Genomic DNA, 144,179 nt, shown 5'->3' with positions numbered 1-144,179 from the left:
CATTGAGCATGTTTGGGACTGGATGAAACGTCGTCTCATGCGGTCTGCACGTCCAGCACGAACGCTGGTCCAACTGAGGCGCCAGGTGGAAATGGCATGGCAAGCCGTTCCACAGGACTACATCCAGCATCTCTACGATCGTCTCCATGGGAGAATAGCAACCTGCAATGCTTCGAAAGGTGGATATACGCTGTACTAGTGCCGACATTGTGCATGCTCTGTTGCCTGTGTCTATGTGCCTGTGGTTCTGTCAGTGTGATCATGTGATGTATCTGACCACAGGAATGTGTCAATAAAGTTTCCCCTTCCTGGGACAATGAATTCACGGTGTTCTTATTTCAATTTCCAGGAGTGTAGATGTTGTTGTTGTCGTCTTTAGTCCTGAGACTGGTTTGATGCAGCTCTCCATGCTACTCTATCCTGTGCAAGCTTCTTCATCACCCAGTACTTACTACAACCTACATCCTTCTGAATCAGCTTAGTGTATTCATATCTCGGTCTCCCTCTACGATTTTTAGGCTCCACGCTGCCCTCCAATGCTAAATTTGTGATCCCTTGATGCCTCAGAACATGTCCTACCAACCAGTCCCTTCTTCTAGTCAAGTTGTGCCACAAACCCCTCTTCTCCCCAATTCTGCTCAATACCTCCTCATTAGTTATGTGATCTACCCATCCAATCTTCAACATTCTTCTGTAGCACCACATTTCGAAAGCTTCTATTCTCTTCTTGTCTAAGCAATTTATCGTCCACGTTTCTCTTCCATACATGGCTACACTCCATACAAATACTCTCAGAAACGACTTCCTGACATTTAAATCTATACTTGATGTTAACAAATTTCTCTTCTTCAGAAACGCTTTCCTTGCCATTGTCAATCTACATTTTATATCCTCTCTACTTCATCCATCATCAGTTATTTTGCTACCCAAATAGCAAAACTCCTTTACTACCTTAAGTGTCTCATTTCCTAATCTAATTCCCTCAGCATCACCCAAATTAATTCGACTACATTCCGTTATCCTCGTTTTGCTTTTGTTGATGTTCATTTTATATCCTCCTTTCAAGACACTATCCATTCCGTTCAACTGCTCTTCCAAGTCCTTTGCTATCTCTGACAGAATTACAATGTCATCGGCGAACCTCAAAGTTTTTATTTCTTCTCCATGGATTTTAATTCCTGCTCCAAATTTTTCTTTTGTTTCCTTTACTGCTTGCTCAATATACAGATTGAAAAACATCAGGGAGAGGCTACAACCCTGTCTCACTCCCTTCCCAACCACCGCTTCCCTTTCATGGCCCTCGACCCTTATAACTGCCATCTGGTTTCTGTACAAATTGTAAATAGCCTTTCACTCCCTGTATTTTACCCCTGCCACCTTTAGAATTTGAGAGAGAGTATTCCAGTCAACATTGTCAAAAGCTTTCTCTAAGTCTACAAATGCTAGAAACGTAGGTTTGCCTTTCCTTAATTTTTCTTTTAAGATAAGTTGTAAAGTCAGATTGCCTCACGTGTTCCAACATTTCTGCGGAATCCAAATTCATCTTCCCCGAGGTCAGCTTCTACCAGTTTTTCCATTTGTCTGCAAAGAATTTGCATTAGTATTTTGCAGCTGTGACTTATTAAACTGATAGTTCAGTAATTTTCACATCTGTCAACACCTGCTTTCTTTGGGATTGGAATTATTATATTCTTCTTGAAGTCTGAGGGTATTTCGACTGTCTCATACATCTTGCTCACCAGATGGTAGAGTTTTGTCAGGACTGGCCCTCCCAAGCCAGTCAGTAGTTCTAATGGAATGTTATGTACTCCGGAGGCCTTGTTTCGACTGAGGCCTTTCAGTGCTCTGTCAAACTCTTCACGCAGTATCGTATCTCCAATTTTATCTTCCTCTACATCCTCTTCCATTTACATAATATTGTCCTCAAGTACATCGCCCTTGTATAGACCCTCTATATAATCCTTCCACCTTTCTGCTTTCCCTTCTTTGCTTAGAACTGTGTTTCCATCTGAGCTCATGATATTCATACAAGTCGCTCTATTTTCTCCAAAGGTCTCTTTAAGTTTCCTGTAGGCAGTAGCTATCTTAACCCTAGTGAGATAAGCCTCTACATCCTTACACTTGTCCTCTAGCCATCCCTGCTTAGCCATTTTGCACTTCCTGTCGATCTAATTTTTGAGACGTTTGTATTCCTTTTTGTCTGCTTCGTTTACTGCATTTTTATATTTTCTCCTTTCATCAATTACATTCAATATTTCTTCTGTTACCCAAGGATTTCTACTTGCCCTCGTCTTTTTACCTACTTGATCCTCTGCCGCCTTCACTATTTCATCCCTCAAAGTTATCCATTCTTCTTCTACTGTATTTCTTTCCCCCATTCCTGTCAATTGTTCCCTTATGCTCTCTCTGAAACTCTGTACAACCTCTGGTTCTGTCAGTTTATCCAGGTCCCATCTTCTTATATTCCAACCTTTTTGCAGTTTCTTCAGTTTTAACTACAGTTCATAACCAATAGATTATGGTCAGAGTCCACATCTGCCCCTGGAAATGTCGTACAATTCAAAACCTGGTTCCTAAATCTCTGTTGTACCATTATATAATCTATCTGATACCTTCCAGTATCTCCAGGATAGACAAAAAATAGGCCAGGTGATGCGAGGGAGGTATTGAACAGCATACTTAGTACACAAAACAATGTTTCAGGATTTGATGTGAGAGCTAGACAGGAAGTTACCTATCTATTGGAGAGTGTGATGAGAAAGCTGGGGAAGAAACTAAAAGATGTGGTGGATCCACTCCCCACACTTCTGTATGACTGCACCCTTGTTGGTCCAGTCCACTTACAAGGGATCGCAGGTGCTGGGTAGTGTACTCAAGCATCTGTAAACTACATCAGTTTTGTGAGTGAAATTTGTAAATTGTTACCCGAGAAATTATGCTATATGGAGAATTTGTAGAACTACTTGTTTAGAAAAGTAGTCAGTGTTATAGCCAGTGTTATTCCACACTGATGTATCTTTATTCATGTAGGGAATTAACTTCCCAATATATTATGCAACTATAAATAATGCTGTGGAAGGCTGATGTTCTATGATGGATGATTTACTATGTTCAACACAGAAATGTGGAAACTTAGAAAGTTCAAAAGTACATTCTATGAATCATGTTGTAAGTAATTATCAGAATCTGACAAAATTAGGCACTTTTAGGTTATTAGTCATACATTTCATGAATTTTCGTATCTCAACACTCAGTTTGTATTTTTTATCAATTGTAAATGAATCTTCTAGGGTTCTATGTAAGTAGGTTAATTCGTATGAACAATTAACAAACAATGTGGAAGACATTTACAATTGTGACCGTAAATGTAGTATAGACTGTATAACAGGATGTGTACATTTCTGATTTCACACATTGAGAGTGTGGAACTATTGATTGAGGCTAGATGCTTCTAGTAATCATTCTTTACATATTATTGAACTTATTGATATATGATTATGAACTTTATTCATTTTGTTGCGTAGAAACATTTCTGCTGGTGTGTACCTGATGTGATTTGGATTCATGGGTCGGTTCTCACACTGTAAGCATGGCCCCTATTATTTTTCATTATTTTCTCCTTTCATAAGTCAACATATCCTTACATACTCTGGTTTATGCGGCTGATTGATTTTGTACTATACTCCTACTTCTGATTGAGTACATTCTTCTGCTCTGTACCTGTCATTGTGAATTTTTCAAATCAGCTCACGTGTCGTATACTGAGGCCCTGGATTTCTTTCTTCTTTTTTTGATAATTTTGGAGGTGTGACTTTATTTATATAAACTTGCAAGTTGTAATTCTAGTAATTTTCACTGTCTCTGCACTTATTTCTATAGTTTGGTGTTGTAATGTTGTAGTTTTGACTTTGTATCATTTGTCTTGAGACAGAACATTCCACAGATCTGAAAATCTGAATGCCATGTCCTCATATATGTATAGATTATGACCTTTATAGCAGATATTTTTCTTACATTGTCTGTAATATGTTATGTATCAGATACTTCTATACATCTGTATTATGCCTTTTGGCATTATTTTGCACATTGTTTGGCAAACCTTATAGTAGGTCACAAAATACTGTAAACAGATTGTTTTCATATCCTGAGAGGGGGATATTGTAATGGGACATCTTCCTCTAGCATTACTTTTCCTCAACAGTAGTAGTCAATACCAATAATATTTTTCAAATTTTGGACAGGTCAATATTATCGCAGATGTTTTTCTGAAAAATTTCATATAATTTTATACACAGTATATTTCAGGCTACAATTCATGAACAGGGATTATTATTTTGGAAAATCCAGGATGGAATGTAACAATACCAGAGAAGGAAAGTTGCTACTCACCATATAGCAGAGATGCTGAGTTGCGATAGGCACAATAAAAAATCCTTGTACAAAAACAAGTCTCCCGTGCCTGATCTTTCCAGTCTCCCATCACCTCCCAAAGTCCCACAGTCTGGCCACAGAGGAGCATTCCCCTCGTGACTCAGTACCATCCAGGACTGGAGCAACTGAATTACATTCTCCGCCAGGGCTTCATTTACCTCTCGTCATACCCTGAAATGAGAAATGTCCTGCCCATTATCCTTCCCACCCCTCCTACTGTGGTATTCTGCCGTCCACCGAACCTACACAATATACTCGTCCATCCTTACACAACCCCTGCTCCCAATCCCTTACCTCATGGCTCATATCCTTGTAATAGACCTAGATGCAAGACCTGTCCCATACATCCTCCTACCACCACCTACTCCAGTCCGGTCACTAACATCACCTATCCCATCAAAGGCAGGGCTACCTGTGAAACCAGTCATGTGATTTACAAGCTAAGCTGCAATCACTGTGCTGTATTCTATGTGAGCACAGAAACCAACAAGCTGTCTGTCCGCATGAATGGCCACTGACAAACTGTGGCCAAAAAACAAGTGGACCACCCTGTTGCTGAACACACTGCTGAACATGATATCCCTCATCTCAATGACTGCTTCACAGCCTGTGCCATATGGATCCTTCCCACTAACACCAGCTTTTCTGAATTGCACAGGTGGGAACTTTCCCTGCAATACATCCTATGTTCCTGTAACCGTCCTGGCCTCAACCTTCGTTAGCCACTGTCCTCACCCATCCAGCCCCCTCCCTGTTCCCATTCCAGCACTGCATAGATGTCATTTCACTGCAACACCCAGTCTTTTAATTTCTCTCCTTTCCGCTACTTAGCCCCCCACCTTTCCACCCTCTCTCCTGTCCTTCATCTAAACAGCAGCACTTCAATGTCTGCCACTCCTACCATATTATCCCTGCCCTTCCCCACTCCAGCCTCCTCCTTACCCCCACCCATTTTCCACTCCCATCATGCACTGTTGCTGCTGCTCGTAGTGTGGTTTCAGTTGTCTGAGATTACAGATGTGTGTGCAAGTTGTGTTTGCATGAGTGTGTGTGTATGCCTGCCTGTATGTGTGTCTATAGCTTTAATGGCCAAAAGCTATAATTGTGTGAATCTTTTTGTTGTTCCTATCATGACACAGCATCTTCCTTATATGGTGAGTAGACCAAAACTGCTTGCACAATAAAAAAACTGAACAGCAGCTTAAAAGAATTACATGATTTCATTTCTACACTCCTGTTGTATGTAAAAAGTTGACTTGGGAGCTGGAAAACAGAGTTCGCTTCTTTAAATTTAAAACAAAATTCCCTTTTGCAATTGCTGTTGTTTAATTTAGAATGTGGAAGGATACAATTGTGTCATTTTACAGCTCATTAATTTATGGTAAAAATACTTTGTACCTCACAACAATTTGTATGTAACTAAGAATTGCATAAATATCGGAATTGTGCAGATAGTGCCTCAAGTGATGAAATACACCAGGCATTTCCTTCTACTTTACTGATGCCTCACTTGGTAAGTTTGAGCCTCGGGTGTATCCTGTCCAGTGAAATACTCTCCCTTTGTGTCATGTATGCCATCTTATTGACATCTATTTAGAATTCATCTCTAAAAAGTGTTTGTCTTTTGAACACCACATCATTTGTCTCACACTGGCTAGCAAATTTCTCAGTTCTGTTTGCAATAAGTGGTTGTCATTACCGGCAAGTTCCATTAATTTGGATCATTACTACAGAATGCTAGGATAGATCCAATGACAGTATACCAGAACAGTGGACAACTTTTGCTCCCCATGCTAGTGGACTACTGTAATTACTCCTTTTCTCAGAAATCTGAAGTTTTTCTATTGACAATGTCACTGTGTAGATGATGGCGTAGGGTACACCTTAGCAGCATTATAACTATCCTTGCTCTTCCCGTATTAAGTGAAGGCAAAATCTACATCTACATGCATACTCCACAAACCACTGTATAGTGTGTGATGGAAGATACCATGTACCACTACCAGTCATTTCCTGTCCTGTCCTACTTGCAAATAGAATGAGGATAAAACAACTGTCTAAAGCCTGAATACAAGCCCTATTTTCTGGCATCTTATCTTCATGATCCTTATACAAAATGTACATTGGTGGTAGTAGAATCATTCTGCAGTCATCCTCAAATGTCAGTGCTTTAATTTGTGCAATAGTGTTCCTCAAAAAGAACATCACACTCCCTCAAGGGATTCCTATTTGAGTTCATGCTGGTTGAACCTACTGGTAACAAATCTAGCAGCCAACCTCTGAATTGCTTCAATGTCTTTCTTTAATCTGACCTGGTGGGGATCCCAAACACTCAAACAGAACTCAAGAACGTGTCCCACTTGCATTCTATATGCCATCTTCTTTATGGATGAGCTACACTTCCTCAAAATTCTCCCAATGATTCAAAGTTGTGCATTTGCCTTCCCTACTACCAACCTGACATGCTCATTCCATTTCATATTACTTTGCATCATTACACCTTGATATTAAATCAAAGTGACTGTGTCAAGCTGCACCCAACTAATGCTGTATTCGAACATTACAGTACTGTTTTTCCTACTATGTGTGATAACTTACATGTTTCTACTTTAAGAGCAAGCTGCCAAATGACTGTGTATATGTCTCGGTGTGCACTCTAATCTCTCTTACCTTATTCTCTTGACCCCCTATATGAGGTATACGATGGTGTCAGCAATGTAATGGTCCCACAGTGTTATTTGAGTACAGTTTCTCTAAATTTACACAAAAGATGTTGCAAGAAGTATGTATTCTAGAGGACACCCATTTAAGTTCTCCAAAAATTTTTATTACATTTTTGTATGGGCTATATTGACTTGCTACAATATTAGAAGCACATATCTGAATTTGTTCCCCAATTGCTGTCATATCTACTTGATAACAACTCAAACACTAGAACTGTAGTCTAAAAATGGTCACAATGGTGGCTTGCACATGATTTTCTTTACCAATGAATTGTATTTTGCCAGAAACCATCCAACAAGCCCATTTCTTCCATTCACCTTCCATAATACTGATTTTGCATGACAAACCATTTGATGAAATAACATTGATTGATGCACTAAAAAAGGAGCTTACCAGAAAGATTGCAGTGGGATTTAGTACACGGACCTGATGACTGTCTTGGACAATTTTTAAAATATGTTGACAGGCTGGATAGACCATAGAAAGAAGTATGTACCATATCAATTTAAATGATAGAGATCACAGAGGTAATAACTACAGAAACAGAGATAGTGGTAACTTCTATCAGGGTCAAAATAGTAATAGAGACCAAAATTTTGAACATCAGCATTTAATAGGAGAAACCATCACAGAGGTAACTATTCAGGAAATGGCAGGTCCACAGTTTTGGGGCAAGGAAACACCACACGCACAGTACCCCTAATTTACACTTGAAATTAGACAATAATAACAGTGTTAATAATGTGGCACAGGGATCTGAAGTTGAACAGAAGGAACATCATTTTTCTCATTTATGTTTTGATCAAAAATTTTGGGATACTATGTTTAATTAGAGTTATGACCAGTCCCTGGCCAAATTATTAGACACACTGCACATTTTCAATGTTACTTGTAATAGTTATGTGTTGAGTACTATATGTAATGTGATTAATCAGAAAATTTATGACAGTTATTCAGGGCACTTACTACAGTGTTGAATTTTGTAGATATTGCTGCTATGTGACATTGGATTTTTGATTTATTGTAGATATCAATGTGCAGAGTACAGCATACAGGAAAGGACCTGTTCAGTGGCGCTCTCGCGTGCAACTGGTGTAATACTTTGTTCACTTTGATTATCAATTTCATAATATTGACATCACAATTGATTGTTTAACAGTCAGATATTACTAATGTGAACTTTAAAAATGGGTAAAAGGGGGGACGTTTGACCATGTAAAAAAGCTTAAGTCAAAGCCCTCATTAATATGAAAATGTATTCCAATTGGGAAATTTCCCAAAGGGTGGAAATGTCAGAAGCTAGTGTAAGGCACATAAAGAAGAAAATTGATTAAGGTGAAGAACTGAGACCAAGAAGGAAGAATAAATGTGGAAGAAGACCAATTTTCACCCCAAGATCAGAAAGATCTCTCAAAAGAATTTGCCCAAAAAGCAGAGTCACAACAATGAAACAGATAAAATCTCAACTGGAGAAGGCTAAATGTGAATGCATTTGAATGCACTGTTCACAGAAAGTTGAAAGATATTGATTTCAAGGCCTGTTGACTCGCTAGAAAACCAAAGTTAACAGCCACAAAGGAAGCAAAGCGTCTGAAGTGGGCAAATCAGTGGTGTGATAAGGATGTGGACTCCTGGAGGTCAGTAATTTAACTTTAAAATTATTACTTACAATATGATACAACCTATGTACATTTATTCAGAGTATATTAATTATATTTCTTGGTTTTTACAGGTATGCTTCAGCGATGAAAGCACGTTTGAAATTTTAACTAACAAATCTCAGTATGTGCGCCATCGAACAGGAGAAAAATGTCATCGCAACTGCATTATTCAGACCATAAAACATGCAACTAAGGTGATGATTTGGTCTGACATCTGTGCCAACGGTACATTGCGTCTTTATGTGGTTAAAGGCATAATGAGGTAAGACTAGTACAAGGAAATCCTGCAAAAATGGTTAATACCACAGCTCAAAGAATGGTTCCTGAATGGGGAACCATTTATTTTTATGCAGGGTAGAACTCCCTGTTGCACAGCCAGGTCAGTTAAATCCTTTCTGAAGGAACAAAATATCCCTATGTTAGACTGGCCAGGTAATAGTCCCGATATGAACCCCATGGAAAATGTATGGAAACTAATGAGAGACGGCAAAAGACGTGATCACAACAAAAACATAGCTCTTAGAGAAGATTACCCATGTGATCCACAAATGCTCGACACAGTACAGTCCTGCAACAACAGCATGCCATGTCATATTAAGGCTCTCACAGCTACAAAACGTGGCTCAACAAGATATTAAAACTAATATTTTCACTTTCACAATTTTTTAATTTTTGTTGTAATTATTGAAATAAAATATGTTCAATAAATACTAAATTTTGTTTATTTGTTATATCACTTTTGTTTTGAAGAAGTCTACACATAACCATTTTGTCACAATTTATATATTAAAAAAAAATTCATTACAAATAAATCAAAATTTGCTTAAAAACTGTAGTGCATCTAATAAACTGGCCAGGGGCTGTAGGTGCTAATCACAAACCAGAATATGAGTGCAATGAGAATTTTGATGTAGTGTGAACTAATGGTTTCTTCTCTTGGTCAGGAGACAACGTTATTGATGTATGTAAAACAGGTGATGGCTGTGTTGGATCTGAATTAGGTGGTATTTTTTATATAGATGAGAATGGGACCTGTGAAATGACTGAGGTTAGTTAATCTGAGACTGGTAGCTTAACGCATATGGATGTAGGTGAGGTGTGTGACTTTGATGGAGATGAGACTTGTGTTGTTAATGATGCCATTGATGAAGTAATTTTGGAAGAATTTGATTATGATGATAATGATGTTGAGTATCAGGCATTTGTGGAGTTTAAGAATAATGAAGTATCAGAGTTATTTGCAAATACAGATAAGTTAAATGATGTGTGTGATGATGTAAGTGACGGCCATGGAATTCAGTCCAGTGAACACAGTTTTTCATTAATGTCATGCAGAGTAATGATCCAAACAGTACAGGTGAGTTATCTGTAAGTCTAGAGAATAAAGATGAAAATTTTTTGAAGTTTGTTTGGGATCAGATTGACGATAATGTAGATAAATGTGCATTCTGGAATCAGTTAGCTGTGGTTAGTACAAATTGGTGGAATGAAATGAAAGAAGGTCTAAGCAGGAAGTGTAATTTTGGCAGTAATATATTTTGTGTTCCTTCTGTAATAAGTGAGGTTAGTTGTGCTATGGAATCCATTCATTGTGTTCAGTCTTTACCTGACACCATGAGAAACCAAAGTAGTGCTATGATACTGGTAAAGTTTAGAAAAACCTGCAACAGTGTGGATGAGCATTTGATGAAACTGAAAGTGATCTTTTACATGGAGTGTCTAATAACAGAGATGATAATTCAGATTTTCAATGTCCTTACATTAAGATTGAGATTGGTCAGTGAGAAGGGAACTGTTTGATTGATACAGATAGCCCAATTTGGGGCATATCTGAACAATTTGGAGACATAATCCAGTACAGTGAGAATTTTGCAGAAATGTGTAAACATAAGAGGAGCTACTGGTAAGTAAAGCAAATATGTAAAATGCCAAGTACTGTTAACTTTTAGTACAGATGACAAAACCTTTGAACATGGAAGCATAATGATCCTTAGTCTAGAGCCGGCCGCGGTGGTCTCGCGGTTCTAGGCGCGCAATCTGGAACCGTGGGACTGCTACGGTCGCAGGTTTGAATCCTGCCTCAGGCATGGATGTGTGTGATGTCCTTAGGTTAGTTAGGTTTAAGTAGTTCTAAGTTCTAGGGGACTAATGACCACAGCAGTTGAGTCCCATAGTGCTCAGAGCCATTTGAACCTTAGTCTAGAATAAAATACACAGTATGTCTGTAGATTTATAAGACTATGTAATTGTGTTTTGTTAGTCATCAATTTAATATGTAAGATCATGTAATTTTTAAAATTCTATCTTATCCATTGACTGGTTTTAAATCTATTTGCAGATTCACAAAACTATATAATTGTATTTTGTTTGTCTGGAATTTAGTATGTAAGATGATGTGATTTGTAAAGGTTTGTCTTATCTACTGACTGAGTTAAAATCTATGCTACACTATATGGGATGTTACAAAAGGGTACAGCCAAACTTTCAGGAAAAATTCCTCACACACAAAGAAAGAAAATATGTTATGTGGACATGTGTCTGGAAACACTTACTTTCCATGTTAGAGCTCATTTTATTACTTCTCTTCAAATAACATTAATCATGGAATGGAAACACACAGCATCAGAATGTACCAGCGTGACTTCAAACACTTTGTTACAGGAAATGTTCAAAATGTCCTCCGTTGGTGAGGATACATGCATCCACTCTCCGCCGCATGGAATGTATTGTATCACAGCCGTCCACAATACGAGCACGAAGAGTCTCTACATTTGGTACTGAGGTTGCAGAGACAAGAGCTTTCAAATGCCCCCATAAATGAAAGTCAAGAGGGTTGAGGTCAGGAGAGCATGGAGGCCATGGAATTGGTCCGCCTCTACCAATCCATCAGTCACCGAATCTGTTGTTGAAAAGCATACGTACACTTCGACTGAAATGTGCAGGAGCTCCATCATGAAACCACTTGTAAAGGCACATGTTCTAGCAGCACAGGTAGAGCATCCCGTATGAAATCATGGCAGTGAATCGAGGAAGTACAGTACATACTCACGAAACTAAAATGAGCTCTAACATGGAAGTTAAGCGTTTCCGGACACATGTCCACATAACATCTTTTCTTTATTTGTGTGTGAGGAATCTTTCCTGAAAGTTTGGCCGTACCTTTTTGTAACACCCTGTATAATTACGTTTTGTAATAGATTTGTTCTTTAGAATGATGCATATATGCCATGAGACTAAATGAGTAGATCCCTTTGCAATTTTGAAATGGGACAATGTTCATAATTTATGCTGTAAAAATTAGGAATAGTATCTTAGTATATCTGTGTGTATCACCTTGTTATTTCATTTTTTTATTGCATTTAACTTTGTTTATTAATGTTTCATATGTGAACACTTTTTAATTTCACCTGCCATAAATCCCATACAACTGATTTTGAAAAATGAATAGGGAGAGCATATCTTGTGTGATGTGAAGAAGGTATTGAACAGCATTTTTAGAACACACAACAATGTTTCAGGATTTAACGTGAATGTAGGCAGGAAGTTACCTGTCTGTTGAAGTGCGTGATGAGAACTTTAGGGAGAAAACTGAAAGATTTGGGTGGATCCACTCCCCACACTGATGAATGGCTGTACCCTACTGGACCAGTCAACCCACAAGAGATGCTGGGTAATATACTCAAGCATCTATCAACTGAAACAGTATTGTGACTGATATACATGAATTTGTATCCAAGACTACTAAAGACAGTGTTATTTCACATAAATGTATGCTTTTTCAAGTAGGGGGATTGACTTTCCAGTACATTATGCAACTTTAAATCAGTAGGTATTTTATTTTTTTATGAATTATGAATGAATCTTCTAGGTATCTATGTATGTAGGTTAGTTTGTATGGCCAGTTAGCAAATGGTGTGGAAAACATTTACTAGTGTAGACAATATAACAAGATGTATACATGTCTGCTTTCATACAAGCTACTGGATTGTGCCACCATCACAGCTAATTATGAATCTGTTTACCTGTATTTATCATGAGTAACACAATTTATTTATTTATTTACTTGTTTGGCATATACAAAGGCAATCATTCTTACATTAATTAACATAAACTTATACAACTATGGCAATACTACTATACAACATTACAAATACTCTCAAGCCACTTTAAGGCTGAGTCACTGAGTCTGTGTACATCTTTCAAATCACCATCAAATCTGTACACTTCACACATGAGTAAATGGTCCATTGTTTGGATTTCGTGACACTCACATTCGGAGCTGTCTGACACGTCCTATTTCTTCATTAGTTGCTTACATCTGCCGACACCTGTTCTTAGGTGGTTCAAAGTTGTCCACAGTTTCCTTGGGAGGTTGAGTCCTTTAATCTTCTTGTTGGGATCATCCACCAAATTGCAGTTCTTGTGTGGACTTGCAGCCCATAGTTCCTTCCATGTTGTTTCCGAGTTGAAGCCTCGTAGCTCTTCGCTGATTTTCCAGAAAGCTGTTCTTGATTTAAGCCTGTTTATAGCTGTTAGATCTTTGTAGATAGAGAGGTCCAGGTTGCCTACGACTTTTTGGTATGTTCCTAGGGCTAATTGTGATTGCCTGTTTTCAGGAGGTTCTGTGTTGGCGGACAGGGAGCCAGGCATAGAGGGTGGCCCTGAATATTCCCGAAATTATTCATGTTGTCTCTCTCAGATGAACCTCCACTTTAGTTAGACACGTGTGCACTTCTCATTTAGACTGGTGAGCAGTATTCAGCTATGCTGTAGACAAGAGCTAGTGCTTATGTCCTCAAAGTGCTCGACCAACATCTCCATGCCATTCCAACCAGTTTAGAAAGGATAGCATTGTGGGATTTTAGTTTCTGTTTTGTGTCTTGTATGTGTGTGTCATACATTAGAGAGCGATCTAGTTTCACACCCAAGTATTTAGTCTTATTCTTGTGTCTGATCTGCTGTACATTCATAGAAAGCTGTAATTTTCTATGTGGTTCTCTGCTTTTAAGGTGCATTATTGTGCTGGTTGTTTTGTTAGGGTTTGGGTTTAGGTGCCACTTGGAGTAATATGTGTTCAGGACATCCAGGTCTGCATTCACTGTTTCATCAAGATTGTTGAAATTTTTACATTGATACGCGATGGCCAGGTTGTCAGCATATGCAAATTTACTTGATTTGTTATCTGACATCTTAGCTATATACAGGTTGAAGGGAACAGGTGCTAGTGCCGAGCCCTGCAGCAGACCATTATTCAGAACCATGCTCTTGCTGTTCGTACCATGAAGTGAGACTTTGATTTTCCTGCCTGTTAACAGGTTCTTCAGTTGTGTGTAGGTCTGTTTGCATTTTATGATTCAAGTTCGCTTGACAATAGCCCTTTGATCCACACTGTTTCGTAAGCTGATGTAAGATCTATGAGAATCAATCCAGATCTCATCTTGTTTTGGAAGCCTTTCTCTATGTAAGTTGTGAGGGACAGCACTTGATAGCAACAATTTCTGCTTGCTCGAAAACCGGCTTGATATGTTGGAAGGTTGGCGTCAATGTACGGAGTTAATCTAGTCAGTAACATTCTCTCGAATAAATTATAGGAGGTACATAGCAGGGATATTCGTCTGTAGTTCTTTGGGTTATCTCCAGTCTTTCTGGGTTTCAACACAGCAATGGCTTTTGCTTCCTTCCAGATCTTGGGGAGAGCAACTGTACTGATATATTCCTTGCAGAGCTTGGCGAGCCACCTTCTTCCTAGAGTTCCCAGTTCCTTCAAGATTTCTGGTAGGATCTCATCAGGTCTGGCTGCTTTTCCTTTCCTCATTAGCTGCAGAGACTGGGTAATCTCTTCTGTCTCCACTTCTTTCACAATGTCCGTGTTGGTTGGATTATTGACTAATAAATTGTTCAGGTTTCTGGAAACCTCTTTCTTTTCACATGCATTTAGTTGGATTTTGGAGGTGTGTTTCAGGACAACTGAAATCTCGGAAGCACTTGTGCCAAGTGACAGCCTCTTAAGTACCGTAGCACTGCCTAATTTCCTCAACAGACTCCAGCTCTTTCTGCTAGAATGGGTGGAATCTAGATTGATTGAGACTGGATGCTTATTACAAGTACTCTCTGCATATTAATTAATTAATTGATATGATTATAAGATTTATTCAGTTTTTGCTGGTTTGTACCCGACATGGATCAATCCCCACATTGTAAACTTAGGCCTAATATTTTTTCATTATTTTATATTTCTTCTTTCATGAGTCAACATATGCTTAAATACTATGGTTTGTGTGGCAGATTTATTCTGTACTATATTCCTACTCATGACTGAGTATATTTTTCTGATCTGTACCCGTCGTGAGCTTTTCGAGTTGGCTCACTCATCATATACTTAAGCTCTGAAATTTTTCTCTTGTGTTTTACAGATTTTGAAGGTCTGAATGTATGGATGTAATAATTTGTAATTCTAGTAACTTACAGTGTCCCTGTATTTATTTCTATAGTTTTTTGTTGCAAAGTTGTAGTTTTGATCTTGTCTTGTGACAGTATGTTCCACAGATCTGAAAATATGAATACCATGCCCTGATATATGTACAGATTATGAATTGTTTAGTAGATATTTTTCTTATGTTTTCCATGATATGTTATATATCAGATGCTTCTATACATCTGTATTCTATCATTTGGCATCATTTTGTACACCATTTGGAAAACCTTGTACTCTGTCACAAAATGTTGCAAACACAGTTTCCAAATTTTGTGAGGGTGATATTATAATGGGACACCCTCATCTAAAATTACCTTTTTTTAATATATAGAAACAGTCAATACCAGGAATATTTTCAAATCTTGTATAGGTGAGCATTATTTCAGCTGTTTAACTAAATGAATGTCATTTGATTTTGTACATGATGTATTGTATTTCAGGGTTGGGTTCTTTGGAGGAGGAGACCAAACAGCGAGGTCATCGGTCTCATCAGATTATGGAAGGACGGGGAAGGAATTCGGCCGTGCCCTTTCAAAGGAACCATCCCGGCATTTGCCTGGAGCAATTTAGGGAAATCACGGAAAACCTAAATCAGGACGGCCGGACGCAGGATTGAACCATCATCCTCCCGAATGTATTTCAGGCTAAAGTGTATAAAAAGAAATTAATTTATTATAATTGATATGTACTAACTGTATGCACAGTTAAAATCACCCTACTTTTAGAAATATTTGAAATTATGAAACATCTGACATACTAAAAATTCCTATTATTAATTTGCAGAGTCTGATGATAATAGTTACATTTATTTCTGGACTCATTTGTAAAATAATGAGAGAAATTGGTGAAGATTCTTCTTCTGTCAATAAAGTTTGTAAACTCTCTTGTTTTGTAAACTCTTTGGAAAATTGTTAGTACTGAGGAATGAAGAGTAGTAGTGGGCATGCCTCTGATGGAATCGGACATATTTTTAATTTTGGCAATAACAATGTAGTTGTTGGTTTTATGGAAGTGAAGATTGTAAAGTCAGTGTGATACAGAAGATAATAATAATAATAATAATAATAATAATAATAATAATAAACAGGTGCAATCAGAAATCATGCAACAGGCATTCTTAATATTTATCTAGTCATCTGGAACCCACAAAGTTAAAAAATTTCATCCTCAACAATCTACCCCTAGACATACTGCAGCCAACAACAAGAAAATGAAGATAAGTAAAAAAAAAGTATTTTGTACATCTTACTCCTCTCAAAGCATTTGAAACAAAGTTATTAATCTTTTTGAAGAGATTGAAAAAAATTACTTGTGATATGTGGAAGGTCAAGATCATAAACTCCATTTCTATTCTGAAATATTACTTTGCTTGGCCCCTTCGTACAGAAACTAATATTATATCCATATTTAAATCTCTCACATAGCCAGATGCCATAAGTCTAAAAACTAATTTCTCGTAAGAATAAAATTTTTTTACCCATTGCGATAATCATTCAGTTCAACTTCAGAAACCACGATAATATGTGTCTGAACAGCATACATCATACAACACACTACATTCATGGTTAATCTTTGTGATTCAGTTCACAGTTTTATGCTTATAGTGTAGTCAGAGTAGCGTGGTAGGTATTCACAATATAAATCACTTTCAGCAAGTCATTTCAAAATAAATATGGATATGCATCACCTGCCAGTTCTGTGACATATGCATACAGAGATCAACCACCAGTTATTTATTACCACCACAATAAGACTTTTATTGCTACACTCTGCTTCCTGCTCTGGCAGAGGAATCATCTCCTCCAGGATTTTATATGTAACAACCTGTTCTCAGCATACACAAAAGCCTTGCTACCAGTAACTAATAACGGCATACAACTATACACAGCTTACAAATGCCTGGTGCAAAGAATGGATTGGAGGGTGGCCATAATCATAAAGAAATGTAATGCATGTAAATAGATGGAAAGATCCGATATTATCTGACTGCACAATTGGTGATAGTTCACAATTTTCAAGTATGATACCTAGGAGTTTCTGTCTTGAGAGATTTGAGATGGAACAATCACTCAAAAGTAATCATGGGTGAAGGCCGATATCAGATGTGGCTTTATTCAAGCATCTAAGAGGCCACCAATGAAACCCTTGTTCAAGCAGTTATTGAGTGATGTTTTCCAGTCTCAGAGCCTCACAAAGTTGGGTTTATGAAAGGTATAGAATAGTTATATTACTTGTTCCATGTATCATGAACACGATTCTTTCGTAATGATGTGGAACGTGTCAAAGTACACAAGATTCATTTATCCCAAATAATCATTGTTAGTCTTATATACGGTACAATTATTAATGCTTACTGTATTTCTTTGGCCTATGTATAAAAATTCATCTATGGAGTAGAAGGAGTTGTCATTCAGGAATTCCCTTAACTTACTTTTGAATGCCGATTGGTTGTCTGTCAGACTTTTGATATTGTTTGGCAATTGACCAAAAATCTTTGTGGCAGTATAATTCACCACCTTTTGTGCCAATGTCAAATTCAATGAATGGTAGTGAAGGTCACCCTGTCTCCTAGTATTGTAGCTGTGGACTGTGCTATTAATTCTGAAGTGATCTGGGTTACTAACAACAAATTTCATTAGGCTGTATATATATTGTGAAGCTACTGGCAATATCCCTAATTCTTTAAATAATTGTCTACAAGATGATCTTGGATGGGCCCCAGACATTATTCTGATAACACGTTTTTGTGCAATAAATACCTTCTTTCTTAGTGTTGAATTGCCCCAAAAGATGATTTCGTAAGAAAGCAACGAATGAAAATATGCATGGTAAGCTAACTTACTGATGTGCTTGTCTCCAAAATTTGCAATGACACTAATAGCATAGGTAGCTGAGCTCAATCCTTTCAGTAGATTGTCAATGTGTGTCTTCCAGTTTAAATTCTGATCAATACAGACACCCAGAAACTTTGAACAATCTGCTTTAGCTAAAGTTTTTCCCCCACACTCTATATTTATTTCCGGTGTTGTGCCTTTCCCTGTGCTGAACTGTATGTACAGTGTTTTTTCAAAGTTCAATGAAAGTCTATTTGCAGAAAACCACCTAATAACTCTTTGAAAAACATTATTTGCATTTTCCTCAGCTGATTCTTGCTTTTTAGGCTTTATTACAATACTTCTGTCATCTGCATAGAGAACCAAGTTCACATCTTCATGAATATAATTAGGCAAGTCATTAACATATATTAAAAACAATAAAGGCCCCAAGACAGAACCCTGTGGTACCCCATTCTTGATACATCCCCAGTCTGAATAATCTGCTGCCCTTTGTGTACTATGTGGGTTTACTGTTTCAACCTTCTGCATTCTACCAGTTAAATATGAAGTGAACCATCTGTGTACTGAGCCATTCATTCCATAGTACTTCAGCTTATCTAGGAGGATTTCATGATCCACACAATCAAAAGCCTTAGAGAGATCACAGAAAATCCCAATTGGTGATGTTCTACTATCCAGAGCATTTAAAATTTGATCAGTGAAAGCGTGTATAGCACTATCTGTTGAAACACCTTTCTGAAAACCGAACTGACATTTTGTTAGAACGTTATTCCCACTAATGTGTAAAGTTACTCTTGAGTACATTACTTTTTCAAACACTTTTGAGAAGGATGTAAGAAGTGAAATAGGACGATAATTGTTGACGTCTGTCTTGCCACCTTTTTTATGCAAGGGTTTAACTATGGCATATTTCAATCTGTCAGGAAATATTCCCTGATTCAATGAGCTATTACATATGTTGCTAAGAACTAGACTTATCAGGTGTGGACAAGATTTTAGTATTCTATTGGAGATACCATCAGTTCCATGTGAGTTTTTATTCTTAAGTGAATTTATTATTTTCTTAATTTCAGACGGTGAGGTGGGTAGGATTTCAATTTCATTTGTTTGCACCGGGAATGCCTCTTTCATACAGAGTTCCGCCCTATCTGGTGAGCAGCTGGTGCCTATATTTTCCACTAAAATGATTATTAAAAATATTTTCAACCTGTGATTTTTCATTTATAAGCTTTTCATTGTGCTTAACAGTAATACTGTTGTCCTGTGACCTTGCTTGCCCTGTTTCCCTTTTAACTATATTCCATATTGTTTTAACTTTCTCATCAGAGGTGCTAATCTCAGACTTGATACACATACTTCTGGATTTTTTTATAACTTTCCTTAATATATTACAATATTTCTTATAATGGTTGAGCTTTTCTTCATCTCGACTTATTCTAGTGTCTTGGTATAGTTCCCATTTCCGGCTACAAGAAATTTTAATCCCTTTAGTCAGCCATGGTTTTTTATCAAGTTTATTTGAATTATGATTCACTAATTTCTTAGGAAAACTGTTTTCAAATATACCCACAAGTTTATCATGGAATAAGTTAAATTTAACACTTGCATCAGGTTCCCGATAAACATCCTCCCAGTCTACCCTTTTCAAGCTTTCCTTAAATTGTTGAATTGTTATATGGTTAATTGGGCGTATTATTTATTTTTATTTTTTTTCACATTACTGTATGGAGCAAAGTCATGAATTGAAAGTAGCTGTGCATCGTGATCAGAAAGCCCGTTCTTAATAGGATAGGTGCTTACTTCTTTTACTTTATCTTGGTCTATGAAAATGTTATCTATCAGGGTGCTACTGTCTTGTACAATACAAGTAGGAAAATCAATGACTGATGTCAGATTGTAAGAGCAAAGTAATAGTTCAAGGTCGTTCTTCTTGCTTGAGTGTTTAAGAAAATCTACGTTAAAATCTCCACAAATGATAATGTGTTTTTCCTTTTCTGACAGATAACGCAGCAAGAGATCTAGGTTTTTAAGAAACATTTGAAAATTTCCAAGTGGGGACCTATACACAGTCACAATTGCGAATTTACCACTGTCCAATTTAAGCTCACAAGCGCATACTTCAATGTGCTGTTCTACACAGAATTTTGCGGTTTCTATGTTTCCCCCTTAACATAAATGGCAGCTCCTCCTTTCTCCATATTGTCTCTACAAGAATAAGTTGCTAGTTTATACCCATTAATATTTACATTTTCCATTTGTGTAGTTATATGATGTTCAGACAGGCACAGTACATCAACTTCGGTTGTATTTTTAATATTCTCAAAACAAATTATTAGTTCATCTATTTTGTTCCTTAATCCCCTGATATTTTGGTGAAATATATTAACACAACTGTTTCCTCTACCTTTATTCGAACCATTTATTTTTTTTACCTTTAAGAGCTGCCTGTCTGAACATCTTGTTCAACCTAAAAAAGGTGCCCCTATGCCCTTTCCGGTCACAGGGGTTTGCCTTGAGTGCTAGTGGCCCCCTTTAGATGACCTACAATTAAATCAGCTATTCTATCCTTCCCTAGACTATTTAGGTGCAGGCCATGTCGAGTGTATCCCCATCTCCCAATGCTATCAACAGGCACTGTATAAATGTGTGTTTTTGCACCGTCCAGCAGCTGCTCGCTCAACTCTCTGTTAACTCGCCACACAGAAGGGTTAACCGAGGGCTGATCGTAACGCTGCAATACCTCAACAAAACCCACATTCGTACATCCTGTTGCAGCTCCTATTTTATCCAGGTCACTCTTAATATCATAATTCCTATCCTTAGCCAGGCTGTTTCCTGCCCCACCTATTACTATCACCTCATCATTCTTGTCAAAGTCTCTACAGAGTGGTCCTATGTCTTCTATCACCTGGCTAAGCCTAGCACTTGGCTTAAACAAACTCGTGACCTGGTAATCTGCTCCTAATTTCTCCTGCACTAGTTGGCCTACACCCCTCCCATGACTGCTACCTAGCAGCAAGACTTTTCTTTTCCTATTACTAGATTTTCCTGACCTAATGCTGTTACCCATTTTAGTAGTCTGCTGCACCCTACTTTCAACTACTCCTGTTTTTGGCTCCTCCCTTCCTACTTCAGGTAACAAGGAGAATTTATTCATAACTGGAACTTCGACAACATCTACATGGCTGGTCCCTTTTCGCAATTTCCTTGTTACCAATTGCCATTTCCCGCAGTCTTTTTCCCCCTTTAACTTAGCTAATTCAGTTTTTACCGAGTCTAGTTCAGCCTGAAGGGCACACATCTTTTCCTCCTGTTGTACGAATCTTTTTTCTATACTACAGAACCTACAGTTCCATGGGAGAGCCAAAAGAATAATCTTGTCAAATTTCCCGCTACATGAACCCCAATGAAAAACACCCCCACATACCACACCCGATTCTATCTTCCTACGGCAGCTTCCACACTTAGTACTCATGGCAATGTACAGTAATAAAATTTAAACAATGATCTCTTAATACAACAATATATTGAAAGAAGAGCTGCATGTTACATCACAGTTTTGTTATAGTCAGCATGAGAGTGTCACAGGGATGAACAACAGAATGGAGTAAGAAACACTACAAATCACAAATATTCCTAAAGTACAAGAAATGTACCACGTTCTCCAACACACATCCCACCATTCCAGCTCTAACAAAAAGTTACTAACAATCTTGCTTCTGATGCACCATCCCCCATCAGAAAAGGAAAACAGAAAAATGAAACAGGTACACTGTATAGCCTCATGGCATTTTACAGAGTGTAGGTGTAGACACAGATTAACTAAATTTTAACAAAGATGGATAGTCACCCTGGAGAATATCCCCCAACATTGGGCATGGAGTGTCAGCAGTATATTGATGTATTACAGTGGTGATTCATGCAGTATCCACATGCTCTTTCCCCTGATCCTTGGTGATAGTGAAATACAGATTCATGTCTAGGCCACTGCAATAGCCAAGGGCTGTTTGCTAATTGAAGGACCTTTGCAACATAAATTCACATCAATGTTGCTACCCAGAGAATCCGTGTGAATGGAGAAGAAGAGTAATACAAGGAACTGTGCTGTGAATCAGTAAGAAAACTGTACAGTAATACAGCAATTTGGGTATAAACTTCATCACAATTAAATCTGTGTGTGACTTGAACCTGGAACTTGCATTTTGCTGTAAATACTTTTACTGAGATGGGCAGGCACACAACATGCCCCTACCTCATAGCTTCATCTCTTCTCCCACTTACCCAACTTAACAGAAGCTCCTCTGCATACCTTTCTGGACTAGCAGTCCTGGAAGATAGGATATTTCAAAGAAATGGCTCCGCTGCAGTCTAAAGGATTGTTTCCAGAATGAATCATTCACTATGCATCAGAGTCATTCCTATTTTTGGGACTTCCTGGTAGATTCCAATTGTTGCCAGACCAGGACCCAAACCTTGTCTTTCACAGGCAATTCTCTTACCAGATGAGCTATTCAAGCACAGCACACACTTAGTTGCAGCGTGAAAGATTTATTCTGGAAGCAATTTGAGTTGCCTAGGTCTGGTTACCCCCCACCCCCAACAGGAGGTACAAAAACAATTTAGTAACTTCAGCCTGTCCTCTACAGCCCAATATATGGGAACATCAGGATAATTAGAGAAGGAAAAATAATGGATTAAATATGTATACAACCCCTGAACCTTTTAAACTGCAAGTGCCCTTAGCGTGCAATAACCTGTGGGACAGCAAAGTCAGCTATTGCCAAGCTCCAGCCAATAATATTTAGTGATAAAATTATTACCATTCCAAAGAAGTGAGCACAAAGTTTCTGAAAAACCTATTTTTCTAGCTGTGACATGGTATATTATCGTTTCTTGTGAACAAGATTCAGGTACACTGATTTGAAAAAAGTCATGGAACAGTGATATGCACATATACAGAGGGTGGTAGTACCATGTACATAAGGTATGAAAGGAAGTGCATGGGTGGAGCTGTCATTTGTAATCAAGTGATTCATGTGAAAATATTTCAGATGTGATTATGGCTGCATGGTGGGAATCAACAGACTCTGAACACAGAATGGTAGTTGCAGCTGAACACATGGGACATTCAGTTTTGGAAATTGTTAGGGAATTCAATACAACAAAATACACAGTCTTAAGAGAGTGCTAAGAACACTAGATGTAGGCATTACCTCTCACAACGGGCAACGCAGTGGCTGATGGCCTCCACTTGACAACCGAGAGCAGGGGCATTTGTATAGAGTTGTCAGTGCTAACGCACAAGTAACACTGCATGAAATAATTACAGATCTCAATGTGGGACATATGATAAATGTATTTGTTAGGATAGTGCGGCGAAAAGTGATGTTAATGGGCTATGGCAGCCGACGACCGAAAGAGTGCAATTGCTAACAGCACATTATCGCCTGTGCATTTGCCAACAGCACATTATCGTCTGCAGGGCCTCTCCTGGGCTTCTGACCATATTGGTTGGGTCCTAAATGACTGGGAAACCATAGCCTGGTCAGATGAGTCCCTATTTCAGTTGGTAAGAGCTGATAGCAGCATTCAAGTGGGGTGGACACTTCATGCAGCCATGAACTCAAGTTGTCAGCAAGGCACTGTGCAAGCTGGTGGTGGTTCCATAATGGTGTGGGCTGTGTTTAAATCGAATGGACTGGGTCCTCTGGGCCAACTGAACCAATAATTGACCAGAGATGGTTCTGTTCAGCTGCTTGGAGACCATCTCCAGTCCTTCATGGACTTCTTGTTCCCAAACAATGATGGAATTTTTGTGGGTGAAAATGTACCATGTCACCGGGCCACAATTGCTTGCGATTAGTTTGAAAAACATTCTGGACTATTTGAGGGAGTGATTTTGCCTTCCAGGTTGACCTTCATGAATCCCACCAAACATTTACTGGACATAATCGAAATATCAGTTTATGCACAAAATCCTGCACTGGCTGCACTTTCGCAATTATGGACAGCTATAGAGGCAGAATGGCTCAGTATTTCTGCATGGGACTCCCAACAACTTGTTGAGTCCACTCCACATTGAATTACTGCACTATGCTGGGCAAAAGGAGATCAAACACAATATTAGGAGGTATCCCATGATTTTTGACACCTGAGAGTGTAATGAAAACAAGTTTTCTTCACTTTGCTAACTTTAGAGCAACATCCTCCTATGGTGTGTGGTATTTAGTGATTTTATTCACACATACTGCGCACTGAAATAATTTAGACCACTGAGGACTCATTATGGTCAATATGTTACCTTATGAAATAATAGAAGAATCTTAGAATGAGTGCTTCGAGGGGCTTTGTAAAATTACCTGGAACCAGTTACAAGACAGAGTACATTTTAAATGGCTCATAAATTGAAGTAGTGTAATTTCTTGTCAAGCAATTATTGTACAGCAGAGATGCTGAGTCGCAGATAGGCACAATGAAAAGACTGTCACAAATAAAGCTTTTGGCCAGTAATGCCTTTGTCAACAATAGATAAAATGTGGTGACAGTTGACTGAGGCTCCAGTCATGTGTGTGAGTTGCATTTGCTTGTGTGTGTGTGTGTGTGTCTATTGTCGATGAAGGACTTACTGGCTGCTGAAAGCATTATTTGTGACAGTCTTTTTGTTGTGCCTATCTGTGACTCAGCGTCTCTACTATATAGTGAGTAGCAACTTCCCCTTTTCATAATATTGTTACATTCCATCCTGGATTTTCCATTGTTAGATATATTATTCCTGCCTTTAGGCATGCAACAGAAACAATGTTGTGTATTCACAGTCATAGAATCTCATTTCAGTTTTCTGTCTGGAATGAGAAAGTATAAATAATTAAATCACTAGAACACAACTCTAGTGTTATTCTTTTCAACCACATTCTGTTTCATAGAGCAATGATTTATGCTAACAGAAACCGATTTCATAACATCCTGAAATATGATACATCTAAAGGGCACTGCTGCCATAGTGATGTAAATTATCAGTTAGGGTAAGAAACAACAGTTTATTTAGGAGTTAAGTAATAACATAAGAAATGAATATACGAAGACATCTCTTAACCAACACTTTCACCATACCAGAACTCAGTTCACAATAAAACCCAATTAACATTAAATTGATCATACAATGCAGGCTTCCGTGGCCAGCTTTGGACCCTTTGTGGCATCAGTTTTGTGGGAATACCTCCATTGCCCTTGAGGATGCCTCCTGAAGGAGGAGACAAACATCAGGTATGGAAATATGCCCCAGACCACAATCAATAACCACAATCAATCAATAACTGCAGCATCCCAGTCTGTCTGATCAAGATTCCTCGGCCAGGTGTTGAATGGTCTTTTTCAATGTGCCCTGCCTGCCACAGCATGCCTACACATACCTCTGATCACCTCGCCTGTTATTTTTGCAGTAGCCATCAGAAAGATCGCAGGAGGCGCACATCGGCATGGTGCATCGTGGACGGTAGTTGCCGCAAGTAGAGTCCCGTCCACCAGAGGGCATGCGAGAATTCAGATGCAACCTCTGCTGGCGGAACAACAACAACAACTCAGGCAGCATGGGCCATGCCCAGTCAGTTAAAATCGGGCATGCCTAGGACAGTCCTGGTCTACGCTAAGTGAAGTGCGATGTAAAACGTGAACAGTGTCACTACACAATTGACAAGGAGTAGGGGCGTTCTTTCGCGTGTTGCGTCGTTGTTCCGGTTTCGCAGCTTATCCACGGCAAGGAGGATTTAGTACGGGTTTTGGCTGAGCAGCAGACGGAGCTCATGGCCACCATGAAGCAAGTGCTTCCGGCATTGCTCTCCACGCTGTCTGCTCCAGTGCCTTTCCCTCCTCCCTCTCCTCCGTATGACGAGACAGCGGAGGATTGGGATGCATATGAACATCGCCTTCGGCAGCATTTGCAGGCATTTCATGTTGCCGATGCGGAGGTATGTTGTGCTCTCTTCTTGTCTTGGATCTCTCCCTCACTATATCAAGTTTTGCGGCAGCTAGCGCCTTTGCAGGAACCCTCATCCTTGTCTTTTGACACATTGTGTTCCTTGCTGTCTTCATATTACCACCGCCGCACGCATGTTGTGGCAGCTAGGGCTGAGTTCTATCAATGCCAGAAACAACCCCATCAGCCTTACTGGGCGTGGGCCGCTACCCTACACGGTCTTAGTCGCAAGTGTCATTTTGTCACTGAGCAGTTGCGAGAGTCGTATGCCCACGTTATGGTACGCAACGTCATTGTTCGTTCGGCCCCTGATAGGGAGGTCCAGCAACAGGCCCTGCAATTAGAAGACCCTTCCCTTGAGGAAGTCCTGTCCAGTGCTCAATCATATGAAGTCTCTCACGCTGCAGGTCAACGGTTGGAAGCATGGTGCGACGTTGCGGCGGTTCAGGGCAGTGCGTCCGCGTCCACTGTGTCCGGGGTGGATGACGTGCAAGCGGTACAATCCGGTCGTTACGGCCACTCCCGCATGGCGCGTAAACAGAGTTCCGGCCACCGGCCCCTGTTACCGTCCAGTGCGTCGTGCTATATACATCACGATCGGTCAGAGTGCCCCCAGCGTTGGGCCGTTGGTCGCAAATGTAATAAAAAAGGTCATATTGCTAAAGTTTGCCACTCAGCCTCAAAAGAATCGAAGGAAGCAGGTACAGAGGACATGGGCATTGACATTCAGGAAGTTTCATTGGGCCAGGCTCCCGACGCATCGGCACGCAAACTCTTTATTGAGGTGTCGGTTCGGTTGCACCGGTTACAACTGCAAGTAGATACAGGCGCGGCAGTTTCTTTGTTGAATGCACAAACTTAGTCCGACTTGGGGTTGCCCCTATTGGCACCAGTTTACTGGCGTCTACTCAGTTATGGTAAACAGTTCATTCCCCTACTGGTTCAATTCACTACCGACGTGACTTACAAATCAGTCACTCGGCCTATTACTTTTATTGTTGTCAGTGATGTGAGCTCCGCTAACCTTTTTGGCCTGGATGCCTTTCAAGCTTTCGGTTTTTCTATCACTGACACCATACAGTTGGTCTCCGAAGACGTTCCCTACCAATCATTAGAATCTTTGATCTCAGACTTTCCAGATATCTTTGAGGAGGGCCTGGGGCATGTTTCAGACTTTGAAGCTCGCTTAACGTTGAAGGCGTTGGCTCGCCTGCGTTTTCTACAGGCGAGGCAGATCCCCTTGGCCCTCCGATGTCCACTATTCACCTTCTTTACCACAATCCTCAGATGCTCCTTCCATTTCATATCGCTTCGCAATATTAACCCAGACATTTAAATGATGCGAGTGCTTCAAGCAGGACACTACTAATGCTGCATCCAAACATTACAAATTTCTTTTTCCTAATTACACTTTTCTACATTAACAGCCAGCTGTCATTCATCACATCAACTAGAAATTTTTTTCTGAGTTACCTTGTATCCTCCTACAGTCAGTCAACTTCGAGACCTCACTGTACACCATCGCATCATTAGCAAACAACCACAGATTGCTGTTCACCCTTTCCACCAAATCATTTATGTAGCAGCAGTCTATTAAAATTCCCTGGAGCACTCCTGGCTATACCCTTGTCTCTGATGAACATTTGCCATTGAGGACAGTATACTTGGTTCTATAACATAAGAGGTCTTCAAGCCACTCACATATCTGTGAACCTATTCCATGGGCTTGTACTTCTGTTACCAGCCTGCAATGGGGCACTGTGTCAAATGCTTTCTGGAAATCTAGAAATATGGAATTAGTTTGTTGCACTTTATGCATAGTTCAGAGTATATCGTGAGAAAAGAGTAAGCTAAATTTCGCACAAGCAATGCTTTCTAAAACTATGATGATATGTGGACGTAAGCTTCTCAGTCTCAAGAAAGTTTATTATATTTGAACCATGAACCTGTTCATGGATTCTGGAGAACATCAAAGTTACAGATGTTAGTCTGTAATTTTCCGGGACCATTCTCTTATATACAGGAGTCACCTGCACATTTTTCTATTAACTTGAGACTGCGCTGGGCAAGAGATCTGTAATAAATGCAAGCTAGGTAAGCCAATGCTATAGAGTACTCTTTGTAAAACCGAATTGGGAGTCCATTCAGATCTGATGAGTTATTTGCTTTCAAATATTTCAGTTCTGTTTGCCAGTGACGCTTATTACATTATCCATACAGGATGCTGTGTGAAGATCAACCAACAGTACATTTGTATGATTCTCCTGTGTGAACAGTTTCTTAAATGTGGAATTTAAAACTTCAGCCTTCCTTTTACCAAGCGAGGTGGCACTGTGGTTAGCACACTGGACTAGCATTTGGGAGGATGATGGTCTAAACCAAGATTTCCCTAATAGCTACAAGCAAATGCCAAGATGGTTCATTTGAAAGTACATGCCTGACCTCCTTTCCCATCCTTCCTTAACCCAATGGGACCAATGACCTTGCTCTCCTACCTCCAAATCAACCAACCAACCTCCTTTTTGCTATCTTATACTGCCAAACCATACTGGTCAAGAAGTGACTGGATGGAAGACTTAGACTCATTTAGTGATTTTACATGGGACCAGAATTTTTTTGGGTTCTCCATCAGATCTTTAGACAAGGTATGATGTGGGTAGCTGTTGTATGCTTCATGCATAGATCTTTTCACAAACACATGAATCTCTACTAATTTTTGCATGTTGTCATTTGTGCACCCTCTTTTGAACTGAGAATGCTACAGTCTTTGTTTCTTCAGCATTTTCCAAATTTCGTTATTAAACCATGGTGGGTCTTTTCCATCCTTAATCCACTTAATAGGCATATACTTGACCAGAGCAAGATTTACATTCTGTTTAAACTGTGCCCATAATTCCTCTACTTCCATCAAATGGCTGTGAGCACTATGGGACTTAACTTCTGAGGTCATCAGTCCCCTAGAACTTAGAACTACTTAAACCTAACTAACCTAAGGACACCCCACACATCCATGCTCGAGACAGGATTCGAACCTGCGACTGCAACAGTCACGCGGTTCCAGACTGTAGCGCCTAGAACCACTCGGCCACTCCAGCCGCCTACTTCCATCATTCTGGAACTAAATGATTGCAGTTAATTGTCTAAATCAGATGCTGACAACCGCTTATCCACTCTTTCTCGCAGAAACACTCTCCTAGCCTTCTTGACCGATTTATTAATTTTTCATAATCATAGTTGCTATGATTAAATCATGATCACCAACCCCGTCTCTATACTGACTCCATTGATAAGGTTCGCCCTGTTTATAGCTACGATGAACAAGATGCTTCCAATGCATGTGGGCTGCTGAAGTAGCTGCTAAAGACAGTTTTCGTAAAATGTATTCAAAAGTACTTCACAAGACTGCCTGTCTGTACCCCCTCCGATGAATCCACGCACTTTCCAGTCTACACTCCATAGGTTACAGTCACCACCAACTAGTACCATATGATCTGGGTATTTACGCACAACTGAACATAGGTTAGATTAGATTAGATTAGATTAGATTAGATTAGATTAATACTTGTTCCATAGATCATGAATACAACACTTCTTAATGATGTGGAACATGTCAGGTTAATGAAAGATGTCTGTACAAGATATTACGTTTCACAAAATATTGCATGACACTAATGTTTAAGTTAATTTTTTTCCCTCCCTTAATTTATATCTAAAAATTCAGCCAATGAGTAGAAGGAGTTGTCATCTAGAAATTCTTTTAATTTATTTTTAAATGTTGGTTGACTATCTGTCAGGCTTTTGATGCTGTTTGGTAGGTGACCAAAGACTTTAGTGGCAGCATAATTTACCCCTTTCTGTGCCAAAGTCAGATTTAACCCTGCATAGTGAAGATCATCCTTTCTCCTGGCGTTATAGCTATGCACACTGCTATTACTTTTGAACTGTGTTGGATTATTAACAACAAATTTCATAAGTGAATATATATACTGTGAGGATCTCTAGATCCTTAAACAGATGTCTGCAGGATGACCGTGGGTGGGCTCCAGCAATTATTCTGATTACACGTTGTTGAGCAATGAATACTTTTCTACTCAACGATGAATTACCCCAGAATATGATACCATACGAAAGCAGTGAATGAAAGTAGGCATAGTAAGCTAATTTACTGAGATTCTTATCACCAAAATTTGCAATAACCCTAATAGCATACGTAGCTGAACTCAAGATGTTTCAGCAGACCATCAATGTGTTGCTTCCAGTTAAACCTCTCATCAATGGACACACACCTAAAAATTTTGAAAATTATACCTTAGCTACAGACTTCTGTGCAAAGTCTATATTTATTACTGGAGTTGTGCCATTTACTGTACGGAACTGTATATACTGTGTTTTATCAAAATTTAAAGAGAGTCCATTTGCTGAGAACCACTTAATAATTTTGTGAAAAACATCATTTACAATTACATCACTTAGTTCTTGGTTTTTGGATGTTATTACTATACTTGTATCGTCAGCAAAAAGAACTAACTTTGCATCTTCATCAATGTGGAATGGTAAGACATTAATGTATATCAAGAACAGTAAAGGACCTAAGACTGAACCCTGTGGGACCCCATACTTGATAGCCCCCAAGTTTGAGGAATCAGCTGTTGTTTTAACATTACATGAACCACTTATTTCAACTTTCTGCATTCTTCCAGTTAAGTATGAATTAAACCATTTGTGCACTGCCCCCCTCAAACCATAATGATTTAGCTTATCTAAAAGAATTCCATGATTTACACAATCAAAGGCCTTTGAGAGATCACAAAAAATAACAATGGGCGATGTCCCGTTATTCAGAGCATTTAGTATTTGATCAGTGAAAGTGTATATAGCATTTTCTGTTGAAAAGCCTTTCTGAAAACCAAACTGACATTTTCTTAGTACTTTATTTTTACAAATATGGGAGGCTACTCTTGAATACATTACTTTCTCAAAAATTTTTGATAGGGCTGTCAGAAGAGAGATTGGGCGATAGTTGTTGACATCCGACGTATCCCCCTGTTTATGCAATGGTTTTACGACATATTTTAGTCTATCGGGGAAAACACCCTGCCCAAAGAACTATTACATACGTGGCTGAGAATCCTACTTATCTGTGGGGAACAAGCTTTAAGTATCTTGCTGGAAATCCCATCAATTCCGTAAGAGCTTTTACTTTTCAGTGAGTTTATTATTTTACTGATTTCAGAGGGAGAGGTTGGTGGAAATACAGTTGTTTCAAACTGCACAGGTATGGCCTCTTCCATTAGAAGCCTTGCCTCTTCTAGTGAAGATCTAGATCCTATTTTCTCCACAACATTTAAAAAATGATTATTGAAAATATTTCCAATTTCTGATTGTTTGTTAGTACACTTGTCATTCAGTTTTATGACACTAAAGTCTTCCTGTGCTCTTGGTTGCCCTGTTTCCCTTTCAATAATATTCCAAATTGCTTTAATTTTATTATCAGAGTTACTGATCTCAGACATGATACACATGCTTCTGGACTTTTTAATAACTTTTCTTAGTACCGCACAATAGTTTTTATAATATTGAACAATTTCAGGGTCAGTACTCCCTCTTGCTGTTAGATACAGTTCTCTTTTACGGTTGCAAGATATTCTTATTACTTTAGTTAGCCAAGGTTTTTTATATGTTTTCTTGGAATTATGTTTAACTATTTTCTTGGGAAAACAATTTTCAAATACCCTTAAAAATGTATTGTGAAATAAGTTATATTTTAAGTTTGCATTGGGTTCCATATACACTTCATCCCAGTCTAGCTGCTTTAGGCTTTCCCTAAAGTTTGCAGTATTTATATTGGTAATTGAACACACTGCTTTGAAATTCTGATTTGATATACTGCATGGAGCTATGTCATGTACTGTAACTGGCTGTGCACCATGATCTGAAAGACCATTCTCAACAGGATAAGCATTTATGTCCTTAAAGTTCTCTTGGTCTATAAAAAAGTTATCTATCAATGTCTTGTTGTTCTTTGTTATCCGAGTAGGATAATCAATGACAGAGCTCAAATTGAAAGAACTGAGTAATACTACAAGGTCATTCTTCCTATTACACTCTTTCAGGGAATCAACATTGAAATCCCCACTAATTATAATTTGCTTCCCCCTGTCTGACAGATAACACAACAAAGCATCCAAGTTTTCTAGAAATAGCTGGAAATTCCCTGATGGGGACGTATACACTGTTACAATTATGAAAGTGCCATCATTTAGTTTTAGTTCAGTGGCACATGCTTCCGTATGTTGCTCTACACAAAATTTTTTGCATTGTGGAAGCTTTTGACATATATGGCAACTCCTCCTCTCATCATATTATCTCTACTTACATGTGCACCTAATTCATAACCATTGATGCTAACCTTTTGCGTATCAGTGACAATGTGATGCTCAGACAGGCATAGTACATCTATTACATTCTCAGTTTCTATATCTTCTAAACAAAGCAGAAGCTCATCAATTTTATTCTTCAATCCCCCAATATGTTGATGAAATATACTAACATTATTTTTCATTTTACTTTTGTGAGTATCTTGAACTTTTTTAACATCTTTAGTACTTGCCTGGCTGAGTTTCCCACTGGACACTTTCTTTGAATGAGTCTACAACTGTCACAGTGGAGCCAGGTGGTCGGTTAAAACATATAACAATTAACTTGGTTTCCCTTAGACCTGTTATGCACAACCAGGTAACTTCACTACCACAGTCATTAACGAATTGATATGTGGTAAGGGAACCACTGATAAATCATGACAACAGGTTCATCCTCATTAACGAATTGATATGTGGTAAGGGAACCACTGATAAATCATGACAACAGGTTCATCCTTAGTCATGTATGGGACATCGCTCTTAGAATGGTCAAGAAGAGAAATGAGATAATCAATATTGACCTGACTTCGGAGGGAGATGGAGGAACAGCAGAGATACAGCTAGCAGTGGAATGGGGATAGGGATGCTGGGTGCAGACAGCTGATGGAGCAGCCGATCAGAGGGAAAGGGGGAGACTAAATCCCACCAGTCAGTCCATAAGCGCACCTGACACCTGATTACAGCAATGTGGTCACTTTTCTTTTTCTTTTTTTTTTTTTGCGCAACTACAGTGGTCATTAGTGCCCAGACTAAATTATGAGCGCACTGCAAGGCACAATGTTAAAACAGCAACTAAAAAGGACAACACTATAAAAGGCACATTAACAGGCAAGGGATTAAAAGAAAACAGCATAATCAAATGTCCTTAGACAGGTTTGTCAAGTGGATAAAACGAAGAACGCGAGCAGCTGCTCCTGGGTCATCTGCTAAAATTTCATCCAGAGTGCATGGCAGGCCAAGATCAATGCGCAGTGTATTAAAATTCGGACAGGACGTTAAAATGTGGCGTACTGTCAGCAATTGCCCACATGGGCAGAACGGCATCAGCGCAGCCGTCAGCAGATGGCAGTGGCTGAACCGGCAGTGTCCAATCCGTAACCGGGCCAAAACGACCTCCTCTCACTGATAAGGGCGCGAAGAGGTCGTCCACACCATAGAGAGATGTTTTAAGGCCCGAAGCTTGTTTTCAGTAAGTGTAGACCAATTGCCATGCCACAGCGATAAAATGCACTGACAAATGACCCTGCTAAAATCAGATGAAGGCACACAACAAGAAGCTGTCTGAGGCTGGAGGACCACAGCCTTGGCCGCGGCATCTGCAGCTTCGTTCCCAGGGATACCGACATGGCCAGGAACCCACATAAATGTAACCGGAGAACAGACGTCCGCCAGCTGCTGAAGAGAGCGTTGGATCCTGTGCACAAAAAGGTGAACCGGATACGGAACACTGAGGCTCTGTATGGCGCTCAGGGAATCAGAGCAGATGACATAAGCAGAATGGCGGTGGTAGCGGATGTAAAGAACAGCCTGATAGAGGGCAAATAGCTCAGCTGTGAAGACCGAACAATGGCCATGGAGCAGGTATTTGAAACTGTGTGCCCTGACGAAAAAAGAACACCCGACCCCGTCATTGGTCTTACAGCCATCTGTATAAATGAAGATCGTATTAATGAACTTCGAACGAAGTTCGACAAACCGCGAGCGGTATACCGAAGCTGGGGTAACCTCCTTTGGGAGCGAGCTGACGCCAAGGTGAACGCGAACCTGAGCCTGGAGCCAAGGTGCCGTTTGGCTCTCGCTCACTCTAAAGGTTGCAGGAAGTGGAAAATCAAGTTGCTCAAGGAGGCGACAAAAGCGAACTCCAGGGGGTAGCAAGGCAGATACATACATTCCTTATTGACGGTCGAGAGAGATGTCAAAAAAGGAATGATAAGACGGGTGGTTGGGCACTGACAATAGCCAACAGGCATACTGACAAAGCAGTATATTGCGTCGGTAGGTTAGTGGCAACTCACCAGCTTCAGCATGGACTCTCGACGGGACGAGTATAGAACGCTCTGGTCGCAAGATGTAACCCCCGATGTTGTATACAGTTGAGGCAGCGTAAACTGGACACCCCTGCAGAGGAGTATACAAAGATCCCATAATCCAGCTTTGAGCAGACGATCGACCAATATAGGTGAAGTAGGACGGTTCGATCCACTCCCCACGACGTACCGCTAAGAACACGGAGGACATTTAGGAAACAGGAACAACGGGCAACCAAATATGACATGTGGAGACCAGCTAAGTTTCCTGTCAAATGTGAGACCTAAACATTTTGTTGTCTCCACGAATGGGAGAGCAACAGGACCGAGATGTAAGGATGACGGGAGAAACACTTTGTAGTGCCAGAAGTTAATACAGACAATCTTCTCGGCAGAAAAACTGAAGCTATTAGCAACACTCCAGGAGTAAAGATGGTCAAGACAATGCTGAAGACAGCACTCCACGAAACATGTACACTGCGCACTGCAGTAGATGGTAAAATCATCCACAAAAAGGGAGCCTGATACAACAGCTGGGAGGCAATCCATTATTGGATTGATCACTATGGTGAAGAGAGCGACACTAAAAACTGAGCCCTGTGGCACCCCATTCTTCTGGTGAAAGGCATCGGACAGGACAGAACCCACACATACCCTGAACTTTCGATCCATTAAAAATGCACAAAAAAAAAAGAGGGAGGCGACCGCGAAGGCCCCATGTATGCATGGTGCGAAGAATGCCCGCCCCCCCAACAGGTGTCATAAGCCTTCTTCAAATCAAAGAACACTGCCACTGTCTGGCGCTTCCACAAGAAGTTATGCATAATGAAGGTCAACAAGGTAAACAGATGATCAACAGCAGAGCGGCGGCTACGAAATCCACATTGTACATTGGTAGTAGTATGAGGGATGAAATATTCAGCAGCGATGAGAATGACTTCCGTGAGGTGTGCGACCTGACTATCGCAGCTTGCGAAGTTTTGATCCTGAAATGTCGCCCTGGAAGAGAAGAGTTCCCAGTCTGCTTGGGAGATGTTCCAACTAGTTGAGCATGGAGATGGGGTATGATGCAGGAGATGGATAACACAAGGGAAGTGGTCGTTCAAATGCGTATCAGAAAGAGCGTACCACTCAAACCGACGTGCAAGTTGGGTAGTACATATAGAGAGGCCTAAATGGGAATAGGTGTGAGGTCTGAAAGAAAAATAGGGGCGCCAGTATTGAGGCAGACAAGATTGAGGTGGTTGAAAACGTTGGCTAACAGGGAACCTCTCGGGCAGGAGGCTGGAGAGCCCCAAAAGGGATGGTGGGCATTTAAGTCTCCAGTCAACAAAAATAGTGCAGGTAGCTGAGCAATAATTTGCATCATGTCTGCCCCAGTAAAGGAGTGTAAACAGTACAAATGGAAAATGTGAAAGTGGGGAGAGTAATTCGGATGGCAACTGCCTGCAGATCGGTGTGCAATGCAATGGGATCGTAGTAGATATCATCTCGGAGCAGCAACATAACCCCTCCATGAGCTGAAATACCGGCCACGGGGGGCAGGTCAAAATGCACAGAGGTATAGTGTGCCAAGTCAATACGATTGCATGGTGTAGCTTCGTTTCCTGGAGAGCTACTACGAGTGGACAGTGCAAGCGTAGCAGCAACTTTAAGTCTTCTTGGTTGGAGTGCATACCGCGAATATTCCAATGAAGAAGCGCCATCATGAGAAGAAAAAGAAAAAGGAGAAGCAAGAAGGGGTCACCTCGAAGGCGGCTGAGGGCCTGGCATTGAGCATGCACTGCTGCCACTATCAATAAGCGGAGAGTCATCGTCCATTTTTTCAATAGGTTCTTCGTCCATCATGTTTAGATGGTTAGGAGGGGGAGCGTCCTCCACTGGTGAACGGCCAGATGTTCGGCTACCAGCGGTGTGGCCAGGAGAAACAGATGACAGCCTGGGGCTGGGAGGTCGGGTCGGGTTACATAAGAAGTCTTCACAGGATGGTTCCTTCTTCAAGGCCAGTGCATCTGACTTCTGGGTCTCAGTCTTGGCAGAAGGTGATGAAGGTGCTTGTGTCTTAGGGGTGACTGGAGGAAGAGAAGATGTTGACTGGGCGATCTTAGCACTGGCCAAATGGACGACCGTAGCGCTAAAGGTCAGATCGCATGTCTGCATCAATACCTCCCTGGTAGGCTGAGGAGAGGCAAGGACGGTGCTGCATTTCCCCACTGGGAGCAGCGTGGGCTCCCTACTAGCAAAAAGCTTGCCAGCAGCCGATGTGGACACCTTCTCTTTGACCCGAATTTCCTGTATACAGCGTTCATCCTTGTAGATGGGACAGTCACGAGAGGACGCTGCATGGGCACCCTGACAGTTGACGCAGCGAGGGGACAGAGATGGACAGTCACCCTCATGGGTGTCCCTGCCACAAGTGACACATTTAGCCGCATTAGAACAAGACCGGCGGGTGTGGTTAAGACACTGACACTGGTAGCAGCGCATAGGTGTTAAAACATAGGGCCGAACAGAAATATCCTCATAGCCCGCTTTGATGCGCAACAGCAACTGAACACTATCAAAGGTCAAGAACAGTGTCCGGGTCGGTACAAGGTCATTGTCAACCTTTTTCATGACCCTATGGACAGCCGTCACTCCCTGTTCAGCGAGGAAAGACTGAATCTTCTCGTCAGTCAATCTGTCGAGTGATCTAGTATATACCACACCACGTGACGAATAAAAAGTGTGGTGAGCCTCCACCCGGACAGGGAACGTGTACAGGAGTGTGGCCCAAAGGAGTTTTTGTGCCTGAAAGGCGCTCTCAGTTTCCAACAACAAGGTACTGTTACGCATCCTGGTGCAAGACTTGACAGGTCCGGCTATGGCATCTACGCCCTTCTGAATGAAGAAAGGGTGGACAGATGAAAAATCCTTTCTGTCCTCAGATCTAGAAACTGTGAGGAACTTTGGGGCAGGCGGTAGTACTTTTGTCACTGGTGGCTGGTCAAGTTACATTTTTGGGCATAAGTCGAGAGAGAAGAAGAAGTGAAATCCATTGCAGATGAATCCCCATGATTGCCAGGTCTCCAATGGCGCACTCCTTCCTTGTGGGAACCCTCTCAGAGGGTGCTCCCGCATTAGGTGAATGTTTACACCTCAGGTCACACCTCCTGAGAAACGGATGGAGGGAACAATCAGCACAGTCGGAACGTGTTAGCTCGGGCAATCACCCCTCCCCAGGCCTGGCCTTTACCAGGGGTACACGGGCCCTACTTGTCTACCCAGGGCGGGGAATTACGCTTTACCCTGTCACCGGCTACACCTGCGAAAGCATGGGTTGGCCTTCAGGCACGCACAGGAAGGAAAGAAGAATAAGAAAAAAAAAGGGAGATAGGGAAAGAAAGGACAGACTGTCTCAAACGCTGAGACAGAGACCATAGGGTGGACAAGAAGGTAAGGAGAATAAGGCAAGGTAAAAAGTAAGGAAGACAGTGAGAGAGGGAGAAGGACAAAGGAAGGAGGAAACCAGAATAAGTGAAAAACCAAAATGACCAAAAATCTAAGTCGTTGAACCGTCCGTCTCTGGACGTAGGCACAAACTACCCCCTTGAAGGGGAGGGACTCCTTTTAGTCGCCACTTACGACAGGCAGGAATACCTCGGGCCTATTCTTACCCCGGACCCGCAAGGGGCGGGGGAGGGGGGGGGGGGGTATGTGGTCATTTGCCTAAATGTTGTGTGCATTGGACACAGACATCTGGCAGTTTACCCCTGAACAATTGTAACAAATGCAATCTTGTTTGGGTTCCTGAAACCAGACAACATTGTAGTCTCCTCAAGAAGGTAAAATTCCAGCAGTGAATACCCAACATTGCTGGAAATGATTGTACAACTGGCTTTTGTACACAGTAATCACCTAACACATGCTCTTTTTTTCTTCACCATGAGAAACCATTTCTAGATATAATATAATCAAAGAATCACTGATTATTTATCTCCATGATGCGTTTCAAAGGTTTAAACCCCCCATCATCAGGTGGATTTACATTTATTTAGTGTGACTTCTTGTTCCATTTAATGTCAATAAAAGTCTGATAAAGCCTAACCTAAAATGTTCGCATTCAAAGCTAATCAAAGAGACCTGCCAAGGGGCTTCTAGCGACATTTCCTCAGATTATTAGAGGCTTTCCTGTTATATTTTACTTCATTTATTGAGTTGGTGACTCATGGTCATGAGTTTGGGCAGGAGATGGAATTTCTAAAGGAAGTGTCCTACACATTATAACCTTTGCTGTTAACACTGCCAGTGTTGTGCCTATGATTAGCAGGCGAGCAGGTTACTTCCTTACCCAAAAATGACTTCCCCATCACGTTGTTGGTCTTGCACATGGCACACGCTGTTCAAGGCATTCATTTGAGTAGAGCTACATCAACCGGAGAACATCCTGTGGGAAATAAGGTTCAAATATAAATACTATTTATTCCCACTCAGCAATAAACCAACTCTCTCTCCATCAGTTACATCATTCAGAAGGTGCAATATAGAGAACTGTAATTATAAATTCAATGTACTTCAAATACATAACGCTAAATGTTGCCAGAAATAAAACCTGTCAAGAAACTTCCAAAACAAAAGTGGAGACTTTGTGGTACATCACCTTGGGTGCATTCAAAAAAGTGCCTAAATACATTACATATGATAAATTAGGAATATAATTGCTTATAAAGAAATGCAGATAACAACAAAGGAGGAGAGGTAATCAAAATAGACTTGAAAATAATCATTACACATTCCAATTTTGCCAGTGGGTACACAATTATTGTCAACAAATCAAATATTTTGTATAAGATTGTTTGCCATGCGCACAGATTATTAATGATGCTAAAATTGGGAATATTTAATTTTCACCATAATTAGTTTGCTCCCTCCTGAATTCTTGATAATTGTTCCTATGAACAATGGAGTATTGAAGCTGGTAACATGGAATTATACATTCTTAAGACCAAGTGGACATTTTGAAATTAAAAATAAACACAGAACAGTTGACAAGTTCATTATTTTATTTAAACACAAATTCTTCTTTATTTAACAATTTCACATTTAATGGATTGATCAATTTAAGACACATGTTCCTGGGCTTGTCAGACACACACAGTCTACAAGCGTATCAAGAAAGTATACTGAGTACAAATATTAGTAAAATTTAACAAAAGCAACAAAAATACTTCTCTGAGATGCAGTTTAATATAATATTTCACTGTAAAGGTACCCATAATATTAGGACAAGATGCCATTGATGTTTCATTCTCAGTAATATTAATAATCAGACTCTTCTCACAAACTCACAGTCAAAATAGCAGGTTTTAAAATGAAGACTGCATAGCGAAAAAGGAAGATGTGAAAGAAAGGGAAAGCTGGAAACAATGGAATGAATAAAGATATAATACAGAGGAAGCCCAATACCTACACTCATTCCATTACTGTAACAAAAACTACAACCAAAAAGATGTAGAGACAGCTGAACGAGAGGGATATTTAACAATAATATGCACAACAGTTTGCACCTTTCTGACATGAACATGTGTTTCGACAAATAATCGAGAGTGTAAATTAAAAAAAATAGTTTGTAGATCACTTTGAGAGGTCTCAAAGCCCAAAAGAATTAGAAACCCTTCAGTCTGTTGCAATTATCCTTGCATGGATATGAATCCATATGATAATTAATTAATAACTCAGTACTGCCACAGGGGAAAGAGGGATGCATAAACAGAAAATTAAGCACAAAGGAAAAGAAATGCGCAGGAGAAATTAAACCTCTGTAACACCTCAGCCTCTTTAGAGTATTCACTAACAACTGCATGAAAAAAAAATTATAGCTGAGGATTGAAAGCAAGAACTCTGTAAAGAGCTACAAGAATAGACTGAAGAAATTGTAATAAATGAGTCAACTTCAAGTAAAAAAAGCTTGCAGAAAAATGCAAATTTCGAAATAAAAGAAATCATTAAACCAAGAAAAACAATGTGAATAATTTGCAATTCAGTTGACACTGAATATTATTAGCAGTGTTTCTTGGTATTGCTCAGAGGAATGGATGACAATAAACAAACAAGAATAATTGGAAAGCACTACCTGAGAAAATAGTCATTTGAGACTTCTCAGTGTGATGAAGGATTACTTTCCAGATATTCAGCAGAGTTGTGTTTTCATTTTTTGTGCAGTCTGATTTGTTGCCTAGGCTGCAAGTACGCATAGTAGCACAACTTGCAACACCTGAAGAAGACTAGTGAGTCAATCACTGAAATATTGTGCATAACATGGAAACAATTAGGTTGCACACCTGGAAGCACATCACTAATTTAACACTTCCGATTATAGCTTTTGGAGGAATGGAGTGTTTATGTACATCTCTTTATTGGTCCACAAATTCATTCAATAGCCTTTTTAGTTTATGTCAGGGAAGTGGAAGAGCAGTTTCTGTATCTTACAGACAGAAACATTCAGCAGAAAATTTATAGTTATCATTGAGAAAGAACATTCACATAATTTTTGGACTTCAGACACGCTTTCACTGGAGCCAGATTGTGTCTTGAATAATTCAAAAGATATTACCATGCCAACACAAATTATTATATACTTCACGAGACTGATTTTCTTGCCTCTGCTTACCTTGAGGAGGCACAATACGTAGTACTGCCAAGAGACTTAGGTATCAGAACTAATAGTTCCTTCTTCAGGGTAGAGAGAGAGAGAGAGAGAGAGAGAGAGAGAGAGAGAGAGAGAGAGAGAGAGAGAGAGAGAGGGGGGGGGTGGAAGGTTGGAGAAGGTTAAAAAGAAAGGCAGATCACTCAAACCCACCTGCATTGAGTTCAAGGGTAGACCTGGCCTGTCTCACAATTTGTTATTTTGCTCTATTTAAGCTCCCTTTGATAGAATTACTATATACTACATTTTCTCAATGTAGCTACATATAAAAAATAAATGGTATTCTGGATTGTGCAATTACTGCTAAGAATTGGTTACAAGTCCTGCAGCTTATTTTGTGCTTTATCAATTTGAAAATCAAAATCCAAATGGTCTGTCAAATATTTATTTCATAGTAGTTCACTTCATTTTATCATGAGCATATTTTCAGAATACTGTGTTCAAACATGCGTTTCTATATACAAATAAGGAATTTATAAATCAAAAGTCTGAACACATTTACTGAGAATGATACATTTTAGAACTTCATTTTCACAGTCAATTCTTTACAGCCTAACAGTTAACACAGATAACGATGTAAACATTTGAGAACATTTAACATTTTCTTTGAGGACTATTTACATACTTAAGAAACAGATATTATTAATATAAAGGCATTTTGTTCAAAAAAATATTTCTTTTGACTTGGATAAGTATTCTGAATCCTGAGCAAAAAATAGAATGAAATATCAGTACAAACATATACAGAGAATAGATAATATATATCACATTTATTTGGTCTGAAAATAGCTGCAATGTCTAACATGGTTAAGAAACGTTTTTAAAAAACACATGCATATATAAGTCAAGATGTATCACCATGCTAGACTAGTACAGTATTTTCATAGCTGAGGCACAGAATATGAAGTTATCAGTGAAGATTCAGTAAAGACTTTATTAGAACATCACAAAATTTCTTAAATATATAAAGCTACTGGTCATAGGACAGTGGAAGTGGCTACTTTGATTCACACTTTCATGACTGTTGTTTTGCAGCATTCCTAATGTATCAGTGTTCCAGGCAATGCTATTTAAATGTAGCCTACTAGTCTGAAACAATAATCCATTGGAAAAATGCAGGTGATTGCCACATAGCCCTGAATTATTAATCCAAGCCTGTCATCTCTATTAAAAATGTTGTTTCTTTATATCAGAAGCAAAGCAAATGCTGAAGAGTAAAAGAAAAGCATCTGATCTTGTGCACAGAAAGTATAAAAACACTGTGTCCCATCACAGGTTAAACTTCGGACTATCTGCTGTGAATGAAGGGAATTTGATATGTAGAGATACATACAGTCTAAATATATTATACAGTGCAAGTAACTTTTATTGAAGAAAATCTTGGTTCTTTTTTATTTGATGTGGTTTAACCTAATACACATAAATGTTTGATGATACTACATTTTTACCTATATTCTCATGTGTGCTTGAATACACTTCACAAGATTCTGCAATATCTGTATGGCAACAGATATGAGAAATTTATTCTGTAGTCTTACCTTAACAATAGGATAGACACAATAACACATCTACTGCCAATATTTGCCAAAGCTGTCTTAGGCCTCCACTTTATTTATTTGTGAGTAATGAAATCAACAAATGTTGAACATTCACAAACTCACAATGACATTAAATGAAACTTCTGCAACTAACATAACACAAACAAAATATTTCTTAATTATTATTGCTTTTGTTAAGTACATAAAAAAGAAAACCCGTATTGATATGTGCAAGATAAATAATCTGAACGGCTCCAACTTATAAAAAATTAGGAAGAAAATTGCAAGGAATCTACAATGTGATGTTATTTTTAAATAAGAACAATGCATGAAATATATTTTTACAAGAATGCAAAACTAATGAGAATTTGGACAGCTTAATTATCATGCTACATCTGATGAGCTCATAGAAAGAATTTTAATACAGACTACTATTAGTTTTTCTTTCTTACCATCTCAAGCAATTTGGATGTTGCACAGAATCTGTCAACAGTTTTCACAACCAATAAATGTAGCATGTGTGTCAGTCATCGAGGTAATTATTTTAGATAGGATAACATATAGGAACATTAAAACTGTCATTGTGACTATATGTAACTACCAAACACAATCACAATGACCAACTGCTATAAAAATAAAAAGTGTGTGCATGGTTCAAAACTTTGAACGAGAATACACATTTGCTAGTCAGAAATACAAGAAATTAGTCTCTTAGGAAAATCAGCTCACACTATGTTGCATATGAGCAGGAAACCAGGTACAAAATGGAATGTTTTGTGTCATAAAAGTTTGGGAACTAAATTGCTAACATGAAATGACTAGCACAAGACAGAACAGTCACTGAAAGGGGAATGATAAGCAACACAGAGGAGATACAGAAAAGCATGGTTTTCATCACACAATAGGTGGTTATTAAGATATTTTCTTGAACAGAAAATGTCAGTACACAAAATATGAGCAAATACATAACAATGAAAAGCCAGGTCATCACTTGCATTGCAAATTTTCTTCTAAAAATGATTAGTACATTCACAATATAGTGGATGCTTTCTACAGCTTTCCAGCTCAATTATCCTTTAACAGGTACAGAAATAAGGAATGACAGAGGATGGAAAATAAAACAAATTAAATGTTATTATGTAATTCCACATTACATGACCAATGTATCTTAAAACAAAGTACAGCTTAATTTAAAAGTGACACAGAAAAAATGTTTCAACCTACATCACAGGTTAATAAAATAAACAAACACATCAAAATTAAAGTATGTAGTAGAACAGCATAAACAGGTTGAAAGTAAATTTCAGTTTTTTCAAAAACAAAAATTACTTTTTACCAATTATGACACAGACAGACTGAGATAAGAGAAGAGATGTATAAAGGTGCAGAACAACTAACATGTTAAAGTGACTAATCATGAATCATGATAAGAACAAAAATATGCAAAAAATGTATATATAAAAAGGTGAAAAAAATTAAAAGAAGAGAATGAAAACAGAATAATCGGGAATGAGTTCGGAAAGAGAGGCCCCAGAGATGGAATGTAGGTTGGCCTGAAGTGAGGGATGGGTAAAGGGGGGAGGGAGGGGGGGGGGGGGATCAACGAGAAAGACAAGATAAAATGAGCAAGTACAATACAATAGTAAAGCCAACCCAATAGTGTGAGACAAGTACATCTCACAGGAGTAATATCCATCAACACAGCTATACAAGACTGATTCCAAAGAGCTCCCCTATGTTTCTATGGTTGCAGTAAGAAACAACACCCTGGTATCATCCTGCAAAGCATATTTCACAACACAAATCCTTGTATCTCTATTCTATCACCTCCACCCTTTGAATTGACTGTCAGCACTTCAAGATTTAGTAGTATTAAGTTATATCTTATTTTCCTTCTGCTTCCTCTTGCAGTTTCAACCTATAGTAATGTCCAATTGTGTTACTACCTTTTTCCTTCACATTCTGTCTTGCATCCAGTTCATGTCTCTTTTCTGGTTTGATATTTCATTTTTAGCTTCTCTGATCCTACCATAAACCCAGTCCCCCATCCCCAGAAATACAGTATATCCTCTGTTTATATTGAATCTTATTCATTTTTACCTTGCTTATTGTTTTTACACTCATCTTTACAGTTCGTGTTTGTGTTTCTCCTTTCTCCTTCTCTTTCTGTCCAACTTCTGAGTTACTTTTATCCTGTTAATGTTGTATTAATCATTTTTCTTACTATAATTCTCTTTACTAAGCTGTTTTTGATCTTGATTACATTTATCTGAATACTGCTTCCCTTATCTCCAAAATTACATAAAATTCTTAAGAATCTGATTCTTCAGCAATGCAATCCAAAATTTTAGTTCTAGTTTGTCTTTTATCTAATTTTAAAACATTTTTTTCCTGTCTCATAACTGCAGAAGATAGAACTTCCAATTTTGGATTACCTGTACTGTAACCTAAACTATATGCAGTTCTTCCTGTCAAACGTAGCAGATTCCTCCTCTCTTTGGTAAACTTAGTGAGATAAAATACTGGTCAACATAAAATTGTCACTTTTACAATACATTAACTATGAGCACACTGATACTATGTCTCAAATCAGAAAAAATCCTTTAAAAAATAAAGATTAAATCCAAGTAAATTAATAACCCTTGTGGTGAACACAAAGCCATGGAAGCAAAAAACCATCTTTCGTATAACAAGGAGACCGCTGCAAAATGTCCAGTAAATGTACTGTATGTAATGGTTGCTGCCCTCAAGCATAACAACTCCTTGCAAATGGCCCCAAGTTCTGAGACTTGAAACATGAAATGTTGCTCTAATTTATGATAATCAGAATTAATTAGTGCGCTTCTTCTTTATAACAAAATCATGTCTTTGCAATATGCTCTCATTTAAATTTCAGTTAAAATATGAGTGAAATGCAGAGTTGTTTTACATTAGGTACATTCATTTACATAGCTAAAAATAAAAGACAATTAGAAAGCAGCATGCATTGCAACAAATTAATACAGTTGTAGTCTAAAGCTCATGAACATCCTCAGACACAAATCAAGAAATGTATTGCTTTGTTCGTTACTAGTATACCAACTAGCACATAAATGTGTATTTTAGTAAAAATAGTTCAAAACTTACTGTATACACTGTAAAGACTAGAAAGTTGTTACATAATTTTGCAATATAGAAAACTTCTATAGTCACATGACTAGAATGAACTAACTGTTTTGTCATAATACTGCGACACGGAACCTGTTTTTAACAAGTTTTATCCAAACAGATTACAAAAGTTATAGATTTAGATCCTAATAATACTGAAGGTCACTCAGCGATCGTTCAGCATGTTATGTAGTTCTGGGAATCAAGTTCACATTCAGTTCTCATTACAAAATAAACTAAAAACACACCAAATTCACAATTCAAAAATTGATAAAAAGAAGTAAAAATAAAACTGACGATTCAGATTTTGTAAATATCATCATATGCCTTATAAACATATTCCTCATTGCATACTACAAATAGCCGAGGTTCCTTGGCTTCTATCCAATGCAGCAGCACGTCGCTTGATGCCTTCAAGGTACACATCACGATTGAAGAGGCCTGCTGCCAAAGGAATACTAAAACAAAACAAAATGTATGACATGAATATTACCAATATTTGATGTACAGGAAGAACATCTGCTCACTCTCATGAAAGATACAGCAGTAGTACTTCCATGTTTCAGTTACAGGAATTAACTGACTAGCACATTACTTTCCCACTATCCACCTGTCTTACTTTAGACTTGTCATTGTGGTGTGGACTACGAAGAAGTGAGGTAAGTACAGAATTAAAGAAAGAAAGGGAGTTACCTGGAAAAAGTAACATACTCGTATGTTTTAAATTTCAGCATGCCATTCCAAGCATCATTAGTAAATTCTACAGCTTAGGAACTAAAAGTTTCATACATAGTGACCATCAGTAGCAAATATGTTAGTGTGATTGTACTGATAACAACAGGTGTGTGTGTTAAACTTTGTTATGTTTTGTTACTAGCCTTGATTTATGTATCAGTGATATCTGCTTACAGAATCCTTGTTTAAGACAACAAACTCGTAAGTTTTGAGTTTGTCTCCAGTTCTAGTTTTTCCTTAACACACAGTGTGACTTTCCCCTTTGACGAAACTTTATGTGTGTGCAATGTATAAAGTTTCACAGTGCTTTGGACTTCACATTACATCGTTGCTCCCCTAAGAATGGTTGGAAGACTCAAATCTCAGATGAAATCAAGAGCATACCATTTGCAAACAAACCATCCTACCTAACTAACAAGGTGTTCCAATCAACATTCATATAAAAACAACAATATAGGAATTGTGAGTCTGCCTTGATGCAAAACACTTTTTGTCATTTATTTACTTATTTATTTCCCAAACTAGTTTCAGCAACAAATATCACCATCATCAATGGGTTCTTTAAATCTTATTTATTGTACATTATAGCATGTTTTCAGGACTTGGTGTCATTGTCTGCAGCATATTTTCTGTGCTTTTTCTGCTGCTGTTTATCTCAGCATACATCATGTCATCTCCAAGTTCGCTGGACTGCTTGCAGCTAATTTTATACACAGAAAAGCAAAACTTTCACACTTTAAGACCCAAAAATTACACCACCTTGCTTTTGAACAGCAGAGAGAGAGAGAGAGAGAGAGAGAGAGAGAGAGAGAGAGAGAGAGAGAGAGAGAGAGAGAGAGAGAGAGAGGGGGGGGGGGGGAGAGAGAGTGCATAACAATTTTTGGTGTGACTTCATTAGCAGGAGGGAGAGGAGGAAACTGGGAACTGGCAGTTACCAGCTTACCAGAAAGATTAATAGGCAAAGAGTGTGCTCTGGATCTTGTCAAGATGGACTTACTCTATTTGCTATCATTCTACTCCTCTTTCAATTATTACACTATTGCAGATGTACCTCATTCACTTGAAATGTCAAAAGTCTTATCTAAGCAGTGCTGCAATAACATTCCTAGTTCACTAAATTATTTGAGTGCTGCTAATTCCAAAGACACAGTTTTCCATTAAACATTTTTCTTAAAGATAAATCTGTAACTGGAGTTATTCCCATACCATGTGATAGTGAAAATGTCGTGAGTTAATAACTGCTCATTCATGAAAAGACCTAGCTCACTGGATAGGCTAAATTTCACTATTCCCAGAAACCAGTTCATTTTCTCTGGAAATTCATTAAGTAATTATTTGTACTTAGAGTTTTGACCCACCTCATATTACTTTCATTATTTGTACTTTTAAGCTAATTTACTTCCCAGATTTGATATTGTAGTAGTAGTGTTCTGCTTGATACAGTTGAATAGATTAAATGTTTGGGTATAACTTTGTTGAACAATATAAAATGGAACAGTAATAGGGAAGGTGAATGGTTGACTCTGGTTTATTGAGAGAATTTTAATAAAGTGTAGATCATCTATAAAGAAGAAAGCACACAGAACACCAGTGTGGCTCATTCCTGAGTGCTGCTCGAGTGTATGGGATGCTCACCGGGTCAGATTAAAGGAAGACACCAAAGTAATTCAAAGGTGTGCTGCTAGATTTGTTATCGGTAGGTTCAGTCAGCACACAAGTATTTCAGAGATGCTTCCTGAACTCAAATTGGAATTCCTGGAGGAAAGACGATGGAATTTTCATGAAGCACTATTCAAAAAAATTTAGAGAACTGGCATTTGAGGCTGGCTGCAGAATGATTCCGCTGCTGTCAATGTACATTTCGCATAAGTACCACAGAAATAAGATAAGAGAAATTAGTGCTTGTATGGATGTATATAGAAGGCCACTTTTCTCTCACTGTGTGTGTGTGTGTGTGTGTGTGTGTGTGTGTGTGGAGAATGAATATATGAGAAATGGAGCACCAAGGCAGTTGAAAAATAATGGGAGGAAGCAACTGTTAATGTCCTTATGAAACACATAAGTAAGATGGACTAATTCTGAAGCCTACTCCTTCTGAACATGACTCCATCATCACAACTAGTGTGACTCACAAACCAGTCACCAGATTTGAGGAACAGGCCTAAGATAGCTACTTATCACAAGGCATGGAAATATTCTATGTCTCAAATTGGATTAAGAAGATTAGAAGGTTGTGCTTAACACTCCCTGTGTGATCTCCCAACAGGTGCAGTGCATTTTGTCAATACCTGATGTTAAATCACAAATATCAGACAATGTCTACCATTTGAAGAAGTGGCGGTTGTAAACTTCGCTACTGATGAACTGAGGCCTAGTCAGCTCTGGTCAGCAGTCACTCCATGACTACAAAAAACTGTATCCTGGCTAGCTGTAACAGTAAGTGAAGTGGAACACTGTGCAACCACCTAGTTAGTGTCTTTTGAATTGATCTGCTGACTGACCGTTCTTCACCACAGCTGTTATAGGGTACCACCCCACCATTCTATGAAATCATTCTGATGGGCTTCCAAATTACTGTTGATTTCATCTATCAGTTGATAGTCATCACAAACTGTGAGCCTGTTCTGCTCGGTTTAATAGTTCATCAAATTTTCATTCTTTCTCTTGATAGGACTGTGAGAATCTGCAGTGGACCACCATCTGTATGGCCTCAATGCCATGCCCCATCCCAAATTGCAAAGTGTTACTTGTCCTTTTATCCCTCTGATTTATTTATTTTCCTGCTTGGATTATTGTTGCTGTTGTTGTGGTATTCAGTCCAAAGACTGATTTGATGCAGTTCTCCACACTCCTCTATCATGTGCGAGTCTCTTTATGTATGAATGACTACTACAAGCTAAGCTTTCTGAATCTGCTTAGTGTATTCCCTGCTTGGATATGGAAGCAACAATTCATAGAACAATGATAGAAATTCAAGCAAACAAAAAAGGAAAGCAAACAACAGATCAATAACAGCATACACAAATGAATAATGTTTTACAACCTCAAAACTACTGTGAGGAAGTGCCCCACAAGGAAGCCTTTAAATTTATATTTGAAAACATGGAGTTCATTTCTGATATATATACCTATCAGGCACATCTTAACCAACAAACTTGTTTCATTCCCTTTGTACACAGATTTTTAAATATTATTAATTTCATGCATTACACTTATAACCCACTGGCACTGTCTGTCTGCTCTCTGTAACATCATAAAACATGCTCAATAAGTATATCTTTATTTCACCTCCTTTGGTACATGTGCAGAAATTCAAAACAGGTCCACATTTAGATATTATGTTTATGTTCCTCAGATTATGACACTGGAAATGACTCTTTTCACTCCCCCCCCCCCACTCTCTCTCTCTCTCTCTCTCCCCCCCCCCCCCCTGTGTGTGTGTGTGTGTGTGTGTGTGTGTGTGTGTGTGTGTGTGTGTGTGTGTGTGTGTGTAGAAGTGAAATGAAGTGTGAATGAAACAAAGAAGAGTAGTAATAGGTAAAAAGACTAGCCGATGCACATAATAATGCAGTGATATGGTACAGAGAAGACAAAACAGAGAAGACAAAAAGCCTTAAATACACACATCAAAAAAAGTTTTGCATCACGTCTGTTCCGAGAATTTTGGAACCTATACAGAAAATTAGAATAGAGATTAACATAAACATCATTTCCATGAAAACCACAAATTGCATGCTGTACCATCATACAGTGAGGCCTTCAGACGTGGTGGTCCAGACTGTTGTACACATCGGTACCGCTAATAACCAGTAGCACGTCCCCTTGCATTGATGCATGTCTGTATTAGTCAAGGCATACTATTCACAAGTTCATCAAGGCACTACTGGTCCAGGTTGTCCCACTCCTCAATGGCGATTCAGCGTAGATCCCTCAGAGGGGTTGGTGGGTCACGTCGTCCATAAACAGCCCTTTTCAATCTATCCCAGGCATGTTCGATAGGATTCATGTTTGGAGAACATGCTGGCCATTCTAGTTGAGCGATGTTGTTATCCTGAAGGAGGTAATTCACAAGATGTGCATGATGGGGGCACAAATTGTTGTCCCTGAAGGCGAATGCCTCGCCAATATGTTGCTGATATGGTTGCACTATGTTTGGAGGATGGCATTCACATATCGAACAGCTGTTGTCTTCCATGACCACCAGCGGCATATGTCAGCTGCACATAATGCCACCCCAAAACAGCAGGGAACCTCCACCTTGCTGCACTCGCTGGACAGTGTGACTAAGATGTTCTGCCTGACCTGGTTGCCTCCGAACACGTCTCCAACGATTGTCTGGTTGAAGGCATATGTAATACTCATCAGTGAAAAGAACGTGCTGCCGATACTTAGTGGTCCATTCTGCATGTTGTTGGGCCCACCTGTACTGTGCAATATGGTGTTGCAGTAGCAAAGATGGAGCTCGCCACGAACATCAGTAGTGAATCTGTGTATCATGCAGTCTCTTGCACACAATTTGTTGTAGCACAACATCCTGTGGCTGCACAAAAAGCATTATTCAACATGGTGGCATTGCTGTCAGTGTTCCTATGAGCCATAATCTGTAGGTAGCTGTCATCCACTGCAGTAGTAGCCCTTGGGCGGCCTGAAAGAGGCATTTCATCAACATTTCCAGTCTCTTGATATCTCCTCCATGTCCGAACAACATCGCTTTGGTTCACTCTGAGACACCTGGACACTTCCCTTATTGAGAGCCCTTCCTGGCACAAAGTAACAGTGGAAATGCAATCGAACCATGGTACTGACCGTCTAGGTATGGTTGAACTACGGAAACACGAGCTGTGTATCTCCTTCCTGATGGAATGACTGGAACTGATTGGCTGTCAGACACCCTCCGTCTAATAGGCACTGCACATGCATGGTTCTTTACGTCTTCGGGTGGGTTTAGTGACATCTCTGTACAGTCAAAGGGACTGTGTCTGTGATAGAATATCCATAGTCAACTTCTATCTTCGGGAGTTCTGGGGATTTGGGTGATGCAAAACTTTTTTGATGTGTGTAGAAAGACCATATAAATAAATGTGAATGAGGTTTTTGCTTGGGAGAACATAAAATGTACACTGACTGTTAGACATAAAAACTGACCACCGGCCGGCCACCAGAGACTAAGTCCAAGTCGTTCACTTAAGGTGGCCAATAAAACTGACTGCCCCTGACAATGCTTTATCCAGCCATCTGCACAATCTGGCAACACAGTAGATGTAGAAGAGTTAGGAGGAAGTGTTGGCTACTTCTGAGATGTTGTTGTGTTGTGTAAGCCCGTGGTCTAGTGATAATCGTCGTGCGTTCTAAACTTCTTGTCGCGTGTTCACATCTGACTGTATCTCTTATTTTTTTGGCCACATTTCAGCCCTCGTCTAAAGTTACGAGTCCAACAGAACACCGAACATAATGTTCTTCACATTCTATCCATCAGTAATAACAAAGACTTCCAGAAACAATTCTGCAGGACAGCTCGTGGCTGTGTTGCGATCAGAACAGCTTACATTCAGGCATTTCCTCGTACTGCAGCAGCTACGGGCCACCGGCCAGACGCCACCCGCTGCTTGAAATCAGGTGCCGCCCAGGTGAACGCGGCGCAATGCTGTCAGCATGTGTATCAGCTGTCATTTTTGAATTTGAAGTTCTAGTTATCATCTTGCAGTTAAAGATTGGAGATTACATACTTGAAAATCATGAACTACGGTTAACCATTGTAAAATTGGGTCGCAAGTGAAGAAAGGTGTAACATCTGCAATGCAATAGTTACTTTTGGTATAGTAGAGGGGTAAATGCAGAGGAGGCAGCTCGAAAGATTTGAACTGTGTGTAGCGCGAGTGGTTTTGGGAAAAACATTCCAAGAAAAGATGTTCTTGTTTTAACAAAGACCGTCCTGTCATTAATGATTTTCCACGTTAAGGAAGTCTCTACTACTGATATAAGAGATGGATTACCCTTTAAGTATCATGTGACATTTGCATTCAACAGGCAAGGTTCAGAAGTCTGGTGTAGCAGTACTGCAAGCTCTAATTCAAAACAACAAAAATCAACAGAGTTATTACTATTACAGTTTTGCATCAGGTCACTCATTGAGCATTCCTATGCAATACTGTTGCCGGTGACAAGTTATGATGCCTTTTTCATTAATTTCCTATGAAGAAATAAAAGGCTGAGTCCTACCAAAAGACTCAAACTCGAGCAAAGAGTAATGGGAACATAATATTTTCTATCTAATAGCTCCAAAACTGTGTTTTACACTACGAATTCTTCCCCAAGGATGTGTCAATCATTGCTGGAATATGAGGCCAACAATTGAGACACCTTTCGGTTGCAGTGCAAGAAAATCAACCGACAAAACTACGTCACATGTGCTACTGCATGACAACGAACTCTGTTGATCTGAGGAACAAAACTATCCAGGAGATTGATAGGGAAGTCATCTCTCAAGCAATTGTTCCTCCGATTGCATACTCGTAAAATATTACCTTTCCTGCTCCCAATCGATCAACTGCCAAGGCAACTCATTTCTAGATGAAAATGCTATTTAAACTACACGGGTTTAATGAAATCATTACAACCAGTAGCTTTCTACAGGCATAGAATTTGTAAACTACTTTAGCATTGTCAAAATTTTTTTAGATATTGTGAAAAAACATACTGTTGCTGATTAATTACTTTCTGATGATTACTGTTGTATTCAATAAACTAATGGAAAACACAATTAAAATATTCACTGTACTAACACAAATTAAATTCAATTTACTATAGAAACATTACGACGGCGTCTATCTTAATAAAACATTGAGTGTCTGTAAGACGATTGTGCCTATTTTAACATGAATTAGTAGGATATTACCAACTTCTGACTTAGAGGAGGTCTGTATTTACATCATGTCCTGTATCATACTCAAGTATAATGAAAATGTGGCAGTTTACAGATAAAGTTACCTATTCACAACAATGAAAAATATGTCAGCAGAAAACAAAAATGGCGTTATGAATTTTGCAGTACCGTAAGGTTTTCGCTCTGACACTATGGGGTACTGAAAGTAGCAATACGAATTTTGCTCCAGCTTTGTCTTACGATTTGCTTATTGAGTTTCTATCTGCTTGCTTACAGCTGTGTTACAAAAGAATTAAAAACCTAGCATTCAGTTAGCCTTCTGCCGCCGAGCAGTGTGTCAGCTGTGCACAAGTAGCAGCAAGTGGCTTATTTAGCATTCATATAAGCGTAGTAGTCAAGTTGAAAATTTGTTTGAGTGTTCTTAATGCACTTGTTTAGTTAAATCCGTCAAATCATTGTGTAGTTTCGTATTTAGCAGGGGCAGATTTGTATTTTAATATCTTTGACCTGTAAAGTCATATAGTTGTCTGTCATTTGTTTATTTCTTTCAAATAGTCATTATACGTTACTGACAGTACAGTTAGCCTTCTGCCACCGGGCAGTGTGTCAGCAGTGCGCAAGTAGCAGCATTACTGCATTTACTAGGCAGTCTTGTATTTTAATAACCATTTAAATTTTGTGTTGAATTGTTTGTACTCTCTGTAGATTAGTTCAGACATTCTTTGCACAACAGTATTTAGAATGGATAAGGACTGCAACTGCTGTGTTCGGATGCGGGTTGAGTTGGCATCCCTTCACTGCCAGCTTCAGGCAGTGTTGGCTTCGGTCACACAGCTTGAGGCTGTTGCCAATGTGCATCACTGTGGGTGTCTGGACGGGGGTTTGTCGGGGACGGCCAGCTTGTCACACACATCCCACGATTGGACTGCACACACTGAGGCTGACCCCCTCACCCGTGGTAGAGTGGGAGGTAGTCTGGAAGAGTGGCAGGGGCCGAAAGACATTCCGGAGGGCTGAACGAAAGGCCTCTCCAGTTTGTCTGACAAACCAGTTTCAGGCTATGTCTCCGGCTGATACTGATCTTCGGCCGGACATGGCTGCTTGTCCTGTTCCAAGGGTTGCCCCTCAGTCTGCAAGATCCGGGCGGTTACAGAGGGTGGGCTTACTGATAGTTGGGAGCTCCAACATCAGGCGCGTAATGGGCCCCTTAGGGATATGGCAGCAAGAGAGGGAAGAAAACCGATGTGCACTCCATGTGCATACTGGGGGAAGTAAGTCCAGAAGTGGAAAGGGTCCTTCCGCATGCCATGAAGGGTACAGGGTGCACCCATCTGCAGGTGGTCGCTCATGTCGCCACCAATGATGTGTGTTGCTATGGATCGGAGGAAATCCTCTCTGGCTTCTGGCGGCTATCTGATTGGGTGCACACTGCCAATCTCGCTATCGGGATGAAAGCAGAGCTCACCATCTGCAGCATCATCAACACGACTGACTGCGGACCTTTGGTACAGAGCCGAGTGGAGGGTCTGAATCAGAGGCTGAGACTTATGCAACCGTGTGGGCTGAAGATTCCTCGACTTGTGCCATAGGGTGGTGGGTTTTCAGGTTCCGCTGGATAGGTCAGGAGTGGCTCCTTTTACCGACCTCACGACTCAGCAGCATTAGTGGCAGAACAACTGAGAGAAAATCTGGAATTCATTTTACATTAATTTCCTCAGCATGTTATAGTCTTAGGTGGTGATCTCAATTTACCAGGTACAGACTGGGACACTCAGATGTTTAGGACGGGAGGTAGGGACAAAGCATTGAGTGACATTATACTGAGTGCACTATCCGAAAATTACCTCGAGCAATTAAACAGAGAACTGACTTGTGGATATAATATCTTGAACTTACTGATAACAAACAGACCCGAACTTTTCGACTCTCTAAGCTCAGAACAGGGAATCAGAGATCATAAGGCCATTGCAGCATCCCTGAATATGGACCTAAATAGGAAGGTTTATCTGTTTAGCAAAAGTAGTAGGAGGCAGATTTCAGACTACGTAACAGAGCAAACTGAAAATTTCTGTTCAGACACTGACAATGTTCAGTGTTTATGGAAAAAGTTCAAGGCAATCGTAAAATGCATTTTAGACAGGTATGTGCCGAGTAAAACTGTGAGGGATGGGAAAAACCCAACGTGGTTTAACAACAAAGTTAGGAAACTACTGCGAAAGCAGAGAGAGCTTCACTGTAAATTTAAATGCAGTCAAAACCTCTCAGACAAACAGAAGCTGAACGATGTCAAAGTTAGCGTAAGGAGGGCTATGTGTGAAGCGTTCAGTGAATGCAAAAGTAAAATTCTATGTACCGACTTGACAGAAAATCCTAGGAAGTTCTGGTCCTACGTTAAATCAGTAAGTGGATCGAAACAGCATATCCAGACATTCTGGGATGATAATGGCAGTGAAACAGAGGATGACACACGTAAAGCTGAAATACTAAACACCTTTTTCCAAAGCTGTTTCACAGAGGAAGACTGCACTGCAGTTCCTTCTCTAAATCCTCCCATGACTGAAAAAATGGCTGACATCGAAATAAGTGTCCAAAGAATAAAAAAGCAACTGAAATCACTCAAGAGAGGAAAGTCCACTAGACCTGACGGGATACCAATTCAATTCTACACAGAGTATGCGAAAGAACTTGCCCCCTTCTAACAGCCATGTACTGCAAGTCTCTAGAGGTACAGAAGTTTCCAAATGATTGGACAAGAGCACAGGTAGTTCCAGTTTTCAAGAAGGGTCGTCAAGCAGATGCGCAAAACTGTAGGCCTATATCTCTGACGTCGATCTGTTGTAGAATTTTAGAACATGTTTTTTGCTCGTGTATCATGTCATTTCTGGAAACCCAGAATCTACTCTGTACGAATCAACATGAAGTCCGAAAACAACAATCATGTGAGACCCAACTTGCTTTATTTGTTCATGAGACCCAGAAAATATTAGATACAGACTCCCAGGTAGATGCCATTTTCCTTGACTTCCGGAAGGCGTTATATACAGTTCCGCACTGTCGCCTGACAAACAAAGCAAGAGCCTACGGAATATCAGACCACCTGTGTGACTGGATTGAAGAGTTTTTAGCAAACAGAACACAGCATGTTGTTCTCAATGGAGAGACATATACAGATGTTAAAGTAACCTCTGGCGTGCCATAGGGGAGTGTTATGGGGCCATTGCTTTTCACAATATATATAAATGACCTAGTAGATAGTGTCAGAAGTTCCATGCAGCTTTTTGTGGATGATGCTGTAGTGTACAGAGAAGTTGCAGCATTAGAAAATTGCAGCGAAATGCCGGAAGATCTGCAGCGGATAGGCACTTGGTACAGGGCGTGGCAACTGACCCTTAACGTAGACAAATGTAATGTATTGCGAATACATAGAAAGAAGGATCCTTTATTGTATGATTAAATGATAGCGGAACGAACACTGGTAGTAGTTACTTCTGTAAAATATCTGGGAGTATGCGTACGGAATGATTTGAAGTGGCATGATCATATAAAATTAATTGTTGGTAAGGCGGGTGCCAGGTTGAGATTCATTGGGAGAGTCCTTAGAAAATGTAGTCCACCAACAAAGGAGGTGGCTTACAAAACACTCATTCGACCTATACCTGAGTATTGCTCATCAGTGTGGGATCCATAGCAGGTCGGGTTGACAGAGGAGATAGAGAAGGTCCAAAGAAGAGCGGCACATTTCATCACAGGGTTATTTGGTAAGAGTGATAGGGTTACGGAGATGTTTAGCAAACTCAAGTGGCAGACTCTGCAAGAGAGGTGTTCTGCATCGCGGTGTAGCTTGCTGTCCAGGTTTTGAGAGGGTGCGTTTCTGGATGAGGTATTGCATATATTGCTTCCCCCTACTTATATCTCCCGAGGAGGTCGTGAATGTAAAATCAGAGTGATTCGATCGCGCATGGAGGCTTTCCGGTAGTTTTTCTTCCCGCGAACCATACGCAACTGGAACAGGAAAGGGAGGTAATGACAGTGGCATGTAAAGTGCCCTCCGCCACACACCGCTGGGTGGTTTGCGGAGTATAAATGTAGACGTAGATGTAGACTCTCGAAAGGCGAACAAAAGCTGCTTGTAGCTGGTAGCCTGGCACATTACCTCTGAGCTAGCGAAGAGGGGCAGAACATGGTGCAGGACATGGGGGCTTACTTACTGGCCCAGTAGCCACTACGACAGATAAATCACATTTCCCATGTGGAATGATTTTCGTGGACTCAGAATTCATTAACTGATATCCTTATATCACATCTCATGAGAAAATCCTCACTTTATTCAAGTGAATTTAGAAGGACAGTTCTGTGCCATCAAGGAAGTAACTCATCAGTCACAGAGTTGCCAAACGTATTCTGCGTTGTTGGCAAGTTTTGAGTTATACTACCAGGAAGGATACTAACTGATGTGTTCTGTGACTGACCTTGGAAGTGACTATAAGTTTGTCTCAAAGTTGTGGGTGGCAAGCGCTGGAATATCTTCATTTACGACAGTCTTTTTTGGACTTCTGTAACTATGTTTAGGGGCTAGAGTGTAATTACTTGTAATACATCCCCCCATGAATCGTGGACCTTGCCGTTGGTGGACAGGCTTGCATGCCTCAGTGATACACATAACCGTACCGTAGGTGCAACCACAATGGAGGGGTATCTGTTGAGAGGGCAGACAAACATGTGGTTCCTGAAGAGGGGCAGCAGCCTTTTCAGTAGTTGCAGGGGCAACAGTCTGGATTATTGACTGATCTGGCCTTGTAACAATAACCAAAACAGGCTTGCTGTGCTGGTACTGCGAACGGATGAAAGCAAGGGAAAACTACGGCCGTAATCTTTCCCGAGGCCATGCAGCTTTACTGTATGATTAAATGATGATGACATCCTCTTGGGTAAAATATTCCGGATGTAAAATAGTCCCCCATTCGGATCTCCGGGTGGAGACTACTCAAGAGGATGTCGTTATCAGGAGAAAGAAAACTGGCGTTCTACGGATCGGAGCGTGGAATGTCAGATCCCTTAATCGGGCAGGTACGTTAGAAAATTTAAAAAGGGAGATGGATAGGTTGAAGTTAGATATAGTGGGAATTAGTGAAGTTTGGTGGCAGGAGGAACAAGACTTTTGGTCAGGCGAATATAGGGCTATAAATACAAAATCAAATAGGGGTAATTCAGGGATAGGTTTAATAATGAATAGGAAAATAGGAATGTGGGTAAGCTACTACAAACAGCATAGTGAACGCATTATTGTGGCCAAGATAGATACGAAGACCACACCTACTACAGTAGTACAAGTTTATATGCCAACTAGCTCTGCAGATGACGAAGAAATTGAAGAAATGTAAGAACAAATAAAAGAAATTATTCTGATAGTGAAGGGTGACGAAAATTTAATAGTCATGGGTGACTGGAATTCGGTAGTAGGAAAAGGGAGAGAAGGAAACGTAGTAGGTGAATATGGACTGGGGCAAAGAAATGAAAGAGGAAGCCGCCTGGTAGAATTTTGCACAGAGCACAACTTAATCATAGCTAACACTTGGTTCAAGAACCATAAAAGAAGGCTGTATACATGGACGAAGCCTGGAGATACTAAAAGGTATCAGATAGATTATATAATGGTAAGACAGAGATTTAGGAACCAGGTTTTAAATTGTAAGACATTTCCAGGGGCAGATGTGGACTCTGACCACAATCTATTGGTTATAACCTGTAGATTAAAACTAAAGAAACTGCAAAAAGGTGGGAATTTAAGGAGATGGGACCTGGATAATCTAAAAGAACCAGAGGTTGTACAGAGTTTCAGGGAGAGCATAAGGTAGCAATTGACAGGAATGGAGGAAAGAAATATGGTAGAAGAAGAATGGGTAGCTTTGAGGGATTAAGTAGTGAAGGCAGCAGAGGATCAAGTAGGTAAAAAGACAAAGGCTAGTAGAAATCCATGGGTAACAGAAGAAATATTGAATTTAATTGATGAAAGGAGAAAATATAAAAATACAGTAAATGAAGCAGGCAAAACGGAATACAGACGTCTCAAAAATGAGATCGACAGGAAGTGCAAAATGGCTAAGCAGGGATGGCTAGAGGACAAGTGTAAGGATGTAGAGGCTTATCTCACTAGGGTTAAGATAGATACTGCCTACAGGAAAATTAAAGAGACCTTTGGAGATAAGAGAACCACTTGTATGAAAATCAAGAGCTCAGATGGCAACCCAGTTCTAAGCAAAGAAGGAAAAGCAGAAAGGTGGAAGGAGTATATAGAGAGTCTATACAAGGGCGATGTACTTGAGGACAATATTATGGAAATGGAAGAGGATGAAGATGAAATAGGACATACGATACTGCGTGAAGAGTTTGACATAGCAGTGAAAGACCTGAGTCGAAACAAGGCCCCGGGAGTAGACATTCCATTAGAACTACTGACAGCCTTGGGAGAGCCAGTCCTGACAAAACTCTACCATCTGGTGAGCAAGATGTATGAGACAGGCGAAATACCCTCAGACTTCAAGAAGAATATAATAATTCCAATCCCAAAGAAAGCAGGTGTTGATAGATGTGAAAATTACCGAACTATCAGTTTAATAAGTCACAGCTGCAAAATACTAACGCGAATTCTTTACAGACGAATGGAAAAACTAGTAGAAGCCGACCTCGGGGAAGATCAGTTTGGATTCCGTAGAAATCTTGGAACACGTGAGGCAATACTGTCCCTACGACTTATCTTAGAAGCTAGATTAAGGAAGGGCAAATCTACGTTTCTAGCATTTGTAGACTTAGAGAAAGCTTTTGACAATGTTGATTGGAATACTCTCTTTCAAATTCTGAAGGTAGTAGGGATAAAATACAGGGAGCGAAAGGCTATTTACAATTTGTACAGGAAACAGATGGCAGTTATAAGAGTCGAGGGACATGAAAGGGAAGCAGTGGTTGGGAAAGGAGTGAGACAGGGTTGTAATCTCTCCCCGATGTTATTCAATCTGTATATTGAGCAAGCAGTGAAGGAAACAAAAGGAAAATTCGGAGTAGGTATTAAAATCCATGGAGAAGAAATAAAAATGTTGAGGTTCGCCGATGACATTGTAATTCTGTCAGAGACAGCAAAGGACTTGGAAGAGCAGTTGAACGGAATGGATAGTGTCTTGAAAGAAGGATATAAGATGAACATCAACAAAAGCAAAACGAGGATAATGGAATGTAGTCGAACAAAGTCAGGTGATGCTGAGGGAATTAGATTAGGAAATGAGACACTTAAAGTAGTAAAGGAGTTTTGCTACTTGGGGAGCAAAATAACTGATGATGGTCGAAGTAGAGAGGATATAAAATGTAGACTGGCAATGGCAAGGAAATCGTTTCTGAAGAAGAGAAATTTGTTAACATTGAGTTTAGATTTAAGTGTCAGGAAGTCGTTTCTGAAAGTATTTGCATGGAGTGTAGCCATGTAAGGAAGTGAAACAGGACGATAAATAACTTGGACAAGAAGAGAATAGAAGCTTTTGAAATGTGGTGCTACAGAAGAATGCTGAAGATTAGATGGGTAGATCACATAACTAATGAGGAAGTATTGAATAGGATTGGGGAGAAGAGAAGTTTGTGGCACAACTTGACCAGAAGAAGGGATCGGTTGGTAGGACATGTTCTGAGGCATAAAGGGATCACCAATTTAGTATTAGAGGGCAGGGTGGAGGGTAAAAATCGTAGAGGGAGACCAAGAAATGACTACACTAAGCAGATTCAGAAGGATGTAGGTTGCAGTAGGTACTGGGAGATGAAGAAGCTTGCACAAGATAGAGTAGCATGGAGAGCTGCATCAAACCAGTCTCAGGACTGAAGACCACAACAACAACCACCACATCGATGTACTGAGTGCAAACGAAATGTCATAAATTAATAACTGCTACAATTATTTGTGTTTTACCGTCTTAATCAGACTCAAACCTTGAATGTGTATTCACCAGACACATTCCACAATTTTGGAGCTTCTTCAACGCCTGATTTGGCAATTTATCTTTGCTATACAATATTGTTATTGAGATCACTGCCATTGTCACACCTGCAAGAAGACAGGCAGGACCTGACTTCTTGGTGTCAGCTTTTGTGTTGGATATTCTGCTGTTGCTCGTAACGTGAAGATGTAAGGTGAATTCAAATATTCCATATCACGAAAATCATGATGTTTCTATTGTTCCAGCTCTAACATTCAAAAAATAGTTACAATAAATGCCATAAAAGCTCATGTAAACCAACAATTAATAATGCATTTATAATTAGTAGAATCTGAAAATCTCCATCTCTAGTCTGATAATTGTGATAAACTATGTTTTTCATCTGCACAGCACCACAATACTTTCAGTGTGGATTTCAGGTAGCAAATTTGTTCGGTGCCAAATCTGTGTGGTCTGATTTTGGCTTAGTATTCACCAAAAGTAGGGGTTTGACTTGCTCTTGGGCACATTGTAAGAGACATGTGGAGATGATTTTATGAGGGACTGAAAGGAGGGAAACTGCTCTGTAGTTATTCACATCAGATTTGTCTCCTTTTTTGTGGAGTGGTTGGATCAGTGCACATTTCCTGTTGTCTGGGAGGTTTTCCCTTCGCCAGATTTCCTGAATGGTCTGCGTGGTTTCCTGTAGCATTTGTGACCAATGTTTTTTCAGTATTCCTGCAATGATTCCTTCTTCTCCTGTTGACTTTTCATTCTTGAGTTTTCTGATGTGGAGCTGGATTTCTTCTTGTGTCAGTCAATCGGCATCCGGGTTTTTGTATCTTGGGGATGTGTGTGGGAATCGTTCAGGTGCTTCGGAGCAGTTAAGGAGATCAGAAAAGTAGTATGCCAATTCTTCACAGTTTTCTTGGTTGGTGAGGGTGAGTTTTCCATTTTTTTTTTTTTTAAGGTGATATTTTGTGGTGAGTAACCTTTAATTTTGTTTGCGGATGTTCTATTGAAATTTCTGCTGCTGTAGTTTCCGAAGTTGTCCGCAATTGATTTCAGAATTTTGGTGACGTACTTGCGTTTGGTTTTTCTGACGGTTTTGATTGTCTTTTTGCGGATGCTGAGAAAGTGTTATATGGTTCCTGTTGATTTGTTGCTGTTGTATTTTTGGAAGGCGAGTCGGCGATTGATGACTGCTTGATCGTAGTTTGAGTCCCACCATGAGTGTTTTGCCTTTTTCTTAAGTGGGATTAATTCTTTGACTTTTCTGATAATTTTTCTGTAGAAGTCAGTCCAGTTGTTCGTCGGTCCTTTTTCCCACTCTACTTCAATTTTGGATGCTGATATTTTTGAGGTGAACTCTCCTCAGAGAGAATTTCACTTGAACTTGTGAGAGGCCACCTTAAGTGGACGACTGACAGTCTCGTTGGCGGCCGGCTGGCGGTCAGTTTTTATGTCTAAGACTGTACTTTATATTTTTAGCAGTTTTATGGGAACGTATTTAACCATTTCCCTATAGAACATCTGTGTGTGACACATAGAAACACATAATAGAAAACAATAAACACTAACTTTTGAGCTCTTGCTCTTTTTCTAATAAAAGTACACACATTCACGTGTACAACGACACAGATGTCCAATTGCACATGCTTTCAGCAGCAGCAAGGCTTATTGCTGAATATCAATTAACAAAGTCAGCTGCCTGGGTAGATGGGGGTGGGGAGGAGGTCAGGAAGGACACATGATGCAAGGAGGGACAGCGGACGCAGGTCTTTTGCCAGATGACTCAGTGGCAGCACAGCAAGGCAAAAGGAGTTCCGAGAGTAGAGTATGTGAGGGACAATGATAGGGACAGGAGGAAGTTGAAATGAACACATTTAACGTAAATAGTAACTTACGTGTCAATCCCAGGTCGCACAGCACTGCTGTAGAGGCCCCACACTGGCTTGTGATCTGATGTGCAGATGGATGGAGCTGATGAATACAGCAAGCACTGCAGAACGCCACGACCACTTCGACATTTGTATAAGATGCGATCTGTGTATGCTGGTGTGCGCTGTTTGTGCGAACTGTCAAACATCTGCGTTCCCGGATCATACTTATACGTTGGTGGGAATGTTATAGGACCTTCTTCAAAATCTCGGAAGACACTTCCTTAAAATAAGTAAGCAATGCAGTATAAACACTCTTTCTCTTCAGGAAATTTCAATATGACAGAAATAAATTTAATTTTGACTGCCTGCATGCTAACTCCTCATTTTGCTTTGTAGCTATAATGAATCGTAGTAAACCAACACTATAAAAAAATAGGACTATTCAGCAAAACCAGTAATATAGGCAAAGAAACTACTGTTATGTAGAGTTGAATAATGTTGTAGCATGAACATAATTCTTTTATGAAGCTTCATTATAAGTAACAGAATTTTTTTTCTCTGTTTAATACTTAACTTAAAACACAATACATTCTTTTCCTACTAATCCTCATTCTTATGGAGAGAAATCTTTTGATAAGTGAATACAATCCATAACTCTGATTCAGATCCTAGGTTTTCATAAGTATCTTCTGAATATTGAATGTGGGAGTCTGGCTTTCCCATTATTAGTGAGAGTGAGTGCCTGAATCTGACCTATGGCCAATGTAAGCCTTAGCAGGACTTTTTTCCCAGTGTGAGGCCTAAAAACTTACAAACCTTAATAGCTTTATACAATACTGATAAATAATAACAAATCTTCTAAAAATAAACCGTTTTTTACTTGAGAACATAAGTTTAAAATCTGACTAAGAGCCTGTTGATTCAGAAGTTAGTATGCATACAGATTAACAATTACTGAAAAATGAGAAATATTCAAGGAAAGTATAAAGATTCCACACCAGGGCAGCTATTTGGAAAGTATGCTTTGGTCATGAAAGAAGGTACATGGCATGAAAGCATACTGCATCACAACAGGTGATGGGAACACAGAAAAATCTTGCAGTTAAGCAGTGTGAGGAAACACTGTTGATTTAGGTGACTTTGAGAAAGGGCAGAAGTGTGGACCAACAATTTGCAAATGAGTTCATGAATATGGTGAGTCCATCACTTGTTAACATTAGTACCTGTCAAAGTAGACAATCTGCAGAGCAAGTGTTCTATGGAGACTTGCCAGTTCTAATCAGTAGAATAAGTGACCATCAGTGCCAGAAATGATGGCAGACCACAATGCTAGTGACGGCAAAAGTGCTTTGGAATACACCATCTTGCATGTATGCACTACATTAATATAGATCCAATTACTTGGGACTAGACTATGAAAGATAGAAAAATAATTGCCTAATCAGATGGATAATGCTGAAAATTATATGTCAATGGCTGCAATTGATAACATTATCTCACATAATAATAACTGCTCTGCATACAAATCTGCTGGACACACATGGAGTGTTCAACCATAGATAGGTGTACCACTCCTGCAAAAAGAAAAAAAAATGCAATAAAGTAAAACTGTTTTGTATTTTTAGGCTTCTGATTTAAGACCCACATTAATAATACTGTAAATCTTTCAATTTCATCATTTTCTTTTTTTAGTGAACCTTGAAATGTACAAAAATTTTGAATTTTGGGAGTAAATCCGTTACTTTTACAGCAAACTCATGGTACATCTCCCACCAGTTAGCTGCTTTATAAGTCAAGTCCCCGATACGCAAGTTAAAAGTGTGATATGACTGAGCACTTACCTTCTGCAATAATGGCTTTCAACTGATCACTGTGTAAACTATGTGGTAAGGGCAAGGGGAATTCTTGCTCTGATACCCACTGCAAGACTTCATCACGGGGCTGAGAAAGTCTGAAGTTCAAATCCCCAGACCAGAACACATAATCAAAATTCTGTGTTACATCTGTAAAATAAAACTGTCAATTAATATGACTGTCAAGACATACTATTACGTGCAGCCTGACAGAGTAATAGATCAACTTTATCCAGCATGTCTATTCATTTTATAAAATATCCAAGAAATTTTATTTTGGAACTCCACATTACCTTGTCTTCAAAAATAGTTTATTCAGTTAAGAGGAATAAAATAACATGAAATAAGAAATTTAATCGTCACTAATTTAACTGGTAGAGATAAAAACAGAAAAAAACACTTGATTTTACTATACAGAAAAAAACACTTGATTTTATTATATACAGAAACTACAATGAAACCATGAAAATTTCATGTCTCCATAAAACCCCTTAGACCATCAGAAATATAAAACGGACATTCCTTTGAACTATAGTGGAATGTGTGCCAAATGAATAAAACTTTTGCAAAAAACTCCAACAACTGTGACTAGGTCTACATCATCACATTATAAGTTTCTATTAAGTAGAGTCTGCTATATCTATGTCCTCAACAGTGAAGTCAACAATCTGTGACATAAGTTGCCAAAGACATCTGCAGCCTATATGAGGTGCCTGCAAGAAATCACATGGGCCGGGCCTTTGATATCATGCAGGAAATAAAATCAGCCACCCTAACAGCATTAACTCTGTATCAAGCTGTGCTCTAGTTTCTACCTCGCTAATACTGTGGATACGTGAATGGGCTGCTTATTGGATCTTACCTGGACAGCTCTTTGTTTGGTTGGTTTGTTGGGGAGAGGAGACCAGACAGCGAGGTCATCGGTTTCATCAGATTAGGGAAGGATGGGGAAGGAAGTCGGCCGTGCCCTTTGAAAGGAACCATCCCGGCATTTGCCTGGAGCGATTTGACAGCTCGTTGGATTGGTAAAACATGAATACCTCAGTGTGAACACCTTACAGCCACAGCTGAAACCCTTCACAGCACAACTGCAAGAGCATTCTCTCACAGTAACTATTTATAACCAGGTGACAATATTCCTTGATGATAGCAGTGTGCCAGCTTCTATCATAAAGAATAAATCTAGGCACAGATTGATTCCTTGCATCTTCAGCTGATATCACAAAGGCTACAATCCTAGAGTAAGCAGCTCAATTTTGCATGGCAAATGCACAGAAATGGGGTTGTACATGAAACGTCAGTTGTTCGATTACTATTCCCTTTGTCAGAAAAGATCCAGGATAGATTTTCTCAAAAAATAGAAAACTGCACTTGCCAAGTGATGATCCTAGATCCTATCAAAGCAGTCCCTCTTGGCTCTCTACACTCAGTTGCCAATGTTTCTGGATGTTTAAATATGCTCACTATTTTTATATACTTGAATTTAGCATATTTCGTGACAGTACTCACTTTTCAGTGAAATGTTCATAAGATGATATTTGACTTTTCTGTGTTGACTTCAGTCATCTAGTGAAAGTCTGATTCCACAATGCTGTTTCGTTGATTGCAGAAATAACCTGGTTCAATGTGTTTGCCTCATTTTTGGTGCTTCAAATACCATTTCCTCGAATGTGGTTCCTTCTTGATGTTTATATAAAAAAGTAGTAACATAATTTATTTTTCCTGTTCACTGGCAAATTATTATAACGGCGACCTGCACATTGTTCCACCGTCACACACACCGAGAGTTCACTGCCAACTGACTATGGTCAAAGACGACTCCAGCATCAAAGACATTTCACACAACACACAAGCTTCCACTTGTAACCAGTCTCTTTGATATTCTTCATCACATCTACTAATATTAATCAATATGCTGTCACTCTCGAACATATAAGCAAATTAGCACAAAATAAGGCAAGTTACAATTCACAAAAAATATTCTGACAAAAATATAAGAAAACATTTACAACCTCCCTCATTAGATTTGGTATCGACAAATAGAAAATAAAACATCTCCCTGATCAATTACAAGGTCTTCGAAGCAAGCAAGGAAATTTGCAGCTGCAATGTTTGTAAGCTCATTTGTCACAGATCAGGTGGATGTCTGCAATATATTGATGAAGCTTTCCTTTCAGTCACCTTTTCACTCATGGAAACAAGAAAAAAATCACAAGGTGAGAGGTTGGGCGAATATGGCGGGTGAGGGATGGCAATAACAGAATGTCTGACCAGATACTCGTTAACAGCTAAAGCAGTGTCTTACATTGTCATGCAGTAAGAACCAATTCTGGAAATGCCACAAATCAGGGCAGTGGTGTTTAATCAGTTGCCACAAACATTTCATGACTTCACTGTAAAGAGTTTGGTTCACTGTTTGACCTGGAGGAATGTACTCATGGTGAAATAGTTCTTTATTACCAAAGAATGTTATCAACACTGTCTTTGTTCTCAAATGTTGCCTGACTTTTTTTTAGGCTGGTGATCCAGGATTCTGCCTTTCAGCACTTTGATGAGGGTCAGACTGGTAGCACCAACTTTCATCCCCAACAATAATCTATCCGGTTAAGCTTCCATTTCCCCAAATCTTTGTGTAAAATTTTATGACACACATCTGGATTAAAATTAAGTTCTTCTGATATCACACAGACAGTTACATGATGGGTTTCTTGCTATAACTGCTTTAAATGCTCCTTGTTTGCTGTATGCGGTATGTGCTGTACATGGGCGACCAGCTCTGGGATGATCTTACACTGAATCTCTGCCTTCACGAAACCTTTTGCGCTACTTGAAAACATGATTTCCTGAAAGTACCTTACCTGCAGCATATGCTTGCTTAATCAATGTCCGCATTTCACTAGGGTTTTCCAGAGCTTAATGCAGAACTTAATGTTCGCTCTTTGCTCACAATCAGCATTCATTGTGTAACCATATCTATGTGTGTTGCTAAGCACTGCCCTGCCATTTAGTGAGTTTGCACAGAAACATGGCCAAGATCATTTCAAGTATGTACACACAGCAGGTAACACAGAAATGATATTTGGTCCTTTTTAGTATTGCAAACTCAGAAATAAGAAAATCTGTCCTGTAACTTTTCTGACAAAGGGAGAATTTTAGCTGTGCCAACACATCAGGCACAAAACATTTTTGGAGGTGGACTGTTTTTCATCTTTTGGTTTAAATAGTACACAAAATCAACATAATATCTGATGTAGTACCATTCAATGATCTTGATTCCCTATGCACTGCATTTTCAGATATATTTTCACCACGCTTAGGGTATGCAGGTAATCACGTAGCTTACATTCAGTTAAAGTCTTCTGCAACAGCTCACTGCTTTAGAGCGAGACTAGTGACAGAAGCCTTGCAAGATGAGCTCTAGATAGAATTAGATCATCTGGTGCAACAAGGCATCTTCATACCCATCACATCAATTCAATGGACAACATGACTGGTAGCTTTAGTAAACCAAATGGTTCCCTCCATGGTTGGGGTGATTTTGAAGCAACCGTAAATGCTCAATCAGAGATTGATACCTATCCCACCCCAAGCCCAGAAAACCTCATGTCAAAACTATCAGGTGACTAGTATTTTTCCGAAACTGATATATCCGAAGCATAACTGCAACTGTTATTAAATGAACAGTCACACCATTTCATGGTTATTAACACTCATTTAGATTGTACAGGTGAAACAGGTTACCATTTGGAGCTGCTAGTGTACCATTAATTTTTAAACTTTTTTGGAACAGCTGATACGTAAGATTTCAAATACAGTAAATTATCTGAACAATACACTAGCAAGGGGCACTACAAGCCAGTAACACCTTGCAAACTTATGTCTACCATTCTAGAAACTAAAACAAAATGGAATAAAGTGTAAAAGTGTGAAAGTGTGAATTCTTTCGAACAGTGGGTTACTTAGGCCACATATTGAGTCATAAAGGACTGCGACATCTTCAGCAACATGTGGAAGCCACAGAAAAAATTGATGTGTAACCAAATGAATAAACCTCCAATAGTTTCTCGGCAAAGTCTATTACTATGCTAAATTTGTGCCAAATGCAACACAACACAGCATCGGAGCTGTCCATTCTCTCAAAAGCACTGATTTGTATGAATGACCCACTGAAAATGTATCTAAAATGCTAACTGCAGCCCAAATAAACTATTCTCAAAAAATGCTAACTGCAGCCCAAATAAACTATTCTCAGATCTAAAAAGATGTCCATGCAATCATATTCAATGTGATTCAGACTGACCTACAGTCCCTCCTTAAAACCTCTGGCCCCTCACAAGGACTAATGCCTCAATCCATAGAAATTCTTACCCAATCCAAATCACTCATCTCCAACTTTCACCTTCTTTCTAAGATTCAAAAACCCAGTCATCCTGGCCTTCCTATAGTTGCTGGCTTCAAAGCACCCACCAAACATATATTTGCCTTAGTTGATCAGCACCTGCAACACATAGTACAAAGACTTCATCTGAAACCCATGTCCATTCCACTCCCACCACACAGTTTTGCTTCTCACCACTGATGTCATCTCCCTCTACACCAACATCCCCCATGTACACAGACTGTCTCCTGCTTAACATTTCCTATGACATCCTTCCTGCTCACCTTGATCAACTTTATACTTAGCAACAACTACTTCACCTTTGAGAGGCAGACATACAAACAGATCAGGGATAGGGACATGGGAACCAGGATGGCTCCTTCTTATGCCAAGCTTTTCATGGATCGCTTGGAGGGGGCTTTGCTTTAGATCCATAAGTCTTCAGCCCCTGGTTTGGTTTAGATACATTGACAACATATTTGCCATATGGCATCATTGTGAGGGTGACCTGTTAACACTAGAACGGTGGAGTTACTGACATTCCTCAAATGACGCAAAGGGGTCATTTTGACCCCACATAAATTATTTTCATATTTGACTTAAACAAGTACTTTTTTAGTGTTTGTTAATCCATACTTAATTCTTGTAATCACAACAATTATTTACAATTATAATTACTAATCTATATGAACAACAATGTATCATACAAATCTATTGTTGCTACTGCATACATGTTTCTTAACTATAGATTTTAATTTATTAACTATTCATACAACGTTCTAGACACATTTAGTATATTTGGTCCACTTTACTCTGACATGTGTTTTACAAACAGCTCTGTATTATTTTTCACTCAAGTCATTTGAAGCTGCTAGATGCGCTTAGCACATGTGACTTCTGTTTCACGCGCACATTTTCCGCACTTGGCTTTGTGGCACTTCACACAGCTTTCGCTTGCCTTCTTGCCTTTGCAGAGGCTGATTTGGCACTTTCCAGGTGATTTCAGTCCCTTATCCTCTTCCTTTGCCTGACGTTCTTGCTCTTTCATTCACTTGAGTTCATTTGTCAGTTGAAGTATGAACATCTTCCTTTCCATTTTCTTGTTCATTACAATGTTACAGGTGACCTATGCATATATTGCCGTATGTTGTAGAAGACATGCATTGGCCATCTTCTACATGCAACCTTTGTAGTATATTTTATGTGTCATTTGATCAACCACATCCACCCCATACTTTGTTGCATTGCAGAATGTCTCAGTTTCAGATTTTTTCTTTCCTTCCTTGCTTATTGCTACTTCAGCATGCAACGCACTCAGAAGAATCACATTTTTATTCTTCTTTCCTTGGTATACAGTCAAAGTGCAGTCTGTGTTGCCACTATTGTGATGTATTGTGGTGGAGTGTATTTCAGCATTCAGTTTCCTTACGTCATTGGGGATTTCATGGCAGATCTTGTTCACTGTACCAACTAATGAAGTTTTCTTTCCTTTTTTGAGTTTTTTATTAAGTTGAAGAGACATAAAGAAGTTGTCTGTGGTCACATTTCTTCCTCGATTTACAAATACCTCCATGAGATGCAGAACGATCTACGCTCCAAGTGGTTATTTCTCTCTATGTGGTGTCCTCTTTGCCGAGGTATGGGGAAGCATTACATATATACTTTGTTGTTACATCAACAGCCAACCAGAATTTGAGACCATATTTGTCTGGTTTGTTGGACATGAATTGAGTAAACCTGCATCTTGCTTTGCTTGGAACAGTTGCTCATCAATGGTTATATTTTCTCCAGGACAGGAAACACGAATACTGTTTTCAATGAACTTTCCCCAAATTTCAGATACAAGAGCGAATTTGTTGGCTGCCAGGCATTCAGACCAGGTTGATTTTTCATCAAAACAGAGAAATCTGAGCAGCTCCTGAGATCTGTCCCTTGGCATAATGTCCCTGATGAAAGCAGGTGCCCAAGAGTGTGACCAGAGATCATCCACAGACATACCTGTTGTGCGCAATACACCCCGAACATGCATTATGGCTATCAGTTTCTCCACTTCCTCAAGTGACACAGCCCAGTCAATGTTTTTTTAGTACTTTTAGAGCATTTTATTCTGTGTATTTCTTCATGAAATGTAGCATTGCTTCATCAAAAATAAGACAGAAGGCACTGATGACAGAGCTGTCTACTGGTTGGCAAGCATGAGCTGTGGGACCTCCTCTCTCCTTCAGAACATTCATAGCTGACCACCTTCCAGAAGATGAACAATTTCCAATATCCCACACAGTTCCATCCCTTGCAATCACCTTTGTAGATCCTGCCAACTGTACCTGCTGTGGTGAAAGAGGTGATGATTGATGTGTATCAGCATCTGAATCCTCTTCCACTAAGTGCCCCTTGTTCACAATGTCTTCATCTTCACAAGTGCCAGGTACATAATCATCATCAGTGAAGTCAATTTCTGATTCAACTTCGGGATTCTCTAAGAGGTGTAATACTTCATCAGAAAGTCCACACTGACGATACATGTTCGAAAACGTATTTCACAGACAAAGACTGCCTGAGTGATACAACCTAAGCTGTGGCGGACTGGAATGTAAACGTACCAAATTGCAACAAAGAGGAGCAACTGCTCTGCCTTACTGTTCACTGTTGCCACTGTATTGTTGGATAATTTACTTATATTCAGAAGAGAAATTACAGTGGGGTCAAATTGAGCCCTTTCACCATGCTAGGTATACTGAATGAAATGCCGAAGAAAATTAAAATATTTTGTAAATGCTAAAACATCTTCAGAAAGAGGAGAAAAAAAAAATCAGAAAAAGTCATATAATTTCATTAACAAAGTAAATAAATTGGACATGACAATGAATAAAAAATGTATGACGGGTCATTTGACCCCTTTCTGCCCTTCTAGTGTTAAATTCCCAGAATTTTTAAATATTCCCCCAATTACATTTCACATTCTCCTGTTCTGAAAACCATGCAACTTTCCTTGATGTTGATCTCATCCTCACCAAAGGCCACCTACACATTTATGTCCACATTAAACCCACTAACAAACAACATTACTTACATTATGACAGTTACCATCCTTTCCACGTTGAATGTTCTCTCTCGTACAGCTTTGATCCCTTTGATCCCTCAAAAGAACAACTTTGGAGCACACCACTTGTCACTCAGTATTATCCTGGTCTGGAGTACACAGAGTACGCGAAAGAACTTGCCCCCTTCTAACAGCCGTGAACCGCAAGTCTCTAGAAGAACGGAAGGTTCCAAATGATTGGAAAAGAGCACAGGTAGTCCCAGTTTTCAAGAAGGGTCGTAGATGCGCAAAACTATAGACTCGATCTCTGACGTCGATCTGTTGTAGAATTTTAGAACATGTTTTTTGCTCGAGTATCATGTCGTTTTTGGAAACCCAGAATCTACTCTGAAGGAATCAACATGGATTCCGGAAACAGCGATCGTGTGAGACCCAACTTGCTTTATTTGTTCCTGAGACCCAGAAAATATTAGATACAGGGTCGTAGACACGCAAAACTATAGACTCGATCTCTGACATCGATCTGTTGTAGAATTTTAGAACATGTTTTTTGCTCGAGTATCATGTTGTTTTTGGAAACCCAGAATCTACTCTGAAGGAATCAACATGGATTCCGGAAACAGCGATCGTGTGAGACCCAACTCGCTTTATTTGTTCCTGAGACCCGGAAAATATTAGATACAGGCTCCCAGGTAGACGCTATTTTCCTTGACTTCCGGAAGGCGTTCGATACAGTTCCGCACTGTCGCTTGATAAACAAAGTAAGAGCCTACGGAATATCAGACCAGCTGTCTGGCTGGATTGAAGAGTTTTTAGCAAACAGAACACAGCATGTAGTTCTCAATGGAGAGACGTCTACAGATGTTAAAGATATATATAAATGACTTAGTCAATAAGTGTCGGAAGTTCCATATAGCTTTTCGCGGATGATGCTGTAGTATACAGAGAAGTTGCAGCATTAGAAAATTGCAACTAAATGCAGGAAGATCTGCAGCGGATAGGCACTTGGTGCAGGGAGTGGCAACTGACCCTTAACACAAACAAATGTAATGTATTGCAAATATGTAGAAAGAAGGATCCTTTATTGTATGATTATATGATAGTGGAACAAACAACAGTAGCAGTTACTTCTGTAAAATATCTGGGAGCATGCGTACGGAATGATTTGAAGTGGAATGATCATATAAAATTAATTGTTGGTAAGGCGGGTGCCAGGCTGAGATTAATTGGGAGATTCCTTAGAAAATGTAGTCCATCAACAAAGGAGGTGGCTTACAAAACACTTCTTCAACCTATATTGGAGTATTGCTCATCAGTGTGGGATCCGTACCAGGTTGGGTTGACAGAGGAGATAGAGAAGATCCAAAAAAGAACGGCGCGTTTCGTCACAAGGTTATTTGGTAAGAGTGATAGCGTTACAGAGATGTTCAGCAAACTCAAGTGGCAGACTCTGCAAGAGAGGCGCTCTGCATCGCTGTGTAGCTTGCTGTTCAGGTTTCGAGAGGGTGCATTTCTGGATGAGGTATCGAATATATTGCTTCCCCCTACTTATACCTCCCAAGGAGATCACAAATGTAAAATTAGAGAGATTCGAGCGCGCACGGAGGCTTTCTGGCAGTCGTTCTTCCCGCGAACCGTATGCGGCTGGAACAGGAAAGGGAGGCAATGACAGTGGCACGTAAAGTGCCCTCCGCCACACACCGTTGGGTGGCTTGTGGAGTATAAATGTAGATGTAGATTTACTCATTTGGCTCTAAGAGCTGACTTGCTGCCACAGCTGAGTCTTCTTCCTAAGAAATTATACATGTTAATGCCAGTGGCCCTATCCTGTCTACCTAGGACAGACTCCACATCTGACTCGCAGGAAACACTGTATTTACAAACCAATGGCATCGTGCAAAATGGTCTGTATTATTTTCCCTCACAATAACCACAACTGTAAAGGACATGGCTGAGGACCATCTTCTTAACCAAAATATATTTGCCAAAGTTGGCCAGAATACCTCCCACCCCACTCCATTCCACAACTCAGCACATACTTTTCTCTAAAAGCAGGGAGTACTAATGCTGACAACAGACGATGACAACTGTCAGCGCTTCATCCCACTGCCGCTGTGTTATAAACCTCAAGCACACTGACCATGGGGGATGACAAACATAAAGATGCTTGCAAGGTGGCTTGCCTGCTGGCTTGGCATCACATGTGACATAGGGAGGACAGCCCACTCCTGCGTGACCTGTGTGCCAACTCTGTCAGCACCCCTGCAGTAATTCCACACATGGTTCATGCTGCAGGGAGAAAGTAAATGTAGACTTTGCTGGCCCATTCTTCAGAGAGATGTGTCTCATCATCACTGACTCATACTCCAAATTTCCATGTCATTCGAATGGCGAATACCACAGCGAGTGAACAATAAATGCCTTGCAGAAAATATTCCCCAGAAACAATTGTTTTGGACAATAGCTCTAAATTCTCATCTAGTCTGTTAAAGGAATTCTACTTGCAGAATGGCATAACACACCTGACCATTATACCATTCCACCAAGCCTCCAATGGTGAAGTTTAGCACCTTTAAGGTGTAGATGTGAAAAAGGATATGGGCCAACCAAAAGCCCAAGTTCCTGATATCCTACAGGACCACACTAATCCAGGGACACACTTTGTAGAACTGCTGCATCACCACCACACACACTATGATCTCCAGTGGCCTGCAACACACCCATGCCAGCCCAACTATCGTTCCCAATACTCTCTGGGTGCAGAGGTATGGGCTCATACCTTCACGAGAGTTCCAGGATGGCTAGCAAGCCTCATAAGAACTGCCCACCAATGGCAGGTGTGCACCTTAGAAGCCTGGCACCTCGTCAGTTTGGTATGCAAAACCTGCTGTTCCCAAGCCTAGCAGCTCACACCTCAAGCCAACCACCACTGATCCTGAAGTCAGCTCTGTATAACTCTAGAAATCAGACAGAGACAGGGCAACAGCCACAGGTCCAGTGATGTTGAAGCAGGGCCTCCACAGAGTACAACCCCTTCCCACCTCCAGCACCAATGACTCCCAGTGGGGACCTGGAAACCGGAACACCAGTACCAGCCAGATCCAGCATCATGAGGACACTCTCACCAAAAGTGAAACGTGCATCACAACCAAAGACACCAATTGATGCTGAGATGAACCCCTAGCTGGCCTGCCTACCCACATGAACCCCTCCCCTCCCTTCCCCTCCCCCCTGCCATTATGGTGGTCTGGCTACTGATGAGAACAACTTCAACCTTGCAGGCCAGCTAAAGGCAAGAGAGATGCTGTATTTGCTTCCTCAAACAGTGAGATCGGTAGTCTGTAATATACTTTGCCAAAGATGTCACCTGCAGCCATTAGGAGGTGCACATGAGCAATGAAATGGCCTGGCCTCTGACGTTGTGCAAAAAATATAACTGACCTCCTTGTCAGCATTAACTCTCATTGCATTATGCTGTGCTCTAGTACCTAACTCACTGAAACTATACATACATGATCAAACTGTTTATTGGATTTCACTTGAACAACACTTCAGATTGCAAATTCAGTCTGTTGCCAACTTAAATGGTCACACAGTATCTGGATTCTTCTCTTTTGTGTCCACAACTTTATGATGTCCCGGTGTGAACTGGTTTTGTGAACTGTCAAGTGATAACTGTGCATCCATTCTTACTATACAACAGAGATTGTTTATTGCACTTTAGCAAATTTTTGTTTAAACAATGTTTTCTCCATTTCCTGAAAAATACCCTAAGAAGGACATGTTCATTTTGCACTGAGATATCTAATATATGGAAGAATAAAATAGAGTACTTGAAATGATACAGTAAATTTCAAATGACAGATATAAGAGTACACATAACAGAATAGCCCAACCACTAACCTTTACTCTTGTGACGAATTGGCAGAATTTTTGGAAGATCTAATGAACGCACAATTTTCTTGATATCCTGAATTCTTTCCTTGACCTTCTCCATATGTGCTGTAAGGTGTGAAGTAATGAACAAATATGATGTGCCAAACAACATAAAAGCCACTGCTACAGCACCCTTTGTTCTGAATGCTGTTCCAGGTCGAACACTGTAGCTTGCCTCCTCAGCAACTGTGAATGGAAAAAAATCATCAAAATCGTACAAATGAAATAGGATGAATCAGAGTAAGTGAAACAACTTGCTATTAATATGTACATGTCTACACACATACAATTACTTATCACAAAAACTATAAAAATGTGGCAAGTCTAACAGCAAAATTTACTGAACAGAGCAGTCACAAAACAGGATAAGGACCAGGCTCTCTTTCAAAACCACAGAAGAATATTCTGGAGACAGAAAGGAAGCATCAACATATCAAACACTGAAAAAGGGATAAGAAAACTAAGAGTCGTACTACACCTCACATTACTGTAACTCAAAGAATTTCTGCATCATGTGGAAAGAGATAACAGGAGACCAGAACGGTAAAGAAAATAAATATAACTACGTGGCAAAAAAGTAAGTTACTCCAAACCTTTACAAGGTTTTGTTGATATTTTAATTGGTCATCATTTATTACTTTGATCACCTTATATCCTATTTTTACCTGCATTTTTTGGTTTTTCCCAGTTTTCAGTTATCATATTTGACCTATCACCTGCGTCAAGTTTACTATTAGCACTGTTGCATTTAAATCTAGGATATTTCATTATGTTTATTTCTATTTCCTTTTACTGGTTTCATCTCTCCTGAAATGGGGTTTCAAATGCGATTTCCACCTGTTCACCTTTATTTTTACTAAAATGTTTTCCTGTTTCCTATCAACTTCATCTCATCTGAAATAATCTCAGTTGTTGTTATTGTGGTCTTCAGTCCTGAGAATGGTTTCATGTAGCTCTCCATGCTACTCTATCCTGTGCAAGCTGCTTCATCTCCCAGTAAGTACCGCAACCTACATCCTTCTGAATCTGTTTAGTGTATTCATCTCTTGGTCTCCCTCTACGATTTTTACCCTCCACACTGCCCTCCAATACTAAATTGGTGATCCATTGATGCCTCAGAACATGTCCTACCAACCGATCCCTTCTTCTAGTCAAGTTGTGCCACAAAATTCTCTTCTCCCCAATCCTATTCAACACCTCCTCATTAGTTATGTGATCTACCCATCTAATCTTCAGCATTATTCTGTAGCACCACATTTCAAAAGCTTCTATTCTCTTCTTGTCCAAGCTATTTATCATCCATGTTTCACTTCCATACACGGCTAAACTCCATACAAATACTTTCAGAAATGGCTTCCTGACACTTAAATCTAAACTCGATGTTAACAAGTTTCTCTTCTTCAGAAACGTTTTCCTTGCCATTGCCAGTCTACATTTTATATTCTCTCTACTTTGACCATCATCAGTTATTTTGCTCCCCAAATAGCAAAACTCCTTTACTACTTTAATTGTCATTTCCTAATCTAATTCCCTCAGCATCAACCGATTTAGTTCGATTACATTCCATTATTCTCGTTTTTCTTTTGTTGATGTTCAGCTTATATCCTCCTTTCAATACACTATCCATTCCGTTCAACTGCTCTTCCAAGTCCTGTGCTGTCTCTGACAGAATTACAATATCATCGGCGAACCTCAAAGATTTTATTTCTTCTCCATGGATTTTAATACCTACTCTGAATTTTTCTTTTGTTTCCTTCACTGCTTGCTCAATATACAGATTGAATAACATCTGGGAGAGGCTACAACCCTGTCTCACTCCCTTATCAACCACTGCTTCCCTTTCGTATCCCTCAACTCTTATAACTGCAATCTGGTTTCTGCACAAATTGTTAACAGCCTTTTGCTCCTTGTATTTTACCCCTGCCACCTTGAGAATTTGAAAGAGAGTATTCCAGTCAACATTGTCAAATGCTTTCTCTAAGTCTACAAACGCTAGAAATGTAGGTTTGCCTTTCCTTAATCTAGCTTCTAAGATAAGTCGTAGGGTCAGTATTGCCTCACATGTTCCAATATTTCTATGGAATCCAAACTGAGGTCAACTTCTACTAGTTTTTCCATTCGTCTGTAAAGAATTTGCGTTAGTATTTTGCAGCAATGACTTATTAAACTGATAGTTCGGTAATTTTCACATCTGTCAACACCTGCTTTCTTTGGGATTGGAATTTTTACATTCTTCTTGAAGTCTGAGGGTATTTTGCCTGTCTCATATATTTTGCTCACCAGCTGGTAGAGTTTTGTCAGGACTGGCTCTCCCAAGGCTGTCAGTAGTTCTAATGGAATGTCTACTCCCGGAGCCTTGTTTCGACTCAGGTCTTTCACTGCTCTGTCAAACTCTTCACGCAGTATCATATCTCCCATTTCATCTTCATCTACATCCTCTTCCACTTCCATAATATTGTCCTCAAGTACATCGCCCTTGTATAGACCCTCTATATACTCCTTCCACCTTTCTGCTTTCCCCTCTTTGCTTAGAACTGGGTTTCCATCTGAGCTCTTGATATTCATACAAGTGGCTCTCTTTTCTCCAAAGGTCTCTTTAATTTTCCTGTAGGCAGTATCTATCTTACCCCAAGTGAGATAAGCTTCTATATCCTTACATTTGTCCTCTAGCCATCCCTACTTAGCCATTTTGCACTTCCTGCCGATCTCATTTTTGAGACGTTTGTATTCCTTTTTCCCTGCTTCATTTACTGCATTTTTATATTTTCTCCTTTCATCAATTAAGTTCAATATTTCTTATGTTACCCAAGGATTTCTAGAAGCACTCATCTTTTTACTTACTTTATCACCTGCTGCCTTAACTATTTCATCCCTCAAAGCTACCGATTCTTCTTCTACTGTATTTCTTTCCCCCATTCGTGTCAGTTGTTCCCTCATGCTCTCTCTGAAACTCTGTACAACCCCTGGTTTATTCAGTTTACCCATGTCCCATCTCCTTTAATTCCTACCTTTTTTCAGTTTCTTCAGTTTTAATCTACAGTTCATAACCAATAGATTGTGGTCAGAGTCCACATCTGCCCCTGGAAATGTCTCACAATTTAAAACCCGGTTCCTAAATCTCTGTATTACCATTATATAATCTATCTGAAACCTGTCAGTATCTCCAGGCTTCTTCCATGTATACAACCTTCTTTTATGATTCTTGAACCAAGTGTTAGCTACGATTAAGTTATGCTCTGTGCAAAATTCTACCAGACGGCTTCCTCTTTCATTTCTTAGCCCCAATCCATATTCACCTGCTATGTTTCCTTCTCTCCCTTTTCCTACTGTCGAATTCCAGTCACCCATGACTATCAAATTTTCGTCTCCCTTCACTACCTGAATAATTTCTTTTATCTCGTCATACATTTCTTCAATTTCTTCGTCATCTGCAGAGCTAGTTGGCATATAAACTTGTACTACTGTAGTAGGTTTGGGCTTCGTGTCTATCTTGGCCACAATAATGCGTTCACTATGCTGTTTGTAGTAGCTTACCCACATTCCTATTTTTTTATTCATTAGTAAACCTACTCCTGCAATACCCCTATTTTATTTTGTATTTATAGCCCTGTATTCGCCTGACCAAAAGTCTTGTTCCTCCTGCCACCGAACTTCACTAATTCCCACTATATCTAACTTTAACCTATCCATTTCCCTTTTTAAATTTTCTAACCTACCTGCCCAATTAGGGGATCTGACATTCCACGCTCAGACGATCCGTAGAACACCAGTTTTCTCCTCCTGATAACGACGTCCTCTTGAATAGTCCCCGCCTGGGGATCCGAATGGGGGACCATTTTATCTCCGGAATATTTTACCCAAGAGGACGCCATCATCATTTAACCATACAGTAAAGCTGCATGCCCTCAGGAAAAATTATGGCTGTCGTTTCCCCTTGCTTTCAGCTGTTCACAGTACCAGCACAGCAAGGCCGTTTTGGTTAGTGTTACAAGGCCAGATCAGTCAATCATCCAGACTGTTGCCCCTGCAACTACTGAAAAGGCTGCTGCCCCTCTTCAGGAACCACATGTTTGTCTGCCCTCTCAATAGATACAACTCCATTGTGGTTGCACCTACGGTACGGCTATCTGTATTGCTGAGGCACACAAGCCTCCCCACCAACGGCAATGTCCATGGTTCATTGGGGGCTATCTCAGTTATTAATTTGCATTCTGATTATATTGTTATTGTCCTCTGTGACTGGTTGAAAGACAAGTATGTTCTGTTTTGCATTGAGTCTTTCTTGAACTTTTATGAGCATCTTGATATGAATCTTCTCAAGGGTGCAAGTTCCGGCTTATCTTTCAAATGTAGTTCAGACACCAAATTAAAACATTATATGAGATGTTCTCCTTATCACCAGTACCATTTATTAGGTTGGTACATAAGTTCGTAGCATTTTTGTTCCACGTTTTGGTCCTTTATACACTGTCCTTTTCAGATAGTGATTGGAGCTGCAGACGGTAGAAGATGGGAGTGTTAACTGGAGAAATTGGAACATTAATTCTGTTTGCATTCAATAGGGAGAAGACAGCAGTGGAGGCAGCCAGGAACATTTGCACTGAGCCTGGGCATAGGCTATTGGAAAGAGCATGAGAAAAAAATGGTTTTCTCGTTTCAAGGAGGATCGATTCAATGGTAGTGACTCTCCATGTTCAGGAAGGCCTTCAGGGTTTAAATGCATTAATCCACAATGATCCATATCAGTCTACTCAAGAACTGCCAAATATGGTGTACTCAAGAACTGGAAATGTGATGAACTGTGATCATTCCACTGTTGCGTGACTTTTGCTTTCAATGAGGAAGATTCAAAAACCAAGTTTACGGGTACCGTGTGCTGTAGGCCAAAATCACAACAACAACAAAAAATCAGCAGGTCACCATATCTCTGCTTGCCTGTCATTGATTGGCTTGTTCACAACACTGACCATTCCTATCCTGTATCATTACTGATGACAAGAAATTGTCTTTATGCTAAATTACTGATGACAAGAAATTGTCTTTATGCTAACAAAAGAAAAAAGGAAGGAATGGTTGAGCCCAAACAAAGCAGCAACTCCCCTTACAAAGACTTGTGCACATCCACAAAAGTTAATGTTATGGATGTGGCGGAACAGCAATGGTGTGAAGTACTACGAATTGTTTCCTTGAGGTGTAATGATCATTGTCAACATCTGAGACGTCTTGCAGATGCAATCCAAGAACAATGACCAGGAAGACTGTGTGAAATGATGCTACTAGACGATAATTCCCACATGCATTTTGCTAGACTGACAAAGACTATACAGGAGTTGGGTTGGGAAGTCATTCTACACCCACTTTATTCACCTCATCTTGCACCCTCAGACTTCCACTTTTCTGCTCTCTATTGAACAACCTTCAAAGAACTTCCTTTCCAGATGAAAATACACTCCAAACATGACTCTAAGAGGGCTTTGCCTCAAAACCACATGATTTCTACAGTCGCAGAATAGAAAAGTTACCCCAGAATTGGCAGATTGTTGTAAATAGTGAAGAAGAAGAATTATTGATGACAAAAGTATCTGTTATGTTTATTAAACTTATGGAAAAGCACTACTGATTCAAGCACCAACTCAATATATTCATTTTAAAGATGAGTATCAAATGTGAAGTACTTGTCATTAGACTCAAATGTGTGATCAAATACTACATGAAGAACCTGACTAATAAAATGCATTCTCACACTAAATATCCTCCGATAGCCCTTTGTATAATATCCACATTCTCTGCAAGAGTATTCTCCTGTCAAAAAATATCAAATCTATCAATCTAAGTATCCTAGAATGTGTCACATGGAGTGCCATCACTGGACTATCAAAAAATCTGTGAAACAATGAATCCTTATACACCATATGACTGACAGGTGGATTTCCAAGACTGGCACAGAAAACAGATTCTATCAGCACGAGTTGCATGTGCAATGCAATCTAGGGAAAAATCAATTTGTCAATAATGAGGTCATTATACACAGAACACTAGCTTATTGGGAAAATGAAGAAAAAAGTAAGTAGTGGTGGTTGTCAGCTATTAAGAGCACCATCACTGTTTAGTTTAGTGACTTAATTAGGATGAGTGGATGGAAATCTGAAGCTTGCTTCTCCTGAATGTGGATCCAGTCCACTACACCACTCAAGTGCTAACAAGACTGTCCGTTATTTTGCATGAGTGTACTGTAGTGGAAGGCTGCAATGACAGTGCTTACTCACTACCTAACATCAAAAACCAGTTAGCATATAAAAACCAACAGGTTGGATGTTTATGCTCTTTCAATACTTACATCAACTCATTTCCTTTACTAATTTCTCTGTTAAAGGTTTCCATGTATGTTCTCTTGCCTTTTTTCTTTCCAAGAGTCTCTGTTATTACTGCTGTTTTAAGTCTAGCTAGCAGTGTGTGGTGTCCTCCAAGTTAGAAGCTAGCTACACTAAGTGTCATAACACACAGACATCTGTCATTCTCTTAACAAAGTAACCACCTATCTTGTGAGAGTTATTGACCTTTTAAAAATAAATATTATTCCAATGAAGAGTTAATATAATAACCACTTTGGTGCATAATCACAAAACTAACGTGAACGACTTAACTATATTGTAAAAAATATATTCACATGGAAATAAAGCATCACATTGAAAAGAAAGAAATTTCATACAAAGACAAAAAAGTATCTGCAGTTTCTACACAATTTTAAATATAGTGTGAGTCAACCAGGACTTTACAACTTAGAATGATATAGAAATTTATTGAGATAACTTACAGAAACAGTAGATGTGTCATTTTGTAACAAACAACCTCTTGTTTCACATAAAAGTGTCAAGTGTCATGCAACTATTACTTGTTGATGTGAAAAAAAACCATCAGTAATCAATTTCCTTCTACATTTGTTGCAGCAAATCAGGTGTAACATGTGTAACAGCAGCTTAGAGATCCGATTTTTCAGGTTGGCTAAACTGTCTGGCATGGGAGGAACATACACACAGTCTGTAATGATACCCTGGAGAAACAAATTCAGTGGTGCCAAGCATCGGAAGTGAGATGGCCATGCAATCATCAACATGTGGGTAACCTGGTAATTTATCATGTCACAGTGAAAAAACTGTCTCAACAAAGTTCTTGTGCCAAGAGTAAACTGTAGGCCTGCTTGGAGGTTTTTCAGCATATTCGGTGCAAAATTTACGCCAAACAGCAGAGTTCACTTCATGACACACACAGTGACCAGGCTCTTCACTGGTGAAAGTAGCCATTTTTACTGTGAACTATGCTGGTGGTCCTGGTGCCGGAATGGAGTACTGAGGCATTACGTGAATCAAACTTGAGGCTGTTTGCTACAAAATGACACATTTACCAATTCTGTAAGTTATCTCAATAAATTTCTGTATCATTCCAAAGTTGGAAAATCTTTTTGACTCAGCCTGTATAGAGAAAAAGTACTTCTCTTAAAAAAAATTGCAATATGAGAAAACAGTCCTTACCAGAACAAAACCATAAGAGATCACGCCGTATAAACACAGCAAGATGCAGTGTCCCTAGCGCTGCTGAATGGAGCAGGAGATGTGAAGGTCCAAGTGTTTCCTGTAAACTCACTTCCCACTCAAACCTCTCCGAATAACTCTCTTGAGTGCCAATTGCAACAACATCTGGGACGTGTTCTAAAGTTGCTGGGAGCATGAAGTCATTAAGTTCATGTGGAGGAGGCTGAAATATCATTGACCATTCATTATTTATGTCATAAACGGAAACTAGACTAAAGAAGTACAGAGCGTATGCAAAAGGGAATGACCACAACAATTTCTGCAACATTGGAAAAAAGACAGTTTGTTAGAAAATAACAAGTTCTTTTAAACAAGGGCATCTGTTGCAGCAGCAAAAAGATAAACTTGAAAAACAATGAATTTAGTGGTAATATATTGGTCTGAAGGAATGAATAACCAAAAACCATGGAGAGCCATAATAAAGATTCAAATTCCAAAGCAAGCACATAGCATGAAAATGCACGCTGTAAAGCTTCAATAATATTTAGTTCTGAAAATGACATACCTTCGAGGTGTAGTGACAATGACAAAAGAAACATACTACTGTTTTGTCAACTTGTATTTTATCAATAGATGTGAAACATAAGTAGATTTTCTTAACTGCTTCTGGGCTCTCTTCTTGATGCACACAATGTACAGCTGTTACTTGAGACCATTCTGTTGGCTCAAATATTTTTTTGAAATGTAGGACTACTGCCTGCACCTACAGCTCTCCTGCTGAAAGTATCACAATATTTTTGCACTTACGGGATCTCCCAGTACAAGCGAGGAAAAAGTTGATTGTATTGGTAAATGGCAGTCTTAAAAAAAGGATTCCCCACATAGTAACAACAGGAGGGAAGAAACCGAACATGGGGCTCCATTACATCAAACCACTGCTGCACTACATATTAACTGAAGGTAAATTCAGCAGAGGCTAACAGTTAAATGTTGTGTTAATACAACCACCATCTCTGGCAGTGATATCAATTAGATACCAGTTGTAGCAGGTCACCAATCATCGACAATGCTTGTCACTGGTGCAAGTGAAATGTTGGGTAACCTAAAGAAATTATGTCAGCACGAAAGTTGAGACAACCACCCTGTTGATAACAGATCATAAGTTCATCAGAGTCAAAGGCATACATCATTAATATAAAACTAATTTCCTGCTTAACTTAGTTTTAGATACAATAAGTAATTTCATCATCACTGATCTTTCATCATCAACATAATAATAATACGGATAGTAAAAAATGAGAGAAGGGCTGGATGAGGAAAGTTCACATTGTGTCGTAAATGTTGTAACTTGACTGTGTAGGAAGATGAGGAGAAAGGCAAAGTAATCATTGGTGGTGACAACACATGAGATGAACATTTTGCTAAGTAAGCTGAATATGGGAGAGGTGCTGTTTTTCATAACTAAAGTACAATGTAAAAAATGTTATTTTTATATTCTGATGATAACGGTAGCAACTGAAAACATTGCACTATTGCAAAAGAGAAGTTGTTAAAATTTGGTAAAACATTGACACAGAAACATATGTAAACAGCTCCATTAGAAAAATCATGTTACACTTGCTCTCCAAATTCTTTACTTACCTACAGCCATTGCTCTTAATGAATTTAGTCCAAAGAAACACGATGAACATTGGAAAATTATAGCTCATTTATTAAAATCATTTGCAATGGTGGAACACTGTCACACTAAAAACTTTGCCAAAAAGACAGATTTTGAACAGCAGATAACATAACCCAACAAATTCTAGACTTTATATTGTGTCTAAGCAAGTAATCTGAAAAACTACAAGTAAGTGCATTGAGCATAGAGACAAATTTTGGTATGACGCATATAAATAACGCCACCACAAATTTTGGTAACTATAAGAAGATGAAGAGGTATTTTCTGTCTGTTAAAGTGCAAACTTGTAATTCAGAAAAAATCAAACAATGGAAAATCCAGATTGGAATGTAACAGTATAATGAAAAGGATAGTTGCTACTCACCATATAGTGGAGATGCTGAGTCGTAGAAATGCACAACAAAAAGACTGTCACACTATTAGCTTTCAGCCAACAAGGCCTTTGTCAAAATACAACATACACCCATTCACACACTCATGCAAGCGCAACTCACACACATATGACGACAGTCTCTGGCAGCTGGAGCCAGGCTGCAAGCAGGAGAGCATCATGGGAGGGACAACTGGGTGGGGCAGCAAGGTGAAGAGATAGCAGGATAGGATGGGGGATGGAAAAGTGCTGCTAGGGGCGTGCAGGCACAAGGTGGAGAGTGGGGCAGCTATGGAGGTTAGATGGATGGTGGGAAAGTGGGGGGGTATCAGAAAGGAGAGAAGTAAAAAGACTGGGTGCATCGGTGGAACAGAAGGCTGTATAGTGCTGGAATGGAAACAGGAAAGGGGGCTAGTTGTGTAAGGACAACCACTAACGAGGGTTGAGACCAAGATGGTTATGGGAATGTAGGATATATTACTCAGAGAGTTCCCACTGTGCACTTCAGAAAAGCTGGTGATGATGGGAAGGATTCAGATGGCACAGCCTGTGAAGCAGTCACTGAAATGAAGAATGTCGTGTTGGGCGGCATGCTGATCAACAGGGTGGTCCAGTTGTTTCTTGGTTACAGTTTGTCGGTGGTCATTCATGTGGACAGACAGCTCATTGTTTATCATGCCCTGTACAATGCAGCTCCGTGGTTTCATCTTAGCATGTAGATCACATGACTAGTTTCACAGGTAGCCCTGCCTTTGATGGGATAGGTGATGTTTGTGGCAGGACTGGAATACGTGGTAGTGGGAGAAAGATTCACAATCCACCACCTAAAAACTGATCCACACGTTATTAACCCTACCTGCTGATAAAGGCTCCACCACTGCTGTTTTGAACCACATGGATTACATGGCAGTTGTCAAGATTCATCCACCTACAAACCCTACCACAGTAACCCAATTTCATCAATCCGGCAGGATCTCCAGTCTTTACTCAAATCCTTACACCATCCCAGAACCTCTCCCCAGAGTCCATCTCTCTCCTCATCCCTACCATTCCCCGCACTCCTACCTTCTACATGCTTCCTAAATTCCATAAACCCAACCAAGGACACACCATTATGGCTGGTAACTGTGCCCCCACTGAGGGAAAATCTGTTCTTGTAGACCAATACGTTCAGCCCATTATCCGCAACCTACACTCCAACAGAAAATATTCCAGCCATTTCCTCCACCGACTCTTCACAGTCCTCGTTCCTTTATCAACGGTGCCCTGCTCGTCGCTATTGATGCCAACTCCCTTTACACTAACATCCCCAATGCCCATGGTCTTATTGCTACTGAAGACTACCTTTCCCAATGCCCAACAGATTCAACCAACCACCTCTTTCCTAGTCATCATGGCCAATTATATCGTCACCCACAGTTACTTCTCCTTTGATGGCATTACTTAGAAACAAATACATGGTACAGTTTTGAGCACCCACATGGCACCTTCTTATGACAACCTATTCACAGGCCATCTAGAGGAATCCTTCCTAAACACCCAAAATCCAAAACCCCTCACCTGGTTCAGATTCACTGATGACATCTTCGTGATCTGGATTGACAGTGAGGACGCCCTATTTACATTCCTCCAGAATCTCAACACCTTCTCCTCATTCGCTTCACCTCCTCCTATTTGACCCATCAAGTTACCTTCCTCAATGTTGAAATCCACCTCAAAGATGGCTATCAGTACCTCTGTCCATATCAAACCTACCAACCACCAGCAATGCTTCCACTTCCACAGATGCCACCCATTCCATACCAAGAAGTCCCTTCAGCACAGCCTAGACACCCGTGTCCCCTCGAGATCCATCTCGAAAGATGCCAAGGGTCTCAACGAAGCCTTCACACATCATAATTACCCTCCCAACTTTGGGAAAAAAAAAAAAAGATCTCCCATGCATTATCTTTCCAGTCACCAAACACCATCATGCCACAGAGGAGCATTCCCCTCATCATTCATTACCACTCAGGACTGGAGCAACTGAATTACATTCTCCACCAGGGTTTCAACTACCTCCATCATGCCCTGGAATGAGAAATAGCCTATCAACTACCCTTTATACTCCTCCCACAGTGGTATTCTGCTGCCCACGAAACCTATACAATATCCTTGTCCATCCCTACACAACCCCTGTTCCCAAGCCCTTGCCTCATGGATCATATCCCTTAAAAGACCTAGATACATGACTTGTCCCATACATCCTCCCACCAATACCGACACCTACTCCAGTCCTGTCACAAACATCACCTATCTCATCAAAGGCAGAGTTATCTGTGAAAGTAGTCTTGTGATCTACAAGCTATGCTGCAACCACCATGCTAAATTCTACATGGGCATGACGACCAACAAGCTGTCTGCCCGCATTAATGGCCACTGACGAACCATGACCAAGAAACAACTGGACCACCCTGTTGCTGAGCACACTGCCGAACACAGTGTCCTCCATTTGAATTATTACTTCACAGCCTATGCCATCTGGATGCTTCCCATCATCACCTGTTTTTTTGAATTGTGCAATGGGAATTCTTCCCGCAATATATCCTGTGTTCCCATTACCGTCCTGGACTCAAACTTCATTATTCATTGTCTTTACCCATCTGGCCCCTTCCCTGCTCCCATTCCAGCACTACACAGCCCTCTATTCCACCAATGGATCCAGTCTTTTTACTTCTCTCCTTTTCCACTACCTCCCTTCACTTCCCCACCCTTCGTCTTAGCTCCTGGCAGCATTAACATGCCCTAACTTCTCTCCAAGTCATCCCTGCACATTTCCACTAGCAGCACTTATGCATCCCATCCCCACCCCCCCAACACCGCTGTCCCTCCCCCCTCCCTTCCCCAGCCTCCTCCTTACTCTCTCCCACTTGCCTCATAATGCACTGCTGCTCATAGTCTGGCTTCAGTGGTCGGAGGTTGTTGTCTTGTGTGTGAGTTGCATTTTTGTGCGTGTGTATATCTTGTCTAGTTTTGACTAAGGCCTTATTGGCTGAAAACTAATTGTGTGACAGCCTATTTGTTGTGCTTTTCTGCAACTCAACATCTCTGCTATATGGTGAGTTTAGAAAACCATCATGTTTCTATTTATTTATTTATTTATTTCATGTTCCGTAGATCCAGTTAGTGAGTCAATCACAAGGATATGGAATGTGTCAAATTGTACAGGTTTCAATTTAAACTTACAATAAAAACAAGGGCAATTCAATGCCAAATTGTACATAGTTTAAGTAAGACATACTATAAATAGAGTAATTGATACAATTTCAGCTAGATAATGTAACAACCATTTAACAGAAAAAGGAGTTTCAAATAAAGGTTAAAAATAAGAGCACAAAGTTAAATCAGAAATTAGGCCTACAAGAGTAAATACAGGTACAGCCAATCTGTTCTTACAAAAAGTGTGCTAATGCTCAAATGCACAATAAATCAATTGAACTACTTCTAGACACAATAAGTTTAATGATGGTATACATTTTCTTTCAAATGTTCATCAACAGTATAAAAAGATTTATCTGTCAGGTAATCTTTGAGAACTCGTTTAAATTTTGGCAGTTCTGTATAAACACATTTGATATGTAGTGGGAGAGCATTGAACAGCTTAATGCTGGAGTAGTACACTCCTCCTTGTACCAGAGTGAGACGTTTCATTTCGAAATGTAGATTGTTTTTGTTTCTGGTGTTATAGCATTGGAATTTACTGTTGTCTTGGTAGATAGAATAATTTTTGCACACAAAGGTCAGCAAGGAAAAAATATACTGTGAGGCAGTTGTTAGAGTACCTATCTTCCGAAACAAGTGCCTTCAAGACTGTCTTTGATGGACCCCACACATTATTCTGATTGCCTTTTTTTTTGGCCTACCAGAATATGATAGTATATGACATCAATGAGTGGAAGTATGCAAATGTTGCCGAGCTGAGTTTTTACATAGATGAAGAATGTGAACAACTGACCAATTACATTTGCTGTCTTTATAAGCACCCAGGAACTTTGTATCTTCAACTTTCTGTATTGGTTGATCTCTACATTTTATGTTAATTTCATCGAGATTACTTTGTGATGTGTGGAACCTCATATAATGAGTTTTATTTGCATTGAGAGACCATTTGAGGAGAACCAATTTAAGATGTCATTAAAAACAGTATTTGTAGTTTGTTCAAGATTGTGATCTATCAAATCATCAATTAGAATTGTGGTATCATCAACAAACAGCGTAAATTTGCTGTTTGTCTCAGAACAAAGAGGAAGATCATTAATGAAGTTGAGGAAAAGCAGTGGACCCAAAACGGAGCCTTGAAGCACACTACACGTTATTGTGCCCCATTCAGACGAGGCAGGTTCTCCAGAAGAGCCATTTAGCATTACAGTCTGCTTCCGATCCTTTAGATATGATTGTATCTATAAGCCAACAGTACCATAATATTCTGCCTTTTTCAAAAACATTTGGTGGTTTACACAGTCAAAGGTTTTTGTAAGATCACAAAAAATACCCACTGGAGACATTTTTTTGTTAATGGCTTCCAAAACTTGGTTGCTGAAAGAGAATATTGCCTGTTCAGTACAAAGACCAGCACGAAAACCAAACTGATTTTTGCTTAAGATACTGTGGAAGTTGAGATGGTCTACAATCCTCCTGTGCATGAGTTATTTGTCAGGTACTTGAAACACAAAGTAACTGAGACATCCACAAGTAAATGAGACATCCACAATTACCATTCTCTTATTTTTAAGCAAGATGATTATGGAAATATTCATATTACAAGAGATGACTTTTATTCACTTAACAAACTGTTAATTATCCTCAATGTTTAAATGCAGAAGTCGATGATGATACTGAGATTCTGGATGAGCTGATGTGACCTCTGCTGGTTTAACTTAGTGGTTACTGTTCATATAATTATATTAAGGGAACTAAATGTGAGTACTGCAATGTTTTCCTGATGACAAAACTAATTTAAAGGAGTGAAACAAGTGTAATACAAGTAACTGACAGGATTGTTTACATTGCCCATCTATTGAAATTGTTAGGTGTTGAACTTAACATGAGTTTTATAAAACACCTGCAAGAAAAGGAAAACTGTTTCTTCAATAAGACAATCAAAGAAACATTTTGATGTGGCAGAGCCTACAGAGCATGTCAAATTAATTCAATTCAATCCAGCTGGAGTCGAAGGAGATACCAGTTTTAAGTGTGTGTGTGTGTGTGTGTGTGTGTGTGTGTGTGTGTGTGTGTGAGAGAGAGAGAGAGAGAGAGAGAGAGAGAGAGAGAGAGAGAGAGTGTGTCCTACGTGAAGTGTGCTTGCTTATGTGAATGGCTGTGCATTTTTCTTTCTTTAAAAAGGCTTTGGCTGAAAACTTGTACATAGCTGTCTTTTCATCATACCTGTCTGCAACTCAGTGTACCATCTTTATGTTGATCTGCATTCTAAATTTTTCATAATATTGTTAGGTTCAAATTAATGATATGAATATAATAGAAGGATTCATTCCACATGGGAAAAATATATCTAAAAACAAAGATGATGCAACACACTAAACGAAAGCATTGGTATGTTGATAGAGACACTAACAAACAAACACACACACACAAAATGCAGAAATTGTGTGTGTGTGTGTGTGTGTGTGTGTGTGTGTGTGTGTGTGTGTGTGTGTGTGTGTGTGTGAGTGTCTCTATCAACATACAATTGCTTTCGTTTGGTAAGTTACATCATCTTTGTTTTTAGATATGTCATAATATCGTTAGTTGCATTTTTTTTATTTATTCACCTGTAGACAATACAATTGTGTATACTGAATACTGCCCAGTCAGTAAGTTATGTAATCATGCAAAGAAAGCGAATGATGCTCTGAAAAAGAAAAAAGACACTGACAGTAGAAAACTCAAAATATAGCCTTGCATGGCATTACAATAACTACTGAAAATTCCTTTTGTTTCTTCTTCTCGTTTTTCATGCAAAGATGTTTGTACATTAATTTTTTACTTATAAACTATCAAAACGCATTTCTGAGTTTGTACCTATAATGGGCAATACTGTAAGACGCAGTTTACTCTGAGACGATACAATATACAATAGAACATGCTGCAATAGTGTGACACACGCTTCCATGTGTTCTATAACATAACTGTGGCTTATCTTTATTTGAAGCTCAGAAAACTGTACAAGAAAAGGAAATATTACATGCATCCACACAATGCTGCAAATACCAAATATACTTTAGCTGTGGATTTTTGCCAGCTTCCTCATCACAAAGACCAATTTCATGAATTCTATTAAATCAGCCCATACAGTTCCCACTTTTTGGAGCAACTAGTCTCAGCAACTCAGACAAATCAGGCAATTTTTGACTTGTTATTTCTCCTGCCAAGATGCTACTCATTACAGTAAGGCAAGTTGTTGCAATGTTCGGATGCCCTTAAAAATGCTCCAATGAAAAATTTATTTTTAGAAAGGTCACATAGTATACTACTTTATTCAGTGTGGTACGTATTAAATAATGGTTGAACACCAATAAAACTAGGATATTATTTCTAAAACTATTTAATTTCGCAAAGTAGAATATGATGTGACTTGAGGAGTATTCAGAGGAAACTTTGCTGAATTTGAAGTGAAATCAGTCACCATCAATGGTGCAAAAGTGAGTGGTGAACTCCGTGTAGGAGGAACCAGTGTGTTTGAAGAAATAGAAAAAGCCCACAATGATAAGGAAAATCCCCACATGTCCTTCTCAACTTCAGCCAGCTGCCCATTCATAAGTAATAGGAATTTAGTTATCAAATGTTTTTTACATCTATGACAAAGTTTCCTGAAATTAGGGAGCACTGATAGGAGAAACATCCAGTAAAAATCATCAGCTGATGGCCTCTGGTGTATTTTGACGACCTCTGGTGTATTTTAATTTGAGTAAGTTTTTTCATTTCCAGCTTAGGCTTGTATCAATAGCATACAAAAAAGAGAAACACAAGACAGCTCTGCACTTTCCATAGCAAGACACAGCAACAGCAACAGCTTCACATGTGGCAAGTAACTGCCAACCTCATTGCAAACAACCTCCAATATCTCTAACATATTTTCTCAAGGATAAAAAGAGGTATGGCTCTCCTTCCACTGCTAAAAGCAATTTCAATATCCTAGATGCATTTTGTACGCAGTAAGGTATGACCTAAAATGAACTAAACGTAAACTGGCCAGTGCATTTTTCAAAATATGCCTGGTGGTTTAATTATTTGCTAAGTATTTCCATAACTATGGCCAATAGTGAAAACAAAACCAGTTCACTGTCAAGCTATGATGTCACACTATAAGATGGAAAAAAATTACCAAACAGTTTCCTCAAAATTGAGTGATGAAGACGGCATAGCAGAGAACATATGCAAATCCCAAAAAAGTTTTTTTTAATTTTTTTATGTGAAAAGTAAAAGTTTAACTGGGAAGCTAACTAGAGAGACAGATTCTTCTACATAAAGCAATTTTTTTTTCAGGCACACCGGAAGACTTGAAATTTCCGCCCCCTGTATCATAGTAGGAGCAAAGTTGTGTGGAGCAACCAGCACTCTATATTGTGCAGGATTATATAACAGCAATATGTGAATCACTGTCATCCCAGTGCGAACTCTAAGTCGCTTCCACTATATTTCTGTGCACTCCACTGATGTGGGTTGCTTCTGCATCACGTATGAGTAACATCAGTCATCATATTGCATATTGTATCACCTCAGTGCGAACTATTGCTAAAACACAATTTCATGAAATAATTTAGCTAACAATTCAACAACTAGTGGAAGTGATGAGTCGTTAACAGAAAAAGAAAAAAAAATGGAAATTTTGCCAGCTTACAAACAAATATCTCTCTCTCTCTCTCTCTCTCTCTCTCTCTCTCTCTCTCTCTCTCACACACACACACACACACACACACACACACAGAGAGAGAGAGAGAGAGAGAGAGAGAGAGAGAGAGAGAGATACATTATGTCACCTGAAGACACTATGCCAGGACTGCTGTTAGAAGTTACACTGGGGTGAGAGGCTGTGTTGCATGGAACTGGTGAGGAAAAAGAGAGGCAGGAAGCAGCCTGGAGGGTTGGGGAAGGGTGAAAGATTGCTCAAAGGGAGGCAGCAGGTGTGTGAGATGGGAATGCAGGAGGGAGATGCAGCAGGCCTATGGGATAGAAATGTAACGCACGGGCTTGAGAGCTGGTGATTTCAAGCAGCATACAATGACATTGGGAGGGGAAGGGGAGGTTTGTGTAGATGTGATTGAACAGAGGAAAAAACTTCTGTCTATGTAGTTCAGAAAAGATGGTACTAGAGGAAGGGGAGGAAGGATCCAGATGGTATCAGGCATGGCCACTTTCACAGGTGGCCCTGCCTGTGAAGATACAGGAGAAGCCCGTGACGGGAATGGTGAGGTTAGGTTAATTGGACAGGCCTTCCTCCTGGGTTTTTCGCAGGGATACAACCCATATGGCAACGAGTTGAGAGCTGGAATGTCCATTATGCTGAAGATCTCACTAAACCCTTCACAGACAAGCACTATTCCCTAAACCTAGTCTGCAAACAATTTCCCATGCAATATACTCTTATACCCCTAATGCTCCCACCACCCCCAAAAACACAGCTGCAAAGGAGTAGACTTCCCATCAGTTGGTATCATCCTGGTCTGAAGCAACTGCCCCATCAACCTACACCACGTCCACCATATGCCACTACCATTCCCAACCCCTTCCCTCGTGGGTCATATCCCTCTGGAAGACCCAGGTGCAAGACCTGCACAATTCACCCACCCAGCATATCCTACTCCAGTCCCATTATAGGCAGGGCCCACTGTGAAAACACAGCCAGGTGCTGCATGAACTCACCAGCACCAGGGCCCATACATCACATTCCTATCTCGCACAACTGCTGCCTCCCTCTGAGCTGCCAACCACTCTTCCCCAAACCTTTCCTCCCACTCCCTCCTTTCTTCCCCTCATTCACTCCACCCAACATGACCTCTCACCCCAGTCTATTGATCTAACTGTACTAATTCACCTAGGTGTTGTTATAATGAATTTCCAAATTATTTGAGTCCATAGTCAACTCTGCCATGCTGAATGCATCACACCTGAAGCTTATGGCACAGCACAGAACAGAAATAATAATAAGTAAGCATAAAATTATGTACTCCTTACCCATTGTGTCTACAATTTCCTCAGCTCCTATAAAAATATCAACTGCACAATTTGCAGCCTTGACCACTCCACAAGGAATCAACAGCTTCACATGCAGACTCAAAATTATTTAGCACCTAATATATACAAAGTCAAACAGCAATTTAACACATTCAGACAAGTAATGGAAAGCAGGTGCTTGAAGAGGTAGGTTATCAGCAATTAACTAAAGCCAACAGCAATGAATCTGAAATAAGGTTTACAATTCCTGTTTGAATAAGGGAACATGGAAGCTACAAACATAAGACAGTTTCCATTACAGATACAGACATAATTCCAGAAGATAGTAGTTTCTTTGACCACGATACTTTGTTGAAAACAAATTTAAATACATCACTGTCTTCAAAAAATATTTGTATTTGTTTTTACTCACACCTGCTAATCTGTCAACTAACTCCAGTACTCAGTATACTGCTTTGCTCTTTGAATTGTTCTTTTACTTTCTTTTCATACCGTAAACAATGTGTTTTTCTCTTAACTCAGCATTTGGGATGAAGCAAGTTTCCTTCAGCTTCTATTGCCAGTGTTTTATATATTTTGCTGTCTCATCTTTTTATATCTTGGAGTAATAGACTACCCAACCCACAACTTTCAATATCATTTTAACTGTTCTTGACAGTTTTGATGCTTTTGTTGTTACCTCACTTGCTGTGGTAAATAATTAGGCATTTTCTTCACACTTTCTATCTCAAACTTTTAAAATATATTTTACACTTTTGTTACCATACAGCTTTATTATTATGCTTCCTTCAGACATGAAGACATTTATTTTGTAGTAGAATAATTCACAACATACGCACATCCTTCAACAAGTACGGACATGAATATACTGACAAACCTTAAATCAGGCAAATTACAGTATCATCTTAATAGTACCTAGCTACACATTCTGCTTAAGAGTCACAATTTTGCAAATAATGCGCTTTCCAGCTTCTAACACTTGAAGAGGAAGATTGTAAGTGTAAATCTTACAATTTTGGAAGTTCCATTCCTTCTCATGATCAGTAGAGTGAAAGAAAAGAAAGAAAATAAGGAAAATCGATGAATCATTTGAAATGACCCTGCACCCTGCACAAATATTAAACAATGGCAAACCACAAAAACTGGCACCAATAGCAACAAACTTCAGTCTATTTGTTTCAGAATTGGTTAATATGTAAGAATTGTGAATCAATAAACGGAAATGTGCTGTCCACCACATAATGCATGTTAAAGAAAAATAAACATACATAACAATGTAAATAAATACATAAAAACAAAAACCAGGGAACACACACACACACACACACACACACACACACACACACACACACACGGAGTTGATTGACGAGCGACACGTGGATACATGCAATAGCTCAGGATATTGCTATATGCACACACATGCACAGGTAACACTAGAATGGACAGCAGCTACAAAGGCAGGTGCATCGTGCATTCTGCACAGAGAGAGAGGGAAGATAGGTCGCAACACTGCCAATATCCTTATGTCAGTTCAGAAAGCTGACAGTGCGCTAGCATACACATCATTCCACAGTGAACTTTAAGGACTGCATTCTTAGTAATGAGAATCCTTATATGCGAGCACACACAACCTTTCACATAGAATTAATTAATGTTTAACTCAATCACAATATTCCCAATCACATAAAATATCAAGATAAATAATTTCTTTACATTAAGTTCTATATGTTTGAAGACAACAGACTCTTAAAGTAAAACAGCTGTAAAGAAAAACATAAAAAACCAGGAAAACCACTGCATGTGATAACAAGTTATATATGCAAAACTTTATGAAGCTTTCAGGTTTGTAAAAAACTATATTAAAAAACTAGAAATCAGCCTCGATTACTAAAAAAGCACCTAGTGTTAACATAGTTTATGGCAGGTCATGGCCCATCGAACATAGGCCTGTGTGAGGCGGAGGTTACACCATTAAGTTAAGTAACGGTTTAGACTTTGTACATATGTAATGTTTGTGTTTTCCTTTTCTCTCATTTATAAATGTATAGCTATGGTGTTCTTTTAATCATTGACAAAGGTCTTCTTAGGCACTTGTGGGTTTTATTGCTCTGAAAAAGGTGTAGTTATCTACACCAAAACCTAGGTTAACACTAGGAGCTTTTTTCGTAATCGAGGCGGATTTCTAGTTTTTTAATATATTAACCAACGATTGCTGACGCGCTGTGATGATGAAGGTTCTTGTAAAAAATTTCTTAAAAACTCTAATTTATGTATATATATGTAAGTAGTAACAAATATTTTTTCCTATTGTATAACAGATAGCAAATGAAAGGCCACCAATGATGCTGAAACATCAACGAAACATCTATGGCTGATAGCAAAGAAACAATTGTGTTTGGTTAAAGGTGGATCCCTTCTAGAAGACCAGTTTATTTGTAATGCAAACACAGACAGAAGACTTAAACCTGAAGACGATACACACGCTATTTTATCAGTAATCATGATGTAGCTTCATTCTTTCTCTAAATACTGTCAATGTTTGATGTTCCATCTTCTGAATGACAACAATTTGTTTTGTTAATCAAACGAATTTTTGCATTGCTTACATTAGCACCCATAGCGACTGAATACATTTAAAGCATTTACAAGTTGTGGTCAAAAGAATATCAGAAACAGATCGTTTAATGTGTTACTAAGAGCTAGTTTTCTTTTACTGAGCAACCTGTGACAGCATTATAGTATGTGTCCTTAATTGAATGAAATATGTTTTACAAAGAAAACGGCATTGTTGTGAGGTCAAAGCTACTAATAATTTTTTATGCTGCTTCTGCAGGCACAGTCATACAAATAAAGTCATAAGTAGCAGTAACTGGTACTTACATACTTCACACCAAGAAATTCACAGCATTGTCTTCACTGTCCGACGTAGAATGGTTCCATAACCATGTCCCTGCAAATTTCCCTGTTGTAATCCTCATTTTGCAGTTTTGTGACGAATGGTTCCATAACCATGTCCCTGCAAATTTCCCTGCTGTACTCTTCAGCTTGCAGTTTTTCTGCATATCTTACACAAGCTGCCCATGCATATCTTGATAGGCTGCCTATTGGCTCATGTGCAAGTCTCTCAACATCTGCAATTAAGACTTTATTGTTCTTTTCTGCAATACATGCTTTCACCGGAGCCCATACCAGTTCAATTGGGTTGTAATGGCAATGGTATGGGGGTAATCTAATGATACAGTGTCCATGTCCATACGACTTTGCAATTTCATCTATCTCATAAACTCTGTATGCAGGCTCGTATTGACTGACAAGAACCAGCAATTCTGTTCTGGTATGCAACGAGTTATAAGGTATTCCATTATATGACAGCCATGCAATAATATATGCCTTTTTGGAGTTCGTATTTGGAGTTTTGTTCACTTGCACTGAGTGGATGCTTGCATTGTCCACAACTATAACTGAAGATGCGGGAATATGTGGCAATAATTGTTGTGTAAACCACCTTTTGAAGACACTGTACATCATTTCAGAATGGTAATCTTCAGAATTCTTAGCCTTTGATGCCTTAAAAATCGGATTACCCTGGGGAATAAAGCCAGATCTGCTGATCCGACATGGGGCACTATAATTCTATTACCCTTACATCCGCAGCTCATGGTCTTGCGGTCACGTTCTCGCATCCCGGGCACGGGGTCTCGGGTTCGATTCCAGGCGGGGTCAGGGATTTTCACCTGCCTCGAGATGACTGGGTGTTTGTGTTGTCCTCATCATTTCATCATCATTCATGAAAGTGGCGAGGTTGGACTGAGCAAAGGTTGAGAATTTGTACAGGCGCTGATAACCACGCAGTTGAGCGCCCCACAAACCAAATCATCATCATCATCATCATCTATTACCCATACCAACAGGAACTTTTAATCCATCGTACCCATCACTCATTTTCCAGGACATAGCCCTTGCTTGGTTCTGATTAACGAAAGTTTCATCTCCATAATAAATTTGAGATGTGCCAGCTCCTCTGATCTCTTGCATTGTTCTCAAAAGCACAGTCCTTGCAGCTACAATATCGCTTCATTCCATTAATAATTCCCTACCATAGTTCGTTTTCTGATACCTGAACCCCATGTCTTTCAATAACTCAACATGGTACATTTGTTTCCGTTAAAATTTTCAGTTTTTTTTCATACACGAAACTAGTTTCTCTGCTGCCGGATACTCGCCTTCAGCATTCATGCTAAACACTATGCACCACAAAACATTTTTTGCGAAATCATCTAGCTCACCCAATTTTTTTTTTTTTTTTTTTTTGCGGTTGTGTTGCTTCCCTGGTGATTTGAAAACAGCTGAGCCGCAGGCTTGCAAAGACATCTTAGCTTCGCCAGATATTGTCTGAACAATCCTCAAACCGACACCATAGGCTTCAGCTGTCTGCTCCTGACATTTGGCAGTGGCGCGACCCGCGCCTTGTGCCAGCATGAATTCAGCGGAAGATTGTCTTTGAAAGTATTGGTACACAAGGAACACTATTCCTCTTGCCTGTTTGTGTAGCACTTGGTGTGATTGCTTACCATCACTCACAATGAACACTATGAAGGCAGTCAGCACACAGCACAGAACGTAACTGAAATAAACAGTTAGAACTTCCGAACACAGTACGACCTGCACAGAACGAGGACAAGAATGTCACTAGCATGCAACTGACCCACATTCGTAGCTGCTCTCCACTCTAGTTGTATATGAACAACTGCTTCAGGAGGCAGGTGTGAGGGGAGAGTAAAGGATTACAGGGATTGGGAAAAAGGAGAGAGAGCTACCCAAGGTAAGGAGGAGATACCAAAGTTAACTGCACTCCACCCAAGAGAAGGATGATAGACATGTGGCTTTCAATGGCACTGGGGCAAAATGAGGATTAATTATGACAGCAGTCGTAGAACTGGTGGAGTGGAACAAGAGAGCGAGAGAGAGAGAGAGAGCATGAGAGAGAGAGAGGGGGGGGGGGGAGAGAGAGAGAGAGAGAGAGAGAGAGAGAGAGAGAGAGAATGTCATTGTTGCGACATGGAAAAGGAATAGCGGGGGAAAATACAGCAGAGATATAGGTGATGAAAAAGGAATGAAATAGTGGCAACTGAGGATGCTACACATAAGAATTTCTATTATCCTACTCCCTGCATTTCTTGTTGTGTCATTCAGCACCACAGCCACTTCCCTGTCATTTCACTGAGCTGAGTTTTCCTTCCTTCCTTCCTTCCTCTCTCTCTCTCTCCCTCTCTCTCTCTCTCTCTCTCTCTCTCTTTTGATCTTTGATTCCAGTCCCTCAGTTTTGCATTTGATGCTATAATTAATGATAGTTTTGCTACTACCCTTGAAAGTTTACAATTTTCCCCCTCCTGACTTTTAACACTCCTACCCACTTCCCCAACTGCCACAATCATTTCTTCTCTTTCAAGAGCCATCTATTTGGCCAACATATTGCATACCACTATGGCTGAGGGAAGAGAAGAGTGATAGTATGGTCAAAATTTATTCACATTTTCTGAGAAGTTGAATTTATATACATGCCACTGTTCACACATGTACTTAATTTGCTTTCCTTATATTTGCTTCTTGTTTTCACTGTGGAATTTTGATTAATGTATCAAAACTGCAAGGAGCTTAATTATCCTCTTTTTGAAACAACAATGTTTCTACACTGGCAGAGGAAACACAGTATTTCCAACTGAGTACTGATGCATATTCTTGTAGAGCTCCTTCAAGAGAAACACAGATATAGATTAGAGCCTAACAGGACCAAATGTGGACAGTATACTGCAGTTTATGCTGACTCAAAAGAAAGTTCTGAAGCGATACCCTGCGTACTGGTGGCTCCATCCCACATCCATTGTTGTGCGGCAAAAACGTGAGCATTTAGACAACAGCTCTCAGTGTGTGAACTAAATAACCTGTCTCTGCATAGTAGCCTGCATCTCACTGTAACAAATATTGTTTCCTATCGGAGAATTTTTTCTGTTTCTTCTCCTTTTTCTTATGCTGGCTGTCAAAAGCCAGAGCCAAGTGTCATGTGTGTGAGAGTTGTGTTTGCGTGACTCTGTGTGTGTGTGTGTGTGTGTGTGTGTGTGTGTGTGTGTGTGTGAGAGAGAGAGAGAGAGAGAGAGAGAGAGAGAGAGAGAGAGAGAGAGAGAGAGATCTAATTCAGAAGAAGACCTTCTGGCTGAAAACTTACTTGTTTAGCAGTCTTTTTGTTGTGCCTGTTTGCGACTCAACATCTCCACTACATGGTGAATAGCAATCTATCCTTTCCATAATACTATCTGTTTGTATTGTTATCCATGTTGAAAGTGCGCAACAGCTGAGTAATTGTAATGCTGAAGATAATACACAATGAAACATTAAGTCTATTTTATACTATTCCAGTCACAACAATGGATATTCGACAATATGCCATTTCATTAGCTGTCAGACTGAATCAATCTGAAAATACAACCAATGGTGCCAGTACCTTCAGGTAGTGTATGTGAGGAAACCCCAACAGTTTCCAGAATGGGTGTGTTACACAACTCCTTGCAAATTCAGTATTTCCTCTGACAAGCCCAGGAATGTTTTTCCCCACATCACAGCTGTTTCGCTCTCCCCATGATTTTTCAATGGCAGGTATTGGAGAACAACATGCAGTTGTGAAATTTTGTTTCTTGCTATGACATAAAACCATAGAAACTGTTGTGGTATTGAAAACAGCTCACAATGATGAAACCATAGGAAAAATTCAAGTGTAGAAGAGATTTTCTTGTTTGAAAAATGACTCTGCTGACAGGTGACAAACTTTGTTCTGGATATATGACAAATATCCGAAGAGATGAAAATTGCGAGACATTTCAATTAATCATTCTTGAAGATTGACAACAAACAACTGAATATATGGGAGTGTTAAATGTACTGACTCAGAGCTCGGTGCTAGTATTTTGGAATAATAAGGGTTGTGCTAAATTTGTGCCTTGGATTGTGACTGACCAGCAAAAAGAGTGCTGAATGGATGAAGAATGCCTCAAACTGAACCAGAATTTTTACCTTCATTGTTACTTGTGACCACTAACGATTCCATAGTTATGATCTGAAATCAAACACAGATGACACCAATTTCATGTTGCAGAAGTGTCAAAAAAAGGGGAAGAGCTTCCACCAAAATTTAGGAATGAAAATAAAAAATATTTACAACAATGGGTTTACTAACTGGACAAATGTATAATGTAAAGTACTTTAAAACTGGTAAGGCTGTCTACGAAAAAAAAAAAAAAAAGAGAGAAGATGAAGAAGAAGGCAAAGTTGAAATATGTGGCTTTAAATGCCTTGTTTTCCCCTTTTTTCCTGGGTAATTCCTCCTTTTCCCTGTTTAATTCATGGCATTCCTTTATGAGTAACACAAGTGAAGCTTCCCATAAGCTTCCTAATCAATCCAAATATACTTTATCACAGCAAACTAATTTCTTTTTGAAAGAACATGATATCTCTGATGTTTCAACTCGCACTTATTTACATTATTCCCTTGTGGAGCATGTGAGGAGCACCTACGAATGAAATGGAGGGGAGGATTTGGAAAAAACTGAGCATAAATTTTGGATAAACACAAGTTAAATTTGTATTGATTTAGAACAGTCCTCCTCCATGAGGAAAGGTTTATACGAAGTAGTGTATGTGAGGGAAAATTATATTAGAGAAGGAAAGTTGCTACTCACTTAATAGCAGAGATGCGGTGTCGCAATAGGCACAACAAAAAGATTCACACAATTAAAGTTTTTGGCCATTAAGGCCTTTGTCAGCAAGACACACACACACACACACACACACACACACACACACACACACACACACACGTCTGCAGCTCCAGACAACTGACACCTTGATTGCTTAACAGCCGAAAGCTTTAATTGTGTGAATCTTTTTGTTGTGCCTATCGTGACTCAGCATCTCCGCTATATGGTGAGTAGCAAATTTACTTCTTTAATATTGTTACATTCAATCTTGGATTTTCCATTGTTCGATAAAGGAAAAATTAAGATGATGGAGAGTACAAAACATAATGCCACTGGCAAAGTAAGGAACTGGAGCTAATTATGGATTGAGATATGTGATACTGTGTTCAGGGAAAGGCAAACAGGATACACAAAAGGTAGACAGAAAACTTTCAAGTGGCAAAAAGGAAGAACAGTTACCCCTAATACTGTATGAGGTCTGTTCAAAAAATTCTGGAACATACGTAATTCCGTGCCTACGGTTTGCTGGAGCTAAATGCAGTTGGCTCCCCTGCACACTTCTCTGTTTATTGTGTAACTGCCAGAAGTTTCACTGTAGTATGTTTGTTAGTTATGTTCAGTGCTGTATTTAGCAGAATGTTGTGCCACACAGTTTGCAAATTTTGAAATGGCAGAGTTATAGGAGCAACATGTTTTCATTAAATTTCATGTGAAACTCAAGAAAACCTTTACACAGACACACAAAATTATGCAGAAAGCCTAAAGTGATAAGTGCTTAAGCCATACTCAGTGTTACAAATGTTGTTTCGCATGGTTTAAAAATGGCCAGATGGAAGTTAAATGATCCTCGTTCAGGACGTGCTGACGTCTACTGACAACACTTGTGTCAAGAATGTCAATGAACTTGTGCATGTCAATTGAAGACTGACTGACAGAGATTGCAGAAGAATGTAACATTTCAGTTGCATCATGTCATGAAATCCACACACAACATCTTGGAATGCACTGTGTTGTTGCCAATTTGGTCCCACGGCTCATGAGTCAAGACAAGAAAAACCTTTGCCTCGCAACCTGTGAAGAGCTTCCGGATTGCACAAACGAGAATGAGGTGTTCCTTAAGAGAATAGTAACTGGTAATGAGATGTGGGTCTACAATGATGATGATGAGAGATTGAAAGGACCGAGATTCGCAACAATCGACAAGATAAAAGAAAATTGGCAGACAGCACTTCCACGATCCAGCAAAAGGCGTACCAATATTGCTTCCGGAAGTGTAAACAGCTTTGGGAGCAGTGTGCCAATTATGAAGGAGAGTATTTTGAAGGAGACCACACACAATAAGTAAAAGGTACATGTACAAAAGTTTTGTGGACAAAGTTCCAAAATTTTTTGAACAAACCTCGTATTACATTCAACTAGATGCCAGTTACCACATTTCATATTAATTTGAACTACTCTATTGTATATTTTCCTCTGTTTTGATATCCATCATGATGTAGGGTAGTGAATTCTCTTATCCTTTAACATCTTTTACCTCTGTTATTCATTCATTAATTCACATGAGAGTATCTCAAAAAATTTCTGGCCTGACACAAAGTAAACAACAGTGCCACTATTAAACATTATCTCCACTTACTTTAATACATTTTTCAAGCATCTGATAGTGCAAGAATCCTCTGTCTGTCTCCTTGTTTAAAACTGTATCTCAACTCTGTTCAAATATTTTCTTTCTCAAAGACATTCAACAGTTTAGGAGGATCACTGCACACTATATCTGGACTGTAAAGCAAATGATATAACTCCAGGGGAAAAAGTTCTTCACTGCAACCTTAAGAACAGCAGATGTATGGAATGGAGTATCGTCTTGCTTTAAGCAAGTACCATCACTCAGTTCTCCTTGCGTTTTTATTGCAATTTGTGCAAACTTCAAGCACAATAGTTGGCATTTATGATGATATTTCTGTTCCTGAAGTCAACTGAGAGTTTCCTTCTAATTCCAAAACAGGCACTAAACATGCTACTGTCATGCACCCACAAAATCTTACCACCACCATATTCCACCTCATTTGCACATGTACAATACCATGTTTAAAAATTTCTTGCTCATTTTATGGACACAGCTCCAAAAACTGGGAGAATCTCTCCGGCATTCCTCCTCATCATCTCTACAGAGAAGTCTTTTCACCTTCTTACATTCATGTTTCGTCTTGGAAGTTTATCATACATAGTCCATAAACAATAGTTACAGAACATCCCAAGCTTAGTGAAATTCATTTAGCTTCAGCTCCCTAATATAATGCTGTTGTTCTTCAACAAGGAACATGTTTTCTAAATTATTACCAGTGGTTGTACATCAAAAAGCTGTATTACTCAACATAACCTTTTCCCAAGTTGTACTGTCCAGCCCACTCACTTAATATGACTCAGGGACTTCCCCATAACCGGCATCTGGCTGCTCTTCAATAACAGTTGAAGAAAGTCTCTATTACAAAAAAAAAAAACACACACACACACACACACACACACACACACACACACACACACACACACACACACACACACAAAACAACCTCTTCAATTAACTTTCTTCTGTGAAGTAACAGATCCCTGCAATTATTGCTGTATTCTATCCAACGCTAACTACTTTGGCATAATTTCTGAAAGTCAAGCCAGGAAGTTCTTGGGCCCACATTGCATATTATGATCCAGATATATCAGCATAAATGAGAATCTTCAAGATAAATATTAACACAATGGTATAGCTATAAAAATACTTTTGCATTCTGTACCAATTATTAACAGCAATACAACAGTAAGTTTTTCAAGATAACCCTCCACTTATTCTTCACAGAAGTAACTGTACAGCATTAGTGATCACAAAGTAAAAATATTTTTTTTTTTTTTACCTGTCCATTCATATTCCATGTTCCCACAAAGATCCGCAGTTCACGGTGGGGCAGTGTGCGTTCCAGTTCCACTGATCCAAGAAGTGAATTGGCGGCAATACGGCCATGTAAAAAGTTCCTACATAAAAGCAAAATGTGCAAAACAGTCACACAAAGTAAATATGAGAAACTTCAGACAATGCGCCCTGCAAATCTGCAAATTAATAATCACACAGAAATTTATGGGGAAAATGTCCACTTAATAAGTGACAATTTATTGACACACAAAAAAACTGAACTACACACAAGCATTCACAATCTTCTTGAAACCAAAATGAGAGAAATAATTTGCATGAAAAAAGAGATTACTCTGGTCAAACAGGGAAGTCAAGTAAAACACTGGATCAAGAGACTGCAGGAAAGGATGAAAGAAAATAAAAATGCAATGCCAGCATGAGATGATATCTGAAAACCTAAATAGCAAGAAGTGGTAGAGAAGGTACTCACAGATTAAGGTAAGATGGACTGAGAATACAAGGAGGAGGAAGAGTAGAAATCTCTCTGATCAGCTTAATTTCATCTACACTTTTACTATAAGCCTCTCCTTCCCCTTGCTCTGACTAGTTAACTGCCCATTCATCCACTTCTCACCTTTCAAATCTCATCTTCTACTGTCATCTCAATGCCGTGTTCTTTTTGTCTTGCCCTGCAGTCTCTCTCATCCTACTGATATGCCCTATTTTATTACTTAATGTTTGTGAAGCCTCATTTTTAGCAACCTTTTCGTATCACCTTGTCTACAAAAGAAGCCCAGTGAGCTAGATGAAAGTGAATGCCAATTTTTGTATGTCAAACTGTTAACACAAGGTATGACAACTTATTTTATTTAGCAGTAATTTAATTTTAGATGGAACTTTTCCTTAGTTATGTTTAAAAGTATTCACATTCAAATTCAGTTGTCAGCTGAAACCATAATAGATGACAGTTCCATAACACACTGATACAACAGAATGATTTTTCAAGAATAACAAGATTTGTGTGGTGAATGTCAGAATTATTTTCTTGTGGATATTGCAATAAAAACGAAGCTGGTCACTTCTAGAGACACAGAATCAATACTGCTACACAATATTGAAAAAGATATGGGGAGGGGGCAGCTTAGCTTGCAACTTTAGTATGATTTGCTAGTAACACTAGAAGAGTTAGCAGTTTTCCAAGTTGCTGTCTACACGATTAATGTTAAAGCTAGACTGGAAGACAACAGCAAAGCCTTTCAGATCATCAGATCAGTGAAAAGATCCAGGAGATCCTGCATGTCCAATAGCTTCACTCTAGTTGTCTCCAACACCTTCTATGCTTTGAAGACAGAGGACAGAAGCATCACACAACCTATGAAGGTCAAAAGCTTATTGGCGTTTAATATTAATTGGGCCACGTGAGGCAATACTGACTGTACGACTTATCTTAGAAGCTAGATTAAGGAAAGTCAAACCTACGTTTCTAGCATTTGTAGACTTAGAGAAAGCATTTGACAATGTTGACTGGAATACTCTCTTTCAAATTCTAAAGGTGGCAGGGGTAAAATACAGGGAGCAAAAGGCTATTTACAATTTGTGCAAAAACCAGATTGCAGTTATAAGAGTTGAGGGATACAAAAGGGAAGCAGTGGTTGGGAAGGGAGTGAGACAGGCTTGTAGCCTCTCCCCAATGTTATACAATCTGTATATTTAGCAAGCAGTGAAGGAAACAAAAGAAAAATTCAGAGTAGGTATTAAAATCCATGGAGAAGAAATAAAAACTTTGAGGTTCGCCGATGACATTGTAATTCTTTCAGAGACAGCAAAGGACTTGGAAGAGCAGTTGAACGGAATGGATAGTGTATTGAAAGGAGGATATAAAGCGCTGTTTGGGGAGCAAAATAACTGATGATGGTCGAAGTAGAGAGAATATAAAATGTAGACTGGCAATGGCAAGGAAAGCATTTCTGAAGAAGAGAAATTTGTTAACATTGAGTTTAGATTTAAGTGTCAAGAAGTCGTTTCTGAAAGTATTTGCATGGAGTGTAGCCATGTAAGGAAGTGAAACAGGACGATAAATAACTTGGACAAGAAGAGAATAGAAGCTTTTGAAATGTGGTGCTACAGAAGAATGCTGAAGATTAGATGGGTAGATCACATAACTAATGAGGAAGTATTGAATAGGATTGGGGAGAAGAGAAGTTTGTGGCACAACTTGACTAGAAGAAGGGATCAGTTGGTAGGACATGTTCTGAGGCATCATGGGATCACCAATTTAGTATTGGAGGGCAGCATGGAGGGTAAAAATCATAGAGGGAGACCTAGAGATCAATACACTAAACAGATACACTGGGAGATGAAGAAGCTTGCACAGGATAGAGTAGCATGGTGAGCTGCATCAAACCAGTCTCAGGACTGAAGACCACAACAACAAACAACATTAATTGGCGGAGGGGGGGGGGGGGGGGGGAGGTGGGAAGTCAGAAGTGATACAGAAATTTTAAGGCAGTGTCTACCAGGTAACAATTATCTTTAAGCTAAAAACAGATCACAGTAATGCCACCTGTGATTTAGGGACTTTGTGGAAGGATCTTGGAAAAGGAGATATTGTAACAATAACTGGATGCGCAGTTTGCACCATAATCTTAACTAAAAAACTGAGGACAACATTTGGAACATTGGTGAGCGCTCTCTTTACATTACTGCAAAAGTTGTGTCACTCTGTAAGCAGCATGATAAGCTCTGGATAAAGAGTTGTGTGAAGTATGTTAATGCAGAACTTGGAAAACTGCTCAAGGGAGAGGGATGTTCACACGATGGCATGATTGATGCAGAACCCCTCACTTGGTCACATCATACATAAAATTAAACACTGGAAAATCCAGAATGGAATAATGACAATATTATAAAAAGTATAGTCGCTACTGCTGAGTTGCAGATAGGCACAACAAAAATACTGTGAGACAAAGCTTCCAATAATTAAATCACTGAAGACTAAGGACTCTCATGAATATGATGGAATGTCTAACATAATACTGAAGTACTGTGCTGCCCATGTTAGCCCTGTATTTAGCCATATTTTTAATTTTTCCTTTAGGAATGGCCAGTTTCCTGAACAATTAAAGTACTCAGTAGTAAAGCCACTTTCTAAAAAGGGAGAAAAGAATAATGTAGGCAACTTTAGATATATTTCTATGCCATCAGTGTTTGCTAAAGTTATTGAAAAGGCTGTGTATCTAAGGATAATTGATCATTTTATATCATACAATTTGTATTTAATGTACAGTTCGGCTTTAGAAGTCATTTAACAACTGAAACTGCTATATTCTCTTTTCTGTGCGAGGTACTGAATGGGTTAAACAACAGGTTTCAAACGCTTGGCATATTTTTTTATTTAACTAAGGTGTTTGTTTGTGTTGATCACAACATTTTACTCCAAAAGTTGGACCATTACGGAATACAGGGAGTAGCTCACAGTTGGTTCACCTCTTACTTTAGCAACAGGCAGCAAAAGATCATTATTCACCATGTTGAGAATGGCTGTGATGAGGGGTCTGAGTGGGGTACAGTCAAGTGTGTGGGTGGGGGGGGGGGGGGGGGGGGAGCTAGGGGGCGCCCCAGGGATCAGTGTTACAGCCACTCTTGTTCCTTATTTATATAAATGATATACCTTCTACTATTGTGGGTACCTCTAAAATATTTCTGTTTGCTGATGACACTAGCTCGGTAGTAAAGGAAGTTGTGTACAACATTGTCCTACTTTCAAATAGTGTGGTTGATGAGCTAAGTTCATGACTTGTAGAAAATAAATTAATGCTAAATCACAGTAGGACTCTGTTTTTACAGTTTCTAACACACAATTCAACAAAACCAGAAATTTTAATTTCACAGAATGGGCATATGATTAGTGAAACTGAACAGTTGAAATTTCTAGGTGTTCAGAAAGATAGTAAACTGTTGTGGAAAGTCCACATTCAAGATCTTTATCAGGGACCTAATGCTGCCATTTTTGCTATTCAAACGGTATCTGAAGTGAGTGATCACGAAAATTAGTCTACTTTGCTTCTTTTCATTCACTTATGTGATGCAGTATTAATTTTGGGATAACTCTTCCCATTCTAAGAGGATATTTTTGGCTCATATATATATATATATATAGAAAGAAACTTCCACATGGGAAAAATATATTAAAAACAAAGATTCCAAGACTTACCAAGCGGGAAAGCGCCGGCAGACAGGCACATGAACAAAACACACACACAGAATTACGAGCTTTCGCAACTGGCAGTTGCTTCGTCAGGAAAGAGGGAAGGAGAGGTAAAAATGAAAGGATGTGGGTTTTAAGGGAGAGGGTAAGGAGTCATTCCAATCCCGGGAGTGGAAAGACTTCCCTTAGGGGAAAAAAAAGGACAGGTGTACACTCGCACACACACACACACACACACACACACACACACACACACACACACACACACACACACATATATATCAATCCGCACATACACAAGCAGACATATTTAAAGGCAAAGAGTAAGGGCAGAGATGTCAGTCGAGGCGGAAGTACAGAGGCAAAGAAGTTGTTGAAAGACAGGTGAGGTATGAGCGGCGGCAACTTGAAATTAGCGGAGGTTGAGGCCTGGCGGATATCGAGAAGAGAGGATATACTGAAGGGCGAGTTCCAGGGCCTCGCTGCAATGGAGCACTTCCTTTCACGCCGATCACCTGCCACCCTACCTAAAACCTCTTTCCTCGTCACCTTAGCCAGCTTCATCCTGACCCACAACTTCTTCACTTTTGAAGGCCAGACATTCCAACAATTAAAGGGAACAGCCATGGGTACCAGGATGGCCCCCTCGTATGCCAACCTATTTATGGGTCGCTTAGAGGAAGCCTTCTTGGTTACCCAAGCCTGCCAACCCAAAGTTTGGTACAGATTTATTGATGACATCTTCATGATCTGGACTCACAGTGAAGAACAACTCCAGAATTTCCTCTCCAACCTCAACTCCTTTGGTTCCATCAGATTCACCTGGTCCTACTCCAAATCCCATGCTACTTTCCTAGACGTTGACCTCCATCTGTCCAATGGCCAGCTGCACACATCCGTCCACATCAAACCCACCAACAAGCAACAGTACCTCCATTATGACAGCTGCCACCCATTCCATATCAAACGGTCCCATCCCTACAGCCTAGGCCTTCGTGGCAAACGAATCTGCTCCAGTCCTGAATCCCTCGACCATTACACCAACAACCTGAAAACAGCTTTCGCATCCCGCAACTACCCTCCCAACCTGGTACAGAAGCAGATAACCAGAGCCACTTCCTCATCCCCTCAAACCCAGAACCTCTCACAGAAGAACCCCAAAAGTGCCCCACTTGTGACAGAATACTTCCCGGGACTGGATCAGACCTTGAATGTGGCTCTCCAGCAGGGATACGACTTCCTAAAATCCTGCCCCGAAATGAGATCCATCCTTCATGAAATCCTTCCCACTCCACCAAGAGTGTCTTTCCGCCGTCCACCTAACCTTCGTAACCTCTTGGTTCATCCCTATGAAATCCCCAAACCACCTTCCCTACCCTCTGGCTCCTACCCTTGCAACCGCCCCCGGTGTAAAACCTGTCCTATGCACCCTCCCACCACCACCTACTCCAGTCCTGTAACCCGGAAGGTGTACACGATCAAAGGGAGAGCCACGTGTGAAAGCACCCACGTGATTTACCAACTGACCTGCCTGCACTGTGACGCTTTCTATGTGGGAATGACCAGCAACAAACTGTCCATTCGCATGAATGGACACAGGCAGACAGTGTTTGTTGGTAATGAGGATCACCCTGTGGCTAAACATGCCTTGATGCACGGCCAGCACATCTTGGCACAGTGTTACACCGTCCGAGTTATCTGGATATTTCCCACCAACACCAACCTATCCGAACTCCGGAGATGGGAACTCGCCCTTCAGTATATCCTCTCTTCTCGTATCCGCCAGGCCTCAACCTCCGCTAATTTCAAGTTGCCGCCGCTCATACCTCACCTGTCTTTCAACAACTTCTTTGCCTCTGTACTTCCGCCTCGACTGACATCTCTGCCCTTACTCTTTGCCTTTAAATATGTCTGCTTGTGTATGTGCGGATTGATATATATGTGTGTGTGTGTGTGTGTGTGTGTGTGTGTGTGTGTGTGTGTGTGTGTGTGTGTGTGTGCGAGTGCTTGTGTATGTGCGGATTGATATATATATGTGTGTGTGTGTGTGTGTGTGTGTGTGTGTGTGTGTGTGTGTGTGTGTGCGAGTGTACACCTGTCCTTTTTTTCCCCTAAGGGAAGTCTTTCCGCTCCCGGGATTGGAATGACTCCTTACCCTCTCCCTTAAAACCCACATCCTTTCATTTTTCCCTCTCCTTCCCTCTTGCCTGACGAAGCAACTGCCAGTTGCGAAAGCTCGTAATTCTGTGTGTGTGTTTGTGTGTTTTGTTCATGTGCCTGTCTGCCGGCGCTTTCCCGCTTGGTAAGTCTTGGAATCTTTGTTTTTAATATATATATATATATATATATATATATATATATATATATATATATATATATATATATATATATATATATATCTGTGTGTGTGTGTGTGTGTGTGTGTGTGTGTGTGTGTGTGTGTGTGTGTGTGGGTGTGGGTGTGGGTGTGGGCGCGCGCGAGTATATACCTATCTTTTTTTCCCCCTAAGGTAAGTCTTTCCGTTCCTGGGATTGGAATGACTCCTTACCCTCTCCCTTAAAACCCACAGCCTTTCATCTTTCGTTCTCCTTCCCTCTTTCCTGACGAAGCAACCCCAGGTTGCGAAAGCTCAAAATTTTGTGTGTGTGTTTTTTTATTGTGCCTGTCTACTGGCGCTTTCCCGCTTAGTAAGTCTTGGAATCTTTGTTATATATATAAAATAAAGATGATTCCTTACTGTCTTTTCTTGTTAACAATATTAGCTTATTACCAAGAATAAGCAGCTTTCACTCAGTTAATAATCGGCAGAAGTCAAACCTGCATTTCGATCGAACTTTCATAACTCTTGTGCAGGAAGGTGTGCAGTATACTGCTGCATACATTTTCAATAAGCTACCACTTGAATTCAAAAATATTAGCAGTAATCTACATGCTTTCCATATGAAAATGAAGAGTTTCCTCATGGGTCACTCCTATTTTGCCAAGGAGGTCCTTGAAAAATTAAGCTGGTTCTTGTTGTATTGCTGATTGCATTTACTTAAACTTATGGACTGACTTTTTTCAGGTTCACAAACATTTTATATTTCCAGAATGAGATTTTCACTCTGCAGCGGAGTGTGCACTGATATGAAACTTCCTGGCAGATTAAAACTGTGTGCCGGACCGAGACTCAAACTCGGGATCTTTGCCTTTCACGGGCAAGTGCTCTACCAACTGAGCAACCCAAGCACGACTCACGCTCCGTCCTCACAGCCTTACTTCTGCCATTACCTCATCTCCTACCTTCCAAACTTTACAAAAGCTTTCTTGTGCAGAGTGAAAATCTCATTCTGGAAACATCCCCCAGGCTGTCACTAAGCCATGTCTCCGCATATCATTTCTTTCAGGAGTGCTACTTATGCAAGGTTCGCACGAGAGCTCCTGTAAAGTTTGGAAGATAGGAGATGAGGTACTGGCAGAAGTAAGGCTGTGAGGATGGGGTGTGAGTCATGCTTAGGTAACTCAGTTGGTAGAGCACTTGCCCGCAAAAGGCAAAGGTCCCGAGTTCAAGTCTCAGTCCGGCACACAGTTCTAATCTGCCAGGAAGTTTCATTTTATATTTATCTGTTATTACTTTTATACTGTAATTTCATGTGCAGACATGTTCCATGACCTTGGAGATTTGCTCCTGATTGGAGCTGTACTTGTGACACATTCTTTGTTCCAGCAAGCCTACTGGCCCCAATCTCTGCAAGCCCCCTGCCCCATATCCATTTCCACTCTGCCCCAGAGCCCACACTTCATTCATTCTGCATACACACCCTCTTCCTGACTGTCTCCCCTTCCTCTGTTCTGTCCCTCCCTTCCAATCCATATCTACAAGTGTCTGTCATTTTCCACAGTGTGAATTCACCAGTGTCCATGTCTCATTCCTGTCCCATGTACCTCTGCCTCCCTCCCGACTATCAGTCAGCTTGATAAGATTAGAAACTGAAATATTATAACCGTTTTCTGCAACAATGTCTATAAATGCATAATGGATACGCCGCATGCCTATTGATAGACTTGAGACAGCAATGAAATTCCCATGAAGCACACTTTCTTAATATGAGCTGCATAATGGTCTCATAAGGAAGAGAGTCAGAAAGGGTTCAATTTTGGGTCCACTCCTATTCCTTGCACATGTCAATGGCATCCTGCTTAACATTCAACAAGTAGAACTGGTACTTTCTGCAGACAATATTAGTTTTATAATAAATCCCACTACAGAGGAAGAAATGCAAGAGTTTGCTAATGATGTTTCTCACAGATTTATGGTGGTTTTCTGAAAATGAACTCTCCCTTAACCTTGAGAAAACACACCATATTCAGTTCTACCCAACAAATAGAGTCATGCCAACAACTGATGTAGAACATGAGCAGGAGTCAGCAAATATGGTAGACGGTTCCGCATGAATCAGTAAACACGGCAGATAGCTCCACATTTTTTCGTGTACATAATGATGAAAACTTGCACCGGAAGACACATATTACTGAGCTGCCAAAAAATCAGCTACTTCTGCTCTTTGTATAAGTGCTAACCTTAGAAACAAATGAACCAACCTCCTGACATATTTTGCGTATTTCCGCTCAATAATGTCATATGGAAGAATTTTCTCGGGTAAATCATCATGTAGAATGAAAGTATTTACTGTATAAAAGTGAGCAATTAGAATAATATGCGGTGTGGTGCTCACCCACAGACATCAAGCAGGTATCTCTTCCAGCAGTTAGACATTTTAACTACACCGTCACAATACATGCATTCACTAATGAAATTTGTCAGATACAAACCATCACAATTGACCACACATACAACACTAGAATAAAGGATTGCTCATTATTAAAGCTGTCGATGGCTCAGAAAGGAGTTAAATATGTGGCAATAAAACTTTTTGATCATTTGTCTAGTAAGATAATATACCTGACATGTAGTAAACCAAGTTTAAAATCTAACCTAAAATCATTTCTCCTGTATAATTCCTCCTATCCCATGGACGAATTTCTATTTAAAATCTGGTCACCTGTTTATAAAACAAATAAATGAAATAAAAAGAGGTGAGAGGGAGTCATATAAGATTCTTTCAAATTATTTATCAAACATGTCACTAACTAACTAACTAACTAGCTCACTCACTCACTCATTCTCAAACAGCATGTGGGAAGATGAATACCTAAATCTTTCCAAACAAGCTCTAATTTGTCATATTTTATTATGATAGACCTTTCTCCCTCAGAAGGTGGGAGTTAACAAATATTTTGGCACTCAGGGAAGAAAGTTGGTAACAGCAATTTCATGAAAACATCTCACTGCAACAAAAATTCCTCTGTTTTAACGATTGACACCCCAATTAATTTATCACCTCTGTGTCTCTCGCACCTCTATTTCGCAGTAATACAAAACGAGCTGTCCTTCTTTGTACTTCTTTAACGTCATCTATTAATCTATCTGGCAAGGATCTCATATCACACAGCAATTACTCCAGAAGAGGATGGGTAAGCATAGTGTAGGCAGTCTAATAAATCTGTCGCATCTTCTTAGTGTTCTGCCAATAAGACACAATCTTTGATTCTCTTTCTCAAAAATACTCCCTATTTCATTGTTCCTATAGTACAATTTTGGGACAGGTCACCATTTAAACAGAAAGTATTTATTGCATAAAACAAAGAAATTGATATTAAGTGTCAGATTCACATGCATATATATTTAAGAGTCTTCCATTTAAACAAGCGAGTAAACCAAAAATAATGTCACAATAAATTGATTGTTGTTGAAATCTGTCATCAATAACCCACTCAATTTAGAAAATGGGATTAACATAGGCAGTAAAAAGAAAACAGCTTCACAGCTCTATACTGAATATGACTCTGGCTTAGTTAGGAGTGAAGTTCAGTAGCGGCTATCAAGCTCTTTCATAGCCTACCCAAGGATATAAAATGCCTAGCAGACAACAAACAATTTTAAAAGCAAATAAAATACCTTTATTTGTGGACACATCACTGAACAAGGTATATTAGACATAATTGTTCAATTATATATCATAGCTAACAAAAGCTTAACAGTTAGCAAGTAACAAGGCCTACATAGTAGCTTTTAGCATGAAGTAACATGTACCAATGACATATTTTCTATTACATTATTTTCTTTCAATAACTTGTGAGTAAGTACACAAGAAGGCAACCAAATAATTGTAAACAGATAAAAGAAACATGCAATCCACATAATATCTGTGAAAAGAATCCATAAGAATATAAAGATTAAATGAGTCTCAAAATTACATAAAACAAGAAGTGTAAGAAATTAATTCATTCTGCAATCCATACAATAAAAGTTCATCAGAACTGAATGCATTATTCTACAAAAAGTCATGCTCATACAGCTAAATAATAGAAAATTAATTCAACAATACTGAAAATTGTTATTTTCCACAATCACATGCTTCATCCGTGGATAACAATCACAAAAAATATACAAGTGCAAACTAGAAGTATATGATACTTAGTGCTTTCTTTGAGTGTGTGTTTGGGGGAGGGGGGGGGGGGGGGGTGGTAGTGAGAGAGAGGAAGAGGGGATAGAACACAAGCAAAATTTTTTTCTCATAACTGAGCCCCTGCCAAATCTTCCATCTTCCCCCTGGTTATAAACTACTGTTATGGTGCACTGTTTGACAATTAATTACTTGCAAACAAGAACACAGAATATAAAAAAGGTTGGTTAGAAACTAGGGTCAGTCCATGTGAAATCAACCGATGGTCTGGTACTTGAAACTCAGATTTTGATAATTTTTTGTACATTTGTGGTAGTAATCTGCACTAAGAATCCCACATTAAAATTTGTTTGGGCCTTTCATTTTAGAGTTATTAATTTTTAAAACTTCCAAAGTTATGCTTTTAAATCTTAAAATCACCATATCTAAAAAGCTATTTGACTTACAGACCTAATATTTATACCATTTCACTCATTTTCTTATAAGCTTTAAAAGTATGTGCTAATTAACTCTATTCATAACAATGTTCATTCTTTCTAAAATTAAATTATGTTTAATTTTAAAAATTTCAAAATCCAAATTTTTTGTTTAAAAAATGTATGTTAGTCACACAAAAATGGAAAATCCAGGATGGAATGTAACACTATTATGGAAAGGTAAGTTGCTAGTCACTATATAGCGGAGATGCTGAGTTGCATATAGGCACAACAAAAAGATGATCACAAATATAAATTTCGGCCAGTAAGGCCTTCATCAGAATTAGACAGCAAACACATATATATACAGTCACGCAAACGCAATTCACACACACAACTACAGCCTCAGGCAACTGAGACCACACTGCAGGCAACAGCACCGGTGCATGATGGGAGTGGTGACTGGGTGGAGGTAAGGAGGAGGCTGGAGTGGGGAGGGACAGCAGGATAGGGGTGGGGGACAGTGACTTGCTGTTGGGGAGCACACAGGGATGAGGTGGAAAGAGGGTAGGGCAGCTATGTGCAGTCGGGAGGTTAGACAGAGGAAGCGGAGAGATGGGGTGGCACAAAAGGAGAGAAGTAAAGAGACTGGGTGCCATGGAGGAATGAGGGCAGTGTAGTGCTGGAATGGAGTTTGAATACTCCATTAGTAGTGTAGCACTTGACACAGTCACATCAATTAAATATTTGGGCGTAACATTGAAGAGCGATAGGAAGTGGGACAAGCAAGTAATAGCAGTTGTGGGGAAGACGGATAGTCGTCCTCAGTTCATTGGTAGAATTTTGGGAAGATGTGGTTCATCTGTAAAGGAGACCACTAATAAAACACTAATACGACCTATTCTTGAGTACTGCTCGAGCGCTTGGGATCCCTATCAGGTCAGATTGAGGGAGGACATAGAAACAATTCAGAGGCGGGCTGCTAGATTTGTTTCTGGTAGGTTTGATCATCAGGCGAATGTTATGGAAATGCTTCAGGAACTAGGGTGGGAGTCTCCAGAGAAAAGGAGGCATTCTTTTCGTGAATCGCTAATGAGGAAATTTAGAGAACCGGCATTTGAGGCTCATTGCAGTACAATTTTACTGCCGCCAACTTAGATTTCGCGGAAAGACCAAAAAGATAAGAGAGATTAGGGCTCGTACAGAGGCATATAGGCAGTCATTTTTCCCTCGTTCTGTTTGGGAGTGGAACAGGAAGAGAAGATGCTACTTGTGGTACGAGGTACCCTTCACCATGCACCGTATGGTGGATTGCAGAGTATGTATGTATGTAGATGTAGAGGGAACAGAGAAGGGGCTGGATGGGAGAGGACAATGACTAACAAAGGTTGAGGCCAGGAGGGTTATGGGAATGTATGATATATTGCAAGGAAAGTTCCCACCGGTGCAGTTCAGAAAAGCTGGTGTTAGTGGGAAGGATCCATATGGCACAGGCTGTGAAGCAGTCATTGAAATGAAGAATGCCATGTTTGGCAGCATGCTCAGCATCAGGATGGTCCACTTGTTTCTTGGCCACAGTTTGTCAGTGGCCATTCATGCAGACAGACAGCTTGTTGGTTGTCATGCCCACACAGAATGCACCACAGTGGTTGCAGCTTAACTTGTGTAGATCACATGACTTTGATTTGATAGCTGACATTTGGTCTGGAGTAGGATGGGAGGATGTGCAGGGCAGGTCTTGCATCTAGGTCTATTAAATGGTATGAGCCATGAGGTAAGGGGTTGGGAGCAGGAGTTGTGTAGGGATGGGTGAATATATCATGTAGGTTTGTTGGACGGAAAAATACCACTGTGGGAGTGATGGGAAGGATAGTGGGCAGGACATTTATCATTTCAGGGCACGACGAGAGGTAGTCAAAACCCTGGTGAAGAATATAATTCAGTTGCTCCAATCCTGGGTGCTACTGAGTTACGAGGGCAATGCTTCTCTGTGGCTGGCAGTGGGACTTTGTTAAGTGGTGGGAGACTAGAAACATCAGGCACAGAAGGGACTTCTTGGTATCGAATGGGTGGCAGCTGTCAAAGAGCAGGCATTGCTGGTGGTTGTAGGTTTTATATGGACGAAGGTACTTACGCAGCCGTCTTTGAGATGGAGGTCAACAACTAGGAAGGTGGTTTGTTGGGTTGAGTAGGATCAGGTGAAGCAAATGTGGGAGTAGTTGTTGAGGCTCTGGTAAACCATAGTTATCCTCCCAACCTTGTACAAAAACAAATCTCCTTTTTCCTAGTCTCCCACCATCTCAAAGTTCCACTGTCTGGCTACAGAGGAACATTCCCCTCGTAACTCTGTATCACCCAGGACTGGAACAGATGAATTACATTCTCTGCCAGGGTTTAACTACTTCTTGTTATACTGAAAAGAGAAATGTCCTACCCACTACCTTTCCCACCCCTCCCACAGTGGTATTCCACTGTCCACCGAACCTACACAACTCGTCCATCCCTACACAACCCTTGCTCCCAACACCTTAACTCATGGCTCACACTCTAGTAATAGACCTAGATGCAAGACCTGTCCTACACATGCACCAATCAACACTTACTCCAATCCGGTCACAAACACCATGTATCCTATCAAAGGCAGAGCTATCTGTAAAACCAGTCAAGTGATCTACAGGCTAAGCTGCATCCACTGTGCTGCATTCTATGTGGCCATGACAATCAACAAGCTGTCTGTCTGCATGAATGGCCACTGACAAACTGTGGCCAAGAAACAAGTGGACCATCCTGATGCTGAGCATGCTGCCAAACATGGCATTCTTCACTTCAATGGCTGCTTCACAGCCTGCGCCATATGGATCCTTCCCACCAACACCAGCTTTCCTAAATTGCACAGGTGGGAACTTTCCTTGCAATATATCCTGCATTCCCATAACCATCCTGGTCTCAACCTTTGTTAGTCTCCCATCCAGCCCCTTCTCTGTTTCCATTCCAGCACTACACCATCCTCATTCCTCCATGGCACTCAGTCTGTTTACTTCTCACCTTTTCTGCTACCCCTCCCCCCGCCCCCCCCCCCCCTCCATATCTCCAAAATAAAGATATTATGGTGACTCAGTAACGACGTTGGTGGCCAAAGACTTTGGTCATCTGTGTGTGTGTGCGTGAGAGAGAGAGAATACTGTCTAATTGTGATGAAGACCTGTTTGGCAGAAATTTTCATTTGATAATCTTTTTGTTGTGCCTCTCTGTGACTTGGCATCTCCTGAACTATGTGCCGTACAATCATATAATTTTGCAGATACGTTCAGTGGTGTATCTGAATGTTGCCTGCAAACTGTGTTGGAAATAGAGTTGGTATTAAAGAAGCAATAAATTAAAGCATCATTTCTGATGCTGAAGTTTAATTGCATGAACAGCAAAAGTGTAGTAAGTGGTACGCTTTTTTACTTTCATCATTTTGTGGGAGTGTCAGCAAGAACTATCACATAGGAAACTTGCAACTTGTAACTGGTTCCATGATAGCCACTTAGCAATCTATATATTTTGTAACCGTGTGACAAACACAGAAAGCTACATCCAGATGGTTGGTTCCATGATAGCCACTTAGTAATCTATATATTTTGTAACCGTGTGACAAACACAGAAAGCTACATCCAGATTATGCTGGGAATTACTAAATAGCTGTCAGTTTAGAGTTGTCATGAAGCAAAGGAGAAATGACATAGAAACTGATAGATGCAGTTTTCAATATCAGGTTTACATAGTGCTAACTGTGAATGACAATATGACACTCCCAGATTAGGCTCAGTGAAATAGATAAGGTATCCTTAATACGAATATCATATCAAACAAAAAAATCTGAAGAGTAATGCCCAGAGGCAGTTTTTGAAAATGTCTTACGGTCATGGAGTTTTGTAGGTTACATTTACAACTAGATGTTAAAAGGGTCACATCTTTAGCTTCAACAACTGGTAAAAAGTAGCAGAATGGGAGGCAGAAAAGGATGGATGGATGCATGTGCGAAAGTAGAATGGTACTGAGGATAGTACATACCAGAAATGTTATCAATACACATGAAGACTAACATTACATACATATATCAGTTTTCGTATGGTATGTGGCAGGTCTTCCACACTCTTTGGAGACTCATTTTTCAGTTAAGATGGTTAAAACCTGTGCAGAGTTGTGATAGCTTCAAGATGTAATGGAAACTGATTTGAGAGGAAATTTGGCTGATAAACTGAGCGCATAACTAAACTATGTGGCATAAGACATAATTATGAACAGATGTGTGTGTTTGGTGCATTGGTAGTAGCCTATACAGATATGTCATAGACAGCAAAAGAGAGACAGAATAGAGAAACAAGATGAGAGACATAAATATGTTCACGGTACAGGTACATTTACAACAAAAGGAATTGTATTAGGCTATGGCATTCATAATAAAATTTGGGTCCACTACTACCAACCCAAAACTCTGACAGCAAGCAAGGAATGGAATGACAAAAAAGCAAAAGCTGAAATATTCAATTCCGTTTTTAAATGTTCCTTCAAAAAGGAAAACCCAAGAGAACTGCCCCAATTTAATCCTCACAGCACTGAAAAGACGGATGAAGGAAGCATTAGTATCAGTGGTGACGAGAAACAACTCAAATTGTTAGATTCTATGCTGAATTTGCAGCTGAGTTATCCCCTTTTCTAACTATGATCTATTGTAGATCCCTTGAACAAAAAATCATGTCCACTTCTTGGAAAAAAGCACAGGTCACACCAATCTACAAGAAGGATAGTGGAACATCTCCACAACCTACTATCCACTATCTTTGAACATATTCTGAGCTCAAGCACAATGAGGTATCTTGAACAGAATGACCTCCTCAGTGCCACCCAGCATGGATTCTGAAAACTTCAAACGTGTGAAACCCAACACACACTTTTCCCACACAACATACTGAAGGCTGTATTTCTTCATTTCCGAAAAGCATTTGACTCAGTACCACACCTATGCTTATTGTACTCAGTACCACACCTATGTTTATTGTCAGAAATATGTTCATTGTGGGGTATCAAGTGAAATTTGTGAATGGACTGAGGACTTTTTGATAGGGAATTTTGGAGTCATTGTCAGATGTAAAAGTAACTTCAGGTGTGTCCCGGGGATATGTATTGGGACCCTTGCTGTTCATGTTGTAGTTTAATGACTTTGCAGACAGTATTAATGATAACCTAATACTTTTTGCAGATGATGTAATTATCTACACTACTGGCCATTAAAATTGCTACACCACGAAGATGACGTGCTACAGACTCGAAATTTAACTGACAGGAAGAAGATGCTGTGATATGCAAATGATTAGCTTTTCAGAGCATTCACACAAGGTTGGCGCCGGTAGTGACACCTACAACGTTCTGACATGAGGAATGTTTCCCACCGATTTCTCACACACAAACAGCAGCAGACCGGCGTTACCTGGTGAAACGTTGTTGTGATGCCTCGTGTAAGGAGGAGAAATGCGTATCATCATGTTTCCGACTTTAATAAAGGTCAGATTGTAGCGTATCGCGATTGTGGTTTATCGTATAGCGACATTGCTGCTCGCGTAGGTGGAATGGCTGTTAGCAGAATATGGAGTCGGTGGGTTCAGGAGTGTAATATGGAACGCCGTGCTCGATTCCAACGGCCTCGTATCACTAGCAGTCGAGACGACTGGCATCTTATCCACATGGCTGTAATGGATCGTGCAGCCACATCTCGATCCTTGAATCAACAGATGGGGACGTCTGCAAGACAACAACCATCTGCACGAACAGTACGATGACGTTTGCAGCAGCATGGACTATCAGCTCGGAGACCATGGCTGCGGTTACCCTTGACGCTGCATCACAAACAGGAGCATGTGTGATGGTGGACTCAACAACGAACCTGGGTCCACGAATGGCAAAACATCATTTTTTCTGATGAATTCAGGTTGTGTTTACAGCATCATGATGGTCGCATCCATGTTTGGCGACATCACGGTGAACGCACATTGGAAGCGTGTATTCGTCATCGCCATATAGGCGTATCATCCGGCGTGATGGTAAGGGGTGCCACTGGTTACACATCTTTGTCACCTCTTGTTCGCATTGACGGCACTTTGAACAGTGGACGTTACATTTCAGATGTGTTACGATTGGTGGCTCTACCATTCATTCGATCCCTGCGAAACCCTACATTTCAGCAGGATAATGCACGACCGCATGTTCCAGGTCCTGTACGGGCCTTTCTGGATACAGAAAATGTTCAACTGCTGCCCTGGTCAGCACATTCTCCCGATCTCTCACCTACTGAAAACATCTGGTCAATTGTGGCCGAGCAACTGGCTCATCACAATATGCCAGTCACTACTCTTGATGAACTGTGGTAATGTGTTGAAGCTGCATGGGTAGCTGTACCTATACATGCCATCAAATCACTGTTTGACTCAATGCCCAGGTGTATCAAGGTCGTTATTACGGCCAGAGGTGGTTGTTCTGGGTACTGATTTCTAAGGATCTATGCACTCAAATTGTGTGAAAATGTAATCACATGTCAGTTCTAGTATAATATATTTGTCCAATGAATACCTGTTTATCATCTGCATTTCTTTTTGATGTTCTAACTAATTAATGGAAAATCTCATATAAAGATGTGAAACAATTACTAACAAAGAGATAGAGGGGCTGGCCAGTACTTACCTCAGCTCAGTACAGCCGATAGAAACACAAAAAACAACCGAAAATTTAAGTTCCTAGCTTTCGGAATAAATGTTCCTTCATCAGGGAGGAGAGAGGGGAAAGAAAGGGAAGAAGGGAAAGTGGATTTAGTTACTCACAACCCAGGTTATGAAGCAACAGGGAAAGGAAAACAGGGAGGGTAGCAAGGATGGAGGCATGGTTGTCAGAGGGAAGCCAAAGATATTCTACTGTAGGTACTGTGCCAGCTTCAAACCAAAGAGGATGCATACAGAAGTAAAGAGGTGTATAGTATAAAGATGTAGAACGAAAAGATGCATGAATGGCTAAAGAGGAAAGGAAAAGAGGAGAAGACTGAAAAGTAAATGGGAGTGAGGTTGTTTAACGTAGGAGCCATCCAGGTTCACTTCACTTTTGAAGGCCAGACCTACAAGCAAATCAGGGGAACTACCAAGGGAACCAGGATGGCTCCGTCCTATGCCAACCTCTTCATGGGCCGCATGGAGGAGGCTTTCCTGAAGACCCAACAGCTGCTTCCCCTGGCCTGGTATAGGTTTATAGATGACATCTTTGTGGTCTGGACTCATGGTGAAGAAACACTCCTTAATTTCCTCCATAACCTCAACTCCTTTTCGAATCTGAATTTCACCTGGTCCGTCCCCAAAACCCAAGCCACCTTCCTGGATGTTGACCTTCATCTTGTTGAAGCTCACATCCACACCTCTGTCCATATCGAACCCACCAACAAACAACAGTACCTTCACTTTGATAGCTGCCATCTATTCCACATCAAACGCTCCCTTCCCTACAGCCTAGGTATTCGTGGCAAATGTATCTGCTCCAGTGACGAATCCCTCAACAATTACACCAATAACCTGACCAGTGCTTTCCTCTCCCGCAACTATCCTGCAGACCTTATCCACAAACAGATCTCCCGAGCAATACATTCCTCCCCGTCCAACAACAATATTCCTACCCTCAGACCATACAGAAGCATCCCCCTTGTCACCCAATATTATCCTGGCCTCGAATACATCAATAAATTACTCCGTCAGGGATATAACTTTCTCAAGTCAACCCCTGAAATGAGATCATCCCTTGACAAAATTCTCCCCACACCACCCAGAGTTGCCTTTCGTCGTCCCCCTAACCTCCGTAACATCCTTGTTAAACCCTACAATATTCCCAGACTACCTTCTCTACCCATCGGTTCCTACCCCTGTAACCGACCCCGCTGCAAAACCTGCCCCATGCATCACCCCCACAACCACCTACTCCAGCCCCGCTACTGGTAAAACATACACAATTCAAGGCAGGGCCATGTGTGAAACTACACATGTCATTTATCAGCTGAGATGCCTGCACTGCACAGCCTTTTACATTGGTATGACAACAACTAAACTGGCTGAGCGCATGAACGGACACAGATGAACTGTCCGCCTAGGAGATGTCCAATACCCAGTAGCGGAGCATGCCCTCCAGCATAATTCTAGGGACCTAGGAACCTGCTACACCGTATGTGCCATTTGGCTTCTCCCACCCAACACCAGTCCCTCTGAACTGCGGAGATGGGAACTTGCACTCCAGCACATCCTTTCATCCCGCCATCCCCCTGGACTGAACCTACGTTAAACAACCTCACTCCCATTTACTTTTCAGTCTTCTCCTCTTTTCCTTTCCTCTTTAGCCATTCATGCATCTTTTCATCCTACATCTTTATACTATACACCTCTTTACTTCTGTATGCATCCTCTTTGGTTTGAAGCTGGCACAGTACCTACAGTAGAATATCTTTGGCTTCCCTCTGACAACCATGCCTCCATCCTTGCTACCCTCCCTGTTTTCCTTTCCCTGTTGCCTCATAACCTGGGTTGTGAGTAACTAAATTCACTTTCCCTTCTTCCCTTTCTTTCCCCTCTCTCCTCCCTGATGAAGGAACATTTATTCTGAAAGCTAGAAACTTAAATTTTCGGTTATTTTTTGTGTTTCTATCAGCTGTACTGAGCTGAGGTAAGTACTGGCCAGCCCCTCTATCTCTTTGTTAGTAATTGTTTCTTCTTGGTGTAGCAATTTTAATGGACAGTAATGTATGTTAAGGTACTGGCTGAAAGAAACTGGATAAATATTGTCAGATCTCGATAAGATTTCAAAGTGGTGCAGATATTGGCAACTAGCTTTAAACATTCAGAAATGTAAATTTGTGCACATCACAAAACAAAAAACAAACAAAAAAACATAGTATCCTATGACTATAATACCAATGAGTCACACTCAAAATTGAGCAACTCAAATGAATACCTGGGTGTAACATTTTGTAGGGATGTGAAATGGAATGAATGATCACATAGGCTCAGTCACAGGTGAAGTAGGCGGTAGACTTCGGTTTATTGGTAGAATACTAGGGAAGTGCAATGAGTCTGCACAGGAGATTGCATACCAATTACTCATGTGACCTATCCTAGAATACTGCTCAAGTGTGTTGGACCCATATGAGATAGGACTAATGGGGGATATTCAATGTATATACAGCAGGGCAGCACACAGCACAAATGTTCACAGGTTTGTTTGTTCCATGGGTTAGTGTCACAGAGATACTGAAGAAACAGAACTGGAAGACTCTTGAAGATTCTGAGAAAGACTATTAACAAAGTTTCACGAACTAGCTTTAAATGACAATTATAGGAATATAGTAAAACCCTCTGTGTGCCACTCACTTAGGTATTGTGAGGGGAAGAGCAGAATAACTACTGCACACACAGAGGCAATCAAACCATCATTCTTCTCTTGTGCCATATGTGAATAATATGGGAAGAATTACTAACTACTGGTACAATGGGATGTACCTTCTGCCATGCACTTCACAGAGGTTTGCAGAGTATAGATGTATATTTCAGGCGAAGAGTTAATATAATGTACAAAATAAACATAGGCTACCACATGTGTTATGAGAAACACTTGACAAATGCACTAAAAAGAATATTTTAGCTCGAAACATTCATGCATCAAAAAGACCATGGAAACAAAACAGCTGAAAGGTAACAAGAAAGAAGGGCACTGTGAGCTAAACGTTAGTCAATTGCAGAATTAGGGGGTAAAATTAAACTGATGTCACAAGAGTGAAGGCAGTATTACACTGATGAAAGAAATAACATACTGTAAGGAATGAGATAAAATTTTATGACAGGTGAGGGCCTGAAAATTTGATATCTGCTTTAAAAAAGCAGTGCACTTCTAATTGAGTCACTTTAGTATTTGTCACTGACTGACTGAAACCAACAACTAAACAGTTTAACTTACAGTCAATAATCACAAACAGAACATGTTACTTCTGATAATTGATTCATCCAGAGATGTTGTGCCTGCTTTATCATAGCTTCTCTCTATTTCTAACAAATGGCACAGAGGTCCTGTCATGACACAATTGAGAGTGTGACTTGACCATAGCCTCAGTGATGTTACTGAAATGAAATTTCTTTACTTCTGTCAGAGTATATGTTGTGTATCATTGAGCTGGAACCCCAGATTACCAAACTTCCGTAACCCCACTACAACATACAAGGTGTGTGCTAAATTCAGTAACCACTACAAAGATAACAAAACATATCTCAGTAGCTTAAAGAAAATACTCTACATCTGCATACATACACTATAAGATATACTGAAATGAATGGCAGAAGGTATTTCCCATCTTCCTTTCCTATACACATATATCATGTGAGAAGTATGATCACTTAAATGCCTCTGTGCACACAGTAATTAGTCTAGTCTTGTATTCACCACAGGAGCAATATGTAGGAGGCCTGTAGCATTACACTAAATTCCTCACTTAGTACTGTTTCTTAAAAATTCACAGTTAGGCTTATATGGTGTTTATCTTCAAGTGCCTGCCAGTTCAGGTTTTTTAAATTTTCCTATGGGTCTAACAAACATAACATCATTGATGCTGTGCTCCATTCAATACAGCCCTTGAGACATGTTTGATATGGGTTCAATGTACTTTAGCGATATTCGAGAATCAATCACACAAGTGGTTTTTACGCAATCTTATTAATATTAATAAGTCATATGACAAACTACCAGCACACAATTACAGCTATTTCTACTTCAGCTAAAACTACTAACACTACCATTAGTGGGATTCCTAGTATTATGGGACAATATGATAATTTGTGGGCAGTGACAATCTGAGAATGCAGAATGAAACAGAAATGTTAGTACACATGGAGTGCATCCTGTGCATACTACATATAATCTAGAAACACAAATGATCAATTAGAGAATGAGCTGCTATAGTTAAGTGAGACTTGGCAAAAAAAGTTGTGCACAGATGCAGTTGAAAAATATTGACGAAAACAAGCCAGTTTACATTATGTAAGTAACAAACCTTTCCCTAGCTTTGATTGTTGGTATTAAATGCAGAACTTGTGCTGCAAGTAAGGAATTCCTGGCCAAACTATCCATTGAAGCCACAAATTTCTGTCCTCTTGTGGAAGATGAATTTCCAGACACAGAATTCCCATTATTTACCGTAAGAACTGCCTTCTCTTTTTTGTCATCATCCTGAACTGCTGCAGCGTCATGTGACGATGATCTCTTTTTAAAACGACGCTGTTCTGGTGCACTCCTGTTCGAAACAGGAGAGGAATGTTGTGCCGCACAAGATACAAGGTTATCTGCCGATCTCCTCTGAGAGAGTAGTTGCCTTCTCAGGTGGGCTTGTGAAACAGAATTTTTAGGTGAGCAAGATTCACAAGAAGAAATTTCGCTTGCCGATGGTGATAGGGACAACTCGTGATGCACAGATGACGTTTCTTCTCTATCTCCAGAACTTGATTCATTTTGCTTTCTATTACTCGCACTGTCGGAATTTATACTAAAGGTTTCCTCCAACGACGCCGACTTCTTGTCGCTCAAGGCTTTTTTGGTAGTATTTTCTTCAGCCGATGTCCCCAAATGAGCGACGGTTTTTATACTCGATTTATCTTCGGCAACACACTGATAATCAGACCGCTGGTTGCTGCTTGATGATCTGGAACGCTCTGTCATTGCACAACACAGTGCCACTTTTGTGCTATTATTTAAATCACTCGATGATTCAGAACACTGATAATTCTTTTGTAATTTCGCCTTCGTCTGGAAGTTTTCCAATGAGTCACCCGAGTCCCTCGGCGTAATAACTTTCACTGGACTACCTTTCCTTTCCTCAAGTTTTCCTTCTTCACACATAGATTTCTTGTGGAAAAATTCTTCCGAATTTGTTGACAAACAGCCAACTTTCGTTTTCTTCTGCATCAACACACGACACAACGATTTCTTTTTCGTTTTGTTGGTTTCGGAAGATTTTCGCACCTCTTCCTCTCCATCATCGTACTCCTCCATTCTACAATCTTTGTAATAACGAAAACATTACCACTGACAGTCTTTAGGAAATTACGATGTTTCTTAACTCTGCTCAGACATTTAAATTGTTGATGTGAAACAGACAAACAAATACGATACGCTAATTACTCCTACATATAAGAGCTAGCTACCAAGCTAGCTTACACGTAGAATCCATTACCGTTGAACATACAGTTGGTATCTCTTTTGATAGGGAAAACATACCTTCTTCCACAATACGAAAATCATGGCTAAAGCACTGTTAAAATCAATTTTCAAGGTGAAACCAAAACATTAGCAGACGACAACTAACTTATAGCATTATAAATACGAATCAGAGATATGAGTAACGCGATTACACGTTCTTACATCAACTTTGGTGTTACTGACGATAGTATCGAAAGATGCACCGAATAAAGGGCTTGAACAACCATGGGTAGGCCACTCTACACAAGCCAGAACCTTCAGTAAGACAAAATTAGGAGCTGTCAAATAAATATCCGAACTTGCAGAATGGCGTCTCATTGCACGTAAAAAATAAATCTGTTTTATTCTCTAAAACACGCAGTTGTAATTTTAAACCATTTTCAGCAGAAGAACAAATCACCGATTTCTTCCCATTTACTAAGCAAGAATTAGAAATTTAACCAGGTTTCGAAATTTGTTGTAAACGAAGAATGGACCATTCTGAACAAGTCAGGCACAACGCAGAACGAGTCACGGGCACATAACCGCAATGCTATGCACTTGCATATGAAAGAAATAATAATAGTATTCCCATTTAAATAACAAAATAACAATTTTTACAAGTGATGCAAATTATGATACACGAAAATAAAACGATGAACGGCAGTATGTACGGTATGCACATACAAGTCACATTAAAAACAAATTTCCAACCCAAGCAAATCTCAACGATGACGAAAACTTGCTACCATGCATCGAATGTAACATGATTTAGATTACATTCAGTTTTCGTTCGATAGAAAAAATGAGTAGATTCCCATGGGTATGGAACAAGGCAGGAAGTATAACATATAAAACATAAAACATTAGAGTATAAGACTCACTACCCTCGTCATTTGTCAGGAGATTGTCTAAATATGTGAATACATTACAGTAAACTGGAAATGTTAATATGTACAGAATAAATGAACTGTCAGAAAGAAACATGATTATGCACGTTTAATAAATTTATCATACCCAAAATACTTAAATTTGACTGTTGTGACCAAATTCTGTCAAAACTGAAATCTAGCAGACCTTTTTACTCAAGCCTGTCTAACATTCCCAGTCAATATATTTATCCCAAGACAAGAAGGACTAGCATATAAAGTCTTTCAAACATTTGTTTAAACGGTTATTAATCTGAAACCAAGTTTTTAATTGTTGCTGGAAATTTATTGAAAAATGGGTGTTTCTGAATATTGGACACTTTTTTGGCCTAATGTAAGTGATTTTAGGTCTTTATGTAGATTGTTCTTACTTTTGTATTGATACTATGTATTGAGCTATTGGTTGGAAATAGAGACATACCACTTGCAACACATTCCACTAAGGATTAAATATACTGAGCAGTGGTTAGAATACAAAGTTCCTTGAACATGTTTCTACATGATGTTCTTGAATATACGCCACAAACGCGTCTTACTACACGCTTTTGACCGATAAAAACGTTTGATCAGTTTGACAAGGAGAACCATTTATGTATGCAAGTGGAGTGTAACGCGATGGACGGGTAAAATACTCGTGTGAAGTGGTACAAAAATAGTAAGGCCTGATAATAGTGAAAATAACGACTGAGCCATCATAAGAGTAAACACTACAGTCTAGCGAAGTGAATACAGTAAGTGTGATGCATGTGCAACAGAGAAATCAGAGGAAATCCGTATAACCACTAATTGATGTGTGAAGACCATTGAACAATAATGCACAATGGAAGATAATGCCGAGTCCTGCAGTGCGGTCCTTATCTTCAATTTCACTGGCCGAAACTTCCGTACAGGTGCGAGATGAGGTATTGGTGTCTTCAGGTTGAGTGTTGGAGCTGAATCCGTCGCATCCATTTTCCAGCCTGGAGGGCATACACAACAATGACTTTGTAAGCCTGGAGTGACATTACAATGGATACGCGGTCAGTGCTACTGCTCACGCGGCACTTGGGTCACTGCGAACAATGAGATAGCGTGTGCCAAAAGCATACCTTCTCAGAATTGCCAATGAACCGAAAGCAAGTGAGAAAAACAATTTTTAAAATGTGGTGAAAGGACTGTTTCATAAATTTAAAATTTTTCCCCTGTTCACGCCATACAGCTTAACAAATGTAAAGATAAATAAAAAATTAAGACGATATCAAAACATGGACGTCCAATTATGTAATATTAATCTATGTGAATGTATTTAGGTGTATGAATTTGCAATGGACAAAGAAATGAAGCTTTGTAGGTATAGTTGTAGCAGCATTAGGATATTAAAACTCCATTGACGTGCACTAAGTGACTGAACTATGATCTCCAATGTAAATAACGCTACTGTATACTGTCTCCCTAAATGTTGTTGTTGTTGTTGTCTTCAGTCCTGAGACTGGTTTGATGCAGCTCTCCATGCTACTCTATCCTGTGCAAGCTGCTTCATCTCCCAGTACCTACTGCAACCTACATCCTTCTGAATCTGCTTAGTGTACTCATCTCTCGGTCTCCCTCTACGATTTTTACCCTCCACCCTGCCCTCCAATGCTAAATTTGTGATCCCTTGATGCCTCAAAACATGTCCTACCAACCGATCCCTTCTTCTAGTCAAGTTGTTCCACAAACTTCTCTTCTCCCCAATCCTATTCAATACCTCCTCATTAGTTACGTGATCTATCCACCTTATCTTCAGTATTCTTCTGTAGCACCACATTTCGAAAGCTTCTATTCTCTTCTTGTCCAAACTAGTTATCGTCCATGTTTCACTTCCATACATGGCTACACTCCAAACAAATACTTTCAGAAACGACTTCCTGATATATAAATCTATATTCGATGTTAACAAATTTCTCTTCTTGAGAAACGCTTTCCTTGCCATTGCCAGTCTACATTTTATATCCTCTCTACTTCGACCATCATCAGTTATTTTACTTCCTAAATACCAAAACTCCTTTACTACTTTAAGTGTCTCATTTCCTAATCTAATTTCCTCAGCATCACCCGATTTAATTTGATTACATTCCATTATCCTCGTTTTGCTTTTGTTAATGTTCATCTTATATCCTCCTTTCAAGACACTGTCCATTCCGTTCAACTGCTCTTCCAAGTCCTTTGCCGTCTCTGACAGAATTACAATGTCATCGGCGAACCTCAAAGTTTTTACTTCGTCTCCATGAATTTTAATACCTACTCCAAATTTTTCTTTTGTTTCCTTTACTGCTTGCTCAATATACAGATTGAATAACATCGGGGAGAGGCTACAACCCTGTCTCACTCCTTTCCTAACCACTGCTTCCCTTTCATGCCCCACGACTCTTATTACTGCCATCTGGTTTCTGTACAAATTATAAATAGCCTTTCGCTCCCTGTATTTTACCCCTGCCATCTTTAGAATTTGAAAAAGAGTATTCCAGTCAACATTGTCAAAAGCTTTCTCTAAGTCTACAAATGCTAGAAACGTAGGTTTGCCTTTTCTTAATCTTTCTTCTAAGATAAGTCGTAAGGTCAGTATTGCCTCACGTGTTCCAACATTTCGACGGAATCCAAACTGATCCTCCCCGAGGTCTGCATCTACCAGTTTTTCCATTCGTCTGTAAAGAATTCTCGTTAGTATTTTGCAGCCGTGGCTTATTAAACTGATAGTTCGGTAATTTTCACATCTGTCAGCACCTGCTTTCTTTGGGATTGGAATTATTATATTCTTCTTGAAGTCTGAGGGTATTTCGCCTGTCTCATACATCTTGCTCACCAGCTGGTAGAGTTTTGTCAGGACTGGCTCTCCCAAGGCTGTCAGTAGTTCTAATGGAATGTTGTCTACTCCGGGGGCCTTGTTTCGACTCAGGTCTTTCAGTGCTCTGTCAAACTCTTCACGCAGTATCGTATCTCCCATTTCGTCTTCATCTACATCCTCTTCTATTTCCATAATATTGTCCTCAAGTACATCGCCCTTGTATAAACCTTCTATATACTCCATCCACCTTTCTGCCTTCCCTTCTTTGCTTAGAACTGGGCTGCCATCTGAGCTCTTGATATTCATACACGTGGTTCTCTTCTCTCCAAAGGTCTCTTTAATTTTCCTGTAGGCAGTATCTATCTTACCCCTAGTGAGATAAGCTTCTACATCCTTACATTTGTCCTCTAGCCATCCCTGTTTAGCCATTTTGCACTTCCTGTCAATCTCATTTTTGAGACGTTTGTATTCCTGTTTGCCTGCTTCATTTACTGCATTTTTATATTTTCTCCTTTCATCAATTAAATTCAATATTTCTTCTGTTACCGAAGGATTTCTAGCAGCCCTCGTCTTTGTACCTACTTTATCCTCTGCTGCCTTCACTACTACATCCCTCAGAGCTACCCATTCTTCTTCTACTGTATTTCTTTCCCCTATTCGTGTCAATTGTTCCCTTATGCTCTCTCTGAAACTCTGTACAACCTCTGGTTCTTTCAGTTTATCCAGGTCCCATCTCCTTAATTTCCCACATTTTTGCAGTTTCTTCAGTTTTAATCTACAGGTCATAACCAACAGATTGTGGTCAGAGTCCACATCTGCCCCTGGAAATGTCTTACAACTTAAAACTTGGTTCCTAAATCTCTGTCTTACCATTATATAATTTATCTGATACCTTTTAGTATCTCCAGGGTTCTTCCACGTATACAACCTTCTTTCATGATTCTTAAACCAAGTGTTAGCTATGATTAAGTTGTGCTCTGTGCAAAATTCTACTACGCGGCTTCCTCTTTCATTTCTTAGCCCCAATCCATATTCACCTACTATGTTTCCTTCTCTCCCTTTTCCTACACTCGAATTCCAGTCACCCATTACTATTAAATTTTCGTCTCCCTTCACTATCTGAATAATTTCTTTTATTTCATCGTACATTTCTTCAATTTCTTCATCATCTGCAGAGCTAGTTGGCATATAAACTTGTACTACTGTAGTAGGTGTGGGCTTCGTATCTATCTTTGCCACAATAATGCGTTCACTATGCTGTTTGTAGTAGCTTACCCGCATTCCTATTTTCCTATTCATTATTAAACCTACTCCTGCATTACCCCTATTTGATTTTATGTTTATAACCCTGTAGTCACCTGACCAGAAGTCTTGTTCCTCCTGCCACCGAACTTCACTAATTCCCACTATATCTAACTTTAACCTATCCATTTTCCTTTTTAAATTTTCTAACCTACCTGCCCAATTAAGGGATCTGACATTCCACGCTCTGATCCGTAGAACGCCAGTTTTCTTTCTCCTGATAACGACATCCTCCTGAGTAGTCCCCGCCCGGAGATTAAAGAGCCAAATTTCAAACAATATATTAGGATGCACATTTGTGATGTACCTTTTGCATTTCTTGCTTTTATGTTTTCAGTTTCTTTAAAGGAAAAGAGAAAAGGTGAAACGGTAGCCCAGCGTAGAGCCTGCGCCTACCGTCATGTATTTTCGGTTTTCAAATGTTAAAAAACATAAGACGTTTTTCCTGTTCCTCAGTAAGAGGAAGGATTCGCTCACCGCTAATGAACGAAGGTAGACGCACGTTATTTTAGAGTGTAATCGGCGGCAGCAATTTTGGTTATGAGAATAAGTGAAAAGCTTGTATTTTTGATGTGTGTAAAAGAAATAATACACTCGTATTTCGTTAGTGAAAAATTGAGTTATTATTCCAAATAGTACTAATAAGAAGAATTGAAGAAGCCCACCTGTGTACTGCAGAGTTATCATGAAGATCCGATTACCATATCATGGATATGGTAAAGATTTTGTAAGTGGATATGGGGATTGGACGTAGTATCATTAATTGTTAAGCATAAATCTGCAACAACAGAAAGACCATTAACTAATATGAAGTCATTGAAAGGTATAATGCAGCTTACTGTAGTTGTCCAAGTGCCAAAAAATTAATCTTATTATTTCCGCATATCTAAACATTTTTTATTGTGTATTTTTTATTCTATTATACCCACTCAGACCCTTTATCACAGCTATTCTCAACACTGTGAATAATGACTCTATGCTGTCTGTTGCTAAAATAACAGGTGAACCAACTGTGAGCTACCCCCGCATTCCATAATGTTCCAACTTCTGGAGCGATTTTTTGTGTGATCAACACAATCAAACAACTTAGTTAAATAAAAAACATGCCTAGTGGTCGAAACCTTTTGTTTAAACCATCCAGTACCTCACAGAGAAAAGGGAATATAGCATTTTCAGTTGTTAAATATCTTCTAAAGCCGAACTGTACATTTGATACAAATTATTTGATATAAAATGATCAATTATCCTTACATACCCACCCTTTTCAATAACTTTAGCAAACACTGATGGCATAGAAAGAGACCTAAAATTGTCTACATAATCTCTTTCACCCTTTTTATAAACCTGCTTTACAACTGAGTACTTCAATCGTTCAGGAAACTGACCATTCCTAAAGGAAAAATTACAAATATGACAGGGCTAACATATGCACTATAATATATTCTGCTTGACACTCCATCATATCCATGGGAGTCCTTAGTCTTCAGTGATTTAATTATTGACTCAATCTTCCCCTTGTCTGTATCACAGAGGAGTAATTCAAATGTCAAACTCGGAAAGGCATTTTTCGAAGAGAGTTATATGATTCCCTGTAGAAACCAAATTTTTATTTAATTCACCAGCAATGCTCAGAAAATAATTGTTAAATACTGTACACATATCTAATTGATCAGCAACAGAAATACACTCCTGGAAATGGAAAACAGAACACATTGACACCGGTGTGTCAGACCCACCATACTTGCTCCGGACACTGCGGGAGGGCTGTACAAGCAATGATCGCACGCACGGCACAGCGGACACACCAGGAACCGCGGTGTTGGCCGTCGAATGGCGCTAGCTGCGCAGCATTTGTGCACCGCCGCCGTCAGTGTCATCCAGTTTGCCATGGCATCCGGAGCTCCATCGCAGCCTTTAACACTGGTAGCATGCCGCGACAGCGTGGACGTGAACCGTATGTGCAGTTGACGGACTTTGAGCGAGGGCGTATAGTGGGCATGCGGGAGGCCAGGTGGACGTACCGCCGAATTGCTCAACACGTGGGGCTTGAGGTCTCCACAGTACATCGATGTTGTCGCCAGTGGTCGGCGGAAGGTGCACGTGCCCGTCGACCTGGGTCCCGACCGCAAGGACGCACGGATGCACGCCAAGACCGTAGGATCCTACGCAGTGCCGTAGGGGACCGCACCGCCACTTCCCACCAAATTAGGGACACTGTTGCTCCTGGGGTATCGGCGAGGACCATTCGCAACCGTCTCCATGAAGCTGGGCTACGGTCCCGCACACCGTTAGGCAGTCTTCCGCTCACGCCCCAACATCGTGCAGCCCGCCTCCAGTGGTGTCGCGCGACAGGCGTGAATGGAGGGACGAATGGAGACGTGTCGCCTTCAGCGATGAGAGTCGCTTCTGCCTTGGTGCCAATGATGGTCGTATGCGTGTTTGGCGCCGTGTAGGTGAGCGCCACAATCAGGACTGCATTCGACCGAGGCACACAGGGCCAACACCCGGCATCATGGTGTGGGTAGCGATCTCCTACACTGGCCATACACCTCTGGTGATCGTCGAGGTGCCACTGAATAGTGCACGGTACATCCAAACCGTCATCGAACCAATCGTTCTACCATTCCTAGACCGGCAAGGGAACTTGCTGTTCCAACAGGACAATGCACGTCCGCATGTATCCCGTGCCACCCAACGTGCTCTAGAAGGTGTAAGTCAACTACCCTGGCCAGCAAGATCTCCGGACCTGTCCCCCATTGAGCATGTTTGGGACTGGATGAAGCGTCGTCTCACGCGATCTGCACGTCCAGCACGAACGCTGGTCCAACTGAGGCGCCAGGTGGAAATGGCATGGCAAGCCGTTCCACAGGACTACATCCAGCATCTCTACGATCGTCTCCATGGGAGAATAGCAGCCTGCATTGCTGCGAAAGGTGGATATACACTGTACTAGTGCCGACATTGTGCATGCTCTGTTGCCTGTGTGTATGTGCCTGTGGTTCTGTCAGTGTGATCATGTGATGTATCTGACCCCAGGAATGTGTCAATAAAGTTTCCCCTTCCTGGGACAATGAATTTAAGGTGTTCTTATTTCAATTTCCAGGAGCGTATTTTTACTACAAACTGACTTTATATTGTCGACATAGAGCTGCTGACCAGTCACTTCCTTCACAACTGACCATATAGTTTTGATTTTATCCTGTGAATTAGCTATTCTATTTGCATACCACATACTCTGTTCCTTCCTAATAACATTCAGAATCACCTTACAAAACTGTCTGAAGTGGGCTACTGTAGTGTGATTGTGATTACTTCTAACTTTTTTTGTAATTTCCACTTTGTTCTAAACTATATCCTTATCCCAATAGTCAGCCACCAGGTTGCCTTTTACTGCAAGTAGTCTGTTTAGAAAGTCCTAATTGAAAGCAACTGTCAAAGAGCATGAGAAACGTGTTAAGGGAAGCATTATTTTTGTCATCTATATTCTTCACACTATAAACATCCTGCCACTCTTGTTCCTTGATGAGGTTTAAAAATCTCTCTATTGTCGTTGGATTAACATTCCTGCATAGTTTGTAATCATATGTGACATTTGTTTGGGTAGGAAGGCCTTTTAGGGTTAAAATTGGTGCCTCGTGGTCTGAAAGGCCATTCATTCTTTTAGTAACAGAATGCCTATCTGGCAATGAACAGTGGATGAAAACACTGGTATATGGTTGTGCTTCTGTTCCCCTGCATCCTTGTTGGAAAAAGACAGTCTTTATACGATCATATGCATTTATGAGATCTGCCAACATCCTTTCCATAGCACAATAATACACAAAATTAATATTGAAGTCACCACATGTAACTAATTTCTGGTACTTCCTACAAAGTGAATCAAGAACTCTCTCCTGCTTGAGAAGTAATGCTCTGAAGTCAGAGTTAGGGGATATATAACGAACAAAAATTGGAAGTTTACATTCACTAAATTCAATTGCTCTTGCACAACATTCAAATATCTGTTCAGTGCAGTGCTGTGATACGTCTATGAACTCAAATGGAATACTGTTTTTTACATAAATGGTCACTCCCGCACTCTACAAGCAAGTCTTCGAGAAACAGCCATCTAATCTGTATCCTGGTAAAGGAAGCCTCTGAACTGTCAAATTATTTAAGTGTTGCTCAGACATACCAATAATTTCAGAGTCAACATTTACAATCAGTTCACTAACTTTATCTCTAATACCTCTTATATTTTGATGAAATATGCTAATTCCTTCTCTACTTGGAAACATAATATCCTCTGAAGGAAATTCCTTAGTTACAGGGACTTCCTTTAAGCAGGTATACCTATCAGCTGACTTCAATCTAAAAACGTTGCGCTCTAAGACCAACTACCACAGGAATTTTTCCATGAGTGATCCCACCCTCACGAACTACACTGTCACCTATAAGCATTGCCAATCTCCCCTTCCCATACCTATTGAGTTGCAGGCCATGCCTATTTAAACCCGATTTACTGATAGACTCAACTGGCACCACTGCAATGTTACCCATCCCCTGTAACATTAGCACCTTCTCCAGCCCCATGTTACTGCACCTAACAGCCGCATTAAGATGAGGAGGATCATGATGCTGAAACAGTTGCATGAAATGCGTATTAGTGACAGCAGGTTCAATAGCGATCTTTACCTGGTCACCACCTACATCATATTCCCAGTCCATATCAAGACTATTCCCTGCTCCGCCCACTATCACTACCTGAACAATATGTTGCTAGGCAGCCCAGATATGCTCAATAATGTTCATGTCTGAGGAATTTGGTTGCCAGCGGAAGAGTTTAAACTCAGAAGAGTATTCCTAGAGCCACTGTGTACTGCTTCTGGACCTGTGAGGTGTCGCATTTTCCAACTGCAATTGCTCAAGTCCGTCAGATTACACAATGGACATGAATGTATGCAGGTGATCAGACAGGATGCTTACATGTATGCCAGCTGTCAGAGTCATATCAGTGGTTCCATATCATTCCAACTGCACTCGCCCCACACCATTAAAGAACCTCCACTAGCTTGAACAGTCCCCTGCTGACATGCAGGTTCCATGGATCCATGAGGTTATCTCCATACCCTAACACTTCCATCTACTCGATACAATTTGAAACCATATTCGTCGGACCAGGAAACATGTTTCCAGTCATAAACAATCCAATGTAAATGTGTACAGGCCCACGTGAGGCGTAAAGCTTTGTGTCATCAAGGATACAGGAGTGGGCCTTCAGCTCCGAAAGTCAATATTTATGGTGTTTCGTTGAATGGTTCACATGCTGACACTTGTTGATGGCCCAGCAATGAAGTTTGCAGCAATTTGCAAAGTGTTACACTTCTGTCACATTGAACGATTCTCTTCAGTCGTCATTGGTCCCATTCTTGCGCGATCTTTTTCCAGCCGCAGCGATATTGGAGATTTGATGTTTTACTGGATTTCCTAATATTCATGGTACACATTCGTGAAATGTTCATATGGGAAAATCCCCCTTCATCGCCACCTTGGAGATGCTGTGTCCCATTGCTCATGGGCTGACTATAACTCAACGTTCAAACACACTTAAATCTTGATAACTTGCCATTACAGCAGCAGTAATCCATCTAACAACGACACCAGACAGTTGTCTTATATAGATGCTGCCGACCAAAGTACCATATTCTGCTTGTTTACATATCTCTGTATTTGAATAAGCATGCCTATATCAGTTTCTTTGGTGCTTCACTGTATTTGCAAACAGAACAATATTATAAGGAAACCTCTGGTTATTTAAGCTCTTTCCCAGAATTAGGATTTCCTTTGTTTTCCAATCCAATTCAGATATTGCTGTTTCTAGGACTGCTGAAAATAGTGTTTGAGATGTAGAGTCACCTTGTTTTACAACCTTTTCGATGGTTAATTCATTGGTTTGGCAAACGTTTTGGATATTTTGTATATTTTATATAGACTTTGATATAGCCCTGTTGTATTCCTTCTTCTGTTAGAACCTTAACACAGCTGCATAACTGATAAAATCGGAACTCTTTTCAAAATCTCCAAAGACAAGGCAAAGAGGTATATGGTACTCATTTGTTCTACTAACTGTTTTGTGGAGAGTGTGAATATGATCAATTGTATCTAATCTTGTGTAGAACCCAGCCAGCAAGTATTCAAGAGTAGATGGCCGGTAGAGGTGGGCCAAACGGTTATTCTGGAATAACGTTTATCACAGTTCCAGTTATTCTTTGATAACCGTTATCGTCAACGGTTATTAATAACTGCCAAGTTATTTTTCGCTAGCGAATACCGAATACTCAGCTACAGTTAAATAACGACATAGTTGGAATCCATCAGTTTAGTTATCAGTATAACTGCGAGTAGTGTGAAATGGCAGGAATGTCATATGAATCGTGTCATAACCTTAGCTTATTAACTCCGGGTACATTTTAGTTGATGTTAGAACGATTATTAGTGTTCCATATTATACGTTTGTAGGTTATCGGTCGCTATTAGAAATATTATCTTCGCAGCTGCAACAGAAAGTATGCGGAACTTCGCCACAGCACTGTTTTAAGTCAAATGTTAACAAAGTGCATTTTTAAGTATGAAGTAATATGTAAACTGAGTACTGTAGTTTAAATTCGAAGCTTAATTTCTTGTGCCGCTCACATAGTAGAATAAAGTGTACAGCCTTGTAATACAACAAAAAATATACGTAATGTGACAGATTCATTTACTCCTGTGCTGTAAAAGCTAGTCCTATTGGGGAAAGTGTGAGTACGCTAATCCAAGTTTTATGTCAGATTTGGAAACTGCTCGATTTCTCCAGCTACAGCATGTTTATAACATATGAAGACATGAAGATCGAAAAGGTTGACAGTGTTACATGTCTGGGACTACAATTCGATAATAAATTCAGTTGGGAAGGGCATACCACATTATTTCATAAGGGAGCATATTCTGTGGTAACTTATCAAACGTAGCAAACGTTTTTCGCATGTAACAGCGTGTAATAAAAATCGTTTGTGGTATAAATTCAAGAACATCATGTAGGAACCTGTAAAAGGAACTTTGTATTCTAACCACTGCTACCTAGTATATTTATTCCTTAATGAAATTTGTTATAAGTATTTCCAACCAATAGCTCAATACGTAATATCAGTACTAGAAATGGGAACAGCAATCTACATAAAGACCTAAAATCACAACCTTGGTCCAAAAGGTGTCCAATATTCAGGAACATGCATTTTCAATAAACTACCAGCAAGTCACCAACCATTGGTTTCAGATAAAGCACGGTTTACAGTGTTTTTGAAAGACTATTTGATACAGAAGTGTCTGATTCCATCAGTCATCAATTTGCCGGAAATGGCTGTTTTAAGTTTGTCTATGACGTCATTACATACACATGGCAACAAACACAAAGATACATATAAATAATACAATAACATCTACCACCAAAAATACAATCAAACCAAAGGGGCAAGTGCGGGAAGTTGGGGGTTTTAGGGTGAGGACAAGCTAGTAAAAAAAAACACACGATGATCCCAAAACACAAAATGAAGAGCAAAAAGAAAAAAAATACAGCATTCTGCTGCACCAACAAAAATCTGCAGGAATCGGACACTTCCCTTGAACAATATAGGTCAACCATAGGTGACCATACCAAAACACCAACACCCACAACTGAAAGTACGAAAATTGGAGTCAGACGTTTCCCTTGACTTACACAGGTCAACCTCAGATGACGATACTAAAACATCAACACATACAACTATGAAAATGGTAATCGGTCATTTCCGGTGACCTATATAGGTCCACCACGACTGCAAAAAATAAAACCACAATCCCAAAAGACCTCAAATCAATCATCCCTACATAAATTAAGTCATATTCAATACTCCATAAATACACAACACATCACAGTTAGAAACAAAAATACCACCAGCAAATTCCGGCACTGCAAACTAGATAGGCCAGCCCCCCCCCTCCAACCCACCCACACACACAAAAACCAACTCATAAACACCGTGCCATAATGACATTCACACACCACAACACCTTTACGTCGAAGCAGACGTGTGGAATCAGACGCTTCCATTGACCCCTCCTTCTACTCTGTAGATGAATATCGTAACAGAGAGTGATAGACCATCTTAGGTAAAAATTCTGCTATATTTCAGTTTTGACAGCACTTGGTTGCAAATAGTCAAGATCGGATATTCTGTGTATGATAAATTTATTAAAAGTGTGTAAATGTGTTTTATTCTGACAGTGTATCAATTCTGTAAATATTAGCAGTTACAGTGATATATTCACATATTTTGACAATCTCCTGAAAAATCATGAGGATAATAATTATTATAACCAACTGTATTATGTTATACTTTCTGAAATGCTATTTGTCATTCGCGATGGCCAGCGGCTATTTCCGAAGAAGTACGTAAATATTTGTTCGCTCCAGTAACTATCGTCTCTGTAATATCACCGGGGTCGAAGAATGGAGTCACTGTACCAGGAACACAGACACACAGTTATTCCTTTGCCAACTTCCAGGTTACCTGTAATGGTAGCCCGATAACTGCCAGAGAGCGAGAACTGTGAGCCAATAACGATAACTGACAGAGGAAAATACCGATCTCTGACAGTGATTTCCATAGTCGCTCGAATTCCTTATGGTACCTCTCTTTATACAACCCGTCCAACCTAAATTAGCAGATGAGGCGGTGGCTTAAGGGAACGACCGTACTTGTTAATGGCTGTACTACAGCTCCTATCAGCTACCACTTGGACATTAACTTTATTTAATTGTTTATTCTAAAAGTAACGAAGGTGCACGATATAGTACACAGTTCTTATCAACAGATGGCGCGCAGTCTCACAGTTATTCCCATGGCCTATAGAACGCCTTGCAAATGGTCTACCCTCTCCTTAGTTCCTAGCCAGATCTCCGATGAGTTGACGGGAAAGCGTAGTACGATCTTCGGTCAAAAGATGGCGTGGGCACTGTTGACATTAGACAGTTATTGAAATAACTGCCTGTATCAGAGGAATGGTTATCGCAGTAACCGTTACTTTTCAGTAACCGGTTATTTCTATCAGTTACGTTATTTTTTGCCACCTCTAATGGCCGGCAAGTATGCAAGATGGCCACCAAATGAGATCACAGGTATTTTCTTCGTCCCCTAAAACAACTTATTTAAGAGGAAATAGCGTCAAATTTAAATTTTCTTTCTTTCGTGTACTTGCTGTAGTGTCCGTTCTTGTCGCACAACTGAGTATTAGCATCCCAGCAGAGCTTGTTCTTGAACAAAATTCGTGTTATCTAACGTCTCGATAATCGCGACACAACCCGAACCTTTGCGTGACATAAACACAAAAAATTCTGTTCAAGTTTTCGTGCTAGTGCAAAATTCATTATAAAAAGACAGCTACTAGTTTCATCAGTGTCTATTGTCACAATAAAAGTGTAATTAAACGTTTCTAAATCGTATTTAACTAAAACATTTCGTATTGTTTGCTAGTTAGATAGATGCAATCTAGGCCTACATTTTCCAAGTTATAAACGTTTAAAAACCTGACCAAACACGCTTGATACGTAAATTCCCTAAAAGCAAAGTAATTAATAATTCATTCTTCTCTCATTGTATCTCTAGACCAGTACAAAAACAACGACTGCACATAAGACCTTTGTGTCGTTTTTTGTCTACA

The 144,179-nt window shown here is 39.9% G+C and overlaps 1 protein-coding gene across 1 annotated transcript; it reads right to left on the bottom strand.

Annotated features, from left to right (window-relative positions):
* Positions 1–39,553: 39,553 nt before the first annotated feature.
* Positions 39,554–129,593, bottom strand: LOC126335169 (inositol polyphosphate 5-phosphatase E). Its single transcript, XM_049998151.1, has 7 exons — positions 128,251–129,593; positions 106,024–106,141; positions 84,109–84,331; positions 76,547–76,765; positions 65,214–65,375; positions 63,397–63,652; positions 39,554–46,374 (listed from the first exon to the last, which is right to left on the bottom strand). Exons 1-7 carry the CDS (start codon positions 129,243–129,245, stop codon positions 46,260–46,262), a joined length of 2,088 nt encoding a protein of 695 aa, XP_049854108.1. The 5' UTR covers positions 129,246–129,593; the 3' UTR covers positions 39,554–46,259.
* Positions 129,594–144,179: the final 14,586 nt, after the last annotated feature.

Source organism: Schistocerca gregaria, chromosome 2 (assembly GCF_023897955.1).
Source record: "Schistocerca gregaria isolate iqSchGreg1 chromosome 2, iqSchGreg1.2, whole genome shotgun sequence".
Lineage (NCBI taxonomy): Eukaryota > Metazoa > Arthropoda > Insecta > Orthoptera > Acrididae > Schistocerca > Schistocerca gregaria.
Note: the sequence above shows the minus strand (reverse complement) of the source record. Positions and strands in the feature narration are given on the sequence as shown.

Excerpts from the sequence above, each read along its gene's own strand:
- LOC126335169 (XM_049998151.1), bottom strand. The coding sequence starts at position 129,245 with ATGGAGGAGTACGATGATGGAGAGGAAGAGGTGCGAAAATCTTCCGAA. Across the intron at positions 76,766-84,108 it reads TCTCTTATGGTTTTGTTCTG|TTGCTGAGGAGGCAAGCTAC; the intron begins GTAAGGACTGTT and ends TTCCATTCACAG. Across the intron at positions 65,376-76,546 it reads AATTCGTCACAAGAGTAAAG|ATGTAACACAGAATTTTGAT; the intron begins GTTAGTGGTTGG and ends TTTATTTTACAG.